This window comes from Elgaria multicarinata, chromosome 1 (genome assembly GCF_023053635.1).
Source record: "Elgaria multicarinata webbii isolate HBS135686 ecotype San Diego chromosome 1, rElgMul1.1.pri, whole genome shotgun sequence".
NCBI classification, from domain to species: domain Eukaryota; kingdom Metazoa; phylum Chordata; class Lepidosauria; order Squamata; family Anguidae; genus Elgaria; species Elgaria multicarinata.
Window position 1 is genome coordinate 152,325,269 of NC_086171.1, and position 143,871 is coordinate 152,469,139.

Sequence of the window (143,871 nt, forward strand, 5' to 3'; positions counted from 1 at the left end):
GGAGATAGTGAATGAGAAAACATCCACATGTTGAATGCCTCCTTGCCAGGAAGAACAACAGCAACTATATACTAGCTTTTTTGTTGTTTATTCGTTCAGTCGCTTCCGACTCTTCTCTTCCCCAAACAGAATTTTGCCCCCATACTGTAGGACAGGGGCATTTTACAAGGGAATTTTACTTCGTTTATTATTGTAACAAATGGGAGCTTGCTGCGCCTCTAACCCTGTGAGGTAGGACTAAGCTGTGCTATGGAGCTTGTCCTATCTTGGCTTTCTACATGGAGACAGAGGAAGATTTGCCAAATAAAGGTATTTCTATGGGGCCTAGGTAGCTCCCAAAGAGGGAAATTCAAACTAATTAGTGGCCTGGAAAGACCTGATCATGCATCCCCAGGTGATTCCTGCAAATGTACCTATTTAACATGTCTGAATTATGGAGGAGGAGAGGAGGAGGAGTAAAGAGACAGTCTGGAATGTATGGCAATGCAGGTTTTTGGTACATATAAATGTCTGGTCATATTTTTTTTTGTTCAGAGATATTTCTAGAATGGAGAAGGGAAACACTGGGTTCATCACAATTATTTACTCCAAAAATGTCATTTAAAAAATTCCCAAAACATATATGGCCCAGTGAGTTTTGGCAGATGTGCCCTGGGAGGGTACCCAGTGGGGTAATAGCAAAGGGAAAGGGTATATGAGATACAATTTTTATCCATGTATTTATTAGATACATCCAACATCCTACAGATACCTGCTCATTTAGTATACTCATTACACTAACACAGAAACGTAGTACAGCAAATGTAACTCTAGTACTTACCAGGGAGAAGACCCTATGGGGACTGACTGCTGAAACACAGTTTTTAGACGTTTAGGAAGGGGGTGTGACCTTACTTTCCCCCTGGAAGATGCAGCTGGAGAGGAGGGTGGAAAATTCTGTCCTAAAACCCTTGCAGCTCCAATCCTAACCCTACTTACCTAGCTCTAAGCGTTATTGAACTATGTAGGGAACCACTATACTGGAAAGCTCTGAAGGACACATGAATGGTCTACACTGGGTTTTTACCATCCTTAAATGAGGCCCTGTAAACTATGAGGGGATTCAATTTCTGTGATCACAGTGTTTTTTATTGAAAATATTAGGTGATTGTGAGGTATGGTACTGGCAGATCAGTGTCAGGAAAATATTGTGGTAAGTAGGGCTGCATAGGAAAATGTGACTTCTACACCTTGGTTTTCTGCAGCTATAAGCCAGTACTGAGTGAAGAGTGCTGGCAAGGTCATGGGAGATCCAGGTTCAAATTCAGCTACAAATGCCACAGGATGGCCATGGACAAGTTATTATTATTATTATTATTATTATTATTATTATTATTATTATTTATTAATATAGCACCATCAATGTACATGGTGCTGTACAGAGTAAAACAATAAATAGCAAGACCCTGCCGCATAGGCTTACATTCTAATAAAATCCTAATAAAACAATAAGGAGGGGAAGAGAATGCACCGAACAAGCAGTATAAAAGCCAGAACAAAATCAAGTTTTAAAAGCTTTAGGAAAAAGAAAAGTTTTTAGCTGAGCTTTAAAAGCTGTGATTGAACTTGTAGTTCCAGTAGTTCATCCTAATCTTTTCAAACACAAGAGTTGTTATGCACTTTGTAGACTAAGAAATGCTGCAGAAATTTTCAATAATCATGCAAATAGGAATATCCTGTAGGGATGGTGACATGACACAGCCAAACTTGGCAAAAGGCCTGCAAGTGCAGAATTGCATGATTTCCCAATCAAAAGGCAAATGGGACAGGAGTAATTACCATGTTTACAGAAGGAATGTGGCCCACAGAGACTTCTTGGGCATGGGCAGGGCTTGCCCTCCAAGCCCCGCCTCCCAAAGGAATCCCCACTGTTATCTCCCATCTGAGATCAGAGATAACTGGGAAAGTGGGTAGCAGGGGACTGGGATGAGCCCTTGCTGGCTGAGTCCTTTTGCTTGTAGGCCCCTTCCAACTCTGCTATCCTATGATTCCACTTCCAGTGTTGGCTGAGCCCCATTCTCCATGCTGAGAGAACTCTGTGCCTCTACTACTAAAAAAAAAGGAAAAAGGAAGGGTGTTATCAGTTGGTTGTGGCCATGCCCACTGATATCATCTGTCCCATGGATGTATTGTGGGGGCAATTTAGGGCCTCATCCATTTCTTATTCTGCACCCGTAATCAACATCGTGACATGATCCTGGATACTCAAACATTGGGATGCTTCCAGAAAAGGCTTTTATCATGCCATGACCCTTCCTCATTCACAGAAATTGACCTCATCTTCCATTTGTAATCCTCCCATCTTTTCCCATTATGTCATCCAACTTTTTCTTACTGCAGAAAATCCATTAAGGAGGGAAAGACGGAATAGCTCCACATCATCTTTTGATGGTTAGAGCTAGGAGCCCTCCTTCTAGAAGCAACCTTTTAATGTGTATTTTAAGAATCCCTTTTTATGTAGTATATTTATTTATTTATTTATTACACTTATATACTGCTCCCATAGCCAGGGCTCTCTGGGCAGTTTACAGAAATTCTAAAATTGAGGTAAAAACAAGTATACAAAATTTAAAACTCTAAAACACAGAACATACACACATACAGCATTAAAAGCCGATTAAAAACTAAACGTGTGGGTAATTAGGATGTGCCGCCATTTGCCTGGGCAAAGAGGAAAGTCTTAACCTGGCTCCGGAAAGATAGCAGCGTTGGTGCCAGGCGAGCCTCATCAGGAAGATCATTCCACAGTCTGGGGGCCACCACTGAAAAGGCCCTATCCCTCATTGCCACACTCCGAGCCTCTCTCGGAGTAAGCACCCGGAGGAGGACCTTAGATGTTGAACATAGTGACCGGGTATATTCACGTCGGCAGAGGCGTTCCGTCAGGTATTGTGGTCCCAAGCCGTGTAAGGCTTTATAGGTCAAAACCAGCACCTTGAATTGGGCTCGGAAACATACAGGCAGCCAGTGCAAGCGGACCACAGCAGGTGTTATATGGTCAAACCTTCTGGTTCCCGAAATCAATCTGGCCGCTGCATTTTGCACAAGCTGCAGCTTCCGAACCGTCTTCAAAGGCAGCCCTACGTAGAGCGCATTGCAGTAATCTAACTTGGAGGTTACCAGAGCATGGACAACTGAAGCCAGGTTATCCCTGTCTAGATAGGGGCGTAGCTAGGCCACCAACCAGAGTTTGTAGAAGGCACTCTGTGCCACTGAGGTCACCTGAGCCTCCAGTGACAATGATGGGTCTAAAAGAACCCCCAAACTACGAACCTGCACCTTCAGGGTGAGTGCAATCCCATCCAGAACCGGTAGAACACCCCCCCCCCATCCTGTCAGCGGAATCACCTACTAACAGCATCTCAGTCTTGTCTGGATTGAGTCTCAGTTTATTAGCCCTCATCCAGTCCATTGTCGCAGCCAGGCACTGATTCAACACATCCACAGCCTCTCCTGCTGAAGATGAAAAGGAGAAATTGAGCTGCGTGTCGTCAGCATACTGATGACAGCACACTCCGAAGCTCCAGATGACCGCACCCAGCGGCTTCATGTAAATGTTATACAACATGGGGGACAAAACTGACCCCTGTGGGACCCCATACTTGAGAGTCCACGGGGCCGAGTAATGTTCCCCAAGCACCACCTTCTGTAACCGACCCGCCAAATAAGAGCGGAACCACTGCAGAGCAGTACCTCCCACTCCCAGCTCAGCGAGTCGTCCCAGAAGGATACCATGGTCAATGGTATCGAAAGCCTCTGAGAGGTTGAGGAGAATCAACAGAGTCACACTCCCTCTCCTGTCTTTCTCCCGACATAGGTCATCACACAGGGCGACCAAGGCTGTTTTTGTGCCAAAACCAGGCCTGAAGCCCGACTGAAATGGATCCAGATAATCAGTCTCATCCAAGAGTGTCTGGAGCTGGCCCGCAACCACCCGCTCAAGGACCTTGCCCAGGAATGGTACCATTGAACATTCATTGCTCAATAAGCTATACATTAACCCATCCTTTCCAAGTCTATTTTATAGTACTTTGGTGGAAATGTAACTGAGCAAACCCAGCAATATGAAAACAAATACAGCAGTAAACCAAAGAAGCCAACACAAATGTTTATTAGCGGATACAATGAATTCCTTGCAGGCTCCTTTCGGACAGGCTCAGATCTTCCTCCTTCCCCTCCTCTCATGTGAGACTGCCTCTACTTCCTTCATGAACCGAAGACACAGTTCCTCCTGCCACGGCAGGGCCACACATTGGACAGCCACAGGGAGCCCCACAGCGCCCTCCACAGCCTGCAAGAGAGACACAGAGCAATAGGATATTTCTGGGGGAGAAGCCAGCTTGAGCACACAGCTCTCAAAACATTCAAGAGGCTTCTAAGCCACATGCTGCCTCTTGAGCTGGTGGTAACTTTCTCTTCGAGGCCAATTGGGAAGTAAGGAGACCAGCCTTCAGCTGGATAATGGAAAATGTTCGGGATACATTTCCAACATGAATAGACATGTTGCTTCTCAACATACATCTGCAAAGTCTATAGCAGTTTGGAATTTCAGCTGGATTGTGCAGAGCTGTCCATAAAAATGGAACACTCTGTAGAAGGTGTTTGTGCCAAAAAGGATGCTAATCATCATGTGCCCTTCCCAGATGTTGCTCCAAGATCAAGCTCATGATTTTAAATGTTCTTAAAGGAAGTAAGGGTGCTTCAGATGAGGCATTTACCACCCTGCCTCATTCATGGTATTTTGAGTTCAGCAGAGCCTGTCCCAAATAAACATACTTGGGATCAGGCTGTACAAGTTGCTCTTAAAATATAATTTTCTCTAGCAATAAGTGGGATCCTTCCCATCCCAGAAGCATCCAAGGAATTAACCCTGTAATAACCTCAAGTTTCCATCCAAAGGGGCCTATAAACAAATTACACCGATTTTAGATGATTTATTTTATTTTATTTATTACATTTTTATACCGCCCAATAGCCGAAGCTCTCTGGGCGGTTCACAAAAATTAAAACCATAATAAAACAACCAACATGTTAAAAGCACAATTACAAAATACAGTATAAAAAGCACAACCAGGATAAACCAGATGATAGAAAAAAAGGGTAACTCCATAAAAGTTTTGCAGAACAAATTGAGAGTCCCCCCCCCCCAGCCAGATGGCTCCCATACACATCAATTGCTTTGGTTGCTACTGACTGACCTCCTTCATCCTCTTATCCCAAGGGTCTCCATAATGCCCTTTGTAAAGCTTCAGCTCATCCTCATCTGCCTGTGTTGCTGTAGTGACTGGTACGACTCCAGCAGGAAAATTCAAGACATTGTATAGATGGGTGTAAGTAGTAGCAACTGAAAGAGATCAAAGGCAACATATGATATTTCTGTCTTAACAGTATATCAGATCTTTGTTTTGTGACCACCAACATGCAAATAGCATAAGAGAACAATGCAGACTTATACGAACGCAACATGTGTCCATCCTGATTGGACAATTCACAGAATACACAATCCAAATGAACTCATTAGGTGAGCAGAAGAAAGGTGTTCTCTTTGAAATATCCTTTGTTGGCTTTTATACACATAATAGGATGGGGAGCTTTGCTCTGGAGGAATAGCCTAGTGGTGAAGAAAAAGCCTGTTTGCACCTTTTGAAACAATGAGCTCCATCACACCAGCAGTTTAATACACTCTCGCCATGTCTGGTATCTGGTATTGCAGTGCGGGGCTCACATGATGTCATCCCTGTCCTGCACCCATCTCACCTCTTGCATATTATTTTGGTGTGGGGAAAGTCTGGATTATTTTCCCCAAGCAGATTTAATGTGCCCTTAAACCTCCGTGTATTGCTGTCCTCTCACTTTTTTCTTAGTTGGGGGCGTGTGCTTTGAATGGAGTCTTGCTGAGGAAAGGGGAGGACGGGCTCCAGCACGCCATGTCACAAATGGACTTGTGCTTAGTCTGTTTACTGTTCCTTTTTTTTTTTTTTAATTTTTATTCATTTTCAACACTATATAAACATAGATAAACATTTCCAAAATATAACTGAAACTAACACAATAAGAAAAAAAATACATCAAATATCTGCTGCATACATATTGAATAATTGTTGAGTACAAATATCAAAAACTATTACATATGCCTTATCACTCTACAACATCTTCATTCTTAACATAAATGTGCACCCCCCACCTCGGGATCATTCTTGAGTCCAAAATCTAATCATTTCTTCTGCTGGTGGTTTCCCACTTCCCTTAGTAAACACGAACACTAGGAACTGTTTCCAGATTCCTTCGAACTCATTTATTTTAGTTACGCCTTTTCTCCACTTAATATTGCATGTCAGTTTATCATTAATGGCTATGTCCCATACTACTTTATACCATTCCTCAATAGAATATTCCCCTTGGATCTTCCAGTTCCTAGCTATCATCAATCGTGCTGCAACCAACAAACTCGATATCAGCTCTATAGTTCCTTTTCCACACTTTATATCTTCAAATAGTGACAGCAATGCTATTTTTGGTGTTTGTTCTATTTTCATTCCCACTATTTCTTCAATTTCTGAAAACACCATCTTCCATAATCTTTGTACATATTTGCATTGCCACCACATATGTAAATACGTTCCTTTTTCCCCACATCCTCTCCAACAATTTGCTGAATGTTGATCACTTATCTTATTCAATCTAACCGGGGTTAGGTACCACCTCCATAAAATTTTAAAATAATTCTCCTTTATTCTTACTGATAAACTTCTCAACACTCTTTGTTTCCATAGTCCCTTCCAGCTCTGTCGCCCTATTTGTATCTTCAAATCTGATTCCCAAATCATTTTCTCTGTATTCTCTCTAAACTCCTTCTCTAACAATATTTTATATATTTCACTCATTAATCCTTTTGAAACTATACTACTTCCTTTTCCTTTCTCCTTACTTACTACTAATTCTTCAAACCTCGTCATCTTTCTGCACATTCTATTATCTTTAATCCACTTTTTATTCCATTGCTCTAATTGACCATATTCTAGCCAAGATAGCTTCTTCTCCTTTAACAAATTTTCCATATCTTCTCTTGTTTTAATATCTCTTACCCAATCCTTTAATTTTATTTTATTTTTCTCTTTTAATATTTTACATAATCTACCCTTTAGATCCTCTGGGAAATTCTTTAACATTATTATCGGTGCTAAGGGAGAGTTGCTCGGAAGCAGCTTCCCTTTAAATTTACTCCAAATTTCCCATTGAGTCCTCAGGAGTGGATTATCTATACTTCCAACCCACTTTCTTCCTCCATCTTTAAAAAAAACATTCTCCAGATTCATCTCTATCTTACTTATAATTTTTTCTTCCATCCAATATAAATCTCCTACTCCCATAATTGCTTCTACAACATGTCTTAATCTATTTGCTACGTAGTATAATTTTATGTTTGGGAGACCCATTCCCCCCTTTTTTTGGCTTAGGTACCAATTATTTTTATTCACTCTTGCTCTCTTTTCTCCATTACAATATTTATTAATAATATTTTGCCAACTTTTTGTCTCGGTTTCTGATATTTTTATAGGTAACATCCTAAATACAAAATTAATTTTAGCTAATATCTTCATTTTTATCAAAGCTATTCTCCCAAACCAAGATAAATTTAATCTTTTATATTTTTCCAATTTCTCTAGTACCTCCTTCTTTAACCTCGTTAAATTTTCCCTTTCTAAATTCTCTAGATTTTTTGTAATTTTAATTCCCAAATATTTAATCTCGTTCTTAACTTTCAATTCCATTCCCTTAACTTCCCAATCCTTTTCTTCCCTCTTAGTATAGTTAAACAACATCATCTCTGATTTAGACCAATTTATTTTTAACCCTGTAATTTCCTCAAATTCCCTCAACTGATATTTAATTCTTTCTAATTTTCTTAATGGATTCTTAATGGTCAATAAAGTATCATCCGCAAACATGTTTAGCTTTATTTCCCTTACCTCTCCAATTCCTTCTAATTCTTTATCCTCCCTTAGTGCCTTCGCCAAAACTTCCATAACCATTACAAAAAGGACCGGCGAGAGCGGACATCCTTGTCTTGTTCCTCTGGCTAGTCGTATCTTTTCAGTAAGTCCGTCATTTACCACCACTACCGCCGTATTTTGGGAATATAGCTGTTCTATTACATTTTTAAATTTATTTCCAAATCCCAATTTATCTATAATACTCTTTAGTGCCTGCCAGCTCACACAATCAAAAGCTTTAAAAATATCTAATGCCATAATACCTGCCTTAATATTTGCTTTTTTTATTACATTTATTACATTTAAAACTCTACCCACTAAATTATGCATATGTCTTCCTACCACAAACCCACATTGATCTGCTCCTATATATTCTGCCAAGAATTTATTTAATCGTTTGGCCATAATAGATGTAAAAATTTTAGCATCCTGATTTATTAAAGAAATAGGTCTATAAGAATCGGGATTAGTCAAATCTTTATCTGGTTTTGGGATCAGAATTATCACTGAATGTTCCCATGATTCAGGTATCTTCTCTCCTGATAATATCCTATTATAAAGTTCCATTAATTTTGGAACTAGACAATCTTTGAAGACCTTATAATATTCTGGACCCAAACCATCTGCTCCTGGTGATTTACCCACTTTTAACTTATCAATAACCTCTTCAACTTCTCTTTGAGTTATTACTGACTCCATTAACTCCTTATATTCTGATTTTATTTCCTTCTTTATAAACCTTCCAATATACTCCTCCACCTTTTCTTGTTGAATTTCTTTACCCTTGTACAATTCCTGATAAAATTCCTGAAAAATTTTTATTTTAGCTTTCATTGCATGACAATAATTCCCTCGGCTATCTTTCAACGTTTCTATCCCATTCCTCCCTTTTTCTTTTTGTGTGAGCTTGGCAAGCAACCTCGAGTTCTTATCACTATTTTCAAAATATTCCCTTTTCATATACATTAAATTCTTTTGAATCTCTTCTATATTTAAATTTTCTAATTGTTTCTTCTTAGCTTGTATTTCCACTAATTTATATTTATCTTTACTTTGCCAATATCTTTCCTCCAAGTTTTTAATTTCTATCTCTAACTTTTCCTGTTCTGCACGTTGTTGTCTTTTTAAACTACATGTTTCTCTAATACAGATTCCTCTTGCTACAGCCTTCATGGTGTCCCAAATGACTGACCCAGCTGTTCCTCCTTTTTCATTAATTTCCCATGACTCCGACAGTTCCTTCCGAATTTTATCTACTATTTTATTGTATTTCAATATCTTTGTGTTCAACTTCCATCTATATGCCTCTTTATAATCTTTCTTAACTGTAAATTCTAAACTTAACAAGGCATGATCAGTTACTTTTATTACCCCCATTTCCATTTTACAAATCCTCGTTGCAAAGTCTTTTGAAACAAATATATGATCTATCCTGGAGTATGTATGATGAACTGGGGAAAAATATGAAAATCCAGGCCTATTCCCGTTAAGTAAGCGCCACGAATCTAAATAATCATTTTCTTTTATTAATTTATTCAATATAGTCATATTGTTTCTCTTTTCAACATTAGTGGGATTTGACCTGTCTCTTTTATTATCCATAACCATATTAAAATCCCCCGCTAATATAACATACCCCTCCTTAAATTCTTCTATTTCTTTAAACAACTTTATAAAAAACTCTCTATGCCTCTCATTTGGGGCATAAACATTAATCAAAGTATAGACCTTTCCCTCAATTTTACCTTTTAACATAAGATATCTACCCTTATCATCCTTTTTTACCTCTTCTAATGTAAACCCACTTTTTTTTGAAATCAAAGTGGCCACTCCATTTTTTTTTGATGTCCCTAATGACTTTTCATAATAGGCTAGCCACTTTAATTTTATCATATTCGAATTCTCGGAGCCTTGGTGTGTCTCTTGGATCATTATAATATCTGATCCCTCTTTATTAAGCATTTGTTCTATTCTCTTCCTTTTCACGACTGCCCCTAAACCTTTAACATTGAGTGTTGATACCTTTATCTTTTTATCCATAATCACCCTTTTGAAATCTCTTCCGATCCCTTGTGCTCAGCAGTTCAAACTTGCTTACATAAAAACACAAACTCCATACATAAAACCCCCACCCTCCTACCCCAATCCCTCCTCCCCTACCTTCCCCCCCTCCCCACCCCCCCACTCTAATCCCCCCCCATATCCCCGTGAGTCTAGTACTCCAGCCATCTACTTTAAAGGGGGAGGGGGGAGGCAGTGCTGTGCCTGGCCGGCAGGTTTCTATATTAGCATTTTTATTTGCAATTATCTCCAAACATAATTAACAATTCTCTTACTCTCCAGATGTCCCAGCCTCATTCCCTCCCCCACCCACTCCAGCCCCATCTGCTTCCCCATCCAGACCCAGCCTCTTCAGCAAATCTTTACCTTGATCCAATGAGGTTACTCTGTGTTCCCTCCTCCCATATGTAAATCTTAAAAAAAACCGGGTAACCCCATGCATAAGGAATTTCATTCTTCATTAATGTTTCCATTATTAGTTTAAGACTACTTCTCCAATTTAATGTACGTTGAGAAAGATCATTGTAAATTTACACTGGTTTGCCTTTATATTATATCTGATTCTTAAATCTCAATTCTTTCATAATTTGCTCTTTTTTATAATAATTACCAAATTTCACCAAAATGTCTCTTGCCCCTTTGTGGTTTTGCCCCCCCACACGATGGACTCGATCCGGATCCAATCCGTCTATTGATATATCGGCATCAGCTCCTTGAACCAGTTCACGATGATTTCTCTAAGATCTTCTCCCTGCGACTCCTTTAGCTGCTTTATTCAAAAAGTAGATCTACTAGATTAATCTTCCGAGGCAATCGATCACAGTACCCATTCTTTAAATTGTATATTAGTTGATTTCTCAAAAGCCTCTTATTCCTTCTGGTCCAAGTCCGCTTTAGCCTCTATCTTTTTGATCTTATCCGAATTTTCCACCTTTTTTATCCGCTAAATACACAATTAATGTCTAAATTCACTCATATGCTGATCCATTTTTTTAAAATATAACAATGTTATTTTCAGCTATAATGGGCCTGATCTCCATCAACGAGGGAGGGTTACTACCACTTTCTCCTCCTTCAGTCATATTTTTTCTTTATTTGGTATTGTATCCAAAGGGACTGGGTCTTTATCTTCCTCCTCTTGCTCAACTCCAGGGGCTGTCCTTTCCAGGAGGGAGAGGCATGCCAAATTATGATTTGAAAGTTCCTTTTTTTTATATAATTTGAAGGTTTCTTATTTTTTTTTTCTTCTTTTTTTCTTTTTTCTTTTTTTTTTTCTTTTTCTTTTTTTGTATATTAAGCTTTGCCCAACTTTTGATCTTTCTTTTAATGTTAGGCATGGGACTCTTCTGGGTAGGGCATAAATCTTAGAGTGTAACTCGCTTCCTTAGCAACTTATGCTGGCTTCTCTGTTATATATCAAACACTTTTTCTTTCTTCATGAGGGGGGGGAATATCCAGTTCACAACAGCATTCACTAGAGGGGATCAGTTTAATCATTCGCAGCCTCTCAGCTTCCCACATCTCCCTCACCGAATGCCGAATGCAGCTTCTTCCACCTTCTCTCCCCCCCTTCTCACCACGCCAATAAATCCAATCAACAACTTCCACCTTACAAAGCCAGCATTTCAATCTTTCCCATGTGAGATAAGAATGAAAGGTTATAACACAAATCAATGTCCAGCAAGCATAAATTCCTTCTTTTTAAACTGCGTCAGTGTTACTTTCGGTTTCGATAGTGTTGCCGTTTATACAGACATTGTATTAAATATCAATCATCTCACCTCCCTTCTTCAAATCTCTCAGCTTTTCCAGCTCCTGTGACTTTTATAATCATTTTCTGTCGTTTGCTCAAAGATTTATGCCCATTAGAAGAGAGATAATTGCTTTTTCCGGCAAACGCCGCTTAGAGCCTCAGAAGAAACCCGCCATTGCTCAGGCGGCCAGCTCCGCCCCCCAGTCTGTTTACTGTTCCAAGCCCATCCTCATTGCCCGCAGAAATGGAGCCCAGCCGATGAAATGTTAAATCAGTAAATCGCTAGACAACAAAGCCAGAGCGGGGGTGGGGGAGGAACCCATGTCCCTGAGGACCCCAGCAGATCTCTATTTTTATGAACTGGAGATGCACAGCTGTGCATGAACAAAGTAAAAGAAAATAGATCCTCCACAGGTGGGATTTTGCATTGTTGGAGTCTCAGGAGAAAGGCTTGAAAGGGGGAGGGATTTAAAAATCCTAAAAATTAAGACATGAACGGATCTGATTTAAACTTGGCATGGCTAAAGCCCTCCTTAAGAGCTATCACCGGGCCAAGTGTCATCTCTTTAGCTGTAAAATTCATGCAGATGTAAACATTTCTGTTAATTTCCACATGCCTGATGGCTCAATTTACACTACATGCTTTGATCCAAGGGGAATAAAGAGAAACAGGTTGACGCTCACTCAGTGGCATCTGGGAGCTCAGCTGGCAGCGTCCTCCCAGGTAACAGCCTGGGACTCCGTGCGCCCCCAAAGTCACCATGACCAGAAGACTGGGGGCAAAGTTCAACAAAGGAGGGGACTGCTGGATTGTGAATCCTTTGGTAGTGTGCTGGTAGGCTACCACATAACCCAGCCCAGTTTGCAACAACCCAAGAGCAGGGTGAATACAATGCCAAAAACAGACAGGGTGATCAGCTAGTACCAAATAGCTTGCCAGCATATCCTAGATTAAAGGCTGGTCCCAAAGTAGGACAAAGCACAACATCCAGCTTCAGCTTTCTCCATTCTGCAATGAATTCGTCACGGTAAGCCTGGAGATCAATAGAAAGAGAAAACGATGGCTGTTATAATGACTTGATCAGCTCAAATTGATTATTAACTTAGAATAGACAAATGTGTTTACATCCTGGCATACTAGATGCTGATCAGTGCAGAACCTAAGAAACTCAACTTAGAGTGCCACTCCCATAATTCCCAGACAGCATGGCCAAGCCAGGTTGGGGAAGTCTGGTCATGGGTATTTCATTGAAAGGGTCAGGCAAATGAAGTTCGGGAAGCAGTAACGTGATTTAAGTGGCATGTTTATTTCCGCTTACTTAGCAACTTTGCACATGCTCAGAATAATGGTATAATGAAGGCAGGGGCTGTGCTGCATGTAATCCTATTATAGCTCAAAAGAGTATAAAAAGGACTAGTGGGGAAAGAGGAAGCCAGGCGAGATTAGATTGCTATGAAAGTGCCTGCCACTGCATAACCAGGAGCAACACACATCAAGCAGCTGCTCTAGAAGCAAACTGCAAACTTCAAGACCATGCTCCAGTCTTAACCAACCCAGGACTGAACTTTAGACCAGTGGTAGAGCACCTGCTTTGCATGCAGAAGGGCCCAGGTTCAATCCCTGGCATCTCCAAGTAGGGCTAGCAAAGGCTCCTGTCTGAACCCCTTGGAGACTTATTACTGTCAGTCACTGTAGAATGCTAATCCCAACAGATATCATGGCTGGTGCTGGAATTGCAGTCCACGTGTCTGTGTAAATTCTCAAATGATATCAGTGTCCCAAATCAAACCATATAGGTTTGTGAGTTATAAGGTATTTTTCTAATTTTTTTTTGCACTTCCTTCTGGTGAACATTGAAAGCCAGCAGAAATAGCCAAATATGAAGATCGTACAAAAACTTTCCCAAGAAACTGCTTTTATAAACAAGTTACTCTCTGGTGAGCAGCAACTGGGATAGAATGGACATCCTTGGTTTCTTTGCCTCATAATGAGAAAACAAAATTACCATCCGGTCAACATTGTTCTTCCAGAAGTTTTTCACTGACCTAGGAAAATCATAGAACACATGGAATTTAAATTAATGATACTGAAAAGATTTTTTTTCCCAAAGAAAATTGATCAAAACTGCCCATATAGCTATGTCCACTTTGTTAGTCACATCAGCGTAAACACAGTCATATGCTGGATGCAAATCAATACAATCATTTGAAAATATCTCTATAAAAAGTCAAATGTAATTCTCTCCTAGGATCTCCATCAGTGACATCTGAAACATCCAGTAATGCTAGAAATTCCTTCAGAATGTTGGGGAAGCTGTTTTTCTTACAACCAATTCATTTAAATCTCTCTCTCTCTCTCTCTCTCTCTCTCTCTCTCTCTAAGCCTATGCGGCAGGGTCTTGCTATTTACTGTCTTACTCTGTACAGCACCATGTACATTGATGGTGCTATATAAATAAATAAATAAATAATAATAATAATAATAATAATAATAATAATAATAATAATAATAATCCTGTTTTCCCTACAACAAAGATGTTAACAATGGAATGCAACTGCCCAACATAAGCAGACAACAAGCATCTGAACCTTAGTTTTCTACATTCACTGGAATGCCCCCTATTTATTTATTTTATTTATTTAAAACATTTATATCCCTCCCTATATCATTAAGATCTCAGGGCGGTGTACAGATAAAAGCATACAGTATAAAACAGTAAATACACACAGCTAAAAACAAATTAAACCATGAAACAAGTTAAATATATAATTTAAAAGCAGTAAAAGAATTAAACAGTTAACACAATATAACATCATGTCAGTCAAATCTTCTCTAATCAAAACATTTTTATTATTTCAAAGCAATTCAGGTTAAAGTGAATTACAAATTTATTTTCCTGCTTTCAACTTCCCATGCAAAATGCATGATTTGGCCAATGTACTACTGCCCTCTACTGCATGGAATATACCATAAAAGCTCTCTTTGTGACTAGAGCACAGTAGTGTGCTCTATTCTTTGAAAGCATATGCCACAATATACTTATTTGTTCTTAAGGTGCTATAAGACTCTTTATTGTTGGACAGCTGTTTAATCTTTAAAACTGCTATCCACCAATAAAGAGTCTTATGGCACCTTATGAACAAAAAGATATATTGTGGCATATGCTTTCATAGAATAGAACACACTTCATGGGGAGCATGAAGCACGAGAGAGAGAGAGAGAGAGAGAGAGAGAGAGAGAGAGAGGGCCTTGCTAGACCTACCTTTAAATCCCGGCATGTGGAGGGGCCAGCCTGCACTAGAAGTAGCGCGGGCTGTCGCTCCTGTTCACATGTCAACACGACACAGTAAAGCAAATCCTCGTCACGTCGGCCATTTTTTTCTGCCTTAAAGGGGCCAAGTGCGCAGAAGCGCACCGACGAAAAAGGTACGTTCTTTTTTTAAAAAAACAGGGTTCTCCACTCCCCCTCTGCTCCCGATTTACACACACACACACACACACACACACACACACACACAATGTACAATGTCCCCCCCCATCGCCCCTGGGCTGCAATTCCCCCCGATGTCCCCTGGCTCCACTCTTCCCACCCCCATCTCTCCTGCCAGGTCCGCTCTTCCCTCCCCTGGCCCCAATCTCCCTCCCCCCCATGATTCCCCCCCCCCCAGCCCAATGGGCACAGCGCTCCTCTTCTCCCGGCTACTCACGAGTAAGCTGTGTAGCCGGGAAAAGCCTTGGAACCGGCTAGACCTTCCGTAGCCTTGGGCTCAGCCCGGGGCTGTGGAAATACCGGGCCATAACCGGTGCCGGTTATCCCGGGCCAAGGGAAAGTTTAGCCCGGGCTGACCCCGAGATCCCCTGTGTGACATATGGACGCACAGCGGTAAGCCTGGATATTAGCCCGGGCTAAACCCTTGTCTAGCAACGGCCAGAGAGAGAGAGAGAGTTTAGAGAACAGGCAAAGAGACTAGAGCAGCCTTCCCCAATCTAGCATGCTCCAGGTGTGTTGAACTACAACTCCCACCACCGCCAGCCAGCATGGTTATTGGCCATGTAGTAGTCTAACATATCGGGAGCATGCCAAATTGGGCAAGGCTGTTCTAGAGGATCTTAAAGCTGCTCCTTGGCCCATTTCTCAAAGCATTCTCAAAGGCCTTGAAGTCATAACACGTTTGATATTCCACAAAACCCAATTATAGTTGCATTTTAGGACAGCATATTGAGTCCATTATAAGTCATGCAAAATTCACTTACCCTACTCCAAGGAGGGCATGCAAATGTCGGGAGATTCTTGGAAACTGAAACAAAATATCACATTAAGAATACACCACTCACTGATGGAAAATCTTAGCTAAACTCAAAATATCATGTTAGGTTTAGGGTTAGTCTGAATCTCTTTTCGGAGTCCCTTACAACCCAGTGCCTCTGACTGCTAAGAGCTTGAAAATCCCTTCCAACTCTGTTTCTTGACTCTAAGATTTCTGTAAGAAGAACTATCAGTGTACATGCCTTCAGACAATACATCTTAGGATCTGACAAAGGAAGTTAATAGCCGGTAACATTCTGGTGATATGGTTCAAGGGGAGCTAGCATAGCCCAAGACAGCATAGGTGATGGGTGGAGATGGCTCATCTTTCTCCTCCCCAGAGAAGGGGAGGGGGGCAAGTTATGTCCCTTTGTATAGCAAGAAGCTAGTTAGTGCTGGAACTGGAACTGAATCTAGGGGGTTCGATAAATTCCTGGAGGAGAAGGCTATCAATGGCTACTAGTCATGATGGCTATGTGATACCTTTATTATCAGAGGGACTAAGGCTCTATACACCAGTTGCTGGGGGAAATGGGTGGGAGAGTGCTGTTGCACTTGAGTCCTGCTTGTGGTTCCCTGGTCAACAGCTGATTGGCCACTGTATGAACAGAGTGTTGGACTAGATGGACCCTTGGTCCGATCCAGCATGGCTTTTCTTATGTTCTTATCTAGGGACAATGGGTTAGAGAAAGGGCCCAGAACAGAAATGGTGAAGCATGCTCCTGCAAGAGGTAGAGGGCCTGCTGCTGCCTGGATCTAATGGAATATGGTGCATGCCTAGGAAGTGGAAACCGTATCAGTGAGAGTATGCTAATCACACCATGAAGTATTATTCCAGGATCCTCCCAGCAATTCCTTAAGTGTGGCAGTGGCCTCACCACGCTCCCTGCTACATGTGTTGGGTCTGAGGTTTGGTTTGGTAGTCCTTGTGTGGCCTGCCCATGTGCTAGTGCCAGTCATGTTTCCAGGAAGCATCTTGCTGTTTTCCCAGTTCAGCATTCTACCATACCACTGGGAATATCCCAGGAAGAGGCAGGAAGCCACCTGCACAGGTTTTACAGCCTGTGCTGGTCGCTGCATTTGGCTCTGTGAGCCACATCTGCTCATGGGAGAAGTCTGCTAGTCTGTACGTACTGCAGAGATCAGGCAGGGCATCCAATATCCTAAATGAGAGTCATCTGTATACTATCTTCACTATAGCTTTTAGGAAGGTGTCCAAGTGATAAGTTGCAAATTGCAGCTGATGGGGTTTTGATGAGAGGTAAATTCTCTGCATAAATTATTCATTGGAGCATTCTGCTAAAGAAACCGATGGACTTTCTGTCTTGTGCCTGCTGTCAGCAAAACAAAGTCAGTGATCCAAAGTGTTGTCAGTGCACGCAAATCATGTGATCCCAGGGGCACTAATGTACACGTACACTATCATCGCTTCCACCACCACCACTTGCTAACATCTCCTTTCAAAAGCTTTTGTGCAAGATCCCCAAATGTCCTTTTGATGGGAAGTGAAAAAAGATGGGGGGGGGGGGGGTTACTAAAAAGAGAGACTGTTGGAAAAAGTGTATTCACACACATTCAGGTGTATGCATGCTCCTCTGGATCTCATCCTAGATCCCCTTCAAAAAGACATGCTTAATTTACCGTATTTCTTTGATTCAAAGATGCACTTTCCCCCCCATATAAACATCTCTAAAAACAGGGTGCGTCTTAGAATCACGGGTGCGATTATTATTCTTAGAATCAAAGCTTTTTTTCTGTTGGTGGTACTGAAATTAGTGTGCGTCTTACAATCGATGGCATCTTACAATCGAAGAAATACGGTAATAGGCTTCAGACAGCAATATTTTGACTAGTATTAGATGACCTCAGCAAGTACCTATGACTAGTAATCTCATTTGACCTATCAGTCTACATTGACCCCCATAATTAGATGTGAAATAAAAAGTCTCAATAAGTTTCACATTTCAGGAAGTTGAATAATATGGATGAATACACCTCCATTGTAGATTTTACATTTAGTTTGCAAGAAGTGTTTTGCAATGTGTCTTCTGGTTAGGCATGATTGTTGGAATTTGTAAATTCAAGCTAAATTGCACACTTGTTGACTGAAACATGTTACACGTACCCCCATCTCCCCTCGCCCTCCATCTTCTCCTACTGTACTCAAAGTTATGAAGAAGTACAACTCAAACAACGTTCAAGTTATCATGTGATCCAACATGCTTTCATAGGGCCAGGCCCATTAGACAGAATGAGACAGCCATCTTGGGCAGCAGATTCTATGATGGGGGATGGGAGACCCACCCTGGCTATTCCTTCTGAGCCTGAGTTGCTCTGCTCACTTGATGCACATGGGTGCCACAGCAATTCTTTGAGTAGCACCAGTGCTAAGCAAGTAAGCAAAGCAATAAGTAAGTGGCAGTGACTTATTGGATTACAGAGCAGGAGGTGCCACCCAGCCTTGACCTCAGCACCCTAAACTAGTCCCTCAGGATACTTCCCCATCACCAGTATGAAAGTAAGAGTCAACTGCCAGCCCAGGTGGTCCTTTTGTCCTTTGCCTCAGGCAGAAAAATGTCTTAGGTTGGCCCTTGTCTCATACGTTCTCTGTTATTTTTATCCACTCTGTGTAAATGAAATGCTTCATCATACTATTGGGAACCAGGGCTACTAGTCATGATGGAGATAGATAGATAGATAGATAGATAGATAGATAGATAGATAGATAGATAGATAGATAAATAGATATTATCACCAGCATCTGAGGCAGTATTCCTTTGTATGCCAGTTGCTAGGAAGCCCTTGTGGGAGGGAGCTGTGGCACTCATGTCCTGCTTGTGGGTCTTCCATCTGGTTGGTCACTGTGTGCACAATGCTGGTCTGATCTGGCATGGCTCTTCTTATGTTATGTTCTTATGTTAACTCATTTCTAAGATCTGATTTGATCACACCTTGAGAAATGCATAGACAACCACTCAAAACAACTGTGCTAAACACAGGCAACCTTATATGCTTTGACTGATTTCAGAAGAAGAGAGTAAAGCATATAATTAATTTTCTCAGTGAAATCAATGGGACTTGGAAGTTGTTAACTATAGCTGGAGAGTGCTTGCCTTTTTTACTCACTGTCAAAGAATTTTCTAATAGTGGATGGCCATGATAAAAAAGAACATGGTAGGTAGGTGGACTGGGGAGAACCCAGGAAGAAATAGTCCTATGAAGCTGTTGTAGAAAAAGATCAAGATTTGTGGCAATACTATTTCCTCCATGCCTCCACTTTGCTTCCCATCCCCATCATTTTGCAGTGAATGGGATCATCAAAAAGCAGCATATGAAAACCCGAGACTGGCTGTATCAAGGTCATTATTCTTAGATTATGATTTTCTACCTTGGTTATTCCGCTTTATAAGGAAGGCAGCTAGAACTTGATTTCCGTTAACAAGATTGACTGAGGTGACCGAGCTCTAAATGAAACAGTCATTTTGAGACAGCACATGAAGGAAACAATCAAATATACAAGTTTACATTACAATTCTGCTTCGGCTTGGAAGAAAATGAAACGTGGTTTTCTCTAAAGATCCGGAGCCACTTTCTAATTTAAATATAACAATAGCAATCAATGCAAATAGGGACCCATAAGCTTCCTGTAAGAACATACTGTTGGGAAATGAGTATGCAATCTCATTTTCAGATGCACAACAAAGGCTTCAGCATATTTTCAAGGAGCAGCCTTGCAGATTTATTCTTAGAAATCAATGTATCTTGAAATTTAAGCATTTTGGAATACTGGTCAAAATATTGAAAGTGTCTTTTTTCTGCATTGGATCTTGAAAAACCTTGGCCTATTGCTCTTTCCTCCCCACCCCACCTACAGCACAATCCTGGTGTCAACTCAGAAGTAAGTCCTACTGATTTCAATAGAAATTACTCCCAGGTAAACATGTATAGGTTTGCATTCCTGGGCAGGATCTACACTAGTGCTTTATAACCATTTATAATGGTATTAACAACTGTTGGGGGCCATGACACATTCCATATACCATTTTCAAACCAATTTCATCATGTTATATCCTGCTTGGCGTAGATCAAGCCCCAGTCTTGTGTCTTATCAAACACCTTCCCTTCTCCTACACATTTCAGTCACTAATGAGTTACTGTCAGCTCATGAATCTAGGCCTACTCACCTCCTCAGATCAAAATCAAGGCTTTGCATATAAGGATCTTGAATCCAGCAGATGCAATTTAGTGAGATAGCCAATGGCTACCATCTTATGCTGGTCTGTCCTCCCACATCTGGCCTAGATGAGAATAAGAGGAGTCCTGCTGGATCAGAGCAAGATCTATCTAGCTCTGATTATGGAAGTTATGGGAGATTGGGAGGGGGGACTCTGCTTGATCACAAGGTTCCCTGCAGGTGGAAAGTCCTGCTTTAGGCTGAGTTGACTTCGGCGACCTTTGCTCCTTCCTGTTTTTATGATTAAACTAATCAGAGAGAGAGAGTGAAGACAAAGGGATCAGGCAGGCAGGCACTTTCTCTTCAGTGTTCAGGCCTGCCAAATCTATCTTGTGATAGTGATGAGTGTAAATGACTACTGTTAGGATTGATCTATTTCCTCTTCCCCATCTGGGAGAGTAGAGTATGGTTGGCTGTGACACTTAATCAGTAAAAAGAGAGACAGAGCTAAAAGAAGCAGTCTTTCTGGATAGGAGCATAGGAAGCTGCCTTATACTGAGTCAGACCACTGGTCATCCAGCCCAGTATTGTCGACACTGACTGGCAGCAGCTCTCCAGGGTTTCAGGTAGGATTCTTTTCCTTGCCCTACCTGGAGAAGCCTGGGATTTTGCATGCAAAGCACGCACTCTATCACACTGAGCTATGGGTGAGATAGCCAATGGCTACCATCTTATGCTGGTCTGTCCTCCCAAATCTGGCCTAGATGAGAATAAGAGGAGTCATGCTGGATCAGAGCAAGATCTATCTAGTCCAGCACTTCCATTCACACAGTGGCCAACAAATTACTGACCAGGAACCCATAAGCAGGGCATGAGTGCAATAGCACCCTCCCACCCATGTTCCCCAGCAACGGGTGCACATAGGCTTACAGCTTCTGCTACTGGAGGTAGCACATAGCTACCAGGACTAGTAGGTGTTGATAGCCTTCTCCTCCAGGAATTTATCTAATTCCATTTTAAAACCATCTAAATTGGTGGCCATCTCTTCAAAGGTTCATCTGGCTTCAAAGATTCAGCTGACATAGGTTATATTAACCTCTCTTCAGGTATCTGGCAGCATCTGAGATTTGCCATGATCACAAAAGCTAGAGAAAATTACAACCATGCAAGAATATTGCCAGATATTTCAAATTTGTACTCCCCCATGTTGGCCTACAACCCCCTAGTGGAGGGTGGGGGGAATGACACTGCCTTGATTTTTTTCAGTAGAAGGTGGCTGGCAATTATTCTACTGTTGATCTCTTTTAATCTAGAGGGGAAAGATGAAGACCCCAGGCAGAAAAAGAGCAGACAAAGACCACACAGGGACAGATTCAACTTGGATTGTTTTTTGGACAGCAGGAAAGCACCTTAGCCAAATTAACTTGAGTTGCTACCAATGTGAAAGTGCAAGAGAGAGACATGAACATGTGGCTCTCTCCCATTGTGTTATCCTATGCTTTTTATCCAGACTAACAGCATGATATATATGGAGAAATCCTATCTTTGAACTTTGTTTCATGCCTAGGAGACTCACCACTGGCATTAAAATGAGAGCCAGGATCCTCTTCAGCAGATTTGGCAGTCGGTAACAAAGAATCTCGTTCGTCCAAGTGGCATCCACAAACTCTCCATCACTGGCATGGTGAAAAGAGGAAGAAAGCAGATAATTCTACAGAGTCTCTGATGTGTAAGATAGCAATGGGTTAATCTTCTTTCTCTGAGGTGGTCAGCAGTGGACACCATTTTGCCCAGTGCCAGCAGCTTTTCATTAGTAATAATGAGGGAGACTCTGAAGCTTAGAGGATTCAAATTTTGGATTTGGTTCAGTTTTGGAACTTCTATTTGGAGTCTACTGTGATGGGGTAAGCTTCCTGGTTGGTTGGTTGGTTGGATTTTTTTACTTATGTGAAAAAATTTCATCCTGCCTTTCCATAAATATGCTCAAGGCAGCTAATGTGAGCTCAAGCTTCAAGGAGTTTGCTTGCCCCCCATGATGGTATCATGGTATGTTCAGAGGCCACCATATTCTCCCTCCCCTCATCTGGCTGCTCCCACCCCAATCAAAGTACTTATTAGTTGCTGCTTCATTTTGTCCTGGACCCGTCTCTCTGTCATTCAGGAGGACTCTGGTCCCTCCCAAATCTCAGAACATAGCTTTGGAAAGTGGACTTTTAATTTGCACAGTTTGATCCATACTATATGTAAGATCCACTAAGTTCAATGGGTCTTATCCCTGAGTAAGCGAGTATAGTATTGCAGGCTTATAACTGCACAAGTGTGTGCATTGTCTCTTTATATACTAGCTTAGGACACACACACAAAAAACCTTTCTTTTTAACCAAATTTAGAAATACCTTTTATTTTTTATGTTTGAATACGAAGAGAGTTAAATTTCTTAATTACTAAACCTATTTCATTGCATAATTAACCCATAAATTTAAACCCTAGCCACCATCCTGTGCTTAAATGCTCACATGGTGGTGCACTGTATTAATAATCAGATTTCTGGGGTTTATTTGAGACACTGAGGCATCCCCAGATACATAGAGGACTGAAAACGCACATTTTGAGGTGTTGACATGCAATAGCTTCTTTTTAAAATCTTTGTGATCTTTTGAATTTTAATTGGGAACAGTCTGATTATGGAAGTTATGGGAGATTGGGAGGGGGGACTCTGCTTGATCACAAGGTTCCCTGAAGGTGGAAAGTCCTGCTTTAGGCTGAGTTGACTTTGGTGACCTTTGCTCCTTCCTGTTTTTATGATGAAACTAATGATAGAGAGAGAGTGAAGACAAAGGGATCAGGCAGGCAGGCACTTTCTCTTCAGTGTTCAGGCCTGCCAAATCTATCTTGTGATAGTGATGAGTGTAAATGTCTGCTGTTAGGATTGATCTATTTCCTCTTCCCCATCTGAGAGAGAAGAGTATGGTTGGCTGTGACACTTAATCAGTAAAAAGAGAGACAGAGCTAAAAGAAGCAGTCTTTCTGGATAGGAGCATAGGAAGCTGCCTTATACTGAGTCAGACCACTGGTCATCTAGCCCAGTATTGTCGACACTGACTGGCAGCAGCTCTCCAGGGTTTCAGGTAGGATTCTTTTCCTTGCCCTACCTGGAGAACCCTGGGATTTTGCATGCAAAGCAGGCGCTCTGAGCTATGGGCCCTCCCCATTGCTGTTTGCTAAGATGTTCAAGTATCTACTTACAACTTCTCCACTAATGTGGCATTTCCATCAGCATAGAGGCCTTTGGTGAACAGCTCATCCACCAGAAAATTGATTCGAGGGGGAGTGAAAGGTATAAGCTGAGTGGAGGGAAAAGTCAATATTTAAAGTCAATGCAAATTAAATATAGATATGCACAGGTATAAGTGTGCCTTTACATGTCTATGTCTGCAATGAACAAAATGAAAGAACCAGTGACAACTTTTCCCCTAAGTCTGTTATTTTCATTCTGATGAATGCACATTTGAGAGATGGCATCTGACTACAGTACCCAAGATATTTTTGGGCAAATAAACTGACAAAAATGGATTGGTATTTTGTACCAAATTGATGTAAAAAATCCTAAGACTGATGAGATCAGGAGGATCTAGCAATCCATCCTTGATGGGAAATGTTCTCATCAGATCTCCACATCAATCTATTTTTGTCTGGAAATTTAGTTTGCAGCCCAGTCTTACAGCTGCAGATGCAAACACAAGCTTGAACAAGTACCTGAAAGCATTGGCTAAGCAGAGTTCTGATAGTGGCAAAAAGAAATATAAATATCAACTAGAAATATAAATTTTAGCCTGTAGTCAATAACTAGTGTGCAGACATACTAAGGGCACAACTCTATGCATGTTTAGACAGAAAAAATCCTACTACTCCCAGCATGCCCCAGACAGCCATGCTGACTGAAGCATGCTGAGAACTGTAGAATGTTTTTTCTGTCTAAATATGCATAGGCTTGCTCCTTAAGGCTGGCTACAGAATTATGTGCAGCAACCTAAATTCTCAATGTACACTTTCAGTGGTACCAGGCGCTTGCCAAGGGGTATCCTACAAAATGATAATGAAAAAGTATGTTCCTCTCTTGCCACCTTATGCTTCTCTTCTATCCCATTTTTTTCTCCAAAGTGTTTTTTCACTCCATGTTTCACTTATGAATTCTTTTTAATTTCACAAATAGTAATGTGCTCAGTCCAGTTTACAATGATCAAGAGCCAGTGTCCTTGCTAGTAACATGCAATTGTTTGTACACAACAGCCATTGCTGATCATTATTCGTCTTTTATGAATCCTAAAACCCCCATCAAATTAAAGCAATATAAATCCATTTATAGATTAAAATTTAGGCAATATAAGAAAAGTCTCACTAAGACCCAGAGCTTACCATATGCCCTGCATCCTGTAGGAGTTTTCTTGTTTCCTGCACAGCCCGTTTCATGCTGGGAGATGGCTGGAAATAACCATCTCCATCATAGTACCCAATCCTAAGGGGCGTGGAACTAGAGTAAATCTGAAAAGAGGAGAATCTTCATTTAGTGCTGGTCACCAAGCCAACGAGATGAAAAAATCCTGAGATGACCTGGCTTTTCACACTTTGGCTGAGGGTAAAAGCTTGCAACCAGGCTATTGGAAAGTTGCTCTGTCTCCCCATATGCCTCTCCATCCATCTATTCCACTGCTTTGGAATGCTCTCCTTATTGAGGTTAGCATCCGCTGGTGGTTCCAATTTTGGTTTGGTATGAACCCATTCTGGATTTCAATCATAACCAGCCAGAACACTAAAGAAGCTATTCAAGGTGCTGCACCTATTATGGAGATAAGGGTTCAGCACCTTAAATCAGTCCTTTGAAATTCTGGCTGGATCCAACAAACCCAGAATGGATTCACAGCCCCATTGAAATTTGAGCTACCAGCCTCCACTGCTAGCCTGATGTCTGCCTTAACATCATTTTGGCACCAGGGAAGAACTTTCTATTTCCCTGTCATTTGATCTAATATTTCTTAACTCTGCTGCCTCAATTTTGGCTTCCTCCTCCAGACTTTGGCAGCATTCTTTGCTTGACTGTCCCACCTTAGGGCAGAAATGAGGCTAGGTACAGTGTGAAATTCCTAGGAAGCCACGTTAGATACCTGCTTCTATTTCATTGTACTTGCAGCAACTCAGTAATGTCGCAAATTGTGAAGTCCCCTCTCCCCTCCCCCCAACTGGGAAGTTATACACACACACACACACACACACACACACACACACACACACACACACACACACACACCACATAGAGAGAGATTTTCATTATACATTAAGGACCTATGAAGAATCAGAATCTCTTCCCACATGCGTGGGTCTATCCCTGAACCCAGTTCCATTACCTCCTCGTTAAAGGGCAGCGGGGGCACAGCTGGATCCAGATGAAACAACTCGTCACACAGGAGGGCCCTCATGCACAGAACCAGACTGTCCACATCTCTTGCCATTGGGCCTGTCACAGAGATGACTGGAACAAAAGAGGAAGAGCTCTGAACATGGTGAAGGAAGCAGCAGTGTGGCTTGGGTGCTGCAGTAGGGATGGAGCTGAATGATTCACCTGAGGCAGTCCCATGGTGAGCAGCCAGTTACTCTATCTTGTTGAAATGCATTTACCAGGATATGATGGTGACTTGAGATTTCATTTGTGTGACAAGCTGTTCACAAAAACCCATTCCACCACATGAAAACTGAGAAGAAAAGTCATCAGGTATCTAATGTACAACCTCCAATTTTTCAGTATGAATATTCAAAAGAATTGAGTTGCAATTGTAATGCACTCTTAGACCCATTTTAGACATAACATGAAACTATGGTTTATCATTACTTGGATGACCAGATATGAACTGTGTGCTTGCATGCCCCCTCCTTTACATACAAGGAAAGGAAGTTTAAAATTTCCATTTCTAGTGTGGAACAAATCAGTTTTCCATTGTCCAAATAGTGGCCAAACTACAGTTGGTTCACAAATCAGGATAGTAAAACACATTTTGATCCTGGTTTTATTGAATTTATACATAATGGGAAAACCACAAACAGAAACTTCAAATCTCCTACACTGGCTTGCAAAGGGGGAGAGAGTGCATGAACATGGTTTAGCATTACATCTGAAGTGGGCTGCAGGTTTTATAACAAAATTCATATGCCATTACAAAAGTGGACTCTTCGCCCCAAAATCTGTGCATGTAAACTCAGTTTCTTCAACTTCAGAAACAGACTTTTGTATTTGAAACCTGATTTTTGAACTATCCTATGAATCATTCTCTGTAAATGGCCACAAATGTGGTGAATTTGGTGAGATGGGAGTTTTTAAATTAGTGAAATGATATTTCAAGTTGCTGAAATACATAGTGAATATTTCAAGTAATAGCAAAAACAAACAAACAGATGCAACTGTTTATTGTGAAGCATCATGATTAAAAGGATGAGGTATGGCCTCAGAGTCCGCAGTTGAAATCTGAGCTCATTATAAACTCATTAGGTAGCTGTAGGCAGGTTATCTTGTCTCATACTCAATCCCATCCACACAACACCTGACCTATAATATAAGATAATAATACTGGCCAACTTTGCAGGCTGTTGTAAGAGTACTGAGAAAATTACTAATGAACATGAAACACTTTTGAGCATATGGGGAAAGTAGTATATAAACATTTACTATCTTTCATGTGCTACATAGTACCTGTATGACCAGATGCAAATGTGTGCACATGCAGGCACACACACATGCACATACACATCATTCAATCTTATTTTCTAACTTTCCGTCACAGAATCTTGCAAATTTCAGTGATTTACCTGGCTGCAGCCCAAACAGAAATGAGACCAAACTTTTCACACTGTATAGTTAAGCTTCTATACAAATGAACATAATGTCACCAGCGTCCATCACCCCCCCCTTTGCACATTGCTTGCAAAATCTGCATGGCTGTTGAATGTTTTTAAAAAGAATTTGACCTTCATTAGGCAAATTAGAAATCACAAAGAGAATGAGACAGTCAGTTGGCCTCCTGATAAAAGACTATTTGAGATTTTAAAGAAATAATAATATTGATAATATTGAGCCCAATTTTTGACAGTTGATTGCTTATCAGAAGACCACCATATTCATCAAAGGGCTTGTGCTTGTTTTGAATTTTCCCATGAGCTGAGTAACAGTTTGAACGCTAGCTTATATTTTATCAGTGATAGACTTGCTCACCTGAGTTCATTCCTTCTACAGGAGCGGTAGCACCTTTGACGCTACACAAGAGCAAACGAGAAAAGTAAATTAATGATGGAGCAAAGCCAAATGACAGAGGGAGCCAAAGAGACCCAAGCCATGAAATGCAAGTGACATGTGTCAAAGGATGTTACTAATAGCGCCAAGCTATTGGAAAGCCATTGGAAATTCTGCACACAGTCCCTTCAGGGTACTTTTCCCTGATAGAGAAATATTATAGGCATCTTTTATTATCTCTAATTAACTTTCTTGCTTCTGTAAATCTACCTGTAGTAGGGACCTATCTGACATCCACCCCTCACTGAAGCAGATCATGGATATTTTAACTATGCAGCTTGCATACACTGTGGATTCAAACAATTTCACTTCCCTTCTTAGAATTTAGACCAGAACTAACAACAATTTGCAGAGAGATTTGAGCTTTAAGTGAAAACAGGCTCTGGACTTTTCCCGTGTTTAATACTTTCAGTGGCACAGCCCACATTTTTGGTTCAGAAGTTAGGAGTTATGTTACTAATACAGTTCTTCCCACATCTTTCCCCTCCCACCCTCCTGAGTCTTCTTCCAAATAGTCAGATTTCCTGGAAGATTGCTGTATTCTCAAATACTCAGAAAGTTTGGCTGACTATAAAAGAGCCTCTCATAACGGGCAAATGTTACTGTCCAATAACCCAACTTTGCTTAGACAAAGAACGGCAAGGAGCCCTTACTCTGATTTGTTTGTGGTATAGAGTTTGGACTTAAAAATCTGAGCCAGGGCTCAGCAGAGTTTAGCCCTAAATGCCAAAACTCAAACCCTGCAATGCATTTATTGAAAAATGAGAAACTAAAAGTTTCCCTAAAACCACACATATACATCTGGGGTTGGGGAGAAAGGGCTTCTTGATAAGGGAAGGTTGAATAAACTTATACCACTAGTAGGGGGGCAAATACCAATAGTGCTCCCCCTTACCTGGCAAAAGTGAAAGGTGGAACATGCAAACATACAGAAGCTCTTCTAAACAAGTTGTTTAGAGCAGGTTTATCATGAAAGTTTCATGATGCTGCAATCCTCCCATGCCTGTCTCGTGATTTCTGGGTGATAACTGGTAACGGAAAAAATGTGGTAACAAACGGATCTTCCGTTTCAGCATGTAAAGAGGAAAGCTGTCATAAGAAGAAGCATACGAACAAGGCATCTTGTGGCTGTATAAATGAAACATACAGAACTCCTTGTTAAAGGGGGGAAAGGGGACCCAGGAAACAAGTGTGTGTAAAGAGAGAAAATCGTGATTGTGGGATGAAAACGGAAGCCAGAAAGCTGCGGTATAGTTGCTCTATGTCACCAACATTTGGAGTAGTCACCTGGTTTAGAAAACATATTTGACCAGCCCATTGTGCTTTCTGCCAAACTTTCTTTACTTACTCAGAATCAAAGGCCAATACTTGTTAAGATTCTTGTCCCGTTTGTATGATCAGGGACTACAAAATTAGGGAAAGGATGGGGCTGTACTCACTGGCTCTACCCACTCTTTGCATCATCATTGACTGCCCACACAGTCCTCCACGCTTGGAGGGGAAAGTCTGAAGTGGGGACATCAGGAAAAACTTCCTGTCTGTTGGAGCAGTACAATGGTGGAACCAGTTACCGGGGGTGGTGGTTGTGGGCTCTCCCACACTAGAGGCCTTCAAGAGGCAGCTGGACAGCCATCTTTCAGTTATCCTTTAGGGTAGATTCCTGCATTAAGCCGGGGGGGGGGGGTGTTTTGGACTCGATGGCCTTATGGGCCCCTTCCAACTCTACTGTTCTATGATTCTGTGACTCCAGATACATGGGTTGTCTCCTCATGTAATTTAGAATGCTATCTAATCAGGATTATAGATTCTGGAGGGAGTCTATCTAGACAGAGCAGACTCCTGGCATCTGCCTTTCCCCAGCAAAGTATGGAAGGCAGTGTGTGTGTGTGGGTGTGCGTGGGGGTGTGCATGCGTGGGGGTGTGCTTGGCTGGGGATGTGACAGAGGGACTGGCCCTGCAAAAGTATCTCACCAACTTCGCCTCCACAAAATGACCACTTTCACCCCAGGAGATGTGGCCCTTGACTTTAAAATGTTTCTCCACCCCTGCCTTAATGGCTTCTGGATCTTGCCAAATGCTTGATCATGCTAACTAGTAGGCATTATAATCCATCCATAATTCCATGGCTTTCTGAAATGAAATTAACAGTAGAAGTGCATCCAGTTTGTTTTTAAGCAGCAGTGAGGTTCCTCTTCACTAGGTGGTTTGTACATGGTTTATGGCTGGCAATTTGTGTCCAAACTGTGAAACCTACCTCAGCCTATAGCCAGTTGGTTTGAACCCGCAGATCCCACAAAAGCCACACGGCACTCGAATACTGGCAGCCACATCTGTCCCGATCCCCAGAATGGAACCTCCTCCTCCAACGAGCGCTGCTTCTCCTCCGCTGGAGCCTCCAGAGGTTTTCTTGTGGTTGAAAGGATTCAAGGTTTGGCCAAAGAGTGTATTGCCACAGTCAATGCTGAGTTGGTTGGAAAAGGACAAGTAAGTTAAGGCTCCCTGCCTGAGGGCCCTGAAGCCTTCCTAGCCAAGTGTGGGCCTGGGTCAGGTATGCAGTTCACTAAACATAATGTAGCAACATCAGTGAAGGACCATATATGACCAAACCTTATAGATCTCGAGTCATTTTTAGTCCATGGAAGAAAAAAGGCTATGACAAAATGTTATAGTGGTTGGGTGAATTGTGTTGGAATGCAACTTCCTCCTATTACAGCAGGGGTGAGCGACTTGTGGCCCTCCAATTGTCTTAGCCTACAACTTCCATAGTTCCTCACCATTGGTTATGCTAGGGTGACCATATGACCGGACCTGCCCGGATTTGTTTGGGTTTTGAGAGACAAATCCGGGAGAGGGAGGGGAAATCTGGATTTTTCCAATCTTCCCCAGCCAAAGAGCAGCTCTAATGGGAATTATCAAAAATGCCATCATTTTTAAAGATAAAGACATGAAACTTGGTACAATGGTAGCTCTTAGGTGGGGTTTTAGTCATACCAAATTTGAAACAGATCCATTCATCCATTGATTTTTTTGGATTTTTTTTAAAATTGAGGTGTTAAAATTATTGTTTTTAAAACCGTCATTTTTAAAGATAAAGAGCTGAAAGTTGGCACCACCATAGCTTTTAGGTAGAGCTTTAGCCATACCAAATTTGAAACAGATCTGTTCATCCATTGAGTTTTAGGATTTTTTTTAAAGTTTGAAAAAAGTATTATTTTTAAAAAATGACACTTTTAAAGATAAAGGGCTGAAAATTGGTACCACGATAGCTCTTAAGGAGAGATTTAGCCATGCTAAGTTTGAATCAGGTCTGTTCATGATTAACACCTTAAGTTTGTTTTGTCCTGTATCCACATCAGTTTGTGATTTTTAAAAGGCTGCACAGAAATTTGTACTTATTTTCACACATACTTCTGCTACTATACACATAATTGTATACACTTTCCCTAATATAATTTTTTGCAAGCAATTCTACTTATTATTACATGTTTTGTATGTTATTTTCACTAATATATGCATTGTTGTGTGCACATTTCCCTAATACACCCATTTTTGTATGCATTTTTAAAACAGCTTACTGTATTGCAACACTGTCCTAACTCCACTGATCTATTTCATTCTGGAAACAAACATTTCTGTTTATTTCCAGGTTTGCTTTAGGTGGTGCTAAGTACTCATTGCGCTAGCAGTGGGGTCCGCAGCTACAGGATAATGACTGGAAGTACAACAGTAGTATCGGATATTGCTCATAATCTCCATCTCCTTAAATTCTGTACACTGATATACTAATAAAAGTATAGAAATAGAGCTACCCAAAATGGCAAACCTACTTGGATGGACAAGAGCCATAGCACAAAATACATGTTTTAAATAAACGAACAAACACCTACTTTAATATGGCCTGTGAAGTGTTGGTCTTTACAAATGGAATTGCCCCTTGTTTCTTTAAAACCTTGACTATTACAGAGTCATCACGTTCAGGATGGTCTAGAAATTTCACCAAGCCAAGTGTATTGGGGTAACCCTTAAAGAAGAGAATAAAATCAGTGAGGCATCATCCTTTAGATCTGTTGCTCGTTTCTCATAAAAGCACCCAAGCCATTACAATAAGACGTAGGGAAGAATTCTATCTGCAGAAATCCCGTCTTCCACCATCTGAGACACAGGCAAGATCTACACTACTGCTTTAAAGCACTTTAAAGTGCTTTATAACAGTTTTGACAACTGTTGGGGCTCAGGACACACTCCATATACCATTTTCAAAACTGTTATAAAGTGCTTTAAAGCAGTAGTGTAGATCCAGGCCAAGTGCTCTGTCTATGTGCTCCTTTTTTGCCTCCCTCTATGTATTACCTTTCCCTGGGGCGGGGAGACCTACTAAACAGAAAGGCTGTGATTAGAAAAGTAGAACAGTGGCATTGCCAGTGTGCTGAGCATGGCAGCTGGCGGGGGGTAGGGGAGAATTGTCATCTAAAACATTGTCCACAAGGCTAATTTAATCATACCATCTAAACTAGCCTTCCCCAATGTGGTGCCCAGATGGGAGTTGTTTTGGACTACAACTCCCATCAGCCCTAGTCACTGTGGCCAATGGTCAGGGAACATGGGAGTCACCATTCAAAAAATCTGGAGGGCATCAAATTGGGGAAGGCTGATCTAAACAAATGCAAATGTTAAAATATCCGCTTTTCTTGGCTTTAAATTCACACACCCACTTTACTGTCTAACCCTACCTGTCTTCCCCCTAATCCTGGTTATTCAGGAATAATGGAAAAAAGTACCTTGCAAGCAACGTTTTCCTTGATACTGACGGGGACTCCGTAAAGCAATCCTTTCTCCTGTTTTTTCGCTTCCTGGACTTGTTCCTCACACTCTGGAAGGAAGTCTGTCACACAGTTGATTTGCCGGGTTACTTCTAAGGCCTTTTGTATGAGCAGGAGGAATGTGAGTTAGTGAAATAACATCTAAGGGCCATGACAATGAGGACACAGTAGAAGCCTCTGTACCACACTGTACACATAGTTTAGTTTTGTTTTTGTGATACATACAAAACAAACACACTAGATCATTGTAGTTAAGAGGTTCCCAATTTGAAGTTAGGTATGGTCAGCATTGGGGCCATCTATCAAGTCATTATGGCAAATTAAACTGCAGAAGGTTGACCTGCTTCCCTTGCAAAAGAGGATCAAGAGGCAATCTACAAGCCACTGGTTCAAAACCAGTAGCCTAAATACATACATTGGCATTTATCACTTTATGGATGAAACATAGCAGTGAAACACAAAGTAGTATTTACAGAGATCACTAGGCTGGATCCAGATAGACTTAACTAATGTGAATTAAAGCAGGGAGCTTTCTTCCAATTTTGCAAAGGACTTCCAAATCCCTGGCTGGAACATCTTGTAGCATCACAGCAGTTTGATAACACTCTACAATATGAGGAATAAATAAGGATCACTTTCCGTGTCTGTAATGGAATTGCTGAATAGATGGACCAAACTAAGGTAAAATTCCATGAGAGGATCCCTTAGTGAAAGCTTTGGACACCACAGCCTCTCTCTCCCCGTCCCCCTCTCTCTGACACACGCCACTTTCTTTATTGTGGGTGAAACTGCTCCTCATCCCCTGCATCAGACAAAACCACATTCACTTTTGTGCACTTAAGCCTACATCTCCCAGCTGCCAAGCAGGCATGGCACCCACTCGATCCACCTAGCAAAGCCTCAATGCCCCTCCCCATAAGTCGCAAAGCCAAGCAGCTCCAAAAATGGAAATCCCTTGTAGCTTAGCTGTTAGAAGCCATAATAACTCTATCACAGCTGAAAATAACTCTGCAGATCACATGACGTATCAAAGGCCCAACCATGACATGCCCTAGATTCAGGGGGGCTGAAGGATGGCAGACTCCCATTAACCCTATAATTGTGATGAGTCTGTGAGTGCAATTTGCATAATTGATGAAGTGTGCAGCATTTGGTGCTTTTTTGGAGCAGAAATTAACTTCGCTTGGATTAGAGTATGTGTATGTGTGTACAGAGATAGAACACAGAGCAGCCTTCCCCATACTGGCTGGGAATTACGGGAGTTGCAATTCAGCCCATCTGGAAAGGATCATTGGAAAAGGCTGACACAGAGAATACCAGGACTTTGGGATTAGGCTTTGTCTGGAGAACAAATTAATGAAAGTTTAATTTAAAGAATAAATAAATAAATGTTATTTGATTATAATTATTCAATAAATCAAGTAACTTTAATTTAACCCTATTAGACTAGTAGTATTCAAGTGTTTGGTGTTCTGCATTGACTTATGATCCCTGCCTCTCCCACCATACCGTCAGGCCCTTCCCACAATAGAGGTTTTGGCTCTGGGTTAGCTTCTGTATCTGCTCCCTTTGGTGAGCCTAACAACACTTACGGTGTAAGATATCACTGCTTTGTATCATGTAAAGTGCTTGGAGGTTTGCAGGGAGGAAGAGCTGGATTGGTACAAATAATGCCCTGCATCAGTAATTCAAGTGACAGTCTTACCTTTTCCATGTAGGTGTACAGCACACTTTCTGGACTCAAGGAACCATCTTTCAGCTTTGCAGTCAGTTCCACAAGAGGAAGAGATAGGATTGGAGCCGCTTTCACTCCTGGATTCTGCCGCAAGGAGCAAAACACATTGCTGGTGTTTTACTGCATGATGTGCACTTCCTCTTAGACTATGTTGGTATGCGCAGCATTGCAGATGCAATGTACTTCCACACATGCATGCCGCAGACTACACATGGGCAGTCGTTCCACGGTGGAAGCGGCATGGCAATGGTGGCAGCAACTATACATTTAATTAGAGGCAAAATGGCCGCTGGGTGATGAACAGAAATGGGCAGTGGCAACAGATTTTACCAGCAAACGGGAACTCCGCCCTACTTCGTGTGACCAAACATATGGCTACAGAATACGTGCACTTGGAAATTGTCTCTTTAGTTAGGCTAAAAAGTGTTGATTTCAGTGCTGTGTCACACACAGTTGATTCAAAATTTGCCTGATGTAGTTAAAGCAATCATTATTATAGATGCTAGAGCTGGGTGTGTGAAGATGCTAAAAGTAATGAAACACTGCTGGTTTTCGTTTTCCATTAGGAGTTCTCTGTTGGTGTACGCATATACTTTTAACCTACTACAAAGTTATCCGATTGAGGCCAGAACTTCACCAAGCAGGATATGACACTTTGAAAACAGTTTGAAAACTGTATATGGAATGTGTCCCAGTAGTGTAGACCCTGCCCCAGTCTCCCACACCTACTCCCTTCAGATTAAAATAAATAAATAAATCAGTTCCTCCAATCCTCTCCTGACAGGTACGTCTACAAGCAGCCTGCCAGGTGCACCTCCAGGATAAACTTGCTGGGTGTACCTACAAGCAGCCTTCGCTAACTTGATGCCCTCCAGATGTTTTGGACTACAATTCCCAAACTATCTTGAGGGCACCAGGTTGGGGAAGGCTGATTTACATGTTGACATTGAGGTACGGAGGAAGTCTCCTTCAAAAAGGGGAAGCTCAAAATGCAAACAGGCTAGCCCCTTTCTGAGTCAGGTCCAGCCCATTTTGAGCTGGGCTTTATTTAAAATGAGGCTTACATTACACCCAGTGAAGGCTGATGGTTCTGTCAATGAATCCACTCTGGGTTTCAGTAACTATATATTTAATCAGTGGCAAGATGGCAGTTGGATGATGAACAGAAATCAAAGGTGCTATCAAAGATGCTTTGCACCATGGATAGTTCCTTTAGAATTCTGATTAAAACCTGGAGCAGATCACCGCCCCACTGACACTGGAGACACCAGCCTCCACTGATTACACTCCAACTTTCACTGCTCTGTCCTTCCTGCCAGTCTCTACACACACACACCTTCCCAAAGGGGAAAAAACTGTACATTGGGGATAGGTGCAACAGGCTGTTTCTTTGACACAGACTCCTTACTCTTTGGCAGGTAATTGTGCCTCTTACATAATTTGCAGCCTCTCCTTTGCCCAAGAGAGCCCTCCTTTGCATATTACTGTTCCACCTTCCAGGAGGTAAAGATTTTTTTTCCCCTTGGAAAGTTAAGAGAACTGGCAGAGAGGGCACGGAACTGGCAAAGTTGGGGCACTCTAGTAACCTGTGCTGTATTTCTATTTAAATTATACACATTATTTCTAAATGTGTATTGCTACATTTTTGGATTCTCTATGCCAGGCTCTTATCCCACACCTTTACCATGGCTTCCAGATTTTTGCAGAATTAAAACCGGTTCCATTACATGTGGGGTTTTTTTTGGGGGGGGGGTGTTGGTTCCTTTGTCTGCTAGTTCTATATGTTTCATTATACATCCACTAGATGACACTGTGATATAGCAGGATTCCAGAAATTCACCAGCTGTTGGATCATGATTGCAATTTATTAGCACATTTCCCCCAGTCTTAAAAAAAAGTGGGATGAATGTTATAAAGCACTTATAAATGTTATAAGGCCCTGGAAGTTGATGGCATCATGTAAAGAACCTACGAACTTCCATGAGTGATCAATCAAGACTGCATGATAAAATCCACATGTAGAGAAGTCCATATATTACTAGCTGCAGTTTTTATGGAAATCTGTGCCACATCTCTTTTTTGCCATTGCAAAGTGGCCACCCTAAGCTGGGAAGGCATTGGGCTTTTTAAATATTCAAACTGGATCCTTAAAACAAAGAACCACTTCAAAGATTTTTTTTAAGTATTTGACTTGAACACTGGAAAAAGCCTGATCAATTTGCATGGCTCACAAATTCCTAGTTACATTTGATTTCACTATTTGATAGTGTGTGTGTTTGATAACTGATTTAGTAGCAGTGTTTTATATTTGTCTCTATTTATTAGTTGACATGGCCTTAACCAGAAGATAAAATCAAACAAGCAAATTTCAGATCTTAAGATGAAATTTGATGTTGAGATTCCAATGGCAACATCAAAATATCCAATATGGATATCTCAATCAATTGCATGCTCCTCCTCCCCTACACACCGGCAGCCCAAACACAATTTCATGTCTGTTCTACCATGCACTGAAGCACCCTGTACTTCTGAAACAGTTCTATTCTACAAGTAATGCTTCTGGGCAGTAATTGTTTCTGTATTCTTCAGCAAGTCAGGATACCTCAATGCACAGAGGTAAGTATATGCTGATGTGCAGAAAAAGCAGGATCTTGTTTACACTGGAATACAGAGGAAGGAAGAGGTAAGGTCTCTCTGCACCACGGAGAGTTCCCTCTGCATGGAGGGAAAGCTGAGCCATGGGCACTGAAAGTTCTTGAAGAGAGCCGACTGTATTCAAGAAAGAGGCAAGAGGAAAGTGGTTGGTCCTTATATACAGGCATTCCTGACTCTAGCATGATTCTGCAACATGGCCCTGGCATGCACCAGCAATTGCCAAGCAAACATAAGCTCAAATAGCTCATCTTTAAAGACTGATGATTTATCACCAGCCAGCTAATCACCGAGGCAGGAACAGCTGCATTCAGATTGTCAGTTTAAATGGAGGAGGAAAGAGAGCAACTTTATACCCTCCCTCCCATGACACAAACCATTTCTCAAAGTCAACAAGCACCTGAAGTTAGATGCTAGGGTGCAGAGGTCAGGAGGGACCTCCCAAAATAATCTTAGCTGAAGGAAACAGATCATATGAATTGGATTGCCCTGCTAGATTTATAGCAAGGTGGTTCCCTCAAAGGTTTTTGGTTTTTTAAAAATGATGTTAAATGTCAGGTCAATTTTGGGGCACAAGGTCTACTGACATCACTACAAAACTACTTGTAAAGAACTGCAATATTTCATGATATGAGCACTTTGGTGGTGGTGTGGGTGCAGCAAACACAGTGCAGCAATCGGAGTGCAGAGAGCACATTGCTGAGACTGTAAGAGAGACCCACTAAAGATCTGAAATGAACACATCTCAGCTGTTTCCTAAAGTTGAAGAAGAAGAAGAAGAAGAAGAAGAAGAAGAAGAAGAAGAAGAAGAAGAAGACTTCCCTCCCTCCCTCATCAAGGGACATGCAATCCACAAGAGAAACTCACCTGCTGTTTAAACTGCCTCGCTGCCTTCTCCATACGCTGAAAGCCAAGCTCGCGTCTCTTCTTGGCCTCCTCGAGTTTCTTCTGAACCCGTCTCTGATTCACCCATTTTAGCACCAAGACGGCAGTGACCGAACCGCAAAGTAAGCCTGCGACAATGCGCCTATCGGCCTCCGCATCAGGCAAGCATCCCTTTAATTTGTCCAGAGTCATTGTGGTAGATTTGCTCTCTCAACCCAGGGGTGCTGCTAGAGATGTGAGTCCCTAGGCGCTAATGGCCAAGATGGTGAGGGGGGAAAGAGGGTGGTAATTTTTGATCCCACCCAGGAGCTGTCAGTTCCAAGCAACTGGCGAACAGAAGGCTGTATGTCCAGGAGTGAAGAACTCCTAGAAAAGTATCTTGCTAGTGTAGTCGGGCAGTGATTGGCAGAGACTCACAGGCTCCTCATTGTTTGCCCATCATCAGTGAACCCCCCCGTAACATTCCAACTTGTTTTTATAGCCAGTCATCTTTGTTGAATGAGGGGGTGCACCTGTTCTTTTCCATATTCCACACACACACACAAATCCCCACACATTTGCCATTGGAGCCAATTGCAAAGTAGCAAAGGAAATCAAGCTCTGCAAATAAGTCACAGTGATGAGATCTTGCCAAAGTGAGATTTAGCCCCAGGGAAGCAGCCCACGTTTGATGCAAACCAGGCGCCTGAAAAATCCACTTGGGGCAAATCAGCTAAGGGGTTAGGCTACAGTTTTATTTGCGCAGTCAGAAAAGGCTAAAGCCACTTAGCCAAAGGGGCATTTGTGGGGGGAGGGGGGAGGACATCTCTTGAATGACGGGAATTAGAGGTGGAAGGTGATATTTATTTATTTATTTATTTGTTTATTTATTTATTTATTTATTACATTTCTATACCGCCCAATAGCCGGAGCTCTCTGGGCGGTTCACAAAAATTAAAAACATTCGAAGTATAAAACAACAGTATAAAACCATAGTACAAAATACAATATAAAAGCTCAACCAGATAAAAACAGCAGCAATGCAAAATTACAAATTTAAAACACCAAGTTAAAATTTATTTATAGACTGTTAAAATACTGGGAGAATAAAAAGGTCTTCACCTGACGTCTAAAAGCATATAATGTAGGTGTCAAGCGAACCTCCTTAGGGAGCTCATTATATTATTATTATTATTATTATTATTATTATTATTATTATTATTATATTTCATTGAACATTGTTTGTTCTGATGTTAGAGGAGACGTGACTGGGATTCATCTGGGGAGGACTGTTCCCTGATTCAAAATGTGGAGCAGAGTGGGAAACATTTATATTGTGGGTTATTCCAGAAAGACATTCTGCATGTGCTTAAAGTTACACCTTGCCATTTAAATTGCATCCAGCCAGTTGACACTGCCACCATGTGCAAAGGGGCAGGGGGGGAAGGAACCCCACCCTGACACCATTTGTTTAATTTTTTTCTTTGTGACTTCATGAACTGGGTATATTTTCAATGAACAGGTGTTCCTCACACCAGAATATAGATCTGCTTGTGAAGCAGCGGGGGACGTGCATTTGGACGTGCAGGGACTCGGCCGTGACCAGCCAGCATTTTCGGGCTGGTGTAGGAACAGCCCAAGTGATAGCTTAGCAAACAGTGAAAAAATGTCACAAAACAGGTCTGAAAAATTACTGAAATGAACAGGCAGAAATCATGAGAGCAATAAGGGAGTTGTGGCAGTTGTGTTGTGTGGCTTTTGAGTGAGTGAGACATTCCAATTCTAGGGGGAAAGGCTAGTGAGTGAGGGACCAAAAAGCCATTTGCTACAATACATTCTGAAAAAACTATTAGGGAACGTTTTCCTTGGGTAAAACTGCTTCCGCCATCAGTCTTCTGTCCAATGAATATCTAGGTAGGAGGATATCTAGCACTACATTACATGGAATACTATTTCTATGAAATCACTTTAAATATATTAGAGGCACAATCCTATGCATGTTTAGACAGAAAATAAAGTCCTACAATTCCCAGTATTCTTCAGTGAGCCTGCTGGGGAAAACTGGGACTTGAGGGAATCTACACAGCGTACTGAGGACGCTTGCATGCGCCCCCAGTGCGCCCCCAAAACGATTGTGTAGATTCTGCCCATTAGAGACGGAGGAAGAGGCGGAGGAGGAGGTGGCTGGGGAATCCGGCCGCGTCCTTGCCGCCACCCACCTACTTCCTCGCCGGCCGGATCAGAGAGCTTGGCGGAAGAAGGCGGGGTGGAGAGTGGAAGAAGCTCTCCGACCCGGCTGGCTCTTTTGCCGGCAGCAGGAGGCCAGCGAGGAGGTAGGTGGGTGGCGGCAAGGACGCAGCCGGATTCCCCAGCTGCCTCCTCCTCCATCTCTAATGGGCAGAATCTACATGATCGTTTTGGGGGCACACTGGGGGCGCATGCAAGCGTCCTCAGTACACTGTGTAGATTCCCTCCTGTAAAACTTTTTTTCTGTCTAAACATGAGTAGAATTGCAGTCTAAGCTTCCTGTATTTAGATTTTTATTGTTTCTTGTGGACATATGCTGACCCCCGCCTCTCTCTCACACACACATACTTTCTCTCCCTCGCTCTCTCTCACACACACACACACTACAGCCATATCTCCCTCTACAACAGGGGTCTTGTTTTGCCTTTGCTATGGGCCTGTGCTATATTTCTTGCCGGCATGAGGGTGAAATGTGTTGTCCCCAAATTTACTTATCTGTGAAACTTCATGATGTATTTTTTTTTCCTTTCAAGCTCTGAGTCAAAAACCTCCAGTCTCAGCCACTACTCCAATAATCCAAAAGGGAGACCAGCAAGTTTGAAACCATAGTAGATGATGAACGTAGGAATAAGCTGCTTCGTAAGGATTTCCTGACCAGAAAGCTGTTTATTTATGAATGTATACAGATTATAAAAGTGAAATTGCTGTACCGTCTGTCCTTTTATCCACAGGCTTACTTTATGCCCATCCACCCCCTCCCGAAGTAGCTAAAATCCTATTCCTATCCTCTCAGCCACGCTCTATCCTGTCGTGGATTTCTTCTATTCTTCTCCCTACTGAGAGAAATACCATCACTTCATGTTTGTTACACCCCCCTTGTCTACATTCCATCCCCCCTCCAGTATTCATGGAGTTGAATTCCATAAGCTTATGCTACTTTCCATGCTTCCTGCCCCTGTTGCTTTCAGTCTCCCACTCATATAATCTATCTCCCTACATTAGCTAAATTCCATTCTCCATTTCATCTATTTCCATTTACAGCCCCACGTCAAGTGAAAGTTAACCTCCACACAGCTGCATGAAATGCTCCAGTCCTTATGTTCCAATGTCTAAGATTCTACCCCACATGAAATAGGATTCCTCTGTTGGGTGAATGCACACATTGTCAACTATGTCTTGTGAACCTTGAGAAGTACTGCGACCTTTGTGAGCACCCTCAGCAGGTGCGTATATAGAAGCAAATTCTCTCTACAAAAATATGAGGAAGCAGAGAGCTTCTCTACATGAATGATTTTTTGCAAGCTCATGATTGGCCACTCATGTAAGTTTGCAGGTCTTTTACCTGACACCATAAACCTTCAGGATATCTCATGTGCCTTCCCCTAGTAATCTCTCTTTTAAAAAGATCAGAGATAATACTTTATTTAAAATTGTTGCAGGATATCATGGGATACTTTTGAAAACTGCCTAGAGAGCTTCGGCTATGGGGTGGTATATTATTATTATTATTATTATTATTATTAATAATAATAATAATAATAATAATATGCCAAATGTGTAATGTGGGTGGGAGAAGCAGCATAAGACCATGATGTCCAAGGTCTAAAATTATCTAGCTATCCCACAGACTCCCACACCTGCTCATTTTTGTCATTTTTCCTTTTCTATGGCTGTGAGACATCGTAGATTGTACAGTGTACATTGCCTATGGCTCCTTCCCAGGCAGAAAGCATTGGATTATATGTGTGTGGATTCTCACATTTAGGAGGAAGAACCAAGCCAGTAACAAAAGGGTGATACAGACAATGAGAAAGGTGGGAACAGTAGGCCTGCCCTTGCCTTCCACCCCCCACATTTCATTTTCTGTGCAGTGTACCCTTTTGGCAGGGCACTGAAGAAATTGGAACTTTAATGTTGCTTAAATACCTGTTGCAAGTTATTTCTTTTCATGAATTTGTGATAAAATGCCCTTTGAATATTAGATCTGTCTGATTTTTCTTCTAGAAGCAGCTTTATTATTTTAGAGCCACACAATAGTGCAGTAACTGAACTAGTGTGTGATCTGTAATAGCCACTTGGCAGGGTTACACGTGCAACCTCTGATTTAGGAGGAAAAACCAAAGGGGTGATACAGGCTCTGCACAAAGAAGTAATAATAGGCCTTGCCTGTCCAGGGCACATTAAACATGAAAAATTCAGCATTATATCTCAGCACCACTATAAGCAGTTTTAGTTTGTGAAGGACATGGAAATGGCAAGATCCTTTCCAACCAAGGAGGGACCAAAGTGTAGTGGTAGAGCAGATGTGTTGCATGTCAGTCCCAGGTTCAATCCATTGCATTTGAATTTAAAAGACAATCATAGTGGCATTGCTAGTCAAAGAAGACCATACTGGGCTTGAGGGACAAATAGTCTGAGGCGGCTGAGCTAGTATAAGGCAGCTTCATACATCTCTATTGGAAGTTTTCAAGTACTTGCATCATGTAGCCCTCATGAGCAGCATCTGGGGCTACTTTGTATTCAAAACAAGGCACTCTCTCTCTAGATCCTACAGATGGTCAGAAGGCTGTTCAGGGTCTGTGTCTTTCAATTTCTACATACTCAGAGAGCAGTGTGAGTCAAGGCCGGTCCTACCATTTGGAAGAATGAGCAGCTACCTCAGGCAGCAGATTTCTGAGATAATTTCTGGGAGAATTTCACTGTGCTTAGGAATATTTATATATATAACCACATATCCAATTTCTACCAACTACCTAGCAAGAAAAGAGATTTCTTTGTACTTCATTTTTCTTGGTTGCTGTCTCACTACCAGATTTGTTGTTCTTTGACTAAAAAAATATGTAATCAGAGGCAAACAAAAAGTTTTGCTGATCCTGGGAGAAGATTACATGGTTTCTTTAATGTGTCTTTTTAAACTTGAGAGAAATTATTCAATGATTTTGCATTAGACAGATGAGGAAAGTGGAGAATATAGGGAAGTCCTGAGTACAAGTAATGTTTTGTGGCAGTCTTGATCGATTGATTTTTTTATTTTTTATTTTTTTAGTATTTTGTCCATAACCAAGAAAAACACATTTTTCATAAGCACAGAATACAAATGTTCACACTCTTCCCTAGACATTAACTACTTTAAAAGTATGTTAACAGCTCTTTTGAATATGTTCTTATTTTCTGTGGTCTAAAACCTATGATTAGTACACTATTGACAAAAAACGTCAGCATCCATATTGGTTTTAATCTTAATTTTTATCATCCAACATAGCACTGTTATTAGCAGAGGATGCAATCATTCTAATGCATGGTACATGTGCTGCCCACTAAATCTCAGTGTTGTTTTGCCTCTTGTTTACTGAGTTGGGCAAAGGTCCAAAGAACAGTGCAGAAGAAGCAAAGAAAAAATGTGGGCCATAGCCAGTCTTCTGCCTGGGCTCTCTTTCTCCTGTTACAGAGGGCCACAATCCAGCTGCCTGTGCAATCTGTAATAAGTGAAGGGAGCTGTGTGCATCCCTACAGCTGCAGGTTCCCCATCCTGGTTCTACCAGATACTGAAATGATTTCAGGGCCGGATCTACACTATTGCTTTAAAGCGCTTTATAACAGTTTTATAGCGCTTTAAAGCAGTTAAAGCACTTTATAACTGTTATAAAGCGCTTTAAAGCAGTAGTGTAGATCCGGCCCAGGTTGCACCTAGGACCCTCATCCATTTTTACCTCCCCTTCCCCCTTGTGCTTTGTTTACTATCTTGCCTGATGAAGAGTTCTGGAGGACTTGGAAGCTTGCACATTTTGTGACTTTGGAGTTGGCCTAATATTATGGCGATATGGATTTCAGAGAATTTCCAGTAGGAAATTTTATGAAGTTCAAATTATATGGGCAGGTTCTCTCTTGGTATATTTTGCCACTTCCAATTCACATTCTAGGCCAGCTGGTCTTGTTTAAGTATGATGAGTCATATTTAACCAATAACTGTGCCCTGTGCTGCATTTTACTTTACTGATGACTTGCAGCATGCTCAATCCATTACTGCGCCCAGCTGTATTGTTTTTTTATTCATTTGTAATGCTGCTGTAATGAGGTGTAACGGGTCATTTTTTTGTTCTTCTCTCACGGACAACAGTCTCCACCTCCTTCATGAGCCGAAGGCACAGCTCCTCCTGCCAAGACAAGGCCACACACTGGACGGCCACAGGAAGCCCAACAGCATCTTTAACAGCCTGCAAGTAGAGGGACAGACAGCAAGAGACAAGAGCATTAGCAAGTTGCAAGAGAAACGGCAAGAGGCAGGTAGATTCTTTTGGTAATGGTTGCTGACCTCTTTCAGGCGCTTATCCCAAGGGTCACCATAATGCCCTCTGTAATGTTTAAGCTCTTCCTCATCAGCCTGGGTAACTGTGGTGACTGGCACAATCCCAGCAGGAAAGTTCAGGACATTGTATAAATTGGTATAGGATGTAGCAGCTGAAAGAGCAGAGAAATTTAAATTAAATAGCTAGCAGCAGTGTGCTGAATTTTTTCTATTCATTGTGTGAAGGAGTGAAAAGAAATTGCATCTGGAAGTTGGAGGAGTCAAGTCAAAGCAGAACAGAGTTGAGGGAAGTTGCATTGTACAGAGAGTTAACTGACAGTTATTCACCTCACCAAATTGTGGGAGCCATTGGTTAAAGGCCAACTTTGGTTAAAGATTAGGGAAACAACACAAGGTGGCAGTGATACAAATTCAGAAACCCACTATCTAAAACAAAAAAGGGAAAGGGGAAAAGAGAACCAAAAGACACTGCGGCCTACTAAGAACTGTGAAGGTGAGCAGAGGCCTACATCTTGGTAGGGTGACCATATTTGGGAAACCAAAAAGGAGGACACCTATTGTGTGTGTGTGGAAGCAGCTTTCTGAGTCCTGCAGAAAGTACGTTATTCCCCCGCCACCTTAAAGAACCCGATTGGAGTGGAGGAGGGGAAAGGCTTTCATTCTGCACCACCACCATCCACTCCAACTGGGGCCTTTTCTATAATGTCCACGAATGACCCACTTCCCCCTATAAGACCTCAATTGGAGCTCGGGGTGGGGGAATGATGTGCCTCAAGAAAGCATGTCATTCCCTCCTGCCATGCTAATGGCAGCCTTAAAGAGGAAGGTGTGTCATTCCAGGACATTATTGAAAATTATAGAAAATCCCCCCTGACACCATGGAAAGAACAAAAACCAGGACAAATCCGGGGAAATCCTGACAGTTGGTCACCCTACATCTTGGGCAGGGAAAAAAAAGAAGCAGCTTCCTTTAATGTCAAGGCCTCCTGACTTATTTCCATTTACAGTCACCAGTGAGTGGCCAAAGTGGAGGTTTGAGAGATTCTGGATAGCTTCAGGGTTAAAAAGCAAACCTGAAGAACAGATTAATACATTGATATACCTATTGTAATGGGGGACCAGGCAGATGATATCCTGCTTTCATTCAGGCTGAGTGAAGGAGATTAAAATAATAATAATAATAATAATAATAATAATAATAATAATAATAATAATAATGTGATGGGAAGTTTAGAAAAGCATTTCATTATGAAGTACAATGTGATTTATGAATGAGCAAAATTTAATTTACATGTGCAAAAAGAAAATGAACTGGTAGTGGATTTTATTATCTCTGTATTCTCATTGGCTGAACACTGAATATGAGCCCCTTCATGAAGAGATGATCCATGACATAATTCTTGTGGGGGTCAGAGACTGCAAGATCTCTGGGAAATGGCAATTAAATGAGGTGATCACTTTGAAAAATGCAGTCACCACAGTAAGACAACACAACACACAAAAATCAGACTCCTTTGCAGGACAATGTTTGTACACAGAGGGAAAGGGCACAACACATGGGAGTTACAGGGACAATTCAGAAGATGAATCCACAAACAAGGAAGAAAAATCCCATTGGTGTACTGGAAAGCAGCACAGAAAGGAACATTGCCCAGCAAAATATTCAGTTTAATACAATTGCAAGAAGAAAGGACATTTTGAAAAGGCATGCTTTGCAGGAGTAGCAGTAGCTAAACCAGGACTTTCTCTGCAGCAGTAGCACTGACTGGCCATATATAGTTGGGGGGTGGGGGTTGGTCCTCCCCAATCTTTGACCTGGGGTGGTGGTGGTGGGAGAGAAATTAATTAAGAGTCAATTGTATGCATATTTAGACAGAAAAAAAGTCCAACATGATTGCACCCTATATTAACTTCTTTATTCTTTGCTTTAGCTCCTCTGGAAATTCTACCGCTACTTGCTTAATTAACTGATTCTACATGTAATATAAAAGTAGAACAAAATTGTGAAGAATCAAAAAAACAAAAATTAATATTTTTTAAAAAGGTAAATTCAGCCACCTGCTCAACCTTGCCATATGTTTCCATTATATTACTTTATTTTAAAAGGGCAGCATCCACTTAATATGTTCTATACATTTCTGGACCTTTTGTCAACTTGAGCCAAGCCTTTGGCTGGCATGTGGCAGGTTAAAAAGTGGTTTCCATCTTATTACAATTCAAAGGCGTGAGAGATGGGCATTTCTGCCAGTGCTATGGAAGAAAACAAAATCAAAACAGGGATAGATATAATACCAAAGAGTTTCCCAGGGTAGCCTTCATTAAAAGCTGGACCCAAAACAGGACAGAGGACAACATCCAGCTTCAGCTTCCTCCATTCAGCAAGAAATTCTCTTTGGTAAGTCTGGAGAGAGAGAGTTTTGGTGAAGTTGGAATAGAGAGAGATTCACCACATTCCTGCCCTCCCCCGCCCCCATTCCCCACTATTATATTAGTACAATTACATTGCCACCTAGTGGCTGATTATGAAACAATGTCCTTTCAGACACATCTCAGCCTGCCAAAGCACACATTACACATACCAGCCTTCAAGTATGAAGAGTGCATTCATGTATTTTAGAAATAGAGTGCAATATAGAATACAACATGTGCCCTTCATACTTGGGCAGCACATGCATTTGTACTCAAATACAAAACTCCCATGCAAATCAGCCTTTAGGTCTGACTTCTGTATATTATTGTTCTAAATGGAGATCCATGTCCATATCGAAAGTAGCAAATATTGAGTGCAGATTATAAAAGCAGAGGTGATGATTGAATGTCAGCCTAGTCATCACATCAGTCATCACATCAACTGTCTATGGCTTGTTGGCAACTTACAAATAATAATAATAATAATAATAATAATAATAATAATAATAATAATAATAAATCACCTCTCTCTTTAAAAAACCCAATGCAACTGACAGAGGAACAAGAGCTCACCTCCACTGCCACGTGATGTTTCCATAGGTTTTTTGCTGATCTGCAACATTGGAATAATGAAACAACATAGTCAAGAATGCAGCTGAAAGTGTGCCTGCATATGTGAAAATTCATGAGCTTATCCTAAAACTCAGCTAAAAACTTTTCTTTTCCCTATAGCCTTCAAATATTGAGTTTGTTCTGACTCTATACTGTTAGCTTCACCCTACCCGGCGCCTGTTTACACTTCCCTGTGCCTGTTTGCATTCTCCTTCCCTCTTTATTGTTTACTACAACTTATTAGATTGTAAGCCTATGTGGCAGGGTCTTGCTATTTACTGTGTTATCTGTACAGCACCATGTACATTGATGGTGCTATATAAAATAATAATAATAATAATAATAATAATAATAATAATAATAATAATAATAATAATGTGATGCTCTCTGCACTGTGCTGATACACAAATACAGCTTTTCATAAGAGACTGCACTAGGATAGATTTAATTGGTGGACACTGCTTTCCCCTTTGCATTTCCTGTACAATGCTGAAGGTTTACATTCTGCAGAGGACAATTTTTGAAACCAGTCATTCCTTACCCAACTCCACAGAGTGCATTGAGGTCTCTGGCAATCCGAGGGTACTGGGAAGGAAACACATGTATATTTGTTTCCGCTGGGAATCCCACAATCATGCCACTTTCCCTTTAGTAGCAACTACAGTAAGTAGTGAGCTCACACCCCAAGTACAAACGCACATCATCTGCCATACTTTGGCACATTCATCGTCACGCCAACCCTACCCCATGCTCATAAGCATCTTTCAGCATTTGCTATGGTAGCAAAACGAGTTGGCCAAATACTCACCAAAGGTTTGAGGATGAATGCCAAAATCCTCTTCAGCAGAGTGGGAAGACTGTAACAATTAATCTGGGATTTCAAGTAAGGATCAACAATGTCTCCTTTGCTGGGAGATGAAAGGAGAAGAAAGCAGGCCATGTTTACTGTCAGCAATGGAGGATTGCCAAAAGAAAGTTATCATTATTCAACCTGTGTTATTCAACACATTATTCAACACAGGCAACAATGTGTTGTCTGAATTCAAAGAAATAAAAGGAGTATGAATTCTTCAGGAGGCTCGACTCCAGTACACAGAGCATTACCTTTTCTCTGAGGTTGCACCACTCAGCCAAGGCATGCACAACCAGGCAACCAATTTGGGCTCCTTGGAACTGCACATAAAGTGTGCCCATGAGAATGAACTTGGATGAACACCCCTTTGATTTCCTAGCTTACATGCCCATGTAGGGTAGGACCCATAGCTCAGTGGATGAGCCATGGTTTGCATGCCAATGTTGATAAATTCAGTCCCCAGCATCTCCAGTGAAAAAATGCTCAGGTAACAGGTCTGGGGAAAGGGATGATGGGGGCTGCAGTGCAACAGCAGCTGAAGGGCTATACATTCCCCATCCCTGGACCAAGCAGTAGTCTGATTCAGTGTTAGTGGCCATAAGTTCTCACAGTTGCCCAACTTCAGGTCTTCAGTGTTCCTGTAGCTAAAATTAGTTCCACCCCCCAGGCTGCATTTCACAATGTGTTTTTCACAGTTCTCTCAATTTTTTAATCAATATTCTTTTTAATTAAAACTACATTTTCAACCCTGAACTTTTCTTATCTCAGTCTTAATAATACTCCCATTAAAATTCGTTCTTCACTGACTGATGTCACCAAAGCTACTCTGCTAGTACAAGTCTATATGAGCAGAACTATCAAGCCCAGCTATGTGGTCTACTTACAACTTGTCCAGTAAATTTGCTGCTCCATCAGAAAAGAGGCCTCTAGTGAAGAGCTCATCTACTACATAGTTAAAGCGGGGAGGAACAAAAGGGATGAGCTGCATGAAAAAGACAATAATTTCAATTTGAAAACAGGCAAACCTGTTGCATATAAGGATTGTGGGCAATGCAAATCAAAGTTTTTGTGGTTGATGTACAAGTGTCAGAAATGGGCTTACACATCTAGGCTAGAATTAAGGAATTAAGAAACAAATATACCATATGCCCTGCTGTCTGAAGAAGATTCTTGGTTTCCCGAACCGCTCTTCTCATGCTGGGAGTTGGTTCAAAATAACCATCATCTTCATAGTATCCAATCCGGAGGGGGTTTGAGCTGGTGTAAATCTGGAAGAAGACAGTAGGAAATGTTTATTTACTGAAGCACTGAAGGAGATTTCCACCACTTAAATAAACCATCTTATGGCTTTCAGTAATGGAATACTTTCTTCAGTACAGTCCAATTGATTTATAAGGTGACAACATAGATTAAAATGAGAGCCACAAGTTAACTTGCTGAGATAGTTAAAGGAGGAAATTAAAGACAAGAACATATATTTGCATATCATGCTGATGCCAGAAGACTATTTTAAATCACTGGGTATGGATCAAACACTCCAATGGATTCAGAATTGTATCAAATCATGCAGAATGACATAATCATTATATAACTATTCAAAAAAGGAGCATCATTTACTGTCTACACTAGTGTTGTCCATGGTGCTGAACCTCTCAGCCGCTTACCTTCTCCCTACCACTAATTACCTCCTCTTTAAATGGCATTGGAGGTACTGAAGGATCCAGGCAGAATAACTCGTCACACAAGACAGCCTTCATGCACAGAGCCAGGCTTTCCACATCTCTTGCCATGGGGCCAATTGTTCCCGTAACTGCAAAGAAATGAAGAAATTGGAGGGGGGGGGAAATAGCATCTCCGCTTTTCTGACTTTGCCTGTTCTTCAATAGCCAAGATAGGGGGATGGATCAGAGATGAGTGGTAGGTTCAATCACTGATTAAAAGGGTCAGTTGAAATGAAGCATCCTTGCTGGGATATTGCTGCCTGTCAATATTGGGCTAGATGGACAAAATGCTTGATCTATTATAAGGCAACTGCCTATCCTCCTTAGAAAAATAATAATATTCATAACACTCCCGAGGTGACTTTAGTGGAGTAAAAGATGCAACTCTCACTGAAAAGCATTGAAATTTATTTTGAGATACAGCTGCAAGTTTTGCCCTCATTCCAGAAGAAACACCTGTATGTGCCTGGACATGTGTCTGTCATGTTCTCTATCGGAGAGGTGGCAGCACCTCATCCATACATTAACCATACTTAGCTTCAACAATGTGACTTCAGCATTTTATTTTATTTATATATTTATTGCATTTATATTAGGGGTGTGCACGGACCCCCCGCTCCGCTTCACTTGCAGATCCGCCATTTTCCGGATCGGGCCGCTCCGCCCACTTCCGCTCCGCTCCGCCCGGAGCTCCGGATCCGGATCCGGAGCTCCGTTCCCCCCCCCATAGGCTTGCATTGAAAGCTAAAAAATTATACAACTTTTTTTCTGTTCAAGTTAGAAACCTCATGTTTGGCACCATGACACCTCATGGGGATATACACACGCACGCCAAGTTTCAAAGCAATCCCATCATCCCCTGATTTTTGGCGAATTTTTGAAAATCGGGCACCCCACACACAACATCCCTGCGAGGTGGGCAGGGGAGGAGGGAGGGAAGGCAGGCAGGCATGCAGCTGGCATTTCTGGGGGCATAAGGAAGTGAGCCAAGGATAAGCCAGTAATGCATATAAAATGGAATAAATCAATAAATAAACAAAGGAGGGGTGGAATTAAAAGCAGCAGTGTTGCTCAATAAACAGCAAGAAGAATTTTTTTAAAAAGGCTATATCTGTCTTTTACCAGCAATAGGGGGACGTGCCCGGGGGAGGGGGAAGTAGCTGCCAGTTCAAGACACTGACAGCCACCAACAGCTCTGAGAAGAAGTAAAACGCTCACTTCGACTCAGAACAGGCATTGCTCCACCACTGAAAAGTGACCATTCACTTCAACTCATGATAGGCATTGCTCCACCGTTTTACTCTCTTTGGAAGGCTCTAATGGCCTTCCAGTGCAGGAGAGAGTGGGGGCACGTCCACAATGAGATGCCCTAGGGGAGCTCATCCCCTTGCACCACATCGATTCAGTTGTTCACCAAGGTTAGGGTGGGGAGCAGTGCTGTGTTTCTATCTCTTATTCTTGGCTTAGTATATGATTTCAGGTTGTGTTTGTGCATTTGGTGGGGCTACTGTGTTAAAAAACACGGGGAAAAGCCCGTTCAGATGAAGAAAGAGAAGTTTCCCAGAATCCCAAGTTACCTGTTTTGCCTATGCCCTCCTCCAACTTTGGGATCATCATGACCGGGAGCTGACTCTGCCCCTCAGCCCTTTGAAAAAGGTATTTTTCCCACCGATTTTTTAAAAACCTCTAGCCCGCGACCCGTACGATGCAGAAAGTTGAGAGTGGTCTCAAAATGACCCCCATCCACGACTCTCTGTGCACAAGAATTTTCAGAATGATAGCTTAAACCCCCCCCCCAGTTATCCCCGATTCTTTCCCTCAATGCAATCCTATGGGCGAAAAGCCGAAAACGCAGTTTGAGCCGCGCGGTTGACCCGATTTTCACAAAAATATAGCCCGCGACCCGTACGATGCAGAAAGTTGAGAGTGGTCTCAAAATGACCCCCATCCACGACTCTCTGTGCACAAGAATTTTCAGAATGATAGCTTAAACCCCCCCCCCAGTTATCCCCGATTCTTTCCCTCAATGCAATCCTATGGGCGAAAAGCCAAACGCCGTTTGAGCCGCGCGGTTGACCCGATTTTCACAAAAATATAGCACGCGACCCAGACAACGCAGAGAGGTGAGAGTGGTCTCAAAATGACCCCCATCCACGACTCTCTGTGCACAAGAATTTTCAGAATGATAGCTTCAAAAACAACGTAGTTATGCGCGATTATTTGCCGCAATGCAATCCTATGGCGAAATGTTTTCAAGATGGCGACCGGAGCGCTCCGCCTGAACTCGGAGCTCCGAAAAATGGGCGCTTCTCTTCGCCTTGCTTCTAGGGGGTCCGCGGTCCGCTCCTACTCCGCCTCTGGGTAAGGCGGAGCAGGCCAATCCGCTACTGCTTCTACACTCCTAATCGGAGCGGAGCACATCCCTAATTTATATACCGCCCAATAGCATGGTTATACTCTCTGGGCGGTTTACAAAAGTTAAAAACAATACTCATTAAAACAAATATGCAAAGTTTAATAACATAAAAAGCATAAACACAGTATCCTTATAAAAACATATTCTGGGGTCCATTAAAAACAAACAAACTCAGCAGTCTGTGCCAGGTTAAGACCTTCCTCTTGCCTGAGAGAAGAGGAAGTTCTTAACCTGGTGCCGAAAAGATACCAGTGTTAGCATGTGACCAGAGGCCATTCACTAGGCATATCTGCCCCCAATACTAATGCTTGTGTGGGTTGTGGTTTTTTAAGCCACTGCATGATTAAAATAAAAGCTAATGTTACCAACAGGCCACTTTCTCAACATTTAGGAAACACGGAGTTGTTCCAATATAAGGAAAGTATCAGACATGATTATATGTTTTTTACTAAATCATTCAGACATTTAAAAAGCCATGCTAGCAATAATGTGATGACACAGCTCTGCCTCTATTTACTCTTGCAAATTACAGAGAGGCCACAGAACTCTTGAACAGGTAACTGAAGGCAATTTTGGGATGGATGAGGGTGACCAAACTGATGCTTAATCCAGATAACAAGGAACTGCTGTGGGCAAGGAAACCAGGTGATCTGGGGGAAAGGGCGAACTCCCCCTGAAGGACCATGTTTGCTGTTTGGGGTCTCTTCTGGTCTCTGTGGAAGCATAGATGGCTGCGGTGGTAGGGTTGCCTTCTGCCAGCTTAGGCTGCTATGCCAGCTGTGATCGTACTTAGAGAAAGTAGACCTAGCTATGGTTATGCAAGCACCAGTTGCATCCAGACTACACTATGGCGATGAGCTCTGCATAGGGCTGCCTTTGAAGACAACCCAGAAGCTTCAGCTAGTGTAGAATGCAGCTGCTCAGGCACTCATTGGGGCCAGATGGTCAGAACATATTACACCAATTCGGCACCAATTCTACTACTTATCAGTGCATTTCTGAGCCCAACTCAAACTGCTGGTTTTGGCCTTTGAAGCCCTAAACAATTTAAGGACAGGCTATTCAGTGGACCACATGCACCCATATTAACCTACCCATGCTTTAAGATCAGCTCTGGAGATATTACACATTGGCCTGCCTTGAAGATCAGTTAGGCGGGAAGGCACTACGGATAGGTCATTCTCAGTAGTAGCCCCTACCCTACAGACTTCCCTCCCCAAGCGATGTGTGTTTTCAGTTGCAGTACTTTAAAAGTCTTTTGAATTGATGAGTAGTATTGCACATGCTTCTGTTTTATTGATGCATTATTTCTATGGCTCTGGGATTTTTTTTATTTTATTTTTTATTTATTTTACATATTAGATGTCTTATATTTTTGTATATTTTAAAGGGGTATTTTAATTATTTGTTCTATTATTGTATTTTTATACTTTTATTTTGTTCATCACCTTAGGTGGACTTAATCCAAAAAGGTATTTTATAAATGTAAACAAAAAAAATTTGAGATGGATAGAAAGACTTACCTGACTTCATGCCTGCTATAGGGCTAGCAAGGCCAACAACACTGGGGAGGAAAGTAAACAAGACAAATATGTATTAACTATCAACACAGTTGGAAGATGGCAACCATGCTTCAGCTGAATGTCCTCTTCATGCATTCAAATCAGGGAAGAGGAACAAGAGCAGTGCGTGGTGGTTGTATGGATCACCACATATTCATTGACAATGCTTAAATGATGGGGGTTGGGGTGGGAAATAGCCAGGTGTAGATGATCTACAGCTGTATCTTGAGACTGATGCTATATCAAGTCCAAACCACCCTCCCTGGTAAACCGATGCAGATGGCCTACAATTGGGTGAGGTGCTCCAAGAATAAAGACCAGTGTATAACTCCTGCATTAATGGCAAAAGCACATGCTACTTTAATTATTATTATTATTATTATTATTATTATTATTATTATTATTTTATTTCTTACCCGCCTCTCCACTTGGATCGAGGCGGGGAACAACAATGAATATAAACACATTAAAAACTGATTAAAAACATAGCATCCATGATTAAAACATCCTTAAAACATCTTTCTCCTTTGCTCTCATCTGAATCCAGATCCAGCCCTCTGCACTATATATGAAGTGCAAATAAATCAATACAAACATTGATCTATAGAATTGATCACAAAAGTCTGTTTCCTTGCCAAATGAACAGGGTTTTTAAAAAAGGGAGCAAGAAGCTACATCTATTTTCTTTTCTTTTTTCTAGAGTTAGCCCCTAATTGGGGCGGGGGGACAGGGGCAGAGACAAAGAGGGCTTTAAACCTTTCTCCTCTGCTCCCATCCCAATCCAGATCCAGCCCTCTGCACTATATATGAAGTGCAAATAAATCAATACAAACATTGATCTATTTGCTTGAATACATCAATTGCAGGAACAAGGGACCATGGGTGGGGTGGGGATTAAAGGCCTCATATGTCCCAAGCTAGGGTACCAATCTGTATTGGGATCCCTGCACTTTACATTTTTAAAGTAATGCGCTTTGGGTCTAAGATTGTACATATTTCTAGCTGTGCTTCTTCCCAAAGCATTGATTTGATATTCATTCAATGATGATATGGCTTATAATTTCACCTACACTAGAATAACAGTTCACTTACTCCATCTAAGCATTTATTTGCTGACATAATTAATTTACTATCAAAGCAAAATAAAAATTGACAAGAGATGTAAAATCAGGTTTACAGGGAGGGACTGTGGCTCAGGTGCAACCTTTATAAAATGAATACCTATATGAGAAAGAAAAGTCATATTCCAAAATGTGATTGCATTTGACTAGTGACGGCTACAAATATAAAGACTGACATTCAATTTATAAAGTTTGAATTTTAAAATTTGCATAATTAAACTTATGTAAAATTCAAATTTAGATTTAGGCACAGTTTGTTTTAGAATTATGACAATAATTATTGATGATTTAAAAGAAGCTTCGCATAAATTGTTAAACACTGTGTATAAATTCTAACCAAAATAGTAAAAATAAATAGAAGTAGTAATATTGACAATAAAATTAGTTTATCAAAGTAAAAAGAATACCAACATTTGATTTGTGAATCCATCCAAAGAGCACTTTTTGTTTCAACTCAAATGACACACCTCCCACTATTGGCCGTTTGTGAATCCAATGGAAATTCCAGCACCTACCTCAGTCGAGAGCCCGTTGGTTTGAGTCCACAAATCCCACAGAAGCTGGAGGGCACGCGAATGCTTCCAGCAACATCTGTCCCAAAGCCCAAGATGGACCCTCCTCCTGCAATAAGTGCTCCTTCCCCTCCAGACGAACCACCAGGACTTTTCTTGTGGTTTAGGGGGTTTAGCGTCTGACCGAAGATTGAATTGCTGCAGTCAATGCTGAATGAGATAGAAGATTGCTTGAATGAGATAGAAGATTGTGCATCAGCATACAGAGCATAGAACAATAGGTCAAGAATGAAATGGCATGTAAGTAACATCAAGAGACCCACAGAGGAGAGAGAAAAATAGCAAGCAGGCAGTAAAACCTATAAAATATGCATGAAGGCAGTCAACACAGAGTTGATAAGAATATACAAACTGCCCTGCTGAATCAGACCAAACATCCATCTAGTTCAACACTGTCCACAACTGTGGCTGTTTAGATGCCCCAAAGAAGCTCTCAGGAATGGTATGATGGAGATGACCACCCCCACATTTGTCCCCTGCATATGATATCCAGAGATCTACTTCCTCTGAACATAGAGATTTCATTTCGCTATTATGGATAATAGCCAGAATGAGATGGTAGAATGGCTACCCCACAGCTGCTGTGGGGTGCCATTTTTGGATACTCCCCACATTTAAAAATTAAACTGTATGGCGGGGAGGGGAACTAACAGACCATGGAGAAAGTTCTCATCAATCCATCTCTCTGTGATGCTAGCTTGCAAAGGGGGGGAAGCATTCAAAAATGGCATCACCACTCATTCTGCTCCCTGTGTCGATCAGGCCCCACTGTGAAACATATCTTCCATGTATTCTCATTTCTAAGCATTTAAGATAAGCTTTTTGAAAAAGCTTGCTACATCATCTGCTAGTAAAATCCCCACATTAAATTAAATGTGCAGAAATACCTCCTCTTATTTGCCTTGAGCCCAGGTCGACCACTTTTATTGGAGGATTCCAAATTCTAGTTCTTATAGAAGGAAAATTACTTCTTTGAAATCATTTTATTCACATGGTTCAGAATATTTCAACTCTGTCATGTCCCCCTTCCTCTTTCTTTCCTGCATTTAAAAGTGCTAGTTTCTTGAGAAATTTTAACTCTTATCATATATCTGGAAAGAGAGCAAAAGATATGGAACTGTAATAAAAAAAGAGAGAGAGAGATCTAAGGAGTACTTTATTGTGCTCTGGGAGTTGTTGGTTTTCACAAATGGGATTGCCCCCTGCTTCTTCAAAACCTTCACCATCACGCTGTCATCTTCCTCTGCTTTGCTGAGAAACTGCACCAAGCCAATCGTAGAGAAATGGTCCTTTGGGAAAGAAAACACAGCTGATTTGACATGATGGGACTGATGAATTTCAAACGGTGATATTTTCCTGCCAAGAGCAAAACAATGAAGCCTAGTTGATAAAATAGAAGCAGTTAGACAAGAACTGTACAAAAGGAAGGTACTATTCATGTAAAGCTGAGGTGGATGGGGCCGAAGGCAAAGGTAGTGGAGCTAAGAATATAAGCATGTTTTAGTTCAAAGCTCTTATTGCCAGTACCAAAACCTTAGAAGAGGTGTTTAAACCTTTTAGAATGAGGGGAAATCGTGCAAAAGTCAGGAAATGGTCAAGGGAAAGGGGGTATGGGCATCTGGCGACCTGGCACCTTCCAACACTGAAATATGTATGAGAATATACCACTTTCATAGTGGAATATCCTGCTTGCTGTAGATCAGCCCAATGTCATCTTCCACTCATAACCCTCCTATGTCTTCCCAACACTTCTTGCATCTATTTTCCTTACTGCAAAAAAAAGAAAGAAAATCCATTAAAGGAGAAAGCACAATGTCTTTTGATGGTTAGCACTAGGAGCCCTCCATCTGGAATCACCCATAGACAGACCACCACAAGATAAGTGCTGATTGAAAGCATTTATTGATAAAGAAGAGCACCTTGCATCCAATGTGGTCTTTAATGCTGACAGGAACGCCATATAGCAAGCCTTTGCACTTCTGCTTCTTCACTTCTCGAAGCTGTTCCTCACACCCATGAATAAAATCAGTTACACAGTTCACATCCCGGGTTACTTCAAGAGCCTTGCAACAGGGAAGATGGCATCAGGGAAGAGAGAGAGGGGGGATAAAGAGTGTGTTCATTAGAAACAATAAGGGTTCCTGCTGCAGGTGCAAAAGGTTAGCACTGCCAAATATTTTGGACAGTAGGACATTTTTCTTTTTCTGTGTGTATGACTAAAGCTTAGTTATTGACTGAATAGCTATGAAGGTAGCAATGAATGATATCTCCTGGGCTGAACTAACATTAGATGCTCCATATTTTGCTACCAATCCACAAGAATTGAGTCAAAGGATACCCTAATGGCAGAACTACAGGCAAAGTTTACTAGAATGGCAGTCTTAACCCTGTTTTGTTTCGTTTGTAGTGGGACACCTGGGATATCCGCCAAATACAAATGGGTGGCCCTTTTGTCCACTATTCCCTTTAGAGCCTCCATCATAATTCTTAAAAACAAGAGAAAAGAAATACAAAATGTATAATCTAGGTAGCAATGGTACGTGCTTCTTTGTTTACTACCTTGTCAATATTTGGACGAGCTGTTCTACTCTATCTCTGTATATATGTGATAGACATCACACAGTCAGTGAGGAGTATTTTTGCACAACTGAGGATAATACAATATAAAGATCTTATCTTTCATAATCAAGGGGAGATTACAAGGATTATACATCTAATGTCAGAAGCATAATCATGTCTTGTTAAGATATATATTGTATTTTTCCAGTAACAACTTACTGCTATTTCAGAGTTGGGAAATTTGACATCTCAAACAAAATATCTTGCTGGGGGGAAAATTGTGTGGACGAATCCCGGGGACAAAACGAGCAATAGCTGTATAAAAAGTGTAAATTATCCGGCAATTCAGTTGAATGGAAACATGGCTGTTGGCTTCCTGTTAAAACAGCAGAAATAACCCCTGTTACACTCACCTTCTTTATGTAGGCATATAAGACACTTTCTGGAGAAAAAGACCCCTCCCGAAGTTTCTCTGCCAGTCCTGCTAGTGACAGGGACAGGATCAATTCTGACTGGACTTTAGGGTTCTGCAAGAAAACCCACATGGTTGAGTGCCAATTCATTTGGAAGCCACACCAAATTAAGGTAGCAGTTTTTACATTCTCAGGGGACTTCCTATGCATGCAGAAATACATAAATTTAAAGACTCCCCAAAACAGCCCAAGAAGGACCTCTGAGTTTACACACTTACCCCTTCCCACAAAAGGACTGAGAAGGTTCCTTGGAGTCTTGAACTAGAGCACTCCTGGGGAGTAGGGATACACTGCAACATTGTGTTGTAGGTCCCACTTGTATCCCCAAAATACAGAAATTGAAATTTGCAAGGAACATTCACACACTGGTATTGGAAGGTAGATTTCCCAATAGGGCAATGAACTGATGCCGCAATTTTAAAATGTGGCTTGTATTGCAGTCAGTGTCATTGATACTGCTGCCTAAAGTGTAACTATTCTCTTGTGTCAACCATTTCTAAAATCCTGCTCTTGTTTAACTGAGCGTGCATGCTTGAAGGTACGGCAACCGATGGAAGCCTCATGCAAAGCTAGGATACTAAACAAATTGGTTAAATACTAAAACTATACTCTTGAAGATCATGGGCAAATTTTGGATCAGCAATTTGTTATTTCTCTGCTCCCAGACCAAATTATGAGCTCTTGAGTAATTAAAGCAGAACTAGCCCCATCAGCAGTGGCTGGGAAGCAGCCTCCCAAATTTACAAGTGCTTCGACAGGGAATGAAGCCTGCCCCTGAGCTGAGGTTTCAAAAGAGGAGGAGATCTACTCTTTAGCAACAAGTCCAGGGGTGGACCGCTTGTGACCCTCCAGATGTTTAGCCTACAACTCCCATGATCCCTCACCATTGCCTACGCAAGCTAGTACTGATGAGATTTGCAGCCCAAAATATCTGGAAGGCCACAAGTTGTCCACCCTGGACTAGCTCCGAGCCTACTGCTCCAAACATCCTTATGAGGTGGCTATGGTAAGACAGCACTTAGGCCAGCCCCAGAGGGCTTAATTCTGACAACTTAGTGCACCAAGATTCAGGGTTCAATATTCAAAGCCAACTCATGGAACCACATAACAATTCCCAAGATAGTATTTGAAAATCTTAGAATCCTCTGGTGGGTTTCAAATATAGAATTGCATTTTAATTTCAATTTCAGACTGAGGTTAATGGCTTTATGTCCTATTGTTTACATATTTAAAACAAAATCTATTGAAACTTCTTCTAAGCCCTTAAGAGTCGTGCAGTAATAATATGAAATTGAAAAGATAGTTCCACTAAACTTTTAAGAAATTTCTTACTAGCGCCCAAAGAATCCACATTTTCTTCTTTTGTTGTCCTTACTGTACTACAATACGTATCCTTATTTAAATGCTACTCTCATTTCAGTGGAAAAGATATTATAGTGTCCATTGTACACACAGAGACCTGAATCCTAGCAAGAAAAAATATTCCTGCAAGCAAGTAGATAGACAATGAGTATCAGGCTAATCTTCTGGTTATGAGGAAAGTATTTATAAATATATCATCAAGCAGACCTTATGTTATCATGTGCCCAATCACACGTTATACCCAACTCAGAAGTGTACACAGGTAGGGAGCACCACATGCTTGCTGTTGGGTATTTTTACTATCACGTTCTTGGTATCCAACACCATGGTCCTCTCTGCTTGTACCCACAGACAGGATATACCATGGGGAGGCTGTGCTTTACACTTAAACCAGAGGAAGATTGGCCTAAGATTTGGATTAAAAATATAGGATTTATTGCAAAATACACAAGGTTGTCCAATATATGACTTTAATCCAGAATGGAGAAGTTGGTTCTAACCAACTTCTCCATTCTGGATTAAAGTCATATATTGGACAATCTTGTGTATTAATTAATTAATTAATTAATGCATTTTTATACCGCCCAAAGCTCTCTTAATTAACTGAATTAAGCTTGGATGAGCAGCTATCACACAACATAGATATAGCACCAAGATGGCTAGATCTACACTTTGGCAATTTGAGAAACTGTCCTGGGCACCAACACAAAATGACTGTCGTGGGAGGTGTGGCAAAGGGCAAGAAACCTGCCCAAAAGATTGAGTACAAGTCTGAGCCCCAACACATTACACAACTCCTTTGAATTTCTGGTTTCCAGCCAACAGAAGTCTATTTCACAGCAATCCCAGCTGCCAATAGTAAGAAGGAGGAGGAGGAGGAGGAGGAGGAGGAGGAGGAGATTAGCAGGCATCCAGAAAGGTGTCTGGGGCATATTGACACCCTCAGGCATCATGTTCCCTGTCCCTGCTATAAGACAAAAGAATCCATGATCACTAGCAAAGCTGACCCAGGTTCCATCATTCAGACATGAACACAGTTTAAAATGGTTATTTCAGAAAGTAGTTCTCAGAGCTCACCCCACCCCTAAGAAAAGGTCACCTTTTGTTTAAATGTCAAAATCAATTTTTCCATCTGCCCCAAGCTGTTATCTCGCCACTGTCTGGCCTCATCGATCTTCCTCTGGATGCCTCTGCGTTGTATCCATTTCCACAGCACGACTGCCGCGGCTGAGCCACAGGCAACAGCAAGAGCAGCCTGAGGATTTATTCCATCCTTGGGCAAGAAGTCTCCCAGCCTCTCCTGAATCATGTCAAAGGCTTGTCTCTGCCTTCCCAACTTTGCTCTCTCCCAAACTGGTAGGAGCTGATGCTATTTAAGCAGTAGCTACTGAGCTATTATTAAACACAGGAGGCCTTCAAAATTCAAGCTTTGGCTCCCCCCAGCCATCCCACAACCTGACCTTTAATCTGTTAGACAGCAACTTCATTAGGAATCTTGACTGGTGTCTTCAGAACAGCCTATACAATTCCCAATACTTTCTTTAGTGTCACATAGAATATATGTATCCAGCAATTAAATCAGTTGTCTTTTCCTGTTCTTGTAGCAAAATATTCATTATTGTGACAGCACAGTGTCCCCAATCCTTTTGGACCTGTGGGCACATTTCAGAATTTGAGAAACTGATGTAGGCACTACCACAAAATGGCTCCCCTGGAGGATGTGGCTAGTCATAGAATGGCTCCTGTGGGGAACTGGCTAGTCAAGACGTATGTGGGGGTGAGGGTGGAGGAGAGAAATAGCAAGGCTAGAGGCTGAGAGGCAGAGGGAAATGGGAAGAGTTGCTTCCTGGCCTGCCCAGCGTTCTTTCATTCAAGTAGACCTTTTCTCTCTCTCTCTCCACTCCTAGCCTCTAGTCTCGCTATTTCCTCTCCCCTGGTTGGCCACTGTGTGAACAGAGTGCTGGACTAGATGGGCCCTTGGTCTGATCCAGCATGGCCCTTCTTATGTTCTAATAAATAAATGATATATGAAGTACAGAGTAGTTCTTCCTAGCGTTGGCAAACTATTTTTTGCTTGCATGTTGTACACTGCCTGGAAATGGTTACAAGACAGGCAGCATACAAATATTGAAACTAAGGGGAGACATGATAAAGGTGTACAGGCCCAAACTGAAATCTGTAAATTGTTTTGGTTTTGTATGAAAATAGTTTTTTTCTTTCAAAATTATATTTTTAAGGGTTTAAGCTTTTGTAAATGGCTCAGAGAGCTTTTGCTCTTGGGTGGTATAGAAATGTAATTAATTATAGAAATAAAAATAAAAGCTACAGTACCAGCATGATGAACGTTCTTCAGTATCTCAGTGAGAGAAGAGGACTCATATTGAGCTGAGAACTTTTAAAGCATTCTATGTTTTGTTCCTCTTGTGGATTCCCTCCCCCTTTTTTGTTTTTGTGCGGTGTCCATTCTTGGGGAGGCACTGAAGAAATTGGAACTTTACTGTTGCTCAGTACATGCTGCAAGTGGTTTCTTTTCATGAATGTGAGATAAAATACCCTTCGGCTATTTGATCTGCCTGATTTTTCTTCTAGAAGCAACTTCATGATTTTAGAGCCACAAAAGAGTCCAGTATTTGAATGAGAGTGTGTCCTTTGTTGGCTACTTAAGAAGGGAGAAAACAAGGCACATTGAACATGAAAAATTCAGAATTGTATCTCTAAACATATGTCACAACATCACTATAAGCAGTTTTAGGTCGTGAAGGACATGGGAGTAGCAAGATCCTCCCCAGTCCCTCCCCACTTTGATTATAAGGTGGGATCAAAGTGCAGTGGTAGAGCAGATGTGTTGCATGTCAGTCCCAGGTTCAATCCATGGCATCTTCAGTTTAAAAGGGAATCATGACATAGCAGATGATTTGGAAGACCTCCGCCTCATGCCCTGGGGTGCCATTGCTAGTCAAAGTAGACAATACTGGGTTTGAGGGACAAGTAGTCTGAGCTGATATAAGGTAGGTTCGTATATTCCTATTGGAGGACATCAAGGACTTGCATCATGAAGCGCTCAGGAGCAGGAGCATTCAGGGCTACCTTGTATACAAAGCAAGGCACACTGTCTAGATCTTGCATGGAGTCTCTCATTCAGGCAGGCATTACCTGATGTGATGGTAAAGGGTTGGTGAACACAGGGGCACCTCACTCACTGTATGAGATGGTTAGGAGGCTGTTCGTGGTCTGTTATGGCAGTCTTTCACTTTCTACATACTTAGAGAGCAGAACAAAGTCTGAGTCAGGACCAGCCCTACCATTAGACAGAGTGGAGTCCCTGGCTGAGGCTGTATTTTTATTCCCTGGGATGAGGAAAAGTGGCAGAGGGATTTTCTGCCTTGTGTACTAAAATAACTTGACCTGCCTTGGATGCTATGGACCTGGATTTAGGTGGGAGGTAACACCATCTGCTGCTCCACCTCAGGCAGCAAAATGTCTGAGGCCAGTGCTAGTCTGGTTTTTGTGAAGACTGAAAAACATTCAGGGGGAAAAATCTGAGTCTCTGATAGTTGTCTTAAATAATGAGAGGCGTTGGGTTTACTGTACCCATTTAATATTCTCTTAGAAAATTCTCTATTTATAATGTGATAACCAACAGAGCTGAACACAGAGTTAATAAACACACTTCCAAGACATAGCAATGTGTTTCAAATTTGTATATGGAGGGGATGACAATATAAAGTATATTGAAATGTGACTTCTTGCTTTTAAATGGAGGAATCGGAATGAAAGTTGGTATGCACAGCCAGGCCAGCATTCCCCATTTAAAATTCAAACAGCTCCACAATCCCCACGTGTATTTTTCAAGATGGGGATGAGGAAAGGTACAAAAGAGACTGTAATTCAATGTCTGGAATGAGTTCTCAGATATACTGTGCTTTACAGTTGTAGAAGTGTGTTACAGGGCTTGCTTCAAATACCACGTTATAGTCCATTTTAAATCTTTCCAGGATAGATCAGATCAGACATGTATCATAAACATGGAGCCCAAAATGCATGGTTCTGGCTGCTACTGGAAGTCTCTTCCCCCAACCCACAGGGTTGGCCCTCCTATGAGATGGGGTGAAGCCCCTGCCTCAGGTGACAGAGTGGGAGGAGTGGTGACTTGCACCACTTCCCCTGCCAGGAGGGCCCTCCAATGTGACTGCCTCCAGTGAATGCTCCAGATCCCCCTGCCAGCCACTCTCTTGCTCTGGCAAATGCCATAGTGAGAGAACGTCTGACAGGGGGATCTAGAGCAGCTGCCTGCCTTCTCGCTTACTCTGAGAATCTTCTCAGCATGAGGCAGAAGGTGGTGGGCTTTCTGATGAGCCATATCGCCCGAGGAACTGGACTGTCTGGGTCTTCAGAGGAATACGTGGTTCTGAGATGTCCTTCTTCAGAGCCAGGCATTATGGGAGCGGTGACCTAGGAGATCAACTAAGCATGCATGGTTCTGAGGGAGTATCCTCTCAGAGCCAGGCATTTCAGCCCGACTGGTCTCTGAAGAACCAAAGACGCAGCAGTAAAAGGGGAAAGGAGGCACGTGTGGAGTGGCAGTGGGAAAGAGCAGGGAGCAAGAGCCAGCAGTAAGGGGATGGACACCTTGTGTGGAGCATAGATGTGGCTGGAGGAAGAGGGTAGGTGGGCTCAATGCAACAGGAGGAAGGGGCAAGACTTGGTGATGGGAAGGGGTGGAAGGCAATGCAGAGGTGGCACATGTGCGCCTCAGGTGGCAGAAGAGCTTGCGCCAGGACTGCGCACTTGCCAAATCCTAGTCTGTGGGGACTATTGAGGCCAATGAAACTCCCAATACCAAACTTTCCAACCTGCTTCCTCTTTGGGACAAGAAGCTAAACTTCCTGTTCCATATTTTCACTATTAGATGTAAAAATATCCTATTTGAATTGTGAGCTGTATGTATTCCACTCAGCTTTCAAGTACCTTAGCTAATTGGGGTTAAAATTGCTCCCCAGTTTCCAGAAAGAGGCTGTTTCAGATATTTCTGATAATCCTAATGCCTTAGACTAGGGCCACAGCTAGACCTAAGGTTTATCCTGGGATCATCCAGGGTTCACCCCTGCCTGAGCACTGGATCCCCTGTGTGTCACCTAGATGAACAGGTTTGACCCCTGGACGATCCAGGGATAAACCTTAGGTCTAGCTATGGCCTAGGTTTGCTGCAAAAGTTCAGCATTCTTGATGGCCTGGAAGCCTGTTAGTCATTTGGGAGTAAACTTCAAGTCCCCCATTGTAAAGGAAAATATATGCAAATGTCCCCCATTTGGACTTTTAAAAAAACCCCGCAGGCAGGTTCTTGGACTAGGCATGTAGCACATTTTAGCATTTTAGTTAGTACTGGAGTAGTTTGGTCATTTGTGGACATCTTTCCAGTCTTCTTTTATGATGTAAAAATAGCTAAGTCTCCTCTATTCAGATGTTTCTAGTAACCAGGGTGCCTTGGACTATGCATGGGTCCAAACTCATCAAGAATTGCCCTAGAAATTCACACTTTGTACTTCCAGCTTCCCTTGGGTGTGGAGAGGTGACACAGCCCACCTCCCTCTGTGTATATGTTGGGCCTGCTATGTCCCAAATATCAGAAGTCTGCTCTAGAGGTGGTCCCAAGACCACATAGTCATACCTGTTTGGAGGACCTAGCTCCACACATGAACCCTCTCTCCTGAGGGTTAAAAATACAGATTTCTTCCCATAAAATTTGTCATCTAGTGAGCATTGTAGGTGTTTCTTGCAAGTAAATGTGAGGTTTAAGACTGCCCAGTGTAGGTTATTTAGAGAGTAGACTTTTTTAATGCTACCTTTCTGTCATCCCCACCCTTATATTCTGTCATCCCCACCCTTATATCTCCATCCTTATCTCAATAAAGTTTGTTAATTTTATGAACATGGGGGCCACAGGTTGCCCAGCCCGGCATTATGAGGTACTGAGATGGTTTCAAGTTGCACCTTGGACCCTCAGCCACTACCTGCCCTTTTGCTTTGTTTAATATCTTGCCTTGTTGTGGAGAACCAAAAAACTTGCTCTGTATTTTGTGAACTTCGTGTTGGCCTTACAAAGATAGTACAGTAATTTGGATTTTAGAAATTTTCTTTTGGAACATTCTATAATCTTCATACCATGTGGACAGGTTCTCTCTTGGTATGTTTTGCCATTTCCAATTCACGTTTAATCACAACTGACCCTGTTTGTAAGAATCTTCATCTTAGTTTTCACAAACAACAGATCAGATGGTAAGCTTGAGTACAGACCATGGGGATTCGCAAGACCTAAAGCTTCTCTATAGAGTAGAATAAAATAGAAAATGTGATGGCAGGGAGAGGTGTTCTAACACAGACATCTCCCTGACATGCTAGCTTTGTGTATGTGGGGATTTTTCTAATGGAGAAACACTTGATCATAGGAATACCCATCTGCAATTCGACGTAATACAGTCCAGGCACAGGTTTGCCACCTAATTTGCTGTTTGTGAAAACTAAGCCTTTGTCACAAATAGCTTCCCTCTGAGTATGATGAGTCATATTTAACAAATAACTGTGCCCTGTACAGCATTTTACTTTAGTGATTAATTGCAGCATGCTCAATCCCTTAGTGCGCCCAGCTGTATTGTTTTTTATTCATTTGTAATGCTTCTGTAATGAGGTGTAACGGGTCATTTTTTTGTTCTTCTCTCATGGACAACAGTCTCCACCTCCTTCATGAGCCGAAGGCACAGCTCCTCCTGCCAAGACAAGGCCACACACTGGACGGCCACAGGAAGCCCAACAGCATCTTTAACAGCCTGCGAGTAGAGGGACAGACAGCAAGAGACAAGAGCATTAGCAAGTTGCAAGAGAATCGGCAAGAGGCAGGTAGATTCTTTTGGTAATGGTCACTGACCTCTTTCAGGCGCTTATCCCAAGGGTCACCATAATGCCCTCTGTAATGTTTAAGCTCTTCCTCATCAGCCTGGGTAACGGTGGTGACTGGCACAATCCCAGCAGGAAAGTTCAGGACGTTGTATAAATTGGTATAGGATGTAGCAGCTGAAAGACAAAAAAGCTATGACTGGAACAACCAAGGTCCATTTGGGTTTTAGAACAACTCTGTAGAAACCCATCACTGACTGGATTTTCTTCTTTAGCTTTTATAATCTGAAACCTCAACTAGTGACTTTATGGAAGGAGGAGATGATGTACGGCTTGTGGCCTCTGTCCAGACTTGCCCTTGGAAAGTTACACCTCTTCTTCTCACGATAGACCAACCCACAGGGCACGTCACTACATGATGGGACAGCAGGCCCATGTTGGCAGAGGTAAAGCTTTGACTGAGCGTATATGCTTCATTGGGCTTTGTAGTGCCTCCCCAATCTCTGACCTTTCAGAGAGAGAGAGAGAGAAAATCCCATTACATTTACTTCTTTATTGTTTGCTAGTTCCTCTGGGGCTGGTTGCTTAATTAACTGATGCCACATGGAGCATAAAAATTAATAAAACAATATAATGTAGAACACTCTCCCCCACAAAAAAAAATTAACAAGAAAAACTAATGATTTTTTAAAACGGTAAATTTAATTATAATTTTTAAAAGATTTAAAACTACATGTGTTCTATACATTTCTGAACCTTTTATCCCTTTTTGCTTGCATGTGGCAAATTAAAAAGTGGTTTCCATCTTATTACAATTCAAAAGATGGGCATTTCTGCCAGTTCTATGGAAAGCCAAAACCAAATCAGGAATAGAGGCACTACCAAAGAGTTTCCCAGGATAGCCTTCATTAAAAGCTGGACCCAACACAGGACAGAGGATGACATCCAGCTTCAGCTTCCTCCATTCAGCAAGGAATTCTCTACGGTAAGACTGGAGAGAAAGAGTTTTATAGAGAGATTCACCACATTCTCTCCCCGTCATTCCGCACCACTATTATTAGTATGATTACATTGCCACCTAGTGGCTGATTCTGGAACAAGGTGCTTTCAGACACACATCGCAGCCTGCCAGAGTAAAAAGTGTATACACTGGTCTTCATATATGAAGAATGCATTCATGTATTTAAGAAATAAAATGCAACAGGAAGTACACCATGTGCCCTTCCTACTTGGGCAACACATACATTTCTATTTGTACTCAAGCACAAAAATTCCCATGCAAAGCAGCCTTTAGAGCTGACTTCTATATATTACGTTCTGAAAGAACATCCATTTCCATGTTGAAAATAATGTATATCAAGCAACGGTGGTAAAAGTAGACGTAACGATTGGATGTCAGCCTAGTTATCATGTGAACCATAAATGGTTTGTTGGCAATTTACCAGAAACAGTTGTTGTTGTTGTTATATTTCTTAGTCACCTCTCTCTTTAAAAAACCCAATGCAACTGACAGAGGAACAAGAGCTCACCTCCACTGCCACGTGATGTTTCCATAGGTTTTTTGCTGATCTGCAACATTGGAATAATGAAACAACATAGTCAAGAATGCAGCTGAAAGTGTGCCTGCATACGTGAAAATTCATGAGCTTATCCTATGGCAGCCTTGCAGCACCATACAATCAGGTGATGCCCTCTGCACTGTGCTGACACACAAATACAGCTTTTCATAAGAGACTGCCCTGGGATAGATTTAATCGGTGGACACTGCTTTCCCCTTTGCATTTCCTGTACAGTGCTGAAGGTTTACATTCTGCAGAGGACAATTTTTGAAACCAGTCATTCCTTACCCAACTCCACAGAGTGCATTGAGGTCTCTGGCAATCCGAGGGTACTGGGAAGGAAACACATGTATATTTGTTTCCGCTGGGAATCCTATATGTATTGTATGTGTATTTATTGCATTATATTCTGCCTTTTTTCCTCCTTAAGGAACCCAAGGAAGCATACATAATTCTCCTCCTGTCCATTTCATCCTCACAACAACAACAACCCTGTGAGAAAGTTTAGGCTGAGAGTCCGTGATTGGCCCAGAGTTACTCAGTGAGCTTCCATGGCCGAATGGGGACTAGAACCCGGATCTCCTGACTCCCAATCCAACACTGTAGCTATTGCACCACACTGACCACTTTCTCTTTAGTGGTGAACGTAGTCAGTAGTGAGCTCACACCCCAAGTACAAACGCACGTCATCTGCCGTACTTGGGCACATTCATCGTCACTCCAACCCTACCCCATGCTCGTCAGCATCTTTCAGCATTTGCTATGGCAGCAAAACAAGTTGGCCAAATACTCACCACAGGTTTGAGGATGAATGCCAAAATCCTCTTCAGCAGAATGGGAAGACTGTAACAATTAATCTGGGATTTCAAATAAGGATCAACAATGTCTCCTTTGCTGGGAGATGAAAGGAGAAGAAAGCAGGCCATGTTTACAGTCAGCAATGGAGGATTGCCAAAAGAAAGTTATCATTATTCAACCTGTGTTGTCTGAATTCACAGAAATAAAAGGAGTATGAATTCTTCAGGAGGCTGAACTCCACTACACAGAGTATTTTAAAGTGTGCTAATGAGAATGAACTTGGATGAATACTCCTTTGATTTCCTAGCTTACATGCCCATATAGGGTAGGGCCCATAGCTCAGTGGCAAAGCCATGGAATGCATGCTGAAGTTGATAAATTCAGTTCCAGGCATCTCCAGTGAAAAAGTGCTCAGGTAGCAGATCTAGGGAAAGTGTTAAACCTTGGAGAGCCTTTGCCAGTCATTGGCTAGATCAGGGTAAGAACATGTGGCCCTTCACATGATACTACAGCTTCCTTCAGCCCCACCCAACATAGCCAACAGTGAGGGATGATGGGGGCTGCAGTGCAACAGCATCTGGAGGGCCACACGTTCCCCATCCCTGAGTTAGATGGACCAAACAGTAGTCTGATTCAGTGTTAGAGGCCATATGTTCTCACAGTTGCCTAACTTCATGTCCTGTAGCTAAAATTGCTTTATCCTCAAGGTTGCATTTCACTATGTGTTCACAGTTCTCTCAGTTTTTAAATCGTTTTTTAAAAAATTAAAACTACATTTTCCACCCCTGAGCTTTTCCTGTCTCAGTCTTAATCATACTCCCATTAAAATTCATTCTTCACTGACTGATGTCACCAAAGCTACTCTGCTAGTACAAGTCTATATGAGCAGAACTATCAAGCCCAGCTATGTGGTCTACTTACAACTTGTCCAGTAAATTTGCAGCTCCATCAGAAAAGAGGCCTCTGGTGAAGAGCTCATCTACTACATAGTTAAAGCGGGGAGGAACAAAAGGGATGAGCTGCATGAAAAAGACAATAATTTCAATTTGAAAACAGGCAAACCTGTTGCATATAAGGACTGTGGGCAATGCAAATCAAAGTTTTTGTGGTTGATGTACAAGATTCAGAAATGGGCACACACATCTAGGCTAGAATTAAGGAATTAAGAAACAAATATACCGTATGCCCTGCTGTCTGAAGAAGATTCTTGGTTTCCCGAACTGCTCTCCTCATGCTGGGAGATGGCTCAAAATAACCATCATCTTCATAGAATCCAATCCGGAGGGGTTTTGAGCTGGTGTAAATCTGGAAGAAGACAGTAGGAAATGTTTATTTACTGAAGCACTGAAGGAGATTTCCACCACTTAAATAAAGATACAGAAAGGGGCAAGCTCTGGTACTAATAAAAACAATAGAATGTGACCTAAAAGTCAACTTGCTGAGATCTTTGAAGGTGGAAATTAAAGATAAGAACTTCTCTTTACACATCTTGCCAGCCCAGTGCCACAAGAATAATATTTCAAAGCACAGGAAACTGATCAAAAACACCAGTGGCACATAAATTGCTGAAGTGGTTTGGGGACACTGCCACAATGGAGAACTCAATTACACTAGTTTGAATAGTGATAAAATTGATTGACTGATTTTTAGTTAAAGGTTCAATGTTTTGATGGATTCATAAGTATATCAAATCATGTATACTCAACAGTACAATCATAAAATATTTGAAAAAGAGGCGCATCATTCATCATTGAGAAAGCTGGTGTTGTCCATGGTGCTGAACATCTCAGTTGCTCCCTCCTCCCTACCACTAATTCGTAGAATCATAGAATTATAGAATAGCAGAGTTGGAAGGGGCCTACAAGGCCATCAAGTCCAACCCCCTGCTCAATTACCTCCTCTCTGAATGGCATTGGCGGTACTGAGGGATCCAGGCAGAACAAATCTTCACATAAGAGAGCCTTCATGCACAGAGCCAAGCTGTCCACATCTCTTGCCATAGGGCCAATTGTTGCCGAAACTGGAAAGGAAATTAAGAAATTGTGTGTGCGTTTCTGACTTTGCCTATTCTTCAGTAGGGGATAGACCATAGTAGGGGTGGATCACAGCTCAGGGGTAGGTTTACTCACTGGTTAAAAGGACCAGGTATTAGTTGATGACAAGGACACTCCAGGAGTCCTACTGCCCAGCAGTACTGGGCTAAATGGACAAAAGGTCTGATGCGGTATTAGGTAGTTTCCTATGCTCCTTTAGCACAGCCAAGGTTGCAACTCTCACTGAGACACAATCAAATTCAGACTGGCTGGGATACAACTTCATTCCAGAATAAAGGTGTGCAGTTTGTTTGTCTGTCTTTATGTGCAGTTTGTTTGTCTATCAGGTTCTCCATCTGAGAGGCTCATATAGCGTAGGAGTTGAAGTCCAGCCCTATATAGAGGGCCACAAATGGAGGGACAGTCCTGATATACTGGCTTCCTGTCAGGCCTGCATCCAAACACTGATCAGAGTATAAGATCTGCTTATTTTTAACGATGTAACCACAGCACGTGTCATTCTCTGGGCACATCTGCCCCCAACACTCATGTTTGCATTGGTTTAAAAGAATCCACTGCATTAATCACCTAAAATCTAATGTCACCAACAGGGCACTGCCTCAATATTTAGCGAACACAGGGAATTGCTCCAATATAAGGAAAGTATCAGACATTATTACAAGTTTCTTGCAGTCCAGAGGTTTGGACAGCAAAGATAGCAATAACGTAATGACACAGCTCTGCCTCTATTTACACCTGCAAATTCTAGAGAGGCCGCTGAACTCTTGAACAGGCCCCCAGCTATATGGAGGCACTTTAGAACCGGGAGGCGCCTTGCACCCACATTTGCTTTCCTTCCTGGTATCTGCACGGGAAGGAAGGCAAGTGCAAATTTTCCTTCCTGGCATCTCTGAAAAAAAAATTAAAAAAAAAAAGAAATGGGGGGAGGAAAGGAGTGGGGCCGTTCATCCCCATGGGGAGGGAGGAAAGTAACGGGGCTGTTCATCCCTGGGGGGAGGGAGGAAAGGAATGGGGCTGTTCATCCCTGGGGGGAGGGAGGAAAGGAACGGGGCTGTCCACCCCCATTTTTTCTAATTGAAAGACCATAATATGTGGAGGTCCACATATTCAGAATGGAGGTGGCCCGGTCTTCCAAAAAAATGTTAATGTGGAGCTCTGTATATTTAAATCATAAAATTAACAAAAGGGGGGGGGAGGAATGGCACTGTTGCTCTCCTTTTCCCCCGCCCCAATTTTAATCTTTTTTTATTGTTTTAGAGCTGCGGAGCCACCTCCGCTGCCAAAAATGTCTGCGTAAATGCCCGGCTTTTTTGGAGCGGATTTTACAGGGTTTGCCCCTGGATGGCTTCATATTTGGTGCTGCATCATCTGTCTAAATATGGAAAGATACACATTTATGGCAGTGTAAACAGCCGTATGGACAAGCCCCAGGCATCTGGAGGCGTTTGGGGATGGATGAGGATGACCAAACTGATGCTTAATCCAGATAACAAAGAACTGCTGTGGACAGGGAAACCAGGTGATCTGGGGGGAAAGGCGAACTCCCCCTGATGGACCATGTTAGCTGTTTGGGGTCTCTTCAGGTCTCAGCACTATCTGTGGAAGCATAGATGTGCAGAATGCAGTTGCTCAGGCACTCATTGGGGCCAGATGGTCAGAACATATTGCACCAATTCGGCGCCAACTCTACTGGTTACCAGTGCATTTCTGTGCCGAACGCAAAGTCTTGATTTTCCATTTGACGTCTGAAACAATTTAGGGATGGGATATTCAATATACCACTGATCAGATGCACCCATATGAACCTGCACATACTTTAGGATCAGGCTGGAGGCCATACACGTTGGCCGGAATTGACGATCTGTTAGATTGGAAGGCATTAGTGACAGGGCCTTTTTGGTAGCAGCCCCTACATTACAGAACTCCCCCAGCAGGTATGTAAGCTTGCCCCCCTCTGTTGCAGTACTTGAAAAGGCTTTGAAACCCCACCTATTTTTAATAGCTCTGAAATTGATGGGTTGTATTGGTCATGATGCTATTTTATTGATGTGTTATGAATTTGGGAAATGTATTGTTCTTTTGTTGTTTTATATATTAAAACTTTATTACTTATTTATTTGTAACACTTATATGCTATTGAATATAATAGAATCTCTCAGTGGTTATAATATTCTATTATTGTACTTTCATTTTTATACTTGTATTTTGTTTATCACCTTAGGTCGACTTGGTCGAGGAAGTTGGTTTATAAATAAATGCATAAAATTTGGATGGATACAACTTACTTACCTGACTTCATGCCTGCTATAGGACTAGCAAGGCCAACAACACTGGAGGGGGGGGGAAAATAAATTAGAAAAAATGTATTAATTATCAACACAATGGAAGACAGCTATCATGCTTCAGCTGCAAGTCCAATGCATGCATTCAGATCAGGGAAGACGAACAAGAGCAGTGCAGTGCATGGCGGTTGCATGGATCACCACATATTCATTGACAATGCTTAAATGATGAGAAAAATAGCCGGATCTAGGTTCAACTTTTCTATATTCCAAGACTGGTACCTATACCAAGTTGAAATCAGATTTGTGGTAAGCTGGTACAGATTGCCTACAAGTGGGTGAGGTGCTCCAAGAATCAGGACCAGTGTATAAAGGCCAAAGCACATATTACTTTAAAAACGTAGCAAGGAACTATATATTTTTTTCTTTTTTATTCTAGATTAAGCACAGGATCCCAATCTGGACTGGGACCCTAACCAGGGGAGGGGGGAGAAGGATGGCTTTAACCCTTTCCCTTCTGCTGAAGCCCTAGTCTGGATCAGGCCCCTGTGCCTTCAATATATATTGACCCATTTTGTTTAGCAGATCACTGCTTGGAAATATAAATTGCAAATACAGAGACCCAGTCCAGATTGGGACCACAATAGTGTGTGGGTGAGGATTAAAGGTGTTTTACCACCCACCCCAATCCATATGGACCCTACACTTACTCTAGAATAAAAAGAAAAGAAAAATGGCTGTTTTAAAGTAAGGTGTGCTTTGGATCTACGATTGTAAAAAGTCCTAGTTGTGCTTCTTCCCAAAGTATACATTGTAGACATTATAGCTCCATCTATGTTGCAGTAACAATTCATTCATGCAATGAATGCCACCATATTTATTTGCCACCTAAACTTACTATTGGAGCAACAAGTTGACATGAGATGGAACAACATCTCAAGAGATGTATTTAAACGAAACCACACACATCAGGCAGCAAAGGTGCAACCTCTATAAAGTGAATACATGTATAACAAAGAAAAGTCATATTCCAAAATGCAAATGCATATGACTAGTGAAGGCTACAAATATAAAGAGTGGCATTGCTTTTATAATTTTTTAATTTGAAATTTGTACAATTCAATTTATTTGAAAATCAAATTTAGATTTAGTTCATTTTAGAATTATGGCAATGATTACAGATAAATTAAAAGAAGCTCTACATAAATGGTTAAATGTTGTGTATCAATTCTACCCAAAATGATAATAATAATAGATAATAAAATTAGTTGTAATCTAATGACCTAAGGAAATGAATATAGGAATATTAATCAAAGTAAAAAGAATACCAACATTTGATTTGTGAATTCAAAAAGTACTTTTTTTGTTTCAGCTCAAATGAATCACCTCGCACTAATCCTGGGGAAATGAATTCCCCTACTGTTCAGCTGTTTGGCTAATTGTCAATCCAATGGAGATTCCATCACCTACCTCAGTCGAGAGCCCGTTGGTTTGAGTCCACAAATCCCACAGAAGCTGGAGGGCACGCGAATGCTTCCAGCAACATCTGTCCCAAAGCCCAAGATGGACCCTCCTCCTGCAATAAGTGCCCCTTCTCCTCCAGAAGAACCACCGGGACTTTTCTTGTGATTTCGGGGGTTTAGTGTCTCACCAAAGATTAAGTTGCTGCAGTCAATGCTGAGCGAGATAGAAGATTGATAATGGAAGATATTTAGGGCCAACCAAACAAAGCATGGAACAACAGGTCAAGAATGAAACGGCATGCAAGTAGCATTAAGATACCCATAGATGAGAGAGAGAACTAGTAGGGGGAAAGGTAAAATGTGCATGAAGGGGGTCAACATAGAATAATGCAAGAAAAGAATGTACAAACTGCCTTGCTGAATCAGGCCAACCAGCCATCTAGTTCAACATTGTCCACAACTGTGGCCATTTAGATGCCCCAAAAAAGCTCATTGGGAATGATGTGATGGAGATGGACGCCCCTACATGGTCTACTTCCTCATGGATAATAGCAAGACTAAACCTACACATGCTGACGGAGGAGGTAACAGAATGGACTGTAGCATGTAAGACTGCTAGCTTTGGATGCCATTTTTGAATACTCCCTCATATTAACCAAATTAATTAATTGCAGGGGGGAAACTAGCACACCAGGGAGAAAGTTCTAGCCCATCCTACTCCCTCAGGTGCTAGTTTACACATCGGGAAGGCATCCAGAAATGGCATTACCCATCTGCAGTCACCCATTTCACCCTCTGCTGTAGGTGTAGAGCAGGCATTCTGTATTCTGCTGTATGTGTACAGCAGGTACCACTGACAGATACATCTTCCATAGAGCTCTCTTCTCCTTTTTGAAGCATCTAAGCTAGTGGCCACTGTCAGAAAAAGTTCATTTGCTACTACATCATCTGGTAGTAAATTCCCAACACTAAATGCAAAATACTTCTTAATTGTCCAGGTATCCAGGTAGTGTCCAGTGGTGTCTGAATATTAGCACTACTGGCATTGTACTAGAATAAAATTAATATGTGTACAATGTAACTAGTGCGATGGAAAAAGTGGTGATTTGCTGCCAAAATTTGGTAGCAAATGACTACTTTTCCCATTGCACATGCATTGGTTTACAACTGGACAAGCACTGATTTTACAGTAGCACAATGCCAATAGCACTAGTGAGAACACACCAGTGGATTCTTCTCATCAGAAGACACCAAATTCTATTGCTTAGATAGTTCTTTTCAAATCACTTTTATCACATTCTTCATAATTTATCAACCTCTCTCATGCCCCTCTTAGACGTCCTTTCTTGCATTAAAAAGTCCCAGCTTCTCAAGATTTATTTTTAAACCTTGTCATATATTTGGAAAGAGAGCAAGACACAGAGATTTATGATAACAAGAGAGGCAAGGGATACTTTATCATGCTCTGGGGGATGTTGGTTTTCACAAATGGGATTGCCCCCTGCTTCTTCAAAACCTTCACGATCACGCTGTCATCTTTTTCTACTTGGCTAAGAAACTGCACCAAACCACCCGTAGAGATGTGGTCCTTTGGGAGAGAAAACACAACTGGTTTGACATGATGTGACCAACGAGTGTCAAGCTATTAGATTTTGCCCGCCAAGATCAAAACAATTAAGCCGTGTGTGTGTGTGTGTGTGTTTGTTTAAAAAAAACAGTTAAAAACACACACAACACAATCCTAAAAGGTTTTACAGAAGAGGGTACTCTCAGAGCAGCCTTACCCAACCTGGTGCCCTCTAGATGTTTTGGACTTCAACTGCCATCAACCCTAGCCAGCATAGCCAATGGTGAAGAATGCTTGGAGTTGCAGTCCAAAGCATTTCAAGGGCATCAGTTTAGGGAGGGTTGTCATAGAGTATGAAGACGCACATACTTCATATGTGGTAAATATTTATTTATTTATTTATTCAAACTACTTAATATCCTAAATACACTGAGAGCCACATCTCACATCATGAATTAAAAGTTTATAACATCATGTATGTACGTGTACACACACACACATGTATGTACACACACACACACGCCTATAATCATCTCCAAAGAATTAGATGTTCATATTGCATTTGAAATTGGATTTCAGCCATATTAAACTCCATTTCATTTCTCTGCCTTTTCGAGACTTAACCAATGACTAGACCAAACCTTAACTGAAGCTACTAAGAAAAAAAACTTGATTATGTTATTCCACCTCTTTAATCTGACACATTAGATGCTTCCAGAAAAGGCTGTTATTGTACCATCTCTAGAAATATAAAGGCCTCAGGGGGGATAGGCGGGAAAACAGAACAATTAAGAAAAAAATGATTTCCAAGCATTCCAAAAATCCCTGAAAAGGAGGAAATGCTTTCCCTCAATTTGTCTGGGTTTTGCCCATTTTTTCTGGGTCCCCCCCCCAGGTCTTTACGTCTCTAGCTGTCACCCTTTTATGTCACCCTCAGCTACTGGGCAGTATAGAAATGAAATAATAATAATAATAATAATAATAATAATAATAATAATAATAATAATGGTCCAGACATAGTCATCTTCCACTTGTCTCCCTCCCATGTTTTCCCACTTCTTCTCTGTGTGTTTTTCCTTACCCATTAAAGAAGACAGAAGCGCTTCACAATGTCTCTTGATAGCACTAGGAGCTTATAGACAACCACCACAAGATCAGTGGTGATTGAAATCATTTAAGGTTAAAGAGCGGAGCACCTTGCATCCAATGTGATCTTTAATGCTGACAGGAATCCCATACAGCAAGCCTTTCTCCTTTTGCTTCCTCACTTCCCCGAGCTGTTCCTCAGCCCCATGAATGAAATCCGTTACACAGTTCACATCATGGGTCACTTCAAGAGCCTTGCCACAGAGGAGATGATATCAGAGAGAGAGAAAGATAGAAGAGCTTCATTTTAAAAAGGGATCCTTGCTGTAAGTCTAAAAAGCCAGCATTGTCACATATTCTGGGCTGTAGGACATTTTTATTTTCTATGCACAGCACACCTCAGCTTAGTTAACAAATGAATGGGCTTAACTAACATTTGATGCTCCATATTTTGCCATCAGTCCATTAAACCTTGAGTCAAAGGACACCCTATTTCCTGATCTTTGGCCACGCTGGCTGGAGCTGATGGGAGATGAAGTCCAAATCGTCTCAAGGGCACCAGGTTTGGAAGGCTTTTCTAGGCTAGGCCTTCCATCCAAGATAATACACTGAACAAGTCTCTTTTTGCAGCAGGTATCCAGATGTCCAATAGCAACCACAGGTTTGCTATTGGATATTTCAGCTCTGCATGTTTGGGGCCACCCTAACAATGTTTCCATGTGGTATCTGTTTGTGCAAATGGCTTACTACACATAGCCAGCCTGCAGTTATCTTGCAAATATTTACTATAAATACAGTTGCTACATTCAGGTGCAACAACAGAGGAACACTCAGCATCTAAACAAGTATAGGATCCAGACCTTGTCTGGAATGTCAGTCAGTTAATTTAAGACCCATTGATTTCAGTGGGTTTATTTAAAGTATGACTAAGTCTGGCTCCAAACACTGTCATCTACACCCCCACCCCCACCCATCCCTGAAACAACAAGTTATTGTTGTCTGAGAGTTGGGAAATTAGTTATCCCTACAACAACAACAAAAGCTACTCTGAAGAAAGATGTGTGGATGGATCCCTGGGACAAAACAATCAACAGCTGCCCATTTAGTGCAAAAAAAAAGTGTAAGTTATCTGGCAATTTGGTTGAATAGAAACTAAACAAGCAAGATGGCTTCCTATTCAAACAGCACAAATACCCCTGTCATGGGCTGAGCCCATGGTCCCTTTAAGAGGACATCTTTTGAATCATCCTAGGGAGAGGGAGTGGGGTTTCTTTGTGTCTGAAAAGGGAGTAGCAAGTAAAATGCCAAGGCCGCGCTGGGTGAGAAGCGCCTGACATCTGATAATGCCTCCCCGAGCTGGTACTGGGGAGAGTAACAAGTTGCAGTTGTGCAATGTCTGAGAGCATTCCCCCTCTCTTCGGGAGAGATGTGGGTTGCTATGGGGTTTCTATTGGTCAGGGTGGGTCTGGTGACAAGGGGGTCCCATAAAGGGATAAAAAGCCTAGGCACCTAAGGGTCCAGTCTCTTTCCTGTGGGTGTCAGGAGTCCAGCATGTGCGTGGTGAGTTAGAGCATCCAGGCCGGGCCAGCTGGATGGTCAAAGCTCCACGCAGCTGCTGAGGGAAAGAGTCCTAGTTTGCATGGCGTAAAGCCAAGTCGGAGTGAGCAACAAGAGGTTAAGTCACAGAGTTAAATGTTTGTTGTGTTTTAAGTCTAGGTTTGGGTACAATTGGGCAAGGGACCTTGCCAGAGTTACGGCTGGTGGGTGGTTAAGTGGGGAGTGAGTGCGAATTCTATTAGGCTTGAACATGTAAAGGGGGAGGGGGAGGTATTAGTCTCTGCTGTCCTAAGTATGTCATTCCTTTGTCTGTATTTCCCCCCCAAACCTCTTACGTGTTTACCTTAATGTGTGGACCCTTATGGAAGTGTGTAGTTTGAAGAATAAAAGTGTTTGGTCCCTATTTCTGGAGTGTGGTGTTATTTCCTTGAGAACCTAGACTATAAAGGGTTAACAAGCGGCAGTGAAGGGGTGTATGCCTGGGCTGGCTGAGTCAGGCCTCCCTTCTCCGGCCAGGGAATCGCTGAGTCAAACAGAGCGATTACATCACAACCCCCTGTTATATTCACCTTGTTTACGTAGGTGTACAGAACACTCTCTGGAGACAGAGACTCTTCCCTAAGTTTCTCTGCCAGTTCTGCAAGCGACAGGGAGAGAATGAATTCCGACTGGACTTCAGGGTTCTGCAAGAAGAGGCATCTGTGTCATAGAGGAAAATATCTTCAGCCATCAGGAGCAGCCCTAAACTCTGAAAATGAGTTTGGCCACAATGTTAAAATTGTGAAATTAGAACAAAAACCTATCAGATCTCTATTTTAAACTGTTGTCTCCAAGTTCTATCAGGGGAAAAGAGAAGCAGAATACACACACATAGCCTCTAATTGTGAACACAGGTTCATTGAGTGCTGATTTGTTTGGAAGTTACCCCAAAGTATTGTAGCAATTTCTACATTCTCAGAAGACTTCCTAGGCATGCAGAAATACATAAGTTTAAAGAAAGCACACTCCAAATCATCATCATCATCATCATCATCATCATCAGTCTGACAAGGGCCTTTGGCTTTCCACACTTAGGGCCTTGCTAGACCTGGTGGAAAATCCGGGGGAGAGGAGGGGAGACCTTGCATTATGAATAACGCGAGATCTCACCCTTATTCACAAGCGAGCCACGATGAGCTCTGGAGGAGAGCTGTTGCGGCCATTTTTTTTAATTTTTAAAGCAGCAGCAGTGCAGGAGCCAGGAAAGGTAAGTAGGTTTTTTTTAAAAAAAAAACTCCTTTCACCCCCACAATCCGTGATGTCCAATCCCCCGCCCGCCCGCCCCCCTGGCCCCATTCTCTTTCCCCCACCCCATGTCCCCCCCACCCACGATGTCCGATCCCTTGCCCACGATGTCTGATCTTCCGCCCGATGTCCCCCGCCCGCAATTCCCCCCCGATCTCCCCAGCCTCTGTTTCCTGCCCCACCATGTCCCCACCGTAGCCTTAATAGCCGCAGGGCTCCTGTGGAGCACTGCAACCCGTCCGCCACTTTTCCCGGCTACTCGGGAGTAAATCCGGTAGCCGGGAAGAGGGGCAGACCTGGCTACATGCCTGTGGTCTCGGGCTCAGCCCGCGACCGCAGGAAAAACCAGGCCTCAAGCGCTGCTGGTTACCCTGGGCCCAGGGAGGGTTCACACCTGCCTGAGCCAGGGATACCCTGTGCATCATCTGGATGCACAGGAGTGAGCCCGGGGCTCGCACTGGGCTAAAGCCCCGTCTAGGAAGGCCCTCACTCTTCCTCTTGGAAAAAAAGGGTCTGCACAGTTCCTTGGTTTCCTGAACAAAAGCATTCCTGCAGGGTAGTAATACTTTGCAACATTGTGTTGCAGTCCCACTTGAATACAAAACTTTGAGTTTGCCAGAAATATTCACACTGCCATTTCCCAATAGGGCAATGAACTTGCTGATGCTGCCATTTTAAAATGTGACTTGTGCTGCAGTCAGTGGCATTGATGCTATTTCTAAAGTACAACTTTTCTCCTATTTAAACTGTCTAAAACCTTGTTCTTCCTTAAATGAGGATTCATAGGGCAACCACTAGGAGCCTAAAGGAATGCTGGAATAATAGCCAAAGTAGTTAAATACTAAACTATACTCTTGAGGATCATGGCCAGACCCTGAATCAGCACTTTGCTCCTTTCTGCTCTTCGACCAGGTTATGAACTCTGAGGAAGTGAAGCAGTTACAGAACCAGCACCATCAGCAGTGGCCTGGGAACCAGCCTCCAACATTTCCATGTGCTTTGACAGGGGATGAGCCCAAAGCTTCAAAGGCAGAGGAGGAGATCTGCTAGGAACCAGTCCATGGATGGACTGCTTATGGCCCTCCAGATGTTTACGCTTATAACTCCCATGATCCCTCACCACTGCCTATGCTGGCTAGTGCTGATAGTGTTGTAGCCCAAAATATCTGGAGGGCCACAAGTTGCATCCCTGGACTAGCCCCGAGCCTACCGCTCCACACATCCTCATTAGGTTGCTTTAGATAGACAGCATGTAGAATTGAAGCAGTGTGGGGCTGGCCTGACAACTTTATGTGGCTAGACTCTTCATTCAATAGTGAAAATTAGCTTCTTTTAAGCCTTTAGGAGTCACCCAGTAATAATATGAAATATAAAAATATATTTCAACTAAACTTTGAAGAAATTCAATGTCCCTTCTTAGTTGTCCTTACTGCAATACAATATTTAACCTTATTTAAATGCCACCTCACATTCCAAGGGGATGGACGCTACAATCTCCATTGTAAAGCCAGTTACATGAATCCCAGCAAGAAAAATCTTCCTACTACCATCTGTACAGAAAGTGAACATCAGACTAATCTTCCAGTTATCAGGACTGCATTTAAAAACATATCAAGTCGGCCTTGTATCACCATGTCCTCCCAATCATACGTAAGACCCAACTTAGAAGTGGACCCAGACAGGTACACATGTTGGTCTCCAGAAAGCACCACATACTTGCTGTTGGTGTTTGCACTGCTTCATTCTTGTGCCTAGAGTCAGTGTGTAACATGGGGAAATTGTGCTTTACATTTAAATCGGGGAGTTTAGCTATTGAACACAGGGTAGGGTGACCAACTGTCAGGATTCCCCGGATTTGTCCTGGTTTTTGTTCTTTCCATGGTGTCAGGGGGGATTTTCTATCATTTTCAATAATGTCCTGGAATGACACACCTTCCTCTTTAAGGCTGCCATTAGCATGGCAGGAGGGAATGACATGCTTTCTTGAGGCACATCATTCCCCCACCCCGAGCTCCAATTGAGGTCTTAAAGGGGAAAGTGGGTCATTCATGGACATTATAGAAAAGGCCCCAATTGGAGTGGATGGTGGTGGTGCAGAATGAAATCCTTTCCCCTCCTCCACTCCAATCGGGTTCTTTAAGGTGGTGGGGGAATAATGTACTTTTTGCAGGACTCAGAAAGCTGCTTCCCCCCACACACACTAAGTGTCCTCTTTTTTGGTTTCCCAAATATGGTCACCCTAACACAGGGGCCATAGCTAGACCTAAGGTTTATCCCTGGATCGTCCAGGGGTCAAACCTGTTCATCTAGGTGACACACAGGGGATCCAGTGCTCAGGCAGGGGCGAACCCTGGATGATCCCAGGATAAACCTTACGTCTAGCTGTGGCCAGGGTAAGATCTGAATTTTAAAATATGGGATGTGTTGCAAAATACACGAGATCACCCAATATGTAACATTGATCCAGAATGGAAAAGTTTGTTATATTAACCCAGTTAATCCTGGATCAGCAAGTATCACTTGGCATATAGAAATATAACACCAAGACATAGACAGAAAAAAGGTGGCAGAGGTGGGGAAGTTACAGCGGCCAAATAAGAGAATAGAGAGGGTGCTTGGAATTTTGGCAGGCACTATCAGAGGCTTACAGTTAACGCAATTGGGATGTAAATGACATGAGGCTGGGCAATACAAGGGTGTGTGTGCTTGCTTGTATGAGAAAATGATTTATTAGAGTGCATATATTTATCTATTCTAGAGCAGTGCAATTGTGAAATGCTGTATGTCTCACTTTTGGTTTCTGGGAGTTCTCCTTCTGCATTTCTGTGATAGGGAGCTTTTGCATGTTCTAAGGCTTCCATTGACTTTTTTTTTTTTTTTACTTAGTGCACCAACTAAAAGTAATCCCTGGCAGATCTCATGGCCCAAACCTCAGGCCAAATTTTTGGACTTTTCTGTTTGTCCCCCATCTCCTGCTTTTTATACTACCAAGCTTGATGTAGGGATCTGGAGAACTCAAGCCATTTTGGTTGGTCAAAATACAAATATTACTCAACTCTTCTTATCCTGGATGATCCTAGATTCTTGCCTAGCCAGCCTTCTGAGAAAAAATGGAGATTCTAATCAGAGTGTGTGAGTAATATCTCAAAAGTAACAGTGCAACTGAGCTCCTTATGGAGAAAAAAAATCTGAGAACAAATCCATACACTTCTCCCCCTCCCCCATTTGTTAAACTAGCGAAACATCCAAGACAATCAAGAACTTCTTAAGTAATTAGTAAATCCTAATGGATCAGCTTCCAAAATGAATTTAACTCTCATATCCCAGAAGACAGCGCTAGAACCTTCCAATGAACCTTCCTAGTAGGGAACAGAAAGAGTTGAAATATTACTGGAATTTGCAGCCGGCTGCAGTACTCAGTGGTGGAAAAACTTTGCACACACTCAGGGCCTTGCTAGATCATGCTGGATAAGCCGGCATGGAGGCGGGGCGACGGCGCGATAACTGTAGCGCACAGGGACTACGGAAGCCCTGCAGCATCGGCCATTTTTGTTGTTGTTGTTAAAGGGGCCACCTGTGCCCTGAAGACTCTGGAGAAGGTAAGTGGGGTTTTCTTAATTAAGGCCTCCCATGCCTCCTGCCCACTCTTTCCCCGCCCTCCCTCCCCATCCCATGTGTCGCCCTCTGCCCCCTTGCCCTCCCGTGTGTCACCCTCCGCCCCCTCGCCCTCCCGTGTGTCGCCCTCCGCCCTCCCGTGTGTCTCCCTCCGCCCTCCCTCGCCCTCCCGTGTCTCGCCCTCTGCCATCCCTCGCCCTCCTGTGTGTCGCCCTCCACCATCCCTCGCTGTCCCGTGTGGCCCTCCGCCATCCCCCTCTCCTGCCAGTCCGGCCTTCCCCCCCATCTCCCCCCCCCCAGGATCCCCCCGGTCCGATGGGCACAGCACTTGTAGTGCTGTGCCCAGTCCATGGCTTTTCCTGGCTACTCGTGAGTAGCCGCAAAAAGCCACGGACCTTGCTAGACGTTCCGCAGCCCCGGCCTGAGGCCGGGGCTGCGGAAAAGGCGCGCCATAAGCGACTTCGCTTATGGCGCGTTAGGGGAGGCTTCAGTGCGGCCTGGCGCCGGATTTCCTTGTGCGTCATCTGGATGCACAGCAGGGAAACCGGGCCTCACAGCGCGCTAAGGCCTCATCTAGCAAGGCTCTCAGTCACAGGTAATTTATTATTATGTCACACGCTCAAGCACTGAGCCATAGCCTTGAAAGGAAAAATAATTTCTATGGCTGAATTCCTGTGTTTGCTACTTGGAAGTAAACTGAAAATTGGTGGAGAAAGGATGCAACATCTCACATGAGAAACAAATAGGAATATGTCAATGAATAGCCAGTAATGGACAATGTCTCACACTACATGTTCTGGTATCAGGTGGAGGCCCCTTAAATGCAGGTATCACCATATGGTAAGCTGTTCTTATGAAATGGCTCAGGTAATTTTTTTTCTTCATGTTATCATAGGCCTGATTTTTGACCACTAGTGCTGGAAGAAATGACTTGATCCACAGTGAGCCAGGGCAATTTTAAAATGTCTTCCATGTGGCAGCAGTTAATGTGTATTCCTTCAATCAGTATCCCCCATGGTGCATGAAATCTGCCCTACCACTTCACCCAGGCATTCTTAGGGAACTACTAGGGGCCTAGTGCCATGGCAGAGTCCACCATTGATGCCCATCCTTGGTTCCCTTTCATAAAAACATTTTAAGTTCCCACAATTCCCTGGAATGAGGTGAAATAGAGAAATTAAAATGGTGACTAGGCTCAGTACCTAGCACTGCTCAATGCAGCCTGGATAGCTGTGCCTCCTGTCTGACAAATACAGGAGAAGGCCACCAGCTGGGAGGGTCTATGTCCAGGGTCCCCTCAAACCTGGAGCTCGCCCTGTACACAAAGATTTATTCATACGAATTACCACAAGACGGAGCACAGAAAGTAGACCATGACAAAGGTATCAAGCCCAAAGATTCCATGAAGAGCTTAGCAATACAAAACAGATTAATGAAATTGAACCACACAGTATGAAGCAAAAAAAAGTCCCTGATCACTAGCAAAGCTGACCCCTTTCCATCATTCAAACATGATTACAGCTTAAAATGGATATTTCAGGGTATAGTACTCAGAGCTCCCTTTCAGAAGAGGCCTCCATAACACCCCACCCCTGAGAACAGGTCACCTTCTGTTTAAACTTCCAAACGACTTTTTCCATTTGTTCCAAGCTGTTATCTCGCCATCGTCTGGCCTCTTCCATCTTCCTCTGGATACCTCTACGTTGCATCCATTTCCATAGCACAACTGCCGTGGCTGAGCCACAGGCAACAGCAAGAGCAGCCTGAGGATTTATTCCATATTTGGGCAGGAATTCTTCCAGCTTCTCCTGAATCATGTCACAGACTTGTCTCTGCCTTCCCATCTTGGATCTCTCCAAAACTGGTAGGAGCTGATATGATTTAAGTAGTAGCTACTGAGGTATTATTAAACACAGGATGCCTTTAACACTCAAGCTTTGGCTCCTCCCAAGCTATCCCACAACCTGACCTTTAATCTGTTAAAACAGTAACTTGATTTATAATTCCCAACAATTTGCTTAATATCAAACAGATTACATGTTGCAGCAGCTAAACCTATTGTCTTCTCTTGTTTTTGTAGCAAAAATATTCATTATGGCAGCACAGAGACAGTCTTCCATGTACTATAGTTAGGATCTATAGATGACAAGTCTCATCTGGGCAGGGAGGGGGGGCAGGTTGCACATGCACGTAAGCACATGTACACAGTGTGTCACTGTCTACTATGTACCCCATAGATACCTCTCACAGTGATGGAGCTGAAAAATGGATGGAGGGGACCTTCACCACCACCCCTCCAGTCAATTTTCTTCAGGAGAGTTTTCCTTTCCCCTCCCTATTCAAGTCAATGGACCAATCTCTCCATTAGCTTAAATAGGGAAAGAGAAAGTCCTCCACGCTGAAAAACAGAGAGAGGGGGAAGGAAAGGGAGAGGAGTCAGTGAGCAGTCAGAGAGGGAGAGGAAAGTCAGAGAGAGAGAGAGAGAGAGAGAGTCAGGGAGAGGGAAAGAGAAGCCAGAGTGAGTAGCGCACACACAAGGTGTACACAAACATAGAGGGGTGTGTGCTCCCATCATTTTTGTGATTGGATGCTGTAGGGGGTGGGGGGCAATTTGTGGTGGTGGTGGTGGTAGTACTCAGGACACATTTTCAAAATGTCAAATGCACCCACAGGCCCAAAATGGTTGGACACCCCTGATCAAAACAGTCCCATATACACATTCTTGCCCCTGGTTCAGGTTTTCAATGAGATACCAGAATATCACTGAACTCACACAGATAGTTTTTTTTAAAAAAAATAATAATGTACATTTTGTTTTATTTGCTATTAAAATTATTAGATGCCTTGTGTTCCTGCGGGGCAGGATGGTGGATTAGAGGGTTGTTGTTATTTTACTAAAAAAAATACATTCAATCCACTCACCAATACTTCCCACCAGATCCTTCCGAACACCGCAGAATACACCCTGATGTGAACATCAAGCATCAACTGATCTCTCTTGTGCAGTTTTTCCAAAACATGAACGGTAACACATTACATGCAATATATAAATTGCTAGATGTGATCTATTCCCTTGCATGAAGCAGCTATAAATTGCAGCACACTGCTTTCCAAATTGTTGCCATGCAAGGTCCAATTAAATAATGGTCATGCATGAACAATGGCCCCGTTTGGCAACCCATGGTATGAGTTGTTGAATTCTTAGTTATCATGATGTGTGAATGTGGCTGTGCTAATAAACCATGGTTTGTTAACCACAAACAACTCAGAAAGAGAACCTGTAGTTTCATGTTGGGTTGTGAACTCTGGGTTGTTTAAACCGTAGGTTGTAGTTACATGTGAATCCAGAATCATCAGGCTACAGAGGTGGCAAGCAAGCACAATTTAAAAACAAACAAAATAGCCACTCTACATGCCAATCCTACCGCACAACAAAGGCACTTGGGATACAGTTAGAGAGCAGGTGAAGGAGGAAGGGAACAAAAAACTCAGGGATTGAGAAAACAATACTCTACCAGATAAACCCCAAATAGGACAACAAACCATGGGTTGAATAAACCATGGGATGGATAGTGTTATGTGAGAACCAGGTCATTGTCTGGTGATTTGCAGTAGAAACAAATCTGCATAATACCTCAACCCAAAAAGCACCCTTGATATGCAAAAGTAGACATTAGGGAGTCCCAGGCTTAAAGTTAAATAAAAATAAGATATAAATCACAAATGTGTATGATGAATGAAGACCTTATCATTGTTTTTAAAGAAAGTTCCAACCATCTTTTAAAAGGAGACAAAATAATAAGAGCTGTATAAACAACAGAGTAATAAAACTCAGCAGACAGACTTAGGCTCGTTGGAGCGACCTTTAGGAGCTGGAACAAACTGGCCGGTGAAATGGAGGGATGGACAGACTTTGGCCTGCCTTAACTAAGGCCAACAATTATTCATTTCCAAACTTAAACTCACTTGCAACATTTTGAATATTAACTCACTTCCATCCTGCTGAATGACTTATTAATGCCCTCTCGTCCTTGCTCAGTGCAGTTTACGTAGGTTTATACATTTGCTCTGGAGTAGCCCTGCAACAAATGTGGTGCAATGTCACAACTCTGCCCTCCACCCTTGCACAGAGTCTCTTAGCTTCTCCAATATTTCCCCCTCTATTTTTCATCCCTCAGCTTCTCCAGCTCTCAGCCTAAATGTTCCTAGCCTCACCATGTGAGTATATCTATAGCAGCGGTCCCCAACCTTTTTGGCACCAGGGACTGGTTTCGTGGAAGACAATTTTTCCACAGACCGGGGGGGGGGTTTGAGGGGATGGTTTTGGGAAGCCCCCCCTGCCCCCCCACTCCAGCGTCCTGGCTTCGCTTCGGCTGGGTGGGAGCCCAGCCGAAGTGAAGCCAGGATGCTGGGGCAGGCAGCTTCGGAACAGCGCGCCTGGAAGTCGCTGTCACAGAGCAGCTTCCGGCTGGGTGTGCCGTTCCGAAGCCGCCCCGGCCCACCCCACCCCACCCCAGTGTCCTGGCTTCGCTTCGACTGGACAGGCGAGATGGCACCCCATGCCCAGGTATGCTGGGGTGGGGGTGGGGGTGAAAGCAGCTCACCTGCGCAGCCCAGTTCCTAACAGGCTACGGACCAGGATTGGTCCGTGGCCCAGGGGTTGGGGACCCCTGATCTATAGTACTGAAACTGCACCGATAGTAAGCATCCATCAAACGAAAGCATTCTCAGCAGTATGATGCAACCATTACATTGTCCCTCTGCATTTTCACATGCATCCCATGATAGTTTGAAGATGCTGATTATTTGGATCCATTCAAACCCAGGTAAAGGGACCAAAACAGCCTTGGTCACCCTGGTGGATGACTTACGCCCAGGACAGGGGCAGTAAAACCTTGATTGTGCCCGATCCAAAATGCTGTTTTTTATTTTTAAAACCTTATGTGCTCTGAGTCCAGGTTACAAAAAGAACTGCATAGGCTTTTATATACCTGCCTATGCATTAAGATCCTTAATGGCAGCTCTACTTGCTGTCCAGCCATTATAATCTGTAAGGTGGGCTTCTAAAGATGGGGTCCTCTCAGTGGTGGTTCCAGAGATAGGCCCTTTCTTTCGAAGGAATATGCAGCAGGCACCACCTGACATTTTTAAAAGGTTTTTTTAAAAACTTGTTTTGTTTTCTTTATATTTTAACTGAAAGTGTTTTATTCCATTTGCCACCTTTGTTTAAGCTTCAGCTTTGGCTTGTTTTAACTGGTTCACTCTTAAATTTGTTTAAAACTGATTTATGATTTTATGAACTTGTTATATTAATACATAACATATAATCCGAAGTTTATTGTACCAGCCAAAGGCCATGACAAATACATCAAAAGAAAGCATCCATACAGTACTACAAATACCTCAAAAGGGTCTTGCTATTTACTGTGTTATCTGTACAGCACCATCTATATTGATGGTGCTATATAAATAATAATAATAATAATAATAATAATAATAATAATAATAATAATAATAATAACAACAACAACAACAACAATTTCTGGCAATTTTGTCTAGTTCTCTCTTCCTTATCTTTTTTGCTGCCAGTGCAAAGAAAGCCACTTTATGTGTCACATACTGTAACTCAGAAGAAAAATAACTGTTTCTGCAAGGGCATTCCTATATCCATGTGTTAACAAGGGTTTCAGGAATCTCTCTCTTTGGTCCCTATACAGAGGGCAAATTAACATGCAGTGGACAATGTCTTCCACTTGATGTTGGCCACAGCTGCATAGTCTGCATTCAAATGGCACCTTGTGGAAGAGTCCATCCAGAACTGCGGTTGGCATCTCTTGGAATCTGAGTTCAATAAAAGCATTTCTTAGGGGAAGTGGCCTCAGTTTGGACAAACAGCTGGCTCTGAAATGTTCTGTTTGCAAAAGAGGGAACCACCGGGAGAGTTATATCAATACTGAATTGCATGTTTTATATTGTAAGCTGCCATAAGGAAGACTGCAGTCTTGAAAGGTGGGTAAGAAATACAATAAATGAAAAAAGTCACTTCCAGACACAAAACTACTTCAGTTATTTAATCAAAACAGATGTCCATGATGGGCATATGGGCCTGCCAGGCCCCAGTGGCAGCTTCCCATGATTCAGCTTTCTTCAATATCCCATTCAGGGAATTCTTGCTTTTTCCAAGGTCAGCTTCTCCACTTCCTTCATGAACCGGAGGCACAGCTCCTCCTGCCACGGCAAAGCCACACACTGGACAGAAACGGGGAGTCCCACGGCCCCTTCCACTGCCTGCAGAGACAGAATGCGGGAAGAATTGTTGTGGTGCCGGGGTCAAAGAAAGGCTGCCCGTAACCACAACAAAGCAACTGCTGCCAAGGCCTACCTTCACAGAGAACTTGTCCCACATATCGTTATAGTGCCCTCTGAGAGTTTTGAGTTCCTCCTCATCCTCCTTCATTACCGTCGTAACAGGTAGCACTCCAGCAGGGAAGTCCAAATAGTTATACAAGAGAGTGTAAAAAGATCCCACTGTTGAGACAAGAGGACAAAGTCTAGAGTGATGGGCTACTACTTTTAGTCATAGTAAAAATGGCTGGTTCACTCTTTTGGCAACTTACAATGATAGCTAATAATGTATATGGAGCTTTTAGAGCAGACAGTGCACTATAAACCAAATCCCATTATAAAGCCTAAGACGCAGACTATCTTCCTTGTTACAGATGGAAAACTGACTGCAGAATCAACGTTTACCTTGAGCTACTAAGTGTGGGCTGCATCATATATGGAAGTCTCCGTGCCAGTGGCTGCCAGGAAGACACAATGTTGTTTCTGGAGACCCATTTGCCTTTGCAAATCAATGTCATGGCTCTCATGAGGAGCACCCACCACACAGAAATGGTTTTCAGCAGCAACCACACTATCTTCAGCATTTAAAGTGACTGAGATAGGTGTTTGACAAGAACATGGGACACTTTCAGTGCAAATTTGTCTAGTCAGCTACTCCAGCTCACAAATACATTTGCTCACATGAAAGGGTTATAGGTTCACAATTTATTTATTTATTTATTTATTTATTACATTTTTATACCGCCCAATAGCCGAAGCTCTCTGGGCGGTTCACAAAAATTAAAGCCATAATAAAGCAACCAACAGGTTAAAAGCACAAATACAAAATGCAGTATAAAAAGCACAACCAGGATAAAACCACGCAGCAAAATTGATATAAGGTTAAAATACAGAGTTAAAACAGTATAATTTAAATTTAAGTTAAAATTAAGTGTTAAAATACTGAGTGAATAAAAAGGTCTTCAGCTGGTGACGAAAGGAGTACAGTGTAGGCGCCAGGCGGACCTCTCTGGGGAGCTCATTCCACAACCGGGGTGCCACAGCGGAGAAAGCCCTCCTCCTAGTAGCCACCTGCCTCACTTCCTTTGGCAGGGGCTCACGGAGAAGGGCCCCTGTAGATGATCTTAAGGTCCGGGTAGGTACATATGGGAGGAGGCGTTCCTTCAAATAACCTGGCCCCAAACCGTTTAGGGCTTTAAATGTCAATACCAGCACTTTGAATCGGGACTGGCAGCCAATGAAGTTGTAAAAGGACTGGCGTAATGTGATCTCGCCAGCCAGTCCCTGTTAGTAAACGGGCTGCCCTGTTTTGTACCAGCTGAAGCTTCCGGACCATTTTCAAAGGCAGCCCCACGTATAACGCATTGCAGTAATCCAAACGAGAGGTTATCAGAGCATGGATAACTGTAGCTAGGCTATCACTGTCCAGATAAGGGCGCAGTTGGTATATCAGCCTAAGCTGATAAAAGGTGCTCTTTGCCACTGAGTTCACCTGTGCCTCAAGTGACAGTTCTGGATCGAAGAGCACCCCCAAACTACAGACCCAATCCTTTAGGGAGAGTGCAACCCCGTCCAGGACAGGGCAAACATCACCTCGCCGGACAAATGAACCACCCGCTAACAGTACCTCCGTCTTGTCTGGATTGAGTCTCAGTTTGTTAGCCCTCATCCAGTCCATTACCGTGCCCAGGCACTGGTTCAGAACAGTCACTGCCTCACCTGGGTTTGATGAAAAGGAAAGGTAGAGCTGGGTGTCATCCGCAAACAATCTCAAAGCTGAGCTGGGATGGGAAATGTCCGCCAGCTCCCCCAATCCAGCGGCACTCCTTCTACTGACAGCATATGCAATGGTTGCTGGTTCATGGTATCCCACAGGGATCAATCCTAATCCCTAAACTATTCAATACCTGCAACTAGTAAGTGGAGGACATCCAACTCTATTTCTCCTTTTCTTCTAACATCAGTGAAGTTGTTGAGGTTCTGCATTGGCACCTGGGGGGTGCAATGGACTGGATGAGGGCTAATAAACTGAGACTTAATCCAGACACGGCAGGTCTGTTTTTGGTGAGGAGAGAAGCAGGTGCTAGAACAGGAATTCAGCCTGTTGTGGATAGAAGAGTAGTCCACTTAAAGGAGGTGCTCCTGGACTCAGCTTTGCACTTGGGTGCTCAGGTAGTGGCTATAGCTAGGAGTGCTTTCATTCAGATTAGACTGTTTCAACAAGGGCATCCAATTCCTGATGAGGCTGGACCTGGCCACTGGGATACATGTCTTCAGTTAAATCTAGACTGATTATTGCAATGAGTTGTATGTGGGGCTATCTTTGAAGAGTCTTTGGAAGCTTCAATTGATCCAGACTATGGCAGCAAGGACATTAGTTGGCATTCCCTCACAGCTTCATATCATACCTGCCCTGCAACAGTTGCACCGGTTACCAAACTCTTTCTGGGCATAATGTAAAGGCTGTGCTTGCACGATCGCAGGCGTGATAAAAACCATCATTGGTTCTTTCCCCACCTCTGTGCATGCCGGTCATGTGACCACATTTCACATACTTACCCCATGATGCAGTGCGGCTTGCCCTGTACTCTGAACCTAGCATGCTGCACAGGAGGGGCCTTCTCAGAGGTTACACCCAAATTATGCAACCATCATTTGCAGCCGTATAGTCCAGTGGCCACATTTCACTCCCTTGCCACATTTCACTGGATGGTAAAAACCCTTTTTATTATGGCAGGCCTTTATTTCAATTCTCTATCTGATCTCTCTGCTACGTGCTGATAAAACCTCTCTCCGTTTTGTCTTGTTATTTTTATAGAATGCTATCATATAGAGGCTAGGAGAGGGATATAAATCCTTACATAAATAAATAAAAGGCTAAGCACAGCTGGTCTGGGTCTGCTCATTGCGTATTTTGACAGGGAATGGAGCAAAGTCAGCTCTGCCCATATAGCAAGTTGCACAGCAACATGCTCAGGAAACTCCATACTAATAGAAGTATAGCTTCCAAATCACGTGAGGTACTGGTTCCTCTCTATTCAGCCCTGGTTAGGCCTCATCTTGAATATTGCGTCCAGTTCTGGGCACCAAACTTCAAGAAGGACGCAGACAAGCTGGAGCATGTTCAGAGGAGGGCAACGAGGATGAACAGGGATCTGGAAACAAAGCCTTATGAAGAGAGACTGAAACAACTGGGCATGTTTAGCCCGGAGAAGAGAAAATTGAGGGGAGACATGATAGCACTCTTCAAATACTTAAAAGGTTGTCACACAGAGGAGGGCCAGGATCTCTCCTCGATCCTCCCAGAGTGCAGGACACGGAATAACGGGGCTCAAGTTACAGGAAACCAGATTCTGGCTGGACAGCAGGAAAAACTTCCTGACTGTTAGAGCAGTACGACAATGGAACCAGTTACCTAGGGAAGTTGTGGGCTCTCCCATACTAGAGGCATTCAAGAGGCAGCTGGACAACCATCTGTTGAGTATGCTTTCATGTGGATTCCTGCACTGAGCAGGGGGTTGGACTCGATGGCCTTATAGCCCCCTTCCAACTCTACTATTCTATAATTCTGATAGCAGTCCAATGCTTAACTGTTTCTTAGCCACTGGGGTGGGAAGCTATTACTACTGGGCAACACTGATTTAAGAGCTTGACCACTCATCAATGTATTGGGTTGTACAACAATATACACATCCACTCACTAGATCATTGCCTTGACAACAGAGAGTGCTCCTGAGAATACTGAAGTTGGCTGTTAGAGTTGGCTTAGAGCATCAAGGACACAGGGTAAATTGGGGGTTATCTGAAAGAATTCTGAAGGTTCTTTCAGACATCCTCTAAGGCAGCCTTCCTCAACCTGGGGCGCTCCAGATGTTTTGGACTACAACTCCCAGAATGCCCCAGCCAGCTAGGGCATTCTGGGAGTTGTAGTCCAACACATCTGGAGCGCCCCAGGTTGAGGAAGGCTGCTCTAAGGGATAGCAGTGATCTCCAGAAATTTGATTTTCCATGTAATGTGCAAATACCTGAACATTTCTCAGGAAATCCAATCTTATAAGCCGGACCCAGTGCAGGACAAAGCATCACATCCAGATCTAGTCTCCTCCATTCAGCAATGAATTCCTGGCAGTATTCCTAAAGAAGATGGAACAGGAAAGGACAGGCAGACTTCAAGAAGAAAAATGGCTTGGAAATGGCAGCAAGCAGGAACATAATGCAACAATAAACATAGCACCATTCCAGTTCCAGCTAACTACATGGGACTACCCAGCCATTAAGTTACAGCAGTGCAAAATGGCATGCTCCCCAAGACAGCAGAAACTTTGAATCAAATACATGCGTTATAGCCTTATGATGTCAGTTTTCTTCTTACATTTCATTTAACAATACACAAATGACTCAGAGAACAAGGGATTCAAACTAACTGTGTGTATGTGGTCAATGGAAGCTTTGTTTCTCTCTTTTTAACTCCCCCCTTGGGGGGCTTCGAATTTTTCAGGGAAAAGGACAGGGGGAGGTTTGAATCAGAGCTGCACATGCTTACATTTACATCATTATTATTATTATTGTTGTTGTTGTTATTATTATTATTATAGCACCATCAATGTACATGGTGCTGTACATAGTAAAAGAATAAAACAGCAACACCCTGCCGCATAGGCTTGAGTTTGGCTCTTTGAGGAATAAGTATGTGAGTAGTTCTTTTGCATTAGAAGCACTCCTATGCCACACACAAAGGTCGAAGGAGAAATGGGGGTTGGTCAAGTCACACATATCTCCTTTGTTCCATTTACCAATTAACTCCATAATGAAAACTTTTTTTTACACCTATGCTACCTGTCTCCGAAAATCTTTATTTCAGCAAGCCTCTCCCAAGCACGCATCAGGCCTCCCAGCTTTCAGGGGGCAGCATCTGGGTTGCTGGTGTCCCCTTGCTACAAGTGGGTAAAAGGCAGATTCCCCCACCCCCTCAGCACGTGTTAAAATGGCCCTCTAGGTGCCCATCCCCACTCTGCACATGTTCAGAGGCACCCACCCCCTAGGCACCCATCAAACCTAGTCTGATTTCTCTGAGCCCACTGCTGTGGAGGAAGGCCAGGGAAGGAGTGGAGGTGGACAGGGTCAAGGGCATTGAATAATACCTCTGCACTATGTGAACTTATGTGGCTTTATGAGTGCAATACTGATGGCCATATTGATCTGACTGTCATAGTAGGATAAATATGGAGCAGTGACAGAAATATCAGTATTATTATTTTTAGCAGTTTTCATCATGGGCAAACAAAATAATAAAAACAGAGTTTCAGCATACCCTGATGATAAAAGTGGAGAGAGGGGGAGGAAGGGGAAATGCTGAAGCTGAAATTGAATCTTAGTACCACGGATACTGTGACTGTTCACCTTGCTAGTCATTACAGAGCAGCAGCTGCAGCACAGAGTTTCACCATCAAAAAGCTGAAATGGGAACTCTAACGATATATGGCAAGATCTAAGGAAAGGACAATCACAGGCAAAGACAAAGAGACAGTCCCCACCATTTGGAGGTGCCCGTCAGCAGCTTAAAAATATTGTCTAGTTTAGCCTTGAGAAGACCTCTTATTAAAAAAAAGAAAGAAAAACAGAGGAGAAACTTTACCACAATTTCAGTTTGTATTTTCCAAAGCTCTTGCACAGACCTAAAATTTCAAAGAGAAAAACATGGTGAAAGCGAATGGTGTACAGATTCGCACGTGCATGTTCCACATCAGCATACTCCAACCTGGTGCCCTATACATGTATTGGACTACATTTCCTACCATGTTCTAAACCAGAACATCACGGAGTAGAAGGGATGAGTACTTAACCCTAGCTCATAACTCCAACAGCACACACAACACAAATCGAGCCACTTCCCTTACTGTCTAGGGTTACTTCCAATGGTAAAGTGTTACTGTGGAAATAATTAACAACAGCCTAGCAAGGAAGGGTTAATCACTCTCCTCCCACCCACGCTGCTGCTTCCCTGAAACTGCCAGTCCACTGAACTGAATTTCCCTTCATAAAATCTTAGTTCTGCTCTTAGAATATTATTTCGTAGGTTTAAAAAACAACAGACTGCATTTTTTTCAGAAATCCAAAACAAAGATGCATAAACCCCAGGTACCTAGAAACTTACATGGTCCCAGGTTTTTTAGTAAACAAGCCATGCTGAGAAACCATGGCTTGTTGTAGGGTTGCTTGTGCTCATGGTGGGTTATCATGTCATCTGAACCCTGGCCGTGAGTTGCCAGGATTGGCTACCAAGCCACTTGGCAAGAGTAGCAATAAACCTCCATGCCTCCCTTCGCAATCTCACTATCCAGAAGCACCGAAAAGGGGGGGGCAGTGAATGGAGTTAGTGAACCAAAAGTGGGGGAAGGATGAGGGCAGTATCTCCCTCTTGATAATGTCATTCTCTCACTTTTAAGTGTTGAACTGACACATGTCCTCCATCTTTTCAACATCTGAAAAGAAATTATCCTCCTTTTTCTAAGAATCCTCATATTTCACCCTGTCTTCTCTTATAGCAGCTGTGATTCAGTACTCTGCAGTGGTAAAGGAGTGGGGGTTTTTTTTAAAAAAATAACTTTTTTAAAAAAATGTGTAAGGGTCAGGGATGTTCCCTGGTGTCCTTTCTTCATGGGATGTTCCCATGGTGTCCTTTATCTACTCCACTTAGGTATGTATCTTGAAAACTGAAACATAGAAGGAAATTGACCAGGCAAGACTCCACTTATTAGATAGCCATAAATACACACTTGTGTACGTGCGAAGGACTGCCAAAATTATAATAAAAAAATACAAACAAATTTGTGTACTCCTGAAGCATTGAAAAAAAAACAATAAAAAGGGGTGAACAAAAAGGGGTAGCAACTGGAGCGGGGAGGGGGCCATGGCAAGGAGACAAGTTGGGTTCCGGTCCAAAGGCATCTGGGACACATGCCTGAGCTGGCTGAGGGAGAAGGAAGGGGAGAACAGGCCATGGCAATCCCGATCATCTGTTGGGCATACCATGGATTGTTCTGCAAACAAACAACCCACCTTGGCTTATTCGCAGGGTGGCTTAGCATGACATGTGAACCTACCCAATGAATCTGTAACCAAATATCCCAAATTGGGGTGGGGGGGGGTAGCAGGGGGTGAAATTAGCAATTTCAGTAAAATATGCAAGTATATACATTTTGTGCACAACTCATCTCAATCGCAGACCTTGAATTTGCTACTTACCAGTTGGTTCCCCATGAACACAGTTTGCAGAGAAAAATCAAATCTAACAAAAGGTTTAACTTTACTAAAGATGTACAGAGACTTTTAAATGTTATTTCGTTAAATTTACTATCTGGGGACTTTCTTTCTGGGCAATAACTAAACTTCGGCTGAGCTACTCTTAATCCCTTCATGATTTGTTTACAGGCTGTATGTTACTGGCATATCATTTTACTTTGGCTTGCACCTGTATTTATAAAGCTGTACAGAGACTTTCTTGTGCTCATATTTCATTTTTCTCCAATTTGCAATTTATTATTTATTTATTTATTTATTTATTTATTACATTTTTATACCGCCCAATAGCCGAAGCTCTCTGGGCGGTTCACAAAAATTATTATCTTTGTTTAATTATACTTGACATTTTTTGATATTAAAAATAAAACGTTACAGTACATTGTTATAGAACATAACAGCCACAGGAAGGCTTGTGTGTGATTTACCTGCCTAAATGTTTGAACTGACTCAGCCTTTAGTCATGAGTAATTTAGACAGGGGGAAAGAATATGAGCAGCACATAAAGACTACGTGGTCAGCTCTTTCCCTGGGTACTGGAAAGGTACCTTGCAGTGAGGGAATAGACAGGGACCGTTCCTCCCACCATTCCTCTCCAGTCCTCTCTCCTTGCTTACCTGCTGGGTGGCAGACTAAGGGGCCTGCTTGCCAGAGCAAGTAAAGGAGGTGGCGGACAACAGGACCAGCGAGGAAACAGGTGGGAGGAACAGTAGCGCCCTTCTCTCACTGCATCAGGAGATTGAAAGGTACATCACCAGCATTGGCAGCCCTAAGAAAGGAAGTCTTTACATTCCCATAACTGATCCTTACCTCTTTTTCATGCCTCCCAAAACTTTTGCTATACGAGGACTCTAAAGAAGCAAAAGAAGAATTCATGTGATAGGTTTCCAAACCTGGTTGCTATTTTAAAAAATTAATAATAAATAAATGCCATATAAAAAGAATAAAAAAAAATAGAAGTGTGCCTAGCTGGAAAAGGCAATGCAAGTCAGGTTTCCCTATCCACCTCAGCCTATGAAACAGAAAACCCCTTCGTAGTTTCTCAAGTTCAGATGTCACAATGCCATCTGCCACACATCACAGTGTAGCATTCAGACTAATCAAGAGTGAATTAAGGTCAGGGTTGTTCATAAATAAGTCAATAATTCATGTCCCCACCCCCTTTTCCAAAATAACCCATGACTTCGGCATTAAGGGAAATGTATATTCTGCTTTAAGGGAAATGTGAACCTATTGTGTTCTATTGTGAACCTCAGGAGATTTAATACAAATCTGTTCGTTGTGCATTTTTTCTTCTCAACTTTTACCAGTACAGCTTGACATTTCTTTTAGCAAGGAAGTGAGGAACAATGGGACTATACAGATAGGGGAATGTGGCTGGAGGTCATTAAGTAAGCAGGGAATTAAGCACTTAGCACATGTCCATGGGAGCATGCTGCGGTGCCCCTTGTAAGTTTTCTCTGTAAACATAGGGTCTACAATCTTGCTTTAAAAGTAGCAGGGGGAAAGATTATCAGGATTTTTTATATATAGAATCACAAATCCCCCAGTCTAGATAAGGTCTCACAGCCTAATTTAATATCATGGCTTGAGGATTTGCTCCCATGTTTTGAATGGTAGTATGAACCTGAAGTTACTGCCACAAAAATCATGTAATAGAGAGTCTCAGGGGGAGAGGGGGAACTGATTTGGGAAAGAATGTGCAAGATTTCAAAGGACACACACTCCTTCCCTAATCAAAATTCTTTTTTCAAGGACTCTCTGTTAGGAATTCAACAATGCTATATGGGACTCAGATGCTCTTAAAGACAGCTTGGCCTTTCATTAGTCTCCCAATATTGCCTTTGGAGCCTTTCCCTTCATGAGACAGGAAAAAACAGTGTTCTCTGCAGTCTTCTTGGCTAGGGTGATTACCCCATCATTAATTTGTATAGCTGTTGTTCTCTGTGAATTTCCTAGTAAATGTGAACAACCTTTTGCTTTCTCCCTCCCTTGAAACAAGTAAATATACCCACTGCAATTCCTTCTTCTCCTCATCTCTCTCTCTCTCTCTCTCTCTCTCCTGATATTGCTCTGACTCTGTCCCTCGCAACAGAAACAAAAGCTTTTCCTGTTCCACTTAGGCCTCCAAAGCCCGCCATTACCCTGACATTCTCCTGGCTCCTTATTTGGCAAGCATTAATTCCCACCTCCATGGTTCCTTGCTCCATCATTGTTGTTAGGGATGATAAGAGGGGGAAACTGCTGATCTGCTGCTAAAGGTAGCAAACTAACCAATCTCCACCTATAAATATTTGTGGCAAAATAAAGGTGTATACTTTACCCTTATGCTTTGTCAGTGTGCTTGAGCTAATTTCACCACTGTGTCTAACACAATGTACAATCTGCTGTTTGTGTGTCATGGGCAGGATCCAATCAAGTCCTTCCATGGGCTCCAGGGCTCCTGACCCCGTCACGTGTGTACCCCAGCTTCCATGTAGCACTTCTGGGGAAAAGCCCCCAAACAACTGAAAATATTTGTTTCTGGAAGAGTGTGACCTGCACATTCCAGAAACAAGTGTTTCCACTAGTTTTGAGGCTTGCCTCAAGGAATGCTACATTACGGCCACCAGCAATAGAGGCTGTGTGCATGCCAGGGCTGGCTGCATGCGCACAGGGACCAGTGGAGCTGGCTGCCATGCAAGGGCACAGTTGGATACTGCCCCTTGGCTCTGCCAAAGACCCTAGTATTTCCATGTCATTTGAGTCCACGTATACAGATGTGTGTTTACATGCACATGTCATAGAAACACATAGTTCGGTAACAACAAGAATTTCCTTCTGAAAATATATGAAGGAAACTCTGTGGTGGCAATAGCCACTGGCTGCTTTCTTCAGCAAATCAGGACAGGTTATCAAGCAACAAGCCTTACTATTGGTCTGAGGATCCAGGAGAAGAGGCTTCGTAGCCAATTAGGTGCTTTTGTGAAGAGCAGCAAATCCTTTATTCTAGGAGTCCAAGGTTCCTCTTTGCTGAAAGGCAACCAAGACAACCAGATTGCATTATCTTCACACTGAATGTTATATTATCATAGTCTTCAGTCCTCCAGCTCTAGGTCATCAACCATCACTGCTGCCATTCTACTGTCATTCAAAAATGTCTGTTTCCTACAGCCATCCAATGCCATCAGTTTCTTGTGGAAAAGGCAGTAGTTAGGATTCCTCTGAACAGGACCTCCCACATCTGTGCATAAGGCACCCAGCACCAGTGTGAAAGTGGGACACAACTGCTACCCTTAGCACAAAGATATTACAAAGGGGCTGAGGCACCACTGTGTTGGATCCTGGAATGGATCCTGGTTATGTTTTCCATTGCTTTGTTAATTGCTGAGGATCTGGAAGAACAGAAGACTCAGCAGAAACTTAAAGGTCAACTCTACACCTGGACATTGAGTGTCATAATTGAATAATTGTCTAACTGATTGTCTTCAATTAAGGGTTGCAAGGAGTTGCATCATTGTACAGGTTGTCTATAAAAGTAAATGTGTTTTCATGTTCATTACTACTTCCATGTCCCTTACCCAACTTGATGTGAGCTGTATTGACTGACCATTTGTAAGTATTTGTATCTGTACTGCCATAACTAAATTATATATTTATTTGCCAGTAAAAGGTTTATTTTAACCTACATGAAGCTTTGTCTTAATTAACGTCTTTGCTGACTTGGCTGAGAACCGCTGTAATCTCTGCTAGTCTCTGGAGGGCCCAGACAGAGACTTAACACAAAAGGTTATGTGCCAGAAACCCAGTCTGTGCCATAACTAATCAGCTTCTAAAGCCATAACTCAACACACTGGACAGTGTTTGGAAGAGCTATGGCCCAATCCAAACTAAACATCCTGCTGAATCAGACCAAGAAGCATCTAGTCAAGCATCCCATCTCCAATGCTGCTTGCATTGCTAGCTGTTTCTGGAAAACCCACAAGCAGGACTTGAAGGGAACAGCCCAGTGCTCCATGAAATGGGCTGCTATCCCAAAACTCACCCATGTCTGCACAGAGTTTATGAAAACATTAAATAGCAGAGGCCCCAATACAGATCCTGACTTTCTTCCATTTTTCATCTTTTTTTTATTGTCTGCTTACACTTTCAGAGTTTGTATTCCTTTTAAATTCCTCATGTGGGCAAGCACCCAAACCACATGCTGCATTCTATGGGGCTTTCTCTCCCCCCACCCCCATATGGCTCACAGAGTCTCCATCAAAGCTGCATCAACCATAACTTGTAGCAAAGGGTAGAATAGGGGATGGCAACTAAAATTGGGGGGGGGGGCAGATGATTCCACTCAGCCCTCCATGAGCCTAATGATGCCAGGGGACATAGTCATACCTACTGGTAGTCCAGGTAGGCACATTGGGGAGGATGTTTCTCTTTGCGTTTCTACCTGGAACTGGCTTCACTGCCCCATGCTATTTCCCATTGGGGAGAGGACACAGGGCAGGTGAAGATTAAAGGCTTTGGTGAGAGAATGATCCTTCTGGCACATCCGCTAAAACCACATTCATTGCATGCAGTGAAGCTGATGTACCTGCCCTGGACTTTCTCCTATTGGAGGCAGGACACAGGGCAGTTAAAGTAGCTTTTTCAATGGGGAAGTCACCATATAAGGAGGTCCCCTGTCTGCCAACATCCTCCGCTGATGTCTCTGAACTGTGATCAGAGTTCAGTAGGGATTCCTCCAGGGGGGCAGGGATTAGAGGCCAAACACCACTCCCTAGAGGAATCCAGGAAGGTTCCATGGGCTGGAGAGGGAACCTGTGTGGGCTGGATTAGGACCACCATCTGGAGGTTGCTGTCCTCTGGAGTAGATGGTTCATACAATTGTGCTTCATCTGCAGCAGCATAAGTCACTGTTAAGCTGCAGGAATGAAATCTATTCACAGAGTGCACGTTCAGTGGAGGATGGTTAATCAGGTTCAGAACTCTTAGACATTTCTCTCCCCCCGGTGATGGAAAATGAAAGCAGTAAGGACATGTTTAAGACATGTTTAATCATTATACATATGAAGTCCTACACTCCTCTCCTTCTTTCACATATACATACCAGAATTTAGGTAACATATTACTTACAGGCCTTCCAGAAAGGTGGCACCGCCGTCAGCAAAAAACCCAGCTATCGAAACGTTATAGAAAAAATATTCCGTGCGAATGGGCTTGAAGGGAACAAGCTAAAAAGGAAACCAAGGCAATGAGTTGAGAATCTGTGTCACCATAATGCCAACTGAAGACAAAGTTTAATTTGCAAGAAATCACTCATTTGTTCTTTGCAAGAAAGAGGGTGTGGACAGCCGATCTTCCTGGAAGTGGCAACTTGTGACATTCTAGAAAAGGAGGTAAAGATCTAAGTCACAATTGGCCAGTGCAGGCACTGGCATTTTGAAGACACAGAATTAGAAGCTTCCAAATTTCCACACACATCCTTTGGCAACAACAACAATGTAAGACATTCACCTCCACATATTTTATATAGATTTCAGTATTAGATTGCCACCAAAAAAAATTGCCTATAAATTCTTTGTAGGCTTTCTATCCACATTACAAAATGGTCTAGATTGAGCCTAGATACATGAAAACAACATTAAAGTGTATCTTAGGATATGCTAGGTATTCCCCTCAAACAACAGGAAAATACCCCAAACACTAGACATTTCTCTAATTTCTCCACTGGATGAAAGCTTCTGAAAATCAGAAATAGAAATGTAGTTAAAAAGCTATGTAAAAAGCATTTCATGGTGATAGAAGGAAGTGTGCTAAGTCAACAGATGTTTTGAGAACAGCTTGGATAGGAGAAGCCCCCCTTCCTCCTAAGAGTGTTTGTGAGTGCCTGCCTGTCTGTCAGATCATGAGAGGGAGGGAAGTATCTAGCAGAAAAGCCTATAAGATCCAATCCAAAGTGTTTCGATCTTGGTTCCAGCGTGAAGAAACTTGTGGTCCTGGGAGAACAGCTTCTTTTCTGTTTGGGGGACTCAAATAGACAACCAGCTTGTGACAAAGATGCCTGCTTTCCTTGTATATACATTCTGGATCCATTTTCTATCAATAAACTGTCCTCTTTTTGCACAAGTAGCTTTTGATAACCAAAAGAATCTGATTGATGACTGGGAGCTGGCAGGACCAGAAACCCAGACCAACTCACATACCGTGTGTCCAGCCTTTTCCAGAAGCTGCTTTGTTTCCAGTACAGCTCGTTTCATGGAAGGGTTTGCCGCAATGATGACATCGGTGACATAGTATCCAATCCGGAGGGGACGAAAACCAGAGTACACCTGGAGTGCAAAGGGGAGGGAAGAGAACAATTTTGAAAGGCAATGACCAGAACATCCAATAATCCTGCTGGATTCATTAAAGGCAGAAGTACTAGATCAGTCTTCCTCAACCTGCTGCTCTTTGGATGTTTTGGCCTATAACTTCCATCAGCCTTGACCACTGGCCATGTTGGCTAAGACTGGAGGGCACCACCAGGTTAGGGAAATATGCAGTAGATGAACTATGTAAGTGTTCTTTGGTCACTTACAAATGGGGTTTGTAAGTGACCAAAGTGATGGGGTTTGTATGGGGTTATCTGTAACCATTTCGGGGTACGTATTTATTTATTTATTTATTTATTTATTTATTTATTTCATTTCTATACTGCCCAATAGCCGGAGCTCTCTGGGCGGTTCACAAAAATTAAAACCATTCAAAGTAACTTCAACCAATTCAAATGACATGCCACCAACATAACTCCAGATCCGCAAAGTTTCTAAAACTCCTTAGCCAGTGGATCTGGAAAACCCTAAAAATTCTAGGGAAACAAAAATATGCATGCTCCATAGTGATCCAAACAAGCGAGAAACACACACACACACACACACACACATATATATATATATGTATATATATACACACACACACACACACACACACACACAACTAGAACAAAGAGAAAGAACACTAAACTATGTGAAAAAAACACCTCAGTAAGATAAAAAAAATCTAGAAGAGCAAAACTCCCAAAGAGGCAACCAGCTAGGGGTTGAAAGAGAACTGAGGAGATAAGAGGTAACTCATTAGGACATGTGCAGTGGATGGTGGGGGAGGGGTTTCCACCAAAATGTTCCTCAGCTATAGAAGCTTTTCGAATTGAGGCTCAGCACAGGCACAGAATTGATATGTGTGATGCACAGAGACCATGAAGAAGAACGAGGGTGGTGCAAGGCAAAACCCCTTGGGAAAAAAATCCAAAAGACAGGGTGCCACAACAGAAAGAGCCTTGTCTCCAGTCACCACCTGCTTCACTTCAGAAGACAGTAGGATCCAAAGCAGGGCCTCAGAGGCTGACATTAACATCTGGGCAGCTTTATGCAGGAAAAGGTAGTCCTTCAAGTAATCTGGCACCAGGCCCTTTAAGGTCCAAACTAGCACTAAGAATCATGCTGAGGAATGAACCAGAAGCCATTGTAAAAATAGAGGACTTTCATAGAAGAAGGTAAATTCAGCACATAAGTGCACAAACCCAAGTGGGAGATACATATGCCAGTCTCAATGGATGAGGCACATGCATGTTTTAAATAAGTGCTTCTTTACAAGCAAAAGGTTTGGAAGCCGCAAATTGGACCTCCATTTCTATGTGTTTTTGCCCACTTCCATCCACTGCAAGTACATATATGTGCTACGAGTCAGGTGTGAAAGGTATTTATTTTACACTCTGGATTTCTGTATGTGAACACAAAGAAACTATATACTGGAAGGTGTCCAGCCACTGAAAAGGAAGATGGAGCGCTTTCGTCAATTTCCCCCTTCTTTCAACATGTCTCCCAAGGGCAAAGAAAGGGGCACCTGTTCCTTCAAGGATCTCACCTGCTCATTGAAAGGAAGGGGAGGCACCGTGGGATCCAGCCGGAACATTTCATCACACAAGAGGGCCCTTAGGCAAAGAGCCAGGCTCTCAACATCCCTTGCCATTGGACCTATGCCTGCAGCAACTGGAATCAAGGAAGAAGAGGTGGTCTCTCAGGCATGGACAACATATGGGAGCAAAGTGTCACGGGTGTGCTGATCACAACAGCTCCATTCACCACAGAATGCAAATCACATTGAGCCTGTTCTGAAAACACACTAAGCCATGGTTAGGCCGCTAACCTTTTTGCAGCAAATGGTTAGTGAGCGTGTTAAAACTGTGGTTATGTAGCCACCATGGTTAGGAAGGGTTCACACTTATTATGCTAAGCCATAATATTTAGCTCAAAATGCTTAACACTGTGGCTTAGCATGTCATCTGAACAGAGTCATTAAGTCCAAGAAGAAGCAACTTCTCTCTCTCTCTGTCTCTCTCACACACACACACACAAACTCTCTCTCACACACATACGGAATGATTCATTTTTCTGCTAAATTCTTTGTACTCCCTTCCCAGTTTGAACTACAGATTAAAAAAAAAACAAAAAAACTAAATTGAAGGGTGTTTTTTTTAATAAAATGGGAAACCTGAAAACTATTAAGGAATTTCACAAAAGGGAACTATGGGAGTAACTGGCATGGTATTGGTTTATTTCAGGAAAGAGTGGGCACCATGTAGCCCTCAGCCCACAGAGACCTTTCTGGGAATTTCTTGTTAGAATTCCCACATCCGCTACCAACCAAAAAGTGATTTAATTTTTAAAACCATTTTAGCCCTCATGACTGCAGAGCAACACACGGACATGACAGCAAAATATGAACCAAAACCAATCAAAAATCGGATGTCATTAGAACCCACTGCACACAGCTGACAAGATGTGGGAGGTACATTGTGAGAGGGGAAACCAATGATGGAGTGAGAATGCTGAAGTGCCACATTAGTCACCACACTGACATCCCTCTTCAACCATGCAAATAAGAATATCACCTACCTGATTTCTGCCCACGGATGCTTGGTATAATTCCTTTTTTGCTATGAAAAGATCACCAAAAGAAGAAGAGTGAAGTTTTAGCAAAGCTGTCAGGGTTCCCAGTTCTCAACAACAACACTTCGCTCCTGTTCTAAATGAGAACGCCTTGGCGTGGATGCTTCTTCAGGTGCCTTTGAAGATCCTCTCCATGGAACAAGGGAGAAGGCACTCTAGCTCAACCTTCCCCAACCTGGTGCCATCCAGATGCTTTGGACTGCAACTCCCAGAATTCCTTACCGTTGGCCCTGCTGGCTGCGGCTTTTGGGAATTAAAGTCCAAAACATCTGGAGGGGAGCCGTTTATCCTACTTTTTAAATCAGCCTTCTCCAACCCCTCCAGACGCATTAGACTAAAATTGCCATCATCCCTGACCATTGGCCATGCTGGCTGGGACTGATGGGGGATGTAGTCCAAAACATCTGGAGGGGACCAGGTTGGGGAAGGCTGGTTTAATTAAATCTAAGAAGCTCACAACTGGTTAATTGCTTGTGCACAGAGAAAAGGAGGGACTGACCGTGGAATTCTATATGTGTCTACTTTACTCTGAATTATGCCCCACTGATTTCAATGGGGCTTACTCCCAGATGAGTATAGGACTGAAGCCTCTCAAACATACACAATAATAAAGGTTTAATGGCCCAGCCCAATGTGCATCAGAGTGACTAGTTGATTTTTGCTACTTGGGTTTATTACTTGTTGCTGCCTTCAAAGTCACCTGCCTCCTCATTTAGCACAGATGCCAGCCCTGGAGAAAGGTTTTAAATGATATTTTAATCTGTGTATTTTAAGCTAAGCACCATTTTTAAGGAGCTGATGTTGCATTGTACCTAATCCTGTTGCCTGTGGGTTTGAATCCACAAATTCCACAGAAACCAGCCGGTATACGAATGCTGCCTGCTACATCCGTGCCAATGCCCAGAATGGATCCGCCACTTTTAATAAGAGCACCTTCCCCTCCTGAAGAACCACCTGGAGTTTTGGTGTGATCCATAGGATGCACTGTCTGGCCAAAGATAGTATTGTTGCAGTCAAAACTGGAGAGAGAGAGAGGGAGGGAGAGAGGGAGAGGGAGGGAGGGAGAGGGAGCGAGAATGCAGTCAACAGTCAAGGCTAGCCTGAAATCTTTTGCTGCAATACCCTTCCAGATGGGGATCATTTGGCTCATGACCAAGCCCTCACCCTGCCCATGTGACCGTTGCAGCTCCCTTGCCCAACTGCTTGCGATTAGATCAATGCTCCAGTTTAGTTATTTAAGACTAGCTGATATGCTCGGCGTTGCTCTGGTCCGTGAATAATGTTTATAATATTTATTTGATATATAATAAATTTCTCCACAACTTAGTCATCTTTAGGTTGCTTGGGTTTTTTAGTTTGGTTGAGTTAGTAAATTGTTTTGTTAGAATAAATGGGAAATTGTTTTAATAAGAACTGTATTTTAAATTAGAGCTACATGATAAACCACAATTTTTTGTTTTACCTGAAATGCCTTAGCTGGGGCAGCCATCTAAACTTCAAAAACAATCAGGATGCAAACACCCTTTCTACCAGTTAAAAAAGATTCAAACCTAAAAATATATTTTCAAAATATTCCTGGAATTGCCCAGATATCTGAATAACATATAGTAGGGAGGTGGATCCACCATCTTAAAGTAGCAGGACTGTGAGTTAACCTTTAAACAAATTAAATTAATTCCCCCCCTTACCCTCACAACAATCCTGGAAGGTAGGCCTGTCCTAGGCCTGTCAGGTGATTTTAAAACAAATTAAATTAGTTTCTTCTCTCTCTCTGGCCCCATTCAGAAGACACCTTAAAAAAGCCTTATTCACCATGGTTAAAGCCATGGTTTAAAGTGTCTTCTGAACAGGGCCTCTCTCTCTCTCTCACGCTCAACACCTGGCCAGGGCCCTCTTGAAGTTGTTGTCATGATATTCCTTATCCCCACAGAAAACAAAAACTACAACTCCCAGCATGCATTTTGCCCAGAGCTGCAACCTCCTTCTCTTCTGATCCGGATGGGGCCTATTAACTGAGGCAGCCAACCCAGGCGCTCTCCCTTCAGGTCCAGGATGGCGAGCCACTTCCAGATGATGGCTGCCACAGCCTGATAAATCTTCCCTCCCACCCAAGGCTATTGAAACAGAAGAGTGACTGGAGGAATGACTGACAGCTAAGGCTAGAATGGAATGGTGGACAGACTTAGTGGCAGTTGGGGAAAGTCAGTTAGTGGGGGTCGAGTTAGGACTGAGAGATAGTGATGTCAATACTACACCTCCCAGTATGCCATTGGTAGCCCACGGATGTCCATGTCCTCTTATAGGCGCTTTCCTCCTCTTGTGGCTGATGCTGCTCCTTGACAGAGCAGCGAAGAGTAGCATTGCCAAGGAGGAGAGGTAAGCAGCACAACTCTGGCAAAGTCCTGCTGGGACTGCCTCAGCCCACACTTCTAACCCACAAAGGTCTCCATCAGGAAGTGCCTCTACTGAAGGGCCAGGACTGGGCCGGGCACTTGCCCCCCTTCATCAAGCCTGTCTCTGGGCATGTGCAGAGTGCTTCCCTTTCCTCCTTCCCTCCCTCCCTCCTTCTTAAAGGTGAAGGCTGCACGTGTGCTTCCCTCAGTTTCTGAGAAAACCAATATCAGGACAGGGTGCCTTTGAGCATGTCCAGAGTTCAGCCTCTCAAAGACATGCTGTTGTATCTATGATTTTAAAACCACACATAGCAGGTGGGAGGAAGCACTGTAAATGGATGCAGCCTATATGTGGGTTGTTTCCTTTTATGTGGAATTGGGTTGACAGCTTGAGACGGAGTTTAGGAATCACAATGGCCTCCCACCCAAGGCATGCTGGGAGTTCCATCCAAAGCATGCTGAGAAGTGTAGGCGTAAACCTAGGTTTTTTATTAAATTCTTTAAAAATATTTAAACCCCCAAAATTCATGTTTTAGATTTTTTTTTTTATCCATGTACACGAAGACCTGTCTGGGTGAACAGCATTAAGGCAGTACCATATGTGGAAGTGGGTAAACCTTTCAGGATATACGTGATACACACACACTTTCTGCTTTATAGGTAGAGATATTTATACCCTGCCCTGTAATCACATGGATTCACAAGGCAGCTAACAAAAATAAAGTCACAAAAATATTAAAAACAAAATGATCAGCAACCAAGTTGGCTCTTTACTGCTGGGAAAGGGAAGGAAGAGAGGAAACAACATGCTACGGTGGCTAACACTTCTCCGACTTCCAGTTGAGCATGTGCAGAGTGCCCCTCTTCTTACCACTAAGGAAAAGATAACCAGCATCATATTTCTTCAATTAGGGAGGGTGGGAAAAGGTTGGTAGGCGAGGAAAGGAAAGGAAACTTTCCAAAATGAGAGATGTCCATGGATTAAGAAACTAAACATTACTTAAATTAAACGTAACCCAAGTTATCTGCCCTCTTCCAATAACTGCCCTGAAGGAGTGGGGGAAGAGAGAGTCATGTAAAAGCATTTGCCCCTTGGCAATCATAAAGCAATTATTCCATTGCTATTCAGAGGCCGATTTCAAGACAGTGCAAAGCAATAGAAACTAGCTTGCCAATAGCCAGACAACAGATTTTTGCAGAGCTAGCAAAACTATTTACCTTGCCCCATTGTCACCCTCACAATGTCCAATGTGTAAATACTTTTCCACATGACAAAGATGGGCTTTAGAAGCCCCATTTTAGGACAATAAGGGGAGCGGTTTTGTGGTGTCCAATGTACACCTTTTGTGTTCACCCTGTCTAGGGACAATTGGGAGTATTGTCCTGGACAGCATTTGTACAAATTTTATTTATCTATAAACAAGTGCATCACACAATTGTCCCATATAAAAGGTTTACATTTAGCAACAGAAGACCTCATTTTGGCCAGTCTTGTGATGTCTAAAATATTTATTTATTTATTTATTTATTACATTTTTATACCACCCAATAGCTGAAGCTCTCTGGGTGGTTCACAAAAATTAAAGCCATAATAAAGCAACCAACAGGTTAAAAGCACAAATACAAAATGCAGTATAAAAAGCACAACCAGGACAAAACCACGCAGCAAAATTGATATAAACTTAAAATACAAAGTTAGAATAGTAAAATTTAAATTTAAGTTAAAATTAAGTATTAAAATACTGAGAGAATAAAAAGGTCTTCAGCTGGCGACGAAAAGAGTACAGTGTAGGCGCCAGGCAGACCTCTCTGGGGAGCTCATTCCACAGCCGGGGTGCCACAGCAGAGAAAGCCCTCCTGCTAGTAGCCAGCTACCTCACTTCCTTTGGCAGGGGATCACAGAGAAGGACTCCTGTGGATGACCTTAAGGTCTGGGCAGGTACATACAGGAGGAGGCGTTCCTTCAGATGGCCTGGCCCCAAACCGTTTAGGGCTTTAAATGTCAATACCAGCACTTTGAATCGGGCCCGGACCTGGACTGGCAGCCAATGAAGTTGTAGAAGGACTGGCATAATGTGATCTCGCCAGCTAGTCCCTGTTAGTAAACGGGCTGCCCTGTTTTGTACCAGTTGAAGCTTCCGGACCATTTTCAAAGGCAGCCCCACGTATAACGCATTGCAGTAATCCAAACGAGAGGTTATCAGAGCATGGATAACTGTAGCTAGGCTATCTCTGTCCAGATAAGGGCGTAGTTGGTATATCAACCTAAGCTGATAAAAGGTGCTCTTTGCCACTGAGTTCACCTGTGCCTCAAGTGACAGTTCTGGATCCAAGAGCACCCCCAAACTATGGACCCGATCCTTTAGGGAGAGTGCAACCCCATCCAGGACAGGGCAAACATCACTTCGCCAGACAGATGAACCACCCACTAACACAGTGGTTCTCAACCTTCCTAATGCTGCGACCCTTTAATACAGTTCCTCATGTTGTGGTGACCCCCAACCATAAACTTATTTTCATTCTTCTCTACACGATCCATTGTCATGGGATATTTGCTAATGAAAATAATACATAACAATAGCTTTAATAATACAAAAGATGATACATGACATAGTTCAGTCAATACAGTTTCCTAAGACCATCGGAAATATGTGTTTTCCGATGGTCTTAGGCGACCCCTGTGAGAGGGTCATTCGACCCCCAAAGGGGTCCCGACCCACAGGTTGAGAACCGCTGCGCTAACAGTACCTCCATCTTGTCTGGATTGAGTCTCAGTGAATAAGTTGCTCAGTGTTTGTGTAAAAGTCCATATATGCAATAAAGCAGGAAAAATGTGATTGTTTACCTCAGCAAAGACTGGGGAACATTGGTTTTTGCAAATGGAATTGCTCCTTGATGTTTCAAGACCTGGACTACAACTGCATCTGCTGCTGCTGGCTGGTTGAGATACTTCACCAGGCCCAATGTGGAGTCATGACTCTGGAAGTGGGGTGGGTGGGAAGGAGTATGAAGATGAGATTCAGTTTCCCCACAGAAACATTAAATATCATGCAATGGTGTTGGCTGCAGTACAGCAGAAATAAATAAATAAAAAAGTTGAATGAATTGGCTAATAATATTCTTGAAAATTATTATTATTATTATTATTATTATTTATTTATTTATTTATTTATATAGCACCATCAATGTACATGGTGCTGTACAGAGTAAAACAGTAAATAGCAAGACCCTGCCACATAGGCTTACATTCTAATAAAATCATAATAAAACAATAAGGAGGTGAAGAGAATGCAAACAGGCACAGGGTAGGGTAAAACAGTATAAAGTCAGAACAAAATCAAGTTTTAAAAGCTTTAGGAAAAAGAAAAGTTTTTAGCTGAGCTTTAAAAGCTGCGGTTGAACTTGTAGTTCTCAAATGTTCTGGAAGAGCGTTCCAGGCATAAGGGGCAGCAGAAGAAAATGGACGAAGCCGAGCAAGGGAAGTAGAGACCCGTGGGCAGGCGAGAAACATGGCATCAGAGGAGCGAAGAGCACAAGCGGGGCAATAGTGTGAGATGAGAGAGGAGAGATAGGAAGGAGCTTGACAGTGAAAAGCTTTGTAGGTCAACAGGAGAAGTTTATATTGGATTCTGAAGTGAATTGGAAGCCAATGAAGAGATTTCAGAAGTGGAGTAACATGGTCAGAGCGGCGAGCCAAGAAGATGATCTTAGCAGCAGAGTGGTGAACAGAAACCAACGGACTGATGTGAGAAGAAGGAAGGCCAGAGAGAAGAAGGTTGCAGTAGTCTAACCGAGAAATAACCAATGCATGAACAAGCGTCTTGGCAGAAGAGACAGACAAAAATGAGCGAATCCTGGCTATATCATACAGGAAAAAATGACAGGATTTAGCTACTGCCTCAATATGAGGAATAAAAGAGAGCGAGGAATCAAATATAAAGCCAAGACTACGAGCTTCCTTGACTGGAGTAAGTGTAACATCATTGACAGTAAGAGAGAATGAGAGATGAGGAGAAGGTTTAGGAGGAAAAACAAGCAATTCAGTCTTTGCCATATTAAGTTTCAAACGACGATGAAGCAACCAAGCTGAGATATCTGAAAGACATGCCGAGATACGATCGTGAACATCAGGAGAAAGATCCGGAGATGAAAGATATAATTGTGTATCATCGGCATACAGGTGATATTGGAGGCCATGAGATTGAATAAGATTACCCAAGGGCAACATGTATAAAGAAAACAACAACGGACCAAGCACCGAGCCTTGCGGAACCCCTACTGAAAGGGGAAAAGAAGGAGACGACCTGCCATTAGCCAACACGCTGAAAGAGCGACCCGCTAGATAGGAGGCAAACCAGTTATAGACAGAGCCACAAAATCCAAGGTCATGAAGGGAATCTAAGAGAAGATCATGATCAACCGTGTCAAAGGCTGCAGTTAGATCAAGGAGAATAAGAACGGAATAATGGCCTTTAGACTTGGCAGTAAGAAGATCATTGGTAATCTTAGTAAGGGCTGTTTCAGTGGAATGCAAAGGACGGAATCCAGATTGAAAAGGATCCAGAGCAGAGTTACCAGAAAGAAAATCAAGACAATGAGAGTAGACCACACGCTCCAGGATCTTTGAAACAAACAGCAACAAAGAGACAGGTCGGTAGTTAGACAGAGATAGCCTATCAAGAGTAGGTTTCTTGAGAATAGGAGAGACTGTAGCATGTTTAAAAGCAGAAGGAAATGAACCAGAGGACAGAGAAAAATTAATAATATGAAGCAAGGAAGGGAGGATAGCGGGGATAAGATTAATAAAGACGCAAGAAGGAATAGGATCACGAGAACAAGTGGAGGGCTTCGAAGAGCGCAGTATTGTAGACAGTTCATCAGCTGAGACCGAAGGAAACGCAGAGAAATTTGCAGGAGGAACCGACAGATGAGGAACAGGAACTGGAAGAGGAGCAGAGCTGGCCAGATCAGAGCGAATAGTTTGGATTTTAGCATTGAAAAAAGAGGCAAAGTCATTAGCAGACAGAGAGGCGGGAAGAGATGGTGGATTAGGCTTCAGAAGAGAGTTGAAGGACGCAAAGAGCCGCTGATGATGCATAGCATTTGACTGGATCAATGTTGAGTAATACTGCTGTTTGGCCAGTGAAATGGCAGAAGAGAAAGAGGAGAGTACAAATTTGTAATGGACAAAGTCCACCCAGTCCCTGGTCCTACGCCAAAGGCGTTCAGCTGCCCGGGAACAAGAGCGAAGGTAGCGGAGGAAAGAGGTGAGCCACGGTTGGGGTTGAGAAGGGCGAACTATCCGAGTGTAGATGGAGTAAGATTATCAAGAGTTGAAGATAAGGAGGAAGTAAAGAAGGAGACAGCTGAGTCCAAGGAGACAGCTGATTATGGACAATAAAAAAGAAAAAGAAAATTATGGACAATTTCATCTATTGAGAAAGAAACGTGTAAGCTCATGATAATACACTCTAGCAGCCCAGACATAGGCTGAAGCCAATACTGTGTAGACATTTCACAAAGGTTTCTGATGGGGCAACTGATCTTCTGAATGATTTGACACATGGAAAGTTCACACAAGATCACCATGTGCTGGAAAGTATTCTATGATGGAGTGCGTGAAGACACAGTAAATCACAACCAAACACACAGGACAATACGCCTTTAAAAAGGCGCTCCAACATGTCAAGGGGCCTGCTCTTGACATATATGAGAGCATTCACAAAGACTGATCGCCACACCAAACTATGGAGGCTACCATTGTAAAAATAACAGCTCATGTAAACTACCCCAAACTGATAGGACCACATCCTGGAGAGACCGGATCCTAAGAAATAGGATTCAAACCCCATATCCATTATTCATTCTTGTTTCACAACTGGATGATTAGAACAGCCCCTACTAAAATTAGCTCAAAGCATAGACATCTAACTTATCCACAAACCATTAGGAAAGTTCCATACCCAATTACTGTTTTGTCACATGAATGCCCAGCACCCCTGTCCATGATCAACACTGGTTGTACCTTGCACTCAATGGAGTCCTTGATGCTGACAGGAACCCCATAGAGCAAACCTTTCTTCTCCTGATTTTTCACATGCAGAAGCTGGGATTCACTATCTTCCAGATAATCAGTCAGACAGTTGATATCCCTAGTCACTTTCAGGGCCTGTGTAAAGCAAGAAAAATCAGTCCCTTCATTAAGAGATGTATTCTATTAGATAAGGCTGTACTCGGAAAATGCCTTTGCAATGGGAGAAATTAAAGCTCCCCCGCCCCCCGAAAAAAGAGGCAAGCATCAAAATGGCAGAGAACAGTAGTATTTTGAGTCTTCCTCATTACCTTTCTTTCTTTACTTATTTTTTGTTTTATTGTGCTCAATGCCTCTTTTCTCCCTCTCAAAGAAGAAAATAAGACACTTAGGCCACAGCTAGACCTAAGGTTTATTCTGGGATCATCCGGGGTTCACCCCTGCCTGAGCACTGGATCCCCTGTGTGTCACCTAGATGAACAGGTTTGACCCCTGCACGATCCAGGGATAAACCTTAGGTCTAGCTATGGCCAAGGTCTAGACAAGAAAAAGTTGTTGGATCCAGATGTAGTCATACTTACGCCCTCATCTGGAAAACAGGAACAAGAACAGCCTATTTTGAGTGAGTTGCTGGGAGGTGGAATGTGATGAAGATAGTTAAATATGCTACACATTGAATAATAAGAGTCTAGGTTTCCATGACCTCTTGAAATTAAGCCTGTAACCAAACCTATTCTTTCCCTTTTCATATGCCACAGTTCACATATTCATTGCTTGTTTTCATATTCATTGGTAGCAATTCACATATTCATTGGCAGGAATTCATTGGTTGTTTAACCCATGAATTGTGGGGATGAACAGAATGCATAAACCACACTCTTGTCATTTCTGCTTGGGTTGTTTTATGATGTGTGAATCTATAACCATTGGATTACAGATTCACACATTAAGTTAATTAAGTTAATCCATGGTTTGCTGCTGAGTTAACTCTGAATTGTTTAATCCATAAACAATTAAGAGTTTCCTTTTTTCCCATTAATACTTTTATTAATTTTCCACATAAACAGAACACATAAAGAAAGGTAAAACAACAAAACAAACTATACAAACTACATCACAACATAAACAACTACTAAAATGGTCACAAATACATAAGGCTATATTCCATTTAAAGTGATCTTCGTGTCAGACGGCAAGTGTCATATTTCTAGTTTACCAGGTGCGAATTTCATAAGAGCAAACAAGTATATTTAACAAAGGCAAGAATACAAGTTATATATAAAATCCACATACAAATAAATCATCCTTTTGCAGTTCTTTTATATATTCAATAAAAGGTTTCCAGTCCATTACATATAAAGCTATTGTTTTTTCTTTTACTAACGCCATTAGTTTCATCATCTCAGCCAATTCCAACACCTTTAGGAGCCATTCTTCCGTTGATGGTACTTGTGTTTTTTCCAATATTGCGCATATAACAATCTTGCCGCCATTGTCATATATTGGAAAAACAATCCTTTCTCTTTTAATTGATCATCCATCAGTCCAAGCAAAAACATTTCTGGTTTCATTTCTACATTTATTTATTTTTAAAAAATTGCATTAATGCATGTATTTTAATCCAGTATGCCTTTGCCCTTTTGCAAGACCACCACAAAGTTTGCACATCACGAAACAACTTAGGAACGGCTCTGGGGTTGTTGATTTGATTAAAAATGAAGAGCACATGTCTCACAAGATCCTCTTGTTACTGCAATTCCATGGTTAAACAACCCAGGAATTGCTGCTGTGATGTGCAAATCAGATCTTAGAGTACACCCATTGTGTACTCAATGGAACTTGAGTTAATCATGACTAACTCAAGTCCCATTGATTTCAGTGAGTCTATTCTAAGTATGACTAAATCCGGATCCAACAAAATATCTGAGATTATTCTGATATCTATAATCTGAAATTGCCAGATGTTATAATGCTTGAGGTTTGTGGGATTCTGAACATGTTATAGATGAGACTTTGTTTAACCTATATGTCTATAGTTCAGTACTTTGGAAGCATTTAGCTCCTCGTTTACCACCTAATAGCAAATTAAATACATCTAAATAAAGTGCACATTTAGGATTGTTTTCTGGGTTGCAATCCAGGTTTTGTAATAAGGATCTAGGGTCTCATGGCATCTTGAAATTAAGCATGAAAAAAGCCTAAATACATTCACTGAAACAATTGCATGTTCTTTTTTGTTTACCCCTATTGTTCCCTGTGTTAGATTTTAAATTCCTCAGGGCAAGGAGCCTCTGCCCCTCTATAAAGTGCCATGGGAACCAAATAAATGCTATGCAAATTTAGATAGGACAAAGTCCTGCAACTCCTAGCATATCTAAACATGCATAGGGTTACACCCTTAGGTTTAACTAGCATTTTGAATGCTAGTTAAAATCTTTTTTGTTCCATGATTTATCATAAATATGCTTAGAACATCATGTAAGATTATCACATGTATATAATAACATTAAAAACATTTGTTATTAAACAGCATTGCTAAAGATCTTCGGATCTTAACAGTTTAACAAGTCATAGCACTTCTTAACCATTTCTTGTTCTTCAACTTCTAGTCTTAATACTTTAAAAAGAAGAGATCTCAATCTGAGTACCAAGTTTCCTACTCAGTACTGAATATTTGTTTTATTTATTATTACATTTATAGCCTGCCTTTTTTCCTCCTTAAGGAACCCAAGGTGGTGTACATAATTCTCATCCTCACTATTTTTTACTCCATAACAACAACCTTGTGAGGTAGGTTGGGCTGAGAGTCTGTGATTGGCTGAAAGTCACCCAGTGAACTTCCATGGCTGAGTGGGGTCTAGAAACCAGCTCTCCAAACTCCCAGTCCAACACTCTAGCCACTATACCACGTAGGCTATTCAACTGGTACTCAGGCATGATGGCGAGCTTCTAGGAAGAGGCTCCAGTATTGTAAAATCAGGTGGTATTTATACGTTTTTTGTGTAGAAATTTCCCCAGAACTATTATTATCAACTGGCCCATAAATTAGGGTTCACAGTCTTAATTATTTCATTGTTATTACACATTCTAAAAAATTGGAACATATATAAAAGATTTACATCTACATCCTTCAGCTAGATAAGATCAATTTTGAATTATCTTTAAGAAGATAATTCTTTCCTCAAATTTTGTTAATTAAAACTTGTCTATATTTTAAGACATATGTATATCAAGTTTTTGATGTGCATACCTTACACAATACTTTTGCTCATTAATTCATAAGCAAAAACATTAAGTACACTTTTGACCTGGAATAATATATTCTCACACCTGTTCATGACACAAATAAACTTTTGGCCCAAGTTATAGGCTATTAAATGAGCATATGCTCGTTGGATATCATCCAGGTCAACTTGACCATCATTTTTATGTCAGTTACCCAGAATTCATTGTGAACCTGCTTGTGTCTTCTCTATTGGTACTACTAACCTTACTATTTATTTAATTCTCTGTATTTCTAATTACCTGCTATGCAACATGCTTAATGGTTTGAAGCTGGCTGTTGCTCACCTTGTCCATGTAAGTATAGAAGACAGTCTCAGGTGAGAGTGAGCCATCCTTAAGTTTCTCACAAAGCGCAGGTAGAGCCAAAGACAAGATGGGTGTTGGTTGGTGACTTGGATTCTGAAGGAGAAACAAACAAAAAAAGACTTTTATTCCTGATCATTTTATCCGCTTCCACAACCACCCTCACAAGAAGGGGGACCTTGTATAGACTGATGTGGTCCACTGAACAGAGTATTTGACTTGGAACGCAAGATAATGGCTCAAATCCCCAGTTGACCATGAACACACTGGATGGTGTTTTTTTCAGCAATTCCTCATCTGTAAAATGGGAACAAAGAACAGCCTATTTTGCAAGAGTTTCTGGGAGGGGGAAAGAGATGAAGATTGTTATATAGGCTGCACATTAAGTAATAAGGATCTACGGTCTCATGGCATCTTGAAATTAAGCATGAAAAAAAGCCTAAATACATTCACTGAAACAATTGCATGTTCTTTCTTGTTTACCCCTATTGTTCCCTGTGTTAGATTTTAAATTCCTCAGGTTAGAAGGCTGAAGGGCATATTCAGAGCTGAATAAGAATCTTTGTACGTAGATAAGAACTCTTCATTTAAATTATTAAGACTAAAGGTCTAAGAACAAGAAATGCACTATTTCCTGTTATGCTATTAAGATCGAAGAATCTTTTACAATGCTCCCCCTTATAACAAGATTTTTATTTTATGCAAGTTTTATTTTGATGTTATGCTTTAATAACCTCCCCCACAATTCTTGTTAGTACAAAACCAAAACTCAATCCTCCCTGGAACAATTTTTGGTATATGCTTGGTTTGAAGTCTTATTAAGCAGCTACAGTTCAGTTCATGGCCAAATATAGCTCCTAAATACTGGAGCTACAGCTTGAAATTATTCAACAAAGGCCAAATCCATAACACCATTGAATTCAATGAAGATTATTTCTGAGTAAATATGTACAAGATCACATTATTAATGTTTTAACAACATAAAGCACTTCATAGGGGTTGGTGCCTGGTTTCTGCCTAAGGAGAGAAACTATGAATGTGAAACAATTTGCTCAGTAAATAGAATTCCTCAACTCAATGGTGATGTACACATTAAGGATTTGAGCATGCAGCAAACACTCCAGTTTGGCAGTTGAGATACACATGAATCACTGCTCTCACCATACTATGCAAATTAATGTAGGCTTTTACTGAGGTGTGACTGCAGTAATAATAGAAGTTGGCTCCAGTCCCAGAGCCAGGCAGGATTTATTTACCCAAAGAGTGCAAAAGCTTAGTGGATATTTTTGTTTATATATGACATAAGTGTCTCAGAAAAGTGAGTCTTACAAAATTCCAGTGGTGGTGGGCTGTGTGATGACATCATCAATATGGCTGCCACGCTATTATGTAGTTGCCACATTTAAATATTCATTAAGCTTTTGCACTCTTTGGCACTCCTGATCTGGCTCTGGGACTACTCTGCTTAGTTGTGGAACTTTGATCCATCTGATAAAAGAGGCTTTGGACCACTCCTTAATGCAAAACATTATTTACCCAGTTGCACATTGGCCACAGATGTGCAAACAGAACCTGGGTTTATACTAGAATGCCAGACCACGAACTAATAGTGAAAATCACTGGGAACTTTCCAAGTTTCTAAACGGAAACTTTGTTGTGCTTTGCTGTCTAAAACATGCTGTTCAGTGTGCTGAAGGCAGCCTTCCCTAACCTGGTGCCCCCTCCAGATGTTTTAAGGCACAATCCTGTGCATGTTAAAACAGGGGGAGAAAGTCAATACCTTCCAGCATTACCCAGCCAGCATTTCTGGGAGTTCTAGGACTTTTTTCTGTCTAAATATGCAAAAGATTTACTGTACCCCAGCTTCAAAATCCCATCAGCTCTAGCCAACATGACCAATGAGCAGGGCTGATGGGAATTGTAGTTCATCAGGTTCAGAAAGGCTAGGTTAAAGTGTTGGATTGAGACTAGGGTTCAAATCCTCCACTCACTTAGGAAGCTGCATTGGTCTTTTATGGCAGAAATAAAAAGGGTATTATGGCACTTTAAAGAGGAATAGATTTATGCTGGCATGACCTTTTGGGGACCAACGCTTATGCCACCCAGCCTGTGCCTTTTAAGGTACGAAACAGCAGCAACAAAAAATTGCAGTTTTTGTTCTGTTCTATTCAGCACTGGTTAAGCCTCATCTTGAGTATTGAATCCAGTTCTGGGCACCACACTTCCAAGAATGCAGACAAGCTAGAGCGTGTTCAGAGGAGGGCAACAAGGATGATCAGGGGTCTGGAAACAAAGCTCTGTGAAGAGAGACTGAAAGAACTGGGCATGTTTAGCCTGGAGAAGAGAAGATTGAGAGGAGACATGATAGCACTCTTCAAATACTTGAAAGGTTGTCACACAGAGGAGGGCCAAGATCTCTTCTCAATCCTCCCAGAGTGCAGGACACGGAATAACGGGCTCAAGTTACAGGAAGCCAGATTCTGACTGGACATCAGGAAAAATTTCCTGATTGTTGGAGCAGTACGACAATGGAACCAATTAAACCTAAGGAAGTCGTGGGCTCTCCCACACTAGAGGCCTTCAAGAGGCAGTTGGACAGCCATCTGTCAGGGATTCTTTAAGGTGGATTCCTGCATTGTGCAGGGAGTTGGACTTATAGGCTCCTTCCAACTCTACTATTCTATTAATCTATGGGCAGGTGTAGCTTCTCCCTTCACTACACTACTGCAAAAAGAAAAAGCACCATAATCAAAACTAGGTAACCCTTAAGGTACACGGGGAGTCCTCCCCAGCGGTTCGACATTGATTTCTTGCACAATTGAAGTTGGGGTGGGGGAGGGCTAATGCCGGTTCTGCCCTGTTGCCCTCGAGGGGAGCAAATCAACTAGTTTTCCTGCATTTGAAATTCCCCGATCTTCCGTTGCTCTCCTTCCCCAACCTAGTGCCCTCCAGAGGTTTTGGACTTCACCTCCCATCAGCCCCAGCCAGACTGGCCCATGGCCATAAAATGCTGGGAGTTGTAGTAAATACACAAGCACCAGGTCGGGGACAGCTGCGATCAGACTTTCAAGCATGCTCAGAGAAGAGCCCCTGGGCTCTCCACCCACCTGTTCTTTGAACCTGCGGACCGCTTTGCCCATCTGCTGGAAGGCGCTCTCTCGCCTCCGCTGCGCCGCTTCGACCTTCCTCTGTAGCCTCCTCCGTCGCCGCCATTTCAGCAAGAGAATCGTCGCGGCCGAGCAGCACAAGAGCGCGGAGATCAAGCTGGCGGGGCTCATCCTCTCGTCTCGCAGGCGACCGAGCAGACAGTGACCCTTGCAGGTCTCCCTTCCGCGCCAGCTGGCACGCTCCGCCCCGCCGCCTGGCCTCCCTCCACCCTTTGCAAGGGCGCATCAGCAAAGCGGCCGCTCCGGAGCGGGCGGGCACTGGGGAAAGGTGGCTTGGATTGCTTTTTGTTCTTCCTTTCGTTCTGGTACATAAGTCATACAACAACTCATTCGTTGGCAATCCATTAGAGTTTCAGTTTGCACCTTCATTAGCCTGGATAGTACACTTTGTTTCACAGACCGCGTTTTCTTTCAAACAGGTTCAGAAGGGAACCTCCTTTCCCTAGTCCTGTGCTCTCCGTAGCTCAGTATATGCTGAGGAACACATTCTCCCATGTTCCGCTTTAATTACATATTCAGTGGAATTCCTCCATACTCCTTCAAACTTGTCTCATCTCATTGCCCTCCAGCAATCTTTAACTTTTCAGTCAATTTTAAAGAGAGAAATATCTCTCAAACTCTCCGATACCTGTTTTTAATATTGAGCTCTTTACTGTCTTTCCAATACTTGGCTATCAACCATCTTGCCACTAACAATAGATGACTCACTCATTCTTTACGTAGCAGGTCGACAGCTAAACCTATATATCAATTTAGCAAGGCCAGGTGAGGGGATGGATGAACCCACTATCCTGTTTTCAAACTAGTCTCTTGAAAGCCTATTATCCAGAAATTATATACCCTAGGGCAGGTCCACCACATGGCTTGGATTCTGGCATGCCAGAGTACCTGAACTTCATTCAGTTTAACCCTTTCTCCTCCATCACTTTATTATTGACCACACCCAGCTTCAGGGCTGTACTGATCTTTTTGTGAAACTGCTTCTAAAGTCTGTGGGCCAACAGCTGAAAACTGACATATCTGGCCTTCTCTGTTGTGGCACCCCAGTTGTAGAATGGCCTCCCCTTGGAGGCCCAACTGGCCCAGTCTAGGGTGACCATATAAAAAGGAGGACAGAGCTCCTGCAGCTTTAACTGTTGTGATAAAGAGGGAATTTCAGCAAGCTCCCATCTTTATGGTGGCGCTTTGGCGCTGCGACGCACTTTGCACCCGCACTTGCATTCCTTCCCGGCATCGGCATGGGAAGGAACACAAGTGCAAATTTTCCGGCTCTGGAATAGTAAAAAAAAAAAAAAGGAGGGGGGAAGAGAGGAGAGGAACAGGACTGTTCCTCCCCTTTTTAATTTTATTGTCTGTATCTGCACAGCTAATAAATTCTTTTTAAAAAACAGGGAGGGAAGGAACAAGGCAACCAGAAGAGGTGGCGAAGAGAGGTACTGGGCGAACCACGTCTCCTCCCTCTGTCTGCTCGTTCCTCCCCACCCATTTCTTTTTATTTTTATTATCTGTAGCTGCACAGCTGCACAGCTACAGATATTTTAAAAGGGGGAGAGGAACTGGGCTGTTCCTCTCCCCCTCCCTTTTTTAACTTTTACAGAGGCGCAGGGTCTCCCATGGTGACCAATCAGGGGCGCCATGGGCTCCGCTGCCAAAAAAGTCAGGGTAAGTGCCTGACTTTTTTGGAGTGGAGTTTCCAGGGTTTGCCCCTGGATGGCTTCGCAATGGCAGCTGTGTCATGTAGATGACGTGCCGCTACTGCGAAGCCATCCCGGGGCAAACCCTTTGTGTAGACATGCCTCAGGTGCTACATGCATACAAATGACACCTGCTGAAATTCACTTTTCTATGCAACTGTTAAAGATACAGGAGACTGTCATCCTTTTCTTATGGTCACCCTAGGGGACAGAGGGAGGACCTTGGCCTTAGTGAGCTGAGTTTGCTCTTGAAGCCGCCATATTGGCAGCCGGGATTGTGGTGAAGGTGGCGGAGAATGGTCTGAGGCAGTGGCTGTAGGGGGAAAGGCAGGTTTTAAAATGTAGGGGAAGAGGGAAGGAGGTGGGCTTGAGGCCTGAGGAGACGAAGCAAATGTCATTCAGTGGCAATTGATGTGAGGGCCAAAAGTCCTTGACTGCATTAAATAAAAGTAACCTCCATACAGCTTCTGGAAGACTGACAAAGTGGGAGTCAAGGAAACGTATGTTTCGCTCTCAGACTACTAGAGCCATAGCAACATGGGTGTTATACTAGTAATTGTAGAACTTAGGTGCCCAGTAGCCTTGGACATTTAAAGAAAATCCTCATGCTGGTTGCTGGAAAGATTAGGAAACAGGATTCTCATTCTGTCTTCTAAACTGTGTGTGTACACACACCATCCCAATACCCCAGTGAAAACTGGTTTTTTTAAAACTTGATTTGATATATACAAACATGAGAAGGCCCACAAGCTATGTACCAGTACTACTCACTCACTCACCCATGCATTCCCAGTTCTATTAGCAAGGGGGTATTGAAAACCTCAAAACCTTGTATATTCACATCAGCAGAAACTGGTTTAATAATACATGCGGGGCCTTTCCAGATGCAGAAGCAAAATATCCCTGAAGACTTATTATTAGTCATACTGATTGTTCTATCCTACTGAGAATTATGTCCTATTTATTTTAGTTGGACTCACTCCCAAGTAGGTGCACATAGAACTGTAGTCCTTAAGTAGTACTAGTAGAACAATATCCTGTGCTTATGTAGGGTATGGTGGTAGGGATATACTGCAGCACTGATTACGGGGGCATGTGACACATTGTGAATATAACATGCATTGTTGATAAGAATTCATTGTATTTCATAGGAGTGCTGTTCCTAATTATCTGTATATGCTGACTGTAAGTGATTAGTAACAGGTGTGATGAGGGTTATGCGTTGTGAGATAACTGTGAGTAATAGAAAACATTCTTGGAAAAGGAGCAAAGTTGCCACAAGTGGGTTAATTAAGCATTGGAAGCAGAAAGCTGCTTCCAGGCATACTCTCATCTAGATATTACTGGCAAAACTGAAAGAAATGATTAGTAACACATAGAAGCCAGGATATCGTGCTTAATAATAATCATGTTGGTAGCACTTCCAGTTTGGATAAATGCTTTATCTTCCTTACATTTTCAGAGAAGATGAAATATCGTGGTTCTGTGGAAAAGAACGGCAACAACGCGCTCACTACATAGCAGTGAAATGAACATTGGTTGGGAGGACTCTGGAATGGCAAACTTCTTTTCTTCATACTGTAAAGACCTAATTTTGTATTTGTTGTTGGCAACTGGATTTGTGACAAGGGGCATTAGATCCGTCCTTATCCTAGATGCTCAGCTCTGAGAAGCACTAGATCCGCTTAATTCATAAAGGCATTGAGAAAAGACCAGTAATACATTGAAAGCAAACAGAAGATAATTTACCATTCCCCCCCTCCACACACACACACACACACACATTTTTTGGGAACTTTAGGTCTCACTCTCTTTTTGGGAAATCTCTGTGAGCTGATTCATGTGTTATTCACAGCACACTGTTGCTACTGAAAACCTTGCCCCCATTCTTCTGTGTCTCTAAAGCTGCAATTCGATACATATTTACCTGGGAGTAAATCATATTCAACTCAATGGGATTTACTTCTGAGCATAAGTAAAGGCTTGCATTATAAAGCAACCTTCCCAACCATAGTGGCCTCCAGATGTTTTGGACTACAACTCCCAGCATCCCTGACCATTCTGGATGGGGCTGATGGGTGTTAATCTGGAAGGCACCAGATTGGGGAAGGCTGCTCAAAAGTGTGCAAGTGCTCACAAGGCAGCACTAACTAACCCCATGTGATGTGATGCCAGTGTGTGAATTTTCACACATCTAGACCGATCTCCATGTTAGAGGCATGTAAATGTGCCCCCTTCCAAGTGGATTTCCGGTGCAGAAACTGGCCCACAGCTGTGGTAAACAAAGCAAGATGTTCATATTTTCTTGTAAATATAATTACAGCCCTTAAAAAAAAAAGATGCCAAAGAAAAGTCTGGAAGATTTCCCTCCCTCTTTTCATGCCATGCTCTGTTCATTCTAACCCAACCGGCGCAGTTTGCAAAAATACATGGGTCCAAAGTTAGCTGTGAGGTGGGGAAGGATTAGCTCTCCAAGTCTGCAGTCTGGATAGAAAGAAAATGTGCTCTGGAACAGACTCCGGAAATGGCTCAAGTCTTCAACCTGGACACTGATGTTGTACTGGACTGCTAGTAACTCCACCGCTCTCTCAACCACATACTCATTCTGGAGCTGAGACAAGGTGCAGGTCGAGTATACCACCTCTCCTCCTGGATTGGCAGCAAGAAGTCCAGCTCTGGAAAAGGAAGATAAAAGGAATGTTCACTGGGGCGGATGACCGGAAGCTAAAGCGAACCACTTGTCCAGCACTGTGGGCCATGCATCACGAACCAGTGCACAGAGCATGTGGAGTTCTTTGGCCAGACAATATTCTGGAGTCCTTTACCTTGAACCATCCACTGCCTCTTTAACCACTGTTCTTTCTATACCCAGGATCGGATAGCCTTCCACTGCCCTGTTAAACTGCCTCTTGTCAAAATTATCATTTTGCTCTTCCTACAAGTTAACTTAAATGTTTTTAATCTTTAAAGCTGCCTTGCGTCCCAGTATTGGGGAAAAGGCGGGACACTAATATAATATAATACCAATATTCTGAATTTCACCATACATGGTCCCCTCCAGTTGTTTTGTACTTATAACACCCATCAGCCCTAGCCTGCATGTCCAATCATCAAAGACCCTGGGAGTTGTCCAAAAAAATCTGGAGGGCACAAGGTTGGGGAAGTCTGCCTGAAAGCATTGCTTCTGTTCCCCATTCTCTGTTGAGTCATCATAGACCAAGTGGGAGAGTGCCTTACAAGAATCTAATGTAAGAGCAGGAGCTTCTTGGGATGCTTACATTAAAGTATGGGTGGAACGCCAGGCTTTTAAAAGAATCATTTGCCTAGTCACTTATGGCAAATAAAAGTCACCATAGGAGACTAGGCAGGGAAGAATTACGGAAATCTTCCAAGCCACAACTAACACAGGTATGTGTGGCCAGGCAGGAAAGCAAACCTGTTTGTGGGCTTCTTTGCAAGGCTACAAATTATTTAATCCTTCCCAGAACATGGGACACAAGCATGGCTCAGCACCAAGCATACATAACAGAAGGTCAGGATCACTCACACAAGCAACTCTAGCTGGAGCATCGGTAACATCTGACGCTCCCCCTTTCTCATGCGCATGAAGATATTATTGTCCTCTTCGATGAGTGAGTGCCGGTCATTTGTGCATGGCACATCCACAAGCACCTGCATGGAACAGAAGGCAAAATATTTCTCCTAAGTAAACTCCCAAGAGTTTTGCCTGTTCATTTCCCTCCACTAATTCAGACATGTTTTGGTCAGGTTTCTTCTACTCTGTTTGAGAATATTTCAAATTTTAAAGTTTCTGGGGTTTTTTTTAACAGCGATGGGGAAACAAACTAGAAGGTTGCTGAGTTTGTTGTTGATTTAGAAAATGAAAACTGAAATTCTCAGGTTCCTCTGCATAAGAGAATATTGGATTATATATTAGTAGCAACCTGCTGTAATTCACATCACAGCTGCAACTATTCCTAGACGTCTTGCATATAAATGAATGCTCACTTATGGTGTAGTGGTTAAAGCACTGGACAAAGAGTGGAGAGACCCAGGTTCAAATACCCACTCGGCTGTGAAACTCACGGGTGACTTTAGGTCAGTCACAATCTCTCAACTTGTGAGCATAAATTGGTGAGGAAAACCATGTATGTCACCTTGAACTCCATAGAGGTAAGATGGACAATAAGTATTATATAAATAAAATTAATGACATACAATTGGATAACCAGAAGCAATACTATCAAGTATAGGTAATCAAGGATTAGATTTTGGAAATAATTAAAAACAGTAATTGGATCTAACAGTTCAAGAATAGAAATAGATTCCCAATGAAAACTGCAACTCTCCCAATGAAAACTGCAACTGCATCATCATCATCATCATCATCATCATCATCGTAAAATGTTACCAGACTGTGAGGCTATGCACCACATTTTGTGTCTCTATTGTATGCAGGTGAGTTCCAATGGTGTGAGTGTTGATGAGTTTCAGCAAGGCCATGAGCTATGGAGTATTGGGGGTCCCAGAAATCCCACCATAAGCACTTCTGGCGACTGGTTGAAGAGACGCTTACAGACTGTCCAGAACCAATAACTGTAGTGTCAGTTGTTACAACATTCTTTGGAAATAGCAAGCTTGTGGTCAATTGACCAGGGGCATTGCACCATCAGCAATACAGCAGTTACTGACTCGTAGGTCAACGTTTAAAGGGCAGGAGAATATTAGAAGAATCTGCAGGATCAATCAATAACAGGAAAATGTATATAAAGTACATAGCAAAACACCCAACTGGAGTTCCTAGGGCTGAATTTAACTGCATTTTATCTGAATAAAGGTGTTCAAGAAATTGCATTTGGGTTTTGAGTCTCAGTTTGTATCTCACCCCATAATCCCAGTAATTCGTAAAACTTACCCGATCATAAGTGTTCATCTCCAGGTCACCCCATTTCCTCCCATCCCCTGTTGTAATCCGCAAAGTATTAAGGATCTCTTTGGGAAGGTAGCTGTGGAGTACCTCCTGCAGCCGGCGAGTGCGAGAAGCAGAGAGATCATTGGCTGCCAGCTCTCCTATTGAAAGAAGAACTGCAGCATAAACCAAGAGCAGCCCAGTTCTCAGATTCTTCAAATCACAAGCCAAAATCTCTGCATGACAGGGAAATGATGGCTATGTTGCTGTGTGGTGTGCACACCCTCTTACTCTCACACACAATCATTCTGTCACACACACACACACACACACACACACACACACACACTGGCTCAGTTCGGACAACACATTAGTCAACGCAGTGTGAAAACTTCATTCAATAGTTGAGTTTTTAGGACGTACTGCCCACACAACATGTTCTAACTCCACCATTGTGTGACTGCGGGCTACTGTGGAATTGACAGTTCCTCCGCCCTCTCTCCTCCCCTGGTCCTCACAATAGTCATCCATCAGCCATTGCTGCAAAAAAAAAAAAAAAAAAATCCTCTCCTAGAGCACTTGCTCTTTTTGTTGCTCTTGCCAGGGAACTCTGTACCCATTGGGAAAAGTCAACTCAACCCAATGGAAAATTCAATGGAGCCTGCCACAGAACATGCAACGCAATGGTTGTGCAGGAACTCTCCTCTGCACAGTGTGGTTATTCTGCATGGAGTGTTTTCACACACAAAAAACCCTTCACCATTGCGTGGAGTTTTCCCACCAAACAACATGTTTCTCAATGGTGGTGTAGAAAATTCCACCATGGAGTTCTAAAACCACTGTTGACTAATGTGTTGTTTGAACTGAGCTACAGAGTCACCTCTGGACAAGGCCATGGATTCAGAGGAAGTATTAAGAGGGGGAGAGAAAACTGCCCTCAGAACTGGATCCAGACACTGTCCTGGAAGCTCCAAGGCAAGAGGAGCCTGTACCACTTTGGCCTGAGGAGGTGGCCTTGCCATCCTCGGACTCTGTGGACTCCAGCCAAGAAACCCTAATGGTACCGTCAGCGTCAGCAGCTCTTAAAGCAGTCTGGCTCCTTTAACTGAATAGGCCTCTCTCACTGCAGGCACAGCTCGCCACTCAGATGGACCTGCAGCCCTACTTAAGGCTCATTCCGGGGTTGCCAGGGCTGAAGCAACATGTGAGCCTGCTCCTAGGGATCTCCAGCCACCTGGATTTGACCTTATCAGAACCTGACCTTTGCCGAGCATGACTTTGCCTTAATGGAAACTGTACTTTGCTTTGCCAGAACCCAACTCTCACCTAGAGCTCCTGCTTGGACTGGAACCCTATCTGGTCAAGACCACATCCTGGGATAGAACAAGGCAACAAGAAAGATTAACCCATGCAATCCAAGGCACAATGTGCCACAACCAAAGCAAACAAGATGCACCACATCAGGTAGCTCCAGCTGACCAAAACAAGTGAGTCATGCCATCTCCCATAGTAATGCACCCAGGGTTCCTAAACCGATCTCAGCAAAAGCTCTAAGGCTACATTTCCATTTGTATTTGTGTTTTTAACCTGTTGGTTGTTTCATTATGGTTTTAATTTTTGTGAACTGCCCAGAGAGCTTCGGCTATTGGGCGGTATAAAAATGTAATAAATAAATATGTTATTACTAGAAAGCAAGTCTCACTGAACACAGTGGGACTTACTTCTAAGTAAATATGCACAGGACCAATTCATTATACTGCACAATTTTCATTTGTGAGACAGGCAGGAGGAGAGGAGCAAGAAGCTGTGGACAATGGAAACACAGCTCTTTTCTCATCCCTCTCTTCTACTCCACCTTCTTTCCCAGCGCAGAAAAACTAGAAAACTGCATGAGACGACACCTAAGTGTTTATGCAGTTTGTGAGTCTTGTGAAAAAGGGGAAAGATCTACAGCACTAAAGGCTTTAGGCCTACAGGAACATAGGAAGCTGCCTTATACTGAGTCAGTCCAAAGGTTCCTTTAGCTCTACACAGCCTACACTGACTGGCAGCAGATCTTCAATGTTTCAGGCAGGAATCTTCACCTGCCCTACCTGGAGATGCCAGGGACTGGACCAGGAGCTTTCTGCAGGCAAAGCATGTGCTCTACCACTGAGCTATGGGCCTCCCCCAAATGTAAGACACATAAACCACAGCTAGAGATAAGAAGATCGGGGAGGGGGGACACCAGAAAAAATGCAGGAAGGGAGGAAACATATATTCCCCAGGGATTTTTAAAAAAAAATCTGGGGAAAGTGTTTCTCCCCCAAATTTTTCTTTCCTCACCTCCCCCGCATGTTTTCTTGTCCTCGCCTAGGCGCAGCACATAAGTACCTACTCCTTTAGCATCTTTAAGCATAAAGACAGTCTACAAATTTTAAAAAAGAAGGCGACAATCAATCCCAAGCCCGCTTACTAGGGTGCAAGACAACTTCTTACTTGGGGCAAGGAGACAACTCACTGTTGAATAAATGCAACTCCATAAACCCTATGACGACTGATGGGAAAAAAACTTTGCACAGAATATACGAATCATTCAGATGGCTGCTCCCTAGATCAGTTACTCAGTGGACCTCACAGTTTGAAACATATTCCACATAGAAACAGGAAAAAGGGTTTGACTAGTCACCTCTGTCTACACCACAGGAGTACCAACTGCATACAGAGGGGCAAAGGCAGGAAAAGAAGGTTACTTACGGCAACACCCAGTCTGCAGAAGTGCCAACGTTTTCCCACCTGGCGCTGCACAAAGGTCAAGGACCAGGTTACCGGGCTGTAGGTTGAGAGCCAAGACAGGCAAGACTGATGCAGCATCCAGGAGATAGTAGCCCAGAATTCCTATCAGGTCTGGTCTACAAATAAGGGAAATGTATGAAGCTTAAACACACAACAGGCACAAGAAGTGAGAACTCTACAGCAACTCCTACTGAAAATATACTGGCAGTATAGAAGGGCTATAGCTTAGTGGTAGAGCTTGGCTTGCAAAAGCTTCAAGTTTCAATTCCTGACATCTCCAGGTAAGGCTGGGAAAGGCGAATGCTGGAGAGCTGCTGCTAGTTTAGATAACACTGAGCTAGATGGAACAATGAGCAGGCTCTGTATAAGGCAGCTTCCAATGACCTGGTTCACACATCACTCTGGGAAATTGCAGAAGGAGCAGAGCACACAAGGCGCACACTCATCATTTCTGTGTACAACTACCAAACCAAACCCAGACACTCCGGGTTGTTTATGAGTTAAACAACCCATAGTTAACCCAACACTTGTTCATAGTTTATTCTTGGGTTAACTGTGGGTTGTTTAACCCATGAACAAGCCAAAGTTTCCAGGTTTGCATGTCACATTCCTGGGTTGTTGATTAAAAGCAGAAACAATGAGCATGAAGCTCATGCATATTGCTTGTCCCCATAATTCTTGGATTAAACAACTTAGAAATTGCCCAGAGTGGCATACAAACCAGGTCTATGTCATTCAACTTTTCAGTGGCAGTCCCCTGTTTATGGAATTCCCAGCCTGTTTTGTAACTACATTGTTTTGGGAGGGAGTAACCCTCCAGATGATGCTGGGCTCCAGCTTGTGAAGGCCTAGCAAACAAATAAAACAAAACAAACCCATAAAAAATTGACACCTCCCCCCCCCCCCAGGGGAAAAAACATTGCCCCAAGGATTTGGGGGAAATTGGGGGGAGGGGACTGCCTCCCCTACATTTTCCCCACGTTTTCACATCTGTACTCCATTTCCTGTCCTTCCTGAATGCCTGCCATGCTGGGGCAGCACAGGTTGCTCACCTCTAGATTGTAGTTTTATAACCTGTTCTGTTATAAAGAACTTTTTGTGTTTAATATGTTGTAAGCGGTCTTGGGCTCTTATTCAGTCTAAATGCTGAAATAAATAATTACATTGATAGATAAAATCAGTCTCATGCAACCACATATGGTGGTGCTCCGAGCAAATAAACAAGACTACAAGAAGCTACCAGAGTATTTGGCACTATTCTGCTCCCCCGCCCACTGCCACCTGTTCTGCCTTCTTCTGGGAGGGAAGAGAGCATGTACACACTCCATTCTTCTAAGTGAAAAAAGCTCTGAAGTCAAAACCAGGCACTTCAAGAACTTAAAAGAGAAACATATGATTCATTAATTATGACTGGAAACAACCAGATATTTTAGGAGACATTCACAAGGAGAATATTTATTTTCACCTGACAAATGTTGAAGAGTGCCCCACCCACCAAAAAATTAAAGATCAGTTACATACCTGGCTGGATGAAAAAGACTGATGTCTCCTTTGGGGAATGTGTAGCATTTGATGTTGGGACTGATGGAAGGAAGGGGCTGCCCTTGGGATTTAGAAGATTTAGCCTGAATTTCTTGGGACGAGGTTGGTTCGCTGTCAGCTTGCTCAGCCATGGAATCGGAATCCTGCACTCCTTTTTGAGATTCCCAAATGAAATCCACGGCATTCAGGTCTTCCAGTTGCTGGATGACCTGCTGCACATCAGAGAAATTGTTGACTAGGGCTCCATATTTCTGCTCTGACAGGAGGCTGATGCGGATCGAGGGCCAGAGGCTGCCAAACTGCACACTGTAGTTCATGTCAAATATCTGCAGAGCCAATCTGACGGAAGAAATCCGAGGAGCAGTGGTTGCCTTTACAAGAATTAAAATATCAGGCATGTAAAAGACCTGAATTCCCCAGTGCTGCTAAAGAACCAACCTATCAGTGGTAGCCCCCCAATTGCGAAATGCACTCCCCACTAAGGGCTGCCTGGTGCCAACATAGGCACAGTTCACATATAACAGCAGCAAATTGTGGGGTGAATTAACCCACAATTTGCCATGGTGCCTCCTGGGTGCATTCCACAGCCGTTTTGAATATTCAACCCCCAATTGGGGGTTGCTACATAAAGTCCAAACCTGGACACTATAAGTTAATCATGTATTAAACAGCCCACAGTTAACCTACAATTAGTTGTTAGGCTAACTGCAGGTAGGTTAACCCACAATCAATTTATGATGTTCAGGTTTGGACTACATGTAGCAACCCTCGATTGACCCAAACTGGGGTTGAAGGCTACGGAATGTGCCTGGCACATGATTAAAACACAATTTGCTGCCATTACGTGCGAACAGCCTCATTGTCATTTTTTTGACACTCGGTTAAGGCTTTTTCTACTCCTAGACATTTGACAGCATATGATGGGTTTTTTAATGCCACTAGTCTCATCAGGTCCTAATATTTTATTTTAACTGTTTTTTGTGGGTTTAAATCATTTTTAAACTTTGCACATTAAAAGTTTTATCTTTTTATTACATTGTATTTTGGACTGCAATTTTTGTGAACTCCCCAGGGAGCTTTGGCTCTTGGCGGTATAGCAATAAACAAAATAAAATGAAATGACCTTTCCATAGTTTGGGTTTGGTATAGCAAGGGACTAGGGCCAGGCGCCCTTCACATACATGAATACACAATTCCACTGTGGTATAGTCCTAGATTTCTGGGAAGTATGAGTGAATATCACAGTCATGAGACCGGAGCCAATCACACAGCATTTCCAACTCAATCAACACCCTGCCAGTAAGACCCAGATGGGAAAGGCCATAGGATTGATCCTTCCCACATGAGGTGACACCAGCGGGAAACAACTCCCACCCCACGGACACACTCTCCCTTATGCAAGGAGGGGGCCCAGGAGGCCTTGCATTCCACAACTAGAAAGCCCATGTTCTGTGGCTGAAATATACAAATGGAATATTTTGTTCAGTTGACGTGTTTTATTTTGCAACAGTCCTTGATACTGTTTGTTGCATTGCTTTTGTGGGAGGCCAAAGTATAAATTGGCTTGGACTATGTGTGGGCTTTTTTTAAGTATTTCTCTGCAAAGAGGAGGGCAAGTAACTTTTCTGAAGTTATTTGCGGGTGGTTTTTTTTTAGTGTGTGTATGTGTCTATAGGAACAAAACAGATTCTGCATAAGGCAGAATAGAGAAAAATCATAGCCACAAGAGGCCTGGATACTAAGCAGACCAGGGTATATCTTAGTGAGTCACTGCCTGCATGAATGCCTTACCGTGGCTCCTAATGCTTCTGGGCTTGAAAACTGGGCATCTTGTAAAGATTTGGCCTTATGATTGACTGAAATGAGTATTATATATTACCGTATTTCTTCGATTGTAAGACGCCATCGATTGTAAGACGCATACTAATTTCAGTACCACCAACAGAAAAAAACCCTAAGACACACCTGCGATTCTAAGACGCACCCCATTTTTAGAGATGTTTATGTGGGGGGAAAAGTGCATCTTAGAATTGAAGAAATATGGTAAGTTAAAAGACAAAAGGGTATTAACTTCTGTGAACTGCCCAGAAAGCTTTGGCTACGGGGTGGTATAGAAATATAAGAATTGCCTTATTTACTATCCTATATCACTAGGAGAAAAACCTATAATCAGAAAACTCATGCTTGCAATCCAATCCAAAACTATTTCCAAAGCTCCTGCTATGCTTTGTGGACATATGAGCATCTCTCAGACCATTCCATTCTGTGGGCTCAAGGTGGGCTACAGAAAAACAGGGTGGTGTTGGTTGCCCAACCCCAAACACACACATTTCTGTTGCTCAAGGACTCTCAACACAAGAAGTTTAAAGCTGCAATCATATATCCGCTTACCAAGGCAGAAACCCCACTGAACTCAATAGGATGTGCTTCTGATAGATAGATAGATAGATAGATAGATAGATAGGATTACACGTAGGTCTGTGAAATGTACACACAATTACTTTTCAATTCCATTAACCTCCATGGGACACTTCCAAGTAAAAATGCATGGGATGGAGCTACAAAATTTGTATTTTTTTAAAGACTGACGGAGCAGGATTGTCTGTGCAATCCTATGCATGTTCTAAGCCCCTCTGTGTTGGATGCAAATTGAATCATGCTGAGAGCAGGAAACGTCCTTCAACTCCCAGCATTCCCCAGCCAGGAATGCTGGGAGTTGTAGGACTTTTCTTCCTGTATAAAAATTTATAGTTGCGTTTTAAATTAGAAATGACTCAATTAAATCCCATTCATTTCAATCAATGACTGAAGCTGCAACTCTATATTTACATAGCCTATATGACCGAGGCTATGATCCCATTGACCTGGGAGTACGCTCCACTTCTGCATAAGGCACGTACGTCTGCTTTCAACCCATTTAGGCTTACGTGGGGTAAGCTTGCTTAACCCTGCCACTAATTTAATTCCATGTAAACAAAGCGAAAACCGAGCGGGGTACGTGTGGTGCGGGCTATCGTGCCGGGGCTGGCAGGAGAGCAAGAACCACATGGGAGGCGGAGCACGCAGCGGCGGCGGCGGAAGGGGCTAGTAAGATGGCCGGGAAGATATTCCGGTCTGCGGGGCTGTGTCATAATCCCTCCGGGCCCGCCGAAACGCCCGGGGAAGGGGTCGGCCTCCTCCTCACCCATTTCTTCTTGAAGTGTCGATGCCGGCAGGGAGCCGAGGCGAAAAACGGGCCGCTCAGGAAAGGAGTCTCTTGCCGCAGCAACTGCAAGAGCGGCCGCCTTCCATACCCGGCGTGGGCAGCCGCCATCATTCTCTTCCGATGTTAAGAGCCCGACATAGGCCACGCGGGCCGACGCAAAAGCTCCTCCTCCTCCTCGTGGGGCCATCTACGGCGGACCAAGGGAGGCTGGCGGCTCCAACTTTGGTGGGGCTTTGAATCCGTCCACTCAGAACTCTAGTGCTGATGTCCCTCGCAGAGTAGGTTCAGCACCTCGGATGGCCCCTTTAGAGTTCTGGCTGGTTCTGATTAAAACCCAGAGCGAATTCACAGGCCTGCCAAAATCGCTGGCTACAGGCCAGCCCGAAGGACAGGGCAAGAGATCGCAGATCTTCCTAGCCTACATACCATGCACATCAGGCATCTTAATTTTATTGATGGTGCTATATAAATAAATAATATTTTATTACATTTATATACTGCCCCATAGCCGAAGCTCTCTGGGCGGTTTACAAAAGTTAAAAACAAAGGTGACGATTTTCTATCAAGCCACCTGGCACTTCCTACAGAAGTTGTGGAAGGAAAAGTGGAAAGCTACAGCCCTAATCTGTTCATGCTGGAAAAGAAAATCTCTTCCCTCTGTCCTGCCACAATGCAGGCTACTTTGACTAATTACCCCCAGTGTACATGGCTCTATGTCTGCTCCTCAGTTGTGAAAGCAGTATCATGAGGGGGGTTTTCCGTTCCAAATTGCAGATCCTTCACAATTGTACTCAAATCAAAATACTGCTCTTCAGCTTGTAAAGTTTAACATGTTTGAAATAAATGGAATGGCCTCATACTATATTATCAGCTATATTATACCTTTGCACTTACTGGGTATAATATAGCTGATAGCTTCCAGGATATGTGCATACACACACAAATATGAAGGTTGATTGTGCAAAGTGACAGCTTTTGTACACACTATTATGCAAACGTTAATATCTAAAGATAGCTTTTTTTCCTGTAATTTATTCAGGTTTTGGCTTTTCCTCTACTTAGAGAGGAGGGAAAGGAACAGATGGCTAGAGAGAGAGAAATTAGCATTTTAATAGGGGAGGCAGCAGGAAGTTGTACACCCTGCCTAAGTGCTTACAGCCTTTGCAGTTGCTGCGATTTCTGTATCTTTATTTATTACATTTATATACCGCCCCACAGCCGAAGCGCTCTGGGCGGTTTACAACAGTTTAAAACAGTAAACATTAAAAAATATACAAAATTTAAAAACACAAGATGGGCATAACAATCCAATGGCAGCAACGAAGGAAGAACCATGGCAGATGAACTGCCACTTGCTAGGCCCAACTAGACTCATAAAGGGTAACATGAAAGGGATCTGTAGGGGTGGGGGCAGTCATTTCCCCATCTTTTGCTGTTTAAGATTTTCCTTTCCATTAGTCCCAGTTGCGGTACTGGTGTATTTTTTGCCCCATGCAATTCGAAAGCTGCCTCCATCACACTTCCTTTTTGCCCTCTCCACTGCAGCAGACAGCAGAAAAGCAACAGCAGCAGCCATGGGGAGGGTCTTCCATTATATCTTATGACCCATGAGTCACCTGTCCAGGGACCATAGGATAGCATCTTTAGAAACCTTTCCTCCAACAATAAGTGTTTTCCTGATTTATTCTCCTGCCTCCACCTCAATTATTAGTTGGTGCTTTCTTCTGAGTGTTGTATGTTCATTTTGACTTGTTTTTAACCCAGGAAATTACAATCCATATGAGATTTCATTAGTTTTGATGCCATGAAAAATGGACACTTTGAAGTAATAAACTTCCTGAATTTTGTTTATATTTAATGTCAGAGCATGCTGGGATACTTATTTATTTGATTTGTATCCCACCTTTCTACCAAGAAAAGCGGCACTCAAGGATGTTTCTGAGTTAACACACATTTTTATATTTCACAGGAAAAATGTTTAATATGGGAAGCTACAGAAACATTGTGAAGATTTGCAAATCTTCCACATAACACAGAAGTAACTTGACGGCAACTCTTAAACTCTTACAGAGTTGCCAGAGAGCTAGTTCCAGTCTTCTCAAGCCACAGATGCAGAGCAACACATCTACAACAGAACATGCTCAGGTTTTCATCCAGTAAGCAGAAGGAGGAGACTGGCTTGTAATAATATTTATTTCAATTTGGAGAAGAGTTTATGAGCCACCTGAAACCCAAAAGATAAACACATTAAATGAAAACAGGAGTTGCCTTATGTAGAGACACGCTACTATTAATGTTACATTCCCTTTGGGAGCTAATTGCATTATTGCAGAGTAGAAAGCTTGTTACAGAGGGCTGCACTTTAGCAGCAGTGGACCAATCCATAGGATTTCCTTCACAAAATATTTGGATGCTACACAGCATTTATAAACAAGAACAAACCTTTTTTGCCAACCATACTATTTCTCTTATGAAGATGACAATTCTTTCAAAGCTATGGGATACATATCAAAATGGCATTTGAATTCTTTGCAATTAAACCAATATCTAGATTCAATTGTTGTTCCTTGTTTGATATCAATATGGAATGAATAACGTTTCTACAGCTCAACATTGGAGAAATAAGATTCTTTCAGAGCCACAAGTCAATGTTCATGCTTAGAAGTCATTCTGAAGCAAACTTACACAATGGTCTCTAGCATGTAAGAAGTCAAAAAGTTCCTCTGTACACTGTTCTTGTGTACGGGACCTTGAAGAAACTCGATCATCGCACTTCTCTAAACGTTCCCGGGCTTTCACACATTCTGCTGATTGTTCACATTGTTCCCTGACAGTAGTTAAAGGATCCTGGAAGAAAAGCAATATAAAAGAAGGAATAGTTACTGTTCACATTGATTCCTGATAGCAGTTAATGGATCCTGGAAGAAAAGCAATATATACGTACGAATAGTTAATACAGATGGCTCATTACTAAGAGAAGTTCATACTTAATCTAACAAGCTGGAATACAAAAGCTTGTTATCTCTGTCTCTAATCCCAGATAGATGTGAATCATAACAAGCTTAGAAACCAATAGTTATAAAATGCAGGCCATCACCAACTATACTGTGACAACTAGTATGACTGAGAAGCATTTATGAAAAGTAAAGCCACGAGCCTCAGGATTATAAACATGAGCCTGTGAGCCATGCATAATTTTTTGGGTATGCAGAGCCCATGCATAAATTGCAATCCAGATTCTGTCTCCTGTTGCTCTACACTGGGAAAAGAAGATGCATGTAAACTGAAATTTCAGGTGTTCCAAACAGTGCAGTTTGGAGTAAATATTAAGCAAAACAAGAAGCACATGAAGATACAGTACAGTAACAAGAGTACTAATACCTTTTACTAATACCTTGCACCATGTACATTGATGGTGCTATATAAATAAATAATAATAATAATAATAATAATAATAATAATTTTAAGTATATGATAACACTCAGAAGACATACAGAAAAGACATAGCACTTATCTGACTTGCCTCATGCAATTCTTATTATCAATTTATCATTTTATTCTTGAATTATCAGTCCTAGGAAAAAAAGTTACATACTGTTGGGCAAGAAAGCAAGCTACACCTAGGCTTGGCAGAAGCAGCTTTTATAAAGGTGCCAGTAAAGCTCTGTGCAGAAGCAGCTATAAATATTGAAAAAAGTTACAATGTGATCTGAGAAGAGATGCTACTTTGCTGAAACAAGATTACTTGCATCTCAGTTTGCCATACAGAAAAAGGTATGTATTAACACTTTACTAACCAACTTTCAGCTCTGATCTCAAGAAGTCATCATCCCCACCACCCACACATCTGTGCACCATTTGTTAGTTCGATAGATTTGGTGAAATAATATTTTAACTGTTTGTTGTGCATGAGAGTCCATCATCATTATATTTAAAGTTACATACCACAAGCTCTGCTTCTTCCTCTTCCTGAATAAACAAGAAAATAAAAAAGTCATAAGGCTCTTAATATTCGCTTAATATAACTTTAGTCATAGCAAAACCAATAGCAATTCAATTATTTGCATTTTTCGATGTCGTACAGCTTCTTCCTTTCATAACACATGTTGTATTTGCTTATTACGGAAATCATTTACTCAAAAATATTTATTACAATTGAACTCAGCCATGTTGGCTGAGGCAGATGGGAGTCCAACAACAATCTGTTTCCCCCCACTATGTATTAGAGGCTGATGTAATTCAGCATGCAAGTTATACTGTAAGCAAATATGGGAGAGACACAGGCAGCATTACGTGGAAGGCACTGTGAAGCAAAGTAATATGGGATAAAATAAATAATAAACAAAGAATAAACACACACAGTAAGCATACAAACATGGGTATCCATAGCAGATTTCAAAATGAGATGGGGAAAATTATACAGGAAGGAAAACCGAGAAACAAATAGAAACAAGACTGGGGAGAGCTTTGTGAAGTAGTACACATCATTTTCAGCAGGAATAGTACACTAAGGTACTGTACACAACAGAGACATTAAGTTGAAACTGCTCTAGCTGAGATTATAGACAGTAAGAGCAGAGAGGGAGGACTGGGGGCTCTTTTATCTGGAAATAAGAGCATGTGTGCGCATGTGTGGACACAGAAGTTAGGAGCTCTTTGAAAAACAAGGCAAGGAAAAAATTCAATTGGAGAAGGGAGGGATGAGTACGTGTAACCTGCTTTGAATTTCTTGGGTGGGGAGGGAAATAAATACATGAACTATGAAACTGGAGAGGGTTTAACAGATGAGCATCAAGAGAGGGTAAAGATTCGATAGCAATGAAATAGCAGGCACAGAGAAAATGAAATACACACAGTAAAATCCTATACGTCTTTACTCAGAAGTAAATCCCATTAAATCCAATGGTTCTTATTCCCAAATAAATAGGCACAGATTGCAGCCTTAGCTATTTTGGCTGAGGTCTTAACAGATCTTCCACAGTCCTATTGAGTAAGTTCCAGAGCAAAAATATAGCAGGAAGTAGACTAAGACTCCGCGGGGAGGGGAGGTGGCGGTGAGCAAAGGCAGCGGGGAGGCTCAAGGAAGAGGACGACGGGCATTCCTCAAGGCAAACGAATTAACCACCTTCCCGTCTCCCACTGCAATGAAGGGAAGAGCTCACCTCGGGGTCGCCGGTGCGGCCTTCCAACGCCTTCTCGTCCTGCCACCCCATCTCGGCAAACCTGTTCTCGCTTAGCTGCCTCAGAAGGACACGCAAGGGTCACCCGCGCGCTCAACGGAAACCCCTCCCATCCTCCGCACTCTTTCCAATACGACGCTTCGTTCCAACCGACCTTCTTAAGATGGCTGCCTTTTTCTACGCCCAATACGGCGCCTCCGTTCGCGGTTCATACGCAGGGTTCATGGCCCTACCATTATGGCTGCCAGTCCCGCAAAATGGCGGTAGGGTGGGTGGAGGACGCTTGACCTGCTCAGTATGGCAGCATCATACCTCTGCATAACAATACGTGACCCTCCCAAGATGGTGTAACGCAGCCCAGGTTCCCTCAGAGTAGACCTGCCGCCTGACTATGGAGACCAAGTACGGGGAGGAGATCGCTGATCAGAATTTTATTTTATTTATTTATTTAAGGATTTTTATGCCGCCATTCAGCCAAAAAAGGCTCTCATGGCGGCTTACAAAAGTATTTCTTGACAGTCCCTGCCCACAGGCTTACAATCTAAAAGGCATGACACAAAAGGAAAGGGGATTGGGAGGGAGGAGGAGGGGGGAAAGGAAAGCAAATTCAGGCACTACAATCTTAGTTGTAAAGTTCAGCAGTTACAGTTGACAGCAGGAGGGAGGGGGCTCTCAGCTGGAGCTGGACCCAGGCACGGTGGAGAGGTGCCTGGCTGCTGCTTCCTCCCTCACTGGTGGCCTCTCCTCAGAATCCGCTGAGCCTTTTCGAGCTAAGTGGTGTGATAGTCAGCTCCATCATGGGACGAGTGGAGAAGGAAGTTTGGGGTAAGAAGGGAGAAGTGAACGTAAGCGGGATCAGTCCTCATGTCAAGACCCTCGGGAAGCTATTCCTTGCTATGAAACGTGAGAATCTGACGCCAGCAATCGGGTTAGGGCGTCCTGGTACCGCGTAATTTAAAGAGCTTTTCTGAAAGGCACAGTAACACAAAATATAAGTGTGTGTTCCAACCAGCGGCCGGGACAGGGGACCACTGAAAACCAGAAAGCCACGCTTTGGGAAGAAGATTTCTTAGGCTGCGACCCTAAACATGCGTACTGGGGAGTAAATCCCATTGGAAATAGTGGGATGGACTTCTGAGTAAGCATGACGAAGATTGTGGTGTTGGTGTAAGTGTCGATTTCCACAAAATGTGAGGGCTCCCTGGAGGATCCAAATCCGGCTGGATAAGGTCCCTGGACCCTGATCATAACGGTTTGTGTTTTGAATAGACACCAAAGTTCATTCTTACTTTTTCAAAATTACACGCTTGTACTGCTGAATGTTCTTTGTGTAATTTTGGTATCAGCTATTTCGCTTTTGTTGCATTTACCTGTACAGGACAGCTGCTTCCCCATACTTTTCTCCGTATACATGTTACTAAACTAGAATTCTTTACTGCAAGATGTAATGAGTGCCACCTTGGATGCCTTTAAACGAATTTGTGAAGGAGAAGAATATCCATGGCTACTATATCTATCACTATAGATTATCTCCAATATCAGAGGCAGTATGCCTCTATAGAACAGTTGCTAGGGAACAGGAGTGGGAGGGTGCTATTGCGCTCATGTCCTGCTTGTGAGCTTCCCATTGCAGCATCTAAATGGCCACTGTGCGAACAGAATGTTAGACTAGATGGGTCTTTGGTCTGATCTAGCAAAGCTGCTCTTATGCAATGCTGTGCCCACTTACATAGCAGTACAGTCTACTGAATTTGATGGGACTTACTCATAAGTACAACATGCTTTGGGTTGGACTCTAAAGAGTGTGATTAATGGTTTCTGCTGTTCGTTTACAGGAACACTAGTGATATAGTTCTATTGCAGAACTTATAGAAGGGTGGAGGTGAAATCATTAGTTTACCAACATCCTGTGTTGGTAACATCCTATCAGACTGTGATGGCAGAGAGGAACCTTCTCAAAACAGCTTTGAAACAGAATCAGCCTCCATGGTTTTGGTTTGTAGTGGTTGTCCTTAGTGCTGTTTTTGCTTCCTAGCACACTACATACTACAGAATATACTTGGAAATAAAAAATTTCACCAACCTGCTGACAGTATCTCTGGAGGTTCAATCCTGGAGGTGAAGCATTGTATAAATAGGTCCTCCCCAATTCACCTAAGCCTGTTCTTTCTCTGCAACTGAAACACAGCTTTGTGTTGATTTCTCCCCACAAAAGCACTTCCAGGTCCAATCCTCCAGGGTATCTTGCCTCGGCTTAACATCTACTATCTGGAGCGAATTGAGGAGACTGCTGTGAAAAAAGGTCTGTTACCTTGTGGGAGGGATAAAAGTGTGTTTAATGGTTTCTGCTGTCCTGGGAAACTAATGATAGCAATGCCACTGTAGGTGTCTCTTCAATCTCCATTCCAAAAATTTCTTTTTTCTCATTAAACACCACTTTCCACAATTTTTGAACAAATTCACATTCCCACCACATATGTAAAGGCGTTCCTTTTTTTTGACATCCTCTCCAACAATTTGCTGAATTCATCTTATTTACTTTATTTAATCTCACCAGGGTTAGATACCACCTCCATATAATTTTATAATAATTTTCTTTTATCCTCACTGATATATTTCTCAACACTCTTTGTCTCCATTTTCCCTCCCAACTCTGTTGCCCTATTTGTACCTTCA

General features: G+C 42.5%; 6 protein-coding genes and 1 long non-coding RNA gene across 7 annotated transcripts; 1 reads left to right on the top strand and 6 right to left on the bottom strand.

Annotated features, from left to right (window-relative positions):
* Positions 1-4,148: 4,148 nt before the first annotated feature.
* On the bottom strand, positions 4,149-38,150 carry LOC134407521 (vitamin D3 hydroxylase-associated protein-like). Its single transcript, XM_063139370.1, has 15 exons — positions 37,739-38,150; positions 34,190-34,303; positions 32,443-32,583; positions 31,552-31,685; positions 29,919-30,125; positions 27,587-27,627; positions 25,731-25,855; positions 24,745-24,870; positions 23,575-23,672; positions 21,905-22,004; positions 16,103-16,146; positions 13,854-13,893; positions 12,773-12,881; positions 5,238-5,383; positions 4,149-4,330 (listed from the first exon to the last, which is right to left on the bottom strand). Exons 1-15 carry the CDS (start codon positions 37,946-37,948, stop codon positions 4,196-4,198), a joined length of 1,770 nt encoding a protein of 589 aa, XP_062995440.1. The 5' UTR covers positions 37,949-38,150; the 3' UTR covers positions 4,149-4,195.
* On the top strand, positions 37,703-67,018 carry LOC134407537 (uncharacterized). The gene is made up of 4 exons (XR_010026046.1): positions 37,703-37,878; positions 38,993-39,075; positions 44,100-44,266; positions 66,676-67,018. It is a non-coding gene; the product is annotated as an uncharacterized LOC134407537 (long non-coding RNA).
* Positions 43,808-61,281, bottom strand: LOC134407529 (vitamin D3 hydroxylase-associated protein-like). The gene is made up of 15 exons (XM_063139383.1): positions 61,048-61,281; positions 58,527-58,640; positions 57,474-57,617; positions 56,710-56,843; positions 55,498-55,704; positions 53,823-53,863; positions 49,848-49,972; positions 49,305-49,430; positions 49,047-49,144; positions 48,118-48,217; positions 47,851-47,894; positions 47,271-47,310; positions 46,581-46,689; positions 44,295-44,440; positions 43,808-44,196 (listed from the first exon to the last, which is right to left on the bottom strand). Exons 1-15 carry the CDS (start codon positions 61,255-61,257, stop codon positions 44,068-44,070), a joined length of 1,767 nt encoding a protein of 588 aa, XP_062995453.1. The 5' UTR covers positions 61,258-61,281; the 3' UTR covers positions 43,808-44,067.
* LOC134407513 (vitamin D3 hydroxylase-associated protein-like) lies at positions 66,295-85,961 on the bottom strand. Its single transcript, XM_063139358.1, has 15 exons — positions 85,712-85,961; positions 79,775-79,888; positions 77,759-77,902; positions 76,450-76,583; positions 75,003-75,209; positions 73,540-73,580; positions 71,092-71,216; positions 70,376-70,501; positions 70,118-70,215; positions 69,193-69,292; positions 68,687-68,730; positions 68,369-68,408; positions 67,722-67,830; positions 66,871-67,016; positions 66,295-66,772 (listed from the first exon to the last, which is right to left on the bottom strand). Exons 1-15 carry the CDS (start codon positions 85,946-85,948, stop codon positions 66,644-66,646), a joined length of 1,794 nt encoding a protein of 597 aa, XP_062995428.1. The 5' UTR covers positions 85,949-85,961; the 3' UTR covers positions 66,295-66,643.
* Positions 85,962-89,654: 3,693 nt separating this feature from the next.
* Positions 89,655-122,020, bottom strand: LOC134407543 (fatty-acid amide hydrolase 1-like). Its single transcript, XM_063139404.1, has 15 exons — positions 121,831-122,020; positions 118,706-118,819; positions 115,130-115,273; positions 111,950-112,083; positions 107,524-107,730; positions 106,658-106,698; positions 105,627-105,751; positions 103,928-104,053; positions 102,858-102,955; positions 100,661-100,760; positions 98,559-98,599; positions 96,085-96,124; positions 94,475-94,583; positions 90,487-90,632; positions 89,655-90,392 (listed from the first exon to the last, which is right to left on the bottom strand). The coding sequence occupies exons 1-15, from the start codon at positions 121,999-122,001 to the stop codon at positions 90,264-90,266; spliced, it is 1,725 nt and encodes a 574-aa protein (XP_062995474.1). The 5' UTR covers positions 122,002-122,020; the 3' UTR covers positions 89,655-90,263.
* Positions 122,021-124,322: 2,302 nt separating this feature from the next.
* On the bottom strand, positions 124,323-136,153 carry NSUN4 (NOP2/Sun RNA methyltransferase 4). The gene is made up of 6 exons (XM_063139487.1): positions 135,995-136,153; positions 132,790-133,181; positions 131,230-131,384; positions 128,500-128,654; positions 127,132-127,256; positions 124,323-126,259 (listed from the first exon to the last, which is right to left on the bottom strand). Exons 1-6 carry the CDS (start codon positions 136,124-136,126, stop codon positions 125,983-125,985), a joined length of 1,236 nt encoding a protein of 411 aa, XP_062995557.1. The 5' UTR covers positions 136,127-136,153; the 3' UTR covers positions 124,323-125,982.
* A 1,815-nt stretch (positions 136,154-137,968) lies between these two features.
* Positions 137,969-141,292, bottom strand: LOC134407547 (cytochrome b-c1 complex subunit 6, mitochondrial). The gene is made up of 4 exons (XM_063139418.1): positions 141,178-141,292; positions 139,961-139,984; positions 138,701-138,862; positions 137,969-138,239 (listed from the first exon to the last, which is right to left on the bottom strand). The coding sequence occupies exons 1-4, from the start codon at positions 141,226-141,228 to the stop codon at positions 138,207-138,209; spliced, it is 270 nt and encodes an 89-aa protein (XP_062995488.1). The 5' UTR covers positions 141,229-141,292; the 3' UTR covers positions 137,969-138,206.
* Between the last annotated feature and the right edge of the window lie 2,579 nt (positions 141,293-143,871).

Excerpts from the sequence above, each read along its gene's own strand:
- LOC134407529 (XM_063139383.1), bottom strand. The coding sequence starts at position 61,257 with ATGATTCAGGAGAGGCTGGGAGACTTCTTGCCCAAGGATGGAATAAAT. Across the intron at positions 57,618-58,526 it reads TATATGCCTACATAAAGAAG|GCTCTTGAAGTAACCCGGGA; the intron begins GTGAGTGTAACA and ends CCCTGTTGCAAG. Across the intron at positions 49,431-49,847 it reads CAATGCCATTTAAAGAGGAG|ATTTACACCAGCTCAAACCC; the intron begins GTAATTAGTGGT and ends GTCTTCTTCCAG.
- LOC134407543 (XM_063139404.1), bottom strand. The coding sequence starts at position 122,001 with ATGAGCCCCGCCAGCTTGATCTCCGCGCTCTTGTGCTGCTCGGCCGCG. Across the intron at positions 107,731-111,949 it reads GTTCCCCAGTCTTTGCTGAG|TTTTGACTGCAACAATACTA; the intron begins GTAAACAATCAC and ends CTCTCTCTCCAG. Across the intron at positions 100,761-102,857 it reads GCCACCTTTCTGGAAGGCCT|CAAAGAGGAACCTTGGACTC; the intron begins GTAAGTAATATG and ends GTTGCCTTTCAG.
- LOC134407521 (XM_063139370.1), bottom strand. The coding sequence starts at position 37,948 with ATGACTCTGGACAAATTAAAGGGATGCTTGCCTGATGCGGAGGCCGAT. Across the intron at positions 27,628-29,918 it reads CCAACTGGCTATAGGCTGAG|CGTCAAAGGTGCTACCGCTC; the intron begins GTAGGTTTCACA and ends GCTCTTGTGTAG. Across the intron at positions 12,882-13,853 it reads AGAACAATGTTGACCGGATG|GCTTACCGTGACGAATTCAT; the intron begins GTAATTTTGTTT and ends ATTGATCTCCAG.
- NSUN4 (XM_063139487.1), bottom strand. The coding sequence starts at position 136,126 with ATGATGGCGGCTGCCCACGCCGGGTATGGAAGGCGGCCGCTCTTGCAG. Across the intron at positions 131,385-132,789 it reads AGTCTTTTTCATCCAGCCAG|ACCAGACCTGATAGGAATTC; the intron begins GTATGTAACTGA and ends CCTTATTTGTAG. Across the intron at positions 128,655-131,229 it reads TCTGCAGACTGGGTGTTGCC|GAGAGCTGGCAGCCAATGAT; the intron begins GTAAGTAACCTT and ends TTCTTTCAATAG.
- LOC134407513 (XM_063139358.1), bottom strand. The coding sequence starts at position 85,948 with ATGGGAAGGCAGAGACAAGTCTGTGACATGATTCAGGAGAAGCTGGAA. Across the intron at positions 75,210-76,449 it reads ATCCCCCAGAGCATGATAAA|CATTGACTGCAGCAACTTAA; the intron begins GTATCCCTTGCC and ends TATCTCGCTCAG. Across the intron at positions 66,773-66,870 it reads GGGATAAGCGCCTGAAAGAG|GCTGTTAAAGATGCTGTTGG; the intron begins GTCAGTGACCAT and ends CTCTACTCGCAG.
- LOC134407547 (XM_063139418.1), bottom strand. The coding sequence starts at position 141,228 with ATGGGGTGGCAGGACGAGAAGGCGTTGGAAGGCCGCACCGGCGACCCC. Across the intron at positions 139,985-141,177 it reads GCCGCACCGGCGACCCCGAG|GAAGAGGAAGAAGCAGAGCT; the intron begins GTGAGCTCTTCC and ends TTGTTTATTCAG. Across the intron at positions 138,240-138,700 it reads TACATGCTAGAGACCATTGT|GTGGCTCATAAACTCTTCTC; the intron begins GTAAGTTTGCTT and ends TTTGGGTTTCAG.